The sequence below is a fragment of the Trichosurus vulpecula genome, chromosome 4 (assembly GCF_011100635.1).
Source record: "Trichosurus vulpecula isolate mTriVul1 chromosome 4, mTriVul1.pri, whole genome shotgun sequence".
NCBI classification, from domain to species: Eukaryota; Metazoa; Chordata; class Mammalia; order Diprotodontia; family Phalangeridae; genus Trichosurus; species Trichosurus vulpecula.
In genome coordinates, this window is record NC_050576.1 from 172407518 (window position 1) to 172527773 (window position 120256).

The 120256-nt window shown below is 39.8% G+C and overlaps 2 protein-coding genes across 4 annotated transcripts; one reads left to right on the forward strand and one right to left on the reverse strand.

Moving 5' to 3' along the window:
- Positions 1-30756: 30756 nt before the first annotated feature.
- On the reverse strand, positions 30757-59301 carry SCPEP1 (serine carboxypeptidase 1). Its single transcript, XM_036754821.1, has 13 exons — positions 59150-59301; positions 54423-54571; positions 51270-51359; positions 49848-50003; positions 49425-49499; positions 43753-43825; positions 41969-42006; positions 40024-40152; positions 39815-39908; positions 38379-38492; positions 35410-35547; positions 33990-34153; positions 30757-31670 (listed from the first exon to the last, which is right to left on the reverse strand). Exons 1-13 carry the CDS (start codon positions 59205-59207, stop codon positions 31602-31604), a joined length of 1347 nt encoding a protein of 448 aa, XP_036610716.1. The 5' UTR covers positions 59208-59301; the 3' UTR covers positions 30757-31601.
- A 4525-nt stretch (positions 59302-63826) lies between these two features.
- COIL (coilin) lies at positions 63827-96897 on the forward strand. 3 transcript variants are annotated; one of them, XM_036754822.1, is made up of 8 exons: positions 63846-64090; positions 89232-90330; positions 92037-92123; positions 93039-93086; positions 93858-93929; positions 94904-94973; positions 95253-95341; positions 96654-96897. In XM_036754822.1, the coding sequence occupies exons 1-8, from the start codon at positions 63846-63848 to the stop codon at positions 96735-96737; spliced, it is 1794 nt and encodes a 597-aa protein (XP_036610717.1). In that variant the 3' UTR covers positions 96738-96897. The 3 variants fall into 3 exon arrangements, 2 of the variants coding, with proteins under 2 accessions (XP_036610718.1, XP_036610717.1); XM_036754823.1 differs by lacking the exon at positions 93858-93929 and having other exon boundaries at positions 63827-64090; XR_005010187.1 differs by lacking the exons at positions 93039-93086; positions 93858-93929; positions 94904-94973; positions 95253-95341; positions 96654-96897 and having other exon boundaries at positions 89232-90817.
- The last annotated feature ends 23359 nt before the right edge of the window (positions 96898-120256 follow it).

A 120256-nucleotide genomic window follows, 5' to 3' on the forward strand; every position in this document is an offset into this window, starting at 1 on the left:
CCCGGATGTAGCATGCTCTTTCCTTCACTGGAACCAACCTATCATCGGCTGGCTCCAATTCAAATTTATGGCATAGTCAAATGAATCCTGGCTTTGGCAGGGTCAGAGGGCCTATATTTGAATCTAGACTCTGCCACTCACTATCTGTGTGACCCTGGCCAGTCCACTTTCCCCTCTGAGACTCAGTTTTCTCCTCTGTAAAATGAAGGGCTTGGATTATGACCTTCAAGGTCATTTCCAGCCTTGAATCTATGAGCCTATGAGTCCCACCCTTGAACAAGTGCCTACTCTGGGGCAAGGCCTCTGTCACCCCTCCCTAAGAGACAGACTGAGCTGAGAAATAATCCTTTGCCTGCAATAGTCTTGTTCCATCAAAAGCTTCTAGGCTTCCTTAGAAGTATTTCTGAACAAAGAAGCCGAATCCACACACTAACCAACCCCTCTTAATTTTATCACCTTCTCTCTGTTAATTATTTCTTATTTATCCTGTATATAGTTTGCTTTGTATGTATTTGTTTGCATGTTGTCTCTCTGATTAGATTGCAAGCTCCTTGAGGCCAGGGACTGTCTTTTACCTCTTTTTGTTTCTCTAGGTCTTAGCACATAATAGGTGCTTAAGCAATGTTTGCTGATTGATTGATTGACTGTATGTAACTATGTGAGTGTACATGTGTATGTGTGCATATGTGTGCAGTGCATATATGTATATGTGTACATGTATGTGAGTGTACATGTTTATGTGTGCATGTATATATTTATAGGTGCATGTATAGGTGAGTGTGCATATATGTGAGATGTGTGTGCATGTATGTGTACATATGCATGTTGTGAGAGTGTACATGTGTGCATATATGTGCATACATACATATGTGTACATATGTGCTAGTGTACGTGTGTGAGTGTACATATGTAACAGTGTGATTTTTGTGTACCTGTATGTGAGTGTACATATATGTGAGTGTGTGTTTGTGTGTACACATGTGTGATTGTGCATATGTATGCACGCATATATGTGCATGTGTATATATGTGCATGTACGTGAGTGTACACAAACATGAGTATGTGTGACTGTGCATATGTATGCACGCATATATGTGCATGTGCATACACACATATGTACATGTGTTAGTGTACATGTATGCGAGTGTGCACATGTACGTGTGTTTGTGTACATGCATGTGAATGTACATATATGTGAGCGTGTGTATGTATGTGTGCATGTGTGTATGTATGTGAGTGTACATATATGTGTGAGAGTGTGTGTGTGTATGTTCTACTACTAATCCTATCAGGACCCACATGTAGCTATTTATGAGGGGATATCAATAAATAAATAAAATTTTTGTTTTTCATAGACACAATTTCACTTTAATGTATGTATCACTACAAAAATGCTAATATTTATAAAAGGACTTTAATGTTTGCAAAGTATTTTATGCATATTATCTCATTTGAGCCTCACAATGAGATCCGTGCTATTAATAGCCTGTTTTACCGATGAAGAAACTGAGCTAAAAGGGATAAAGTAGATTTGCACTTTCTGACTGTCTGCCCAGCGCTCTATCCACTACACCAACTATTTGCCTTGGCACAGTATAAGAAGTTATGTGGGAAATTCCTAGTGTAGGAAGTCCCCCCACTAATGCAGATGATATCCCATTTAAGACTTTAGTAAATCCTGGGAATTTGTATGAAGCAATTATTGGTCAAATGATTGGCTCAAGGTCAGAGCTTGGATTTGAACAGAGGAAAGAATGCTAGGATGGGAGTCAGAGGATCTGAGTTCAGCTCTTCTGGTTCTTCAGGGTTCTAACACTTTCTACCTGTGTGACCCTCTCTGGGCCTTGATTTCCTCATTTGTAAACTGAGGGAGCTCTAGACTGGTGCGCGCGCATGATTTTGAGAGAGAGAGAGAGAGAGAGAGAGAGACAGATAGAGACAGAGACAGAGAGACAGAGAGAGATAGAGACAAAGATAGAGAAATACAGAGACAGAGAGAGACAGACAGAGACAGAGAGACAGAGAGAGAGAGAGAGAGAGAGAGAGAGAGAGAGAGGCAGAGAGAGACACAGAGAAAGACACAGAGAGAGAAATACAGAGAGAGATAGAGACAGAGACAGAGAGACAGAGACAGAGACAGAGATTTGAGGTCCCTTCCAGGTCTAAGCCTATGATACCATGGTGCTGACTTCAAGTCCATTACTCTATCTGCACTATCTCCAATTGCTGTTCATGTCCTCATAAATATGCCTGTTTGTGCAGTATAAATATAAAATACCTTTGCCCATGTTTCTGAAGGAATTGTGATCCTTGGAGAGCTGTGATCTCATCGGTGTGGGGGCGCCCTCTAGTGGTGCAAGTCAGAACACTTTCAGATATTGTCGGGTAATTCTTGACCTGAGGTCCCATTAATCCACCAGAAAGGCATTAGCTAACAAGATTCAATCTTTCCTCTGGTTCCTTCCTCATTTTGTCCATACTTGCATTCCTGAGGCACACTTAGGGTGTCCATCTGTTATATCTCACGATTTTTTTTAAATCCTTCACTCTTGCTACATAATTGGCCCAGCTTCTTTGATGATGATGATGACGATGATGATATTTAACATTTACAGAACACCTACTACGTGTCAGGTACTTTGTTCAATGCTTTACAATTATTTTCTCATTTGATCCTCACAGCAACCCTGGGAGGTAGGTGCTATTATTATCCCCATTTTATAGGTGAGGATGCTGAGGCAGACAGAGCTTGAGTGGCTTGCTCAGGGTCATGAAGGTAGCACATGTCTGAGGCAGGTCTTCCTGACTCCAAGCCGAGTGGTCTATGCACTGGGCCGCCTAGCTGCCTGATGTTTTAAAATAGTTGAAGGAAATTGTTAACTTCGACTTTGTTGTTTGTTTGTTTAATTAATTAGTTGTGTCTGACTCTTCATGACCCTATTTGGGATTTTCTTGGCAAAGATACTGGAGTGGTTTGCCATCTCCTTCTCCGGTTCATTTTACAGAGGAGAAAACTGAGGCAAACAAGGCTAAGTGACTTGCCCAGGGCTGCACAGCTAAGTGTCTGAGGCCAGATTTGAACTTAGGAAGGGAAGTCTTCTTGACTCCAAGTGTAGCACTCTATCCACTGTACCCCCTAGCTGCCTCCAACTTCAGTTAGAGATTGGTGAGAATAACGATATAACTTTTTTCCCATCTAAATTCATGGACTCCCGGAAATCTCTCCATTGGCTTCTTGAGGATGGGGGAATCTATGGACTCCAGGTTAAACACCCCCTATTTTATGGATATACATGTCCTTAAGGATGTGTTGGACTCCACTTTTCCTGTGCAAGTAATTATTGGCATTTTATTTATGGATCCCCCCTTTTCTAGTTGTCTTTATGTGGACTTAAGCATAAATCTTGGAGTGCTGGACAAAGGGTCAGAGGGGTCTTCTAGCTCTCACTGTTTCCTATCAGTGATCAGTCAATAAACATTTACTAAATACCTACCATGTGCCAGGCACTGAGCTAAGTGCTATGGATACAAATACAAAAAAGAAAGACAGTCCTTGCCCTCAAGAAGCTTACACTCTAATAGAAGACAACACAGAAAAGAAAGCTGGAGCTTAGAATCTAGAAAACTTGGGTTCAAATTCTTCCTTTGACCTTGAATACTTTGTGGCAGGGCTAACCTAGCTACCTTGTACTATGTCTGATATCTGTAATCTTATACCTTCCCTCATTATGTGTAAAAGGATATAATTTTACTTTTTGGTGTCCATTGTAAATTAATAAATATTGCTTGCTAGCTATATTAATAATTAAAGCTTTTATTCCTGTTAATATCTTTGTGTAGTGAGCTTGTTTTTCCCTTCCTCCATAGATTCTCATATTTAGAATTTCAAGGGAAAAAAAAACATTTTGTTTTTCAGTCATGTCCAACTCTTTGTGACGCCATTTGGGGTTTCCTTGGCAGAGATGCTAGAGTGGTTTACCATTCGCTTCTCCAGCTCACTTTACAGATGAGGAAACTGAGGCCAATAGAGTTAAGTGACTTGCCTGGGGTCACACAGCTAATAAGTATCTGAGTCTGGATTTGAACTCAGTTAGATGAGTCTTCCTGACTTGAGGCCCAGCACTCTATCCACAGTATCACCTAGAAGCTCCCACACCAAAAACCCCAATTATCTCTATAAATCCTTTGATTCCTTACTTGAGATAATAAGCCAAGGTCATTGTACTGGATCATCTCCCTGGCCTCTTTTCCCAATAATAGCTTTGTAGATAAGTTTCTATTTGGGGCCAAATGGGTCCATAGCACAAGGCATCATAGAGGAGACCTGAAATATCTCCTCTTGTTAGTTTATCTTGAATAAAGCCAAAAAGAGGGGTTTTTATTAGATCCGGGAGGCAATAAGAAAATGCCAGCAGCTCCCCTTTTCCAAATTTTCCTATTATTGTCAAGACACCATCATCCTTCCAGTCACCCAGGCCTGGGTATCATCCTTGACTCTTTACTACCACTCACTCTATGTGTACAATCTGTTGCCACCCCCTGGCATTTCTGCCTTCTCAACATCTCTTATGTAAGTCCCTCCTTTCCCCTGCCACTGCTGCCACCCTGGTCCAAGCCTTCATCACCTCAGGCTTACACCATTGTAATAGCCTATTGCTTGACCTCTCTGCCTCAAATCTCTTCCCTCTCCAGTCCATCCTCTGCTCACCTACCAAAGTGATCTTCCTGAAGCACAGATCTGACCATGTCATTCCTCTACTCTGTAAAGTCCAGTGGCTCCCTGTTATCTCCCAGAACAAACATAAAATCTTGTTTGGCTCTTAAAACCTTCATAGCCTGGCTCCCTGCTAGCTTTCCATTTTTATTTACTCTTCTTCATGTAATCTAAGATCTAGTGATGGTAGCCTTGCTATTCTAGGACTATGTCACTCAATCTACTGACTCTGCACATTTTCACTGGCTGTCCCCCATGACTGAAACTTCTACTTCCTCATCTCCACCGCTGGGCTTCCCTGGCATCCTGCACGTTTCAGCTCATGTCCTACCTTCTGCAAGAAGATTTTCCAGCTTCCTCTCAATCTTAGTGCCTAAGCTCTGAGACTGCCTCCAATTTACCCCATATATATCTTGATTGGACATAGCTTTTGTATGTTGCTTCCTCTGCTCCTTGAGGGCAGGGACTTTTTTTTTCCTTTCTTTGTAACCCTCAGTACCTGGTACTTAATAAGCATTTAACAAATGCCTATAGACTTGACTTAGCATATTGTTCATCCTTAATAAATGATGAAAGGAGTGAGAGAAAAAGAAAAGAAAAAATCCCACTTAACGCTAGGTCTAATACAGCTATCATGTCATTCTCTACCTCTGTCAGTTCTTCTCTTCTCCTGGCTAAATAGCTCTGCTTCTTCCAACCATTCCTAATATGGCATGTTTTCAAAATCCTTCCCCATCAGGGTCACCCTTCTCTGGACACTCACCAGCTTATTGCTATCCTTCCTAAAGTGTGTCATGCGGTACTGAAAACAATGCTCAGCTCTATAAAGCTCATCTATAAAGAGTGAACAGTGTACATTTTCAACCTCCTCTTCTCAGGGTAGTGATGCTGAACTCATCTGGGAAATGCAGCTCTTTGTAGAGAATGAGGTTGAAAAATTAGGCACAGTTAAAGCTGCTGCACCCACCTAGGTGCGAGAACTCAGACTCCTAGTTGAGGGCTCCTAGATTTAGGGGAAGAAAACTCAGAGGACATCTAGTCCAACCCTTTTGTTTTATCAAAAAGCAAAGTAACTTGCTTAAGAAGACATAGGGGTGGAAAGAGGTTATCACTTTCCTCTGAACTATCTTGGGACTGTAGTGATGGCTAATCCCTACCCACCCTTTCTTCAAGGCTCAAAGGTCTAGGCAAGTCCTGACATATTTTCAACGGCATATTTGCCAAAGTGGAGTTTGTACTTCTGGTAATGATGGACAGTTTCTCCTGCCAATGGTAATGGCAAGCACCTGTTTGAAAGTAATTAACTTGAAGAACCCTCCCCTGAGAACAGTTGTTTATCCAATCAAAATCTCCTTTCATTGTGCCAATGGCTCCTCAGGGCATTTGGAAATTTACCAGCAGAAAGCTTAGGCTTCAGAAAGGTTACTACACCAAGGAACAATTAGACTGAGATTGAGTTAGCCGAAAAGTCTATTTTCCCAACTCTGTGGTATGTGATAGATTCACTGATTTTAAAGGAAATATACAATGTCAGCAATTAGCTGTGATGCCAGAAATGGCCATAATAGGTTTAGTTTACCCATGATTATTTTTAAAATGCTTTAAAAAGAAAAAAGTTTTATTAAAACATTTTTAAAGTCTCAGAAAGAGAACAGAAGGAAGTTCAGAAGGAAACACAGGCAAACAGGACAGCTTTGAAAGTAACATGTTGACTTTATTATCTACTTTAAAAAACAAGTGTGCCTAATGGAAATTCACATTTTCACATATAATTATCTTTTTTCTGTACTGTGTAATTAATGGAAATGTTCTCCTTTTGGAGTGTCCTTTAAATTAAAAAATAATAAAGACTTCAAAATCGCGCCTGAGAGCCAACAACAATTTTTGGGAAAGAAGAACAGATGGGAGTCCTATCCACTCCAAAGGAGATATAGCTGTGCTGAAAACGTAAAGGCTTAAAGCTGACATAATGTCGACTCTCTCTTTGGCAAATTAGTGACCAAAGATTTGACTGATGTGGTAATGGAGGAGCATGGTAGCTTGTATGTTTGCAAAAATCAAGCTGGCTTTGAGATGCTCTGTTACGATATGATAAGCTAGGAAGAGCACCACTGTTGGAATCATGGAGCTTGGGTTCGAGTCCCTACTCCAACATTTGCTATCTGTGTGGTCTAGGGCAAGTTGTTCTACCTTTCTGGACTTTAGAGTCCTCTGTAAAATGAAAGACCTGGACTAAATAACGGTCCCTTCCAGTCTAACATTCTGTGATTTTTTTTTTCAGCTGCAGCCTCACTATCTATGATGTTTTATGTTATGTCACATTAAAATTACTTTGTACTTCCTAAGGGAACATCAACTAATAAAGAAGGGAGATAAGCTATCTATCAAGGAAAACCAACATGGCATTCTGCAAAGAGCACTGATTTTGGAGTCAAAGGACCTGAGTTTGAATCTTGCCTCTTCCACTTATCGTTTGTGAAACCCTGGATAAGTCATTTGCTTTCTTGAGTTTCCTCATGTGGAAAAGGAAAGGGGTTGGACTATACCGATAAGCTCTGTTCCAGCTCTAAAGGTACATAAATGTTAGCTATTATTATTTTTACACATTCCAAAGCACCAATATATCTGACACTTACACGACACTCACTCACTGAATCAATCACTAAGCATTTATTAAGTGCCAGGCACATGAGTTTTTGCACCTTACTTCAAAAGCATTTCCTTTCAGACCACTGATAAAAAACAATGTTAGGCTTCAAATTCAGTTGCTCAAAACTACCCTGATACTGAATGATAAAGCCAAACATCTTTTAAGAGACACTGCCATGTCTATGTCTGTTCTTGGTTGTAGAGATTTCATTTGGGAGACAGAAAGAGCCATAGATAGTATGAATTGGCCCATCCCTGCATTTTACAGATGGGAAGATTGAGGTCTCAAGAGAGGAAGTGGTAAACTACCAAGTTTACACAGGTAGTAAGTAAGTAAAAGAACAGTTGGGTCTTCTTGAAAACCCAGCTAGGTTTAGTCTATAGCATGCTGCATAAGGAAGGCCTCTTAGGGAGGCACCACATGCTCTGCTCTCCTTGGTATCTCTGTTGCTTACTTAGCATGGTAGCTGGCACATAGTAAATGCTTAGTCAATGCCTGTCATCTAACTTTGGACTGGTGGAGAATATGGGTTATAACTCCTAGGGAGCAACATGGATTAGGCTAGGAAATAGCTATATGATTGACATTCTCCTTTTGAATCTGGAGATGATAAAAATTAGTTCCTTTACACTGTCAACCAGGTGAAGCCTGCCCCCTCAAAATGCAGAGGGGTCCAAGCTGAGTTGAAACCAGAAAAGTTTTATTAGGAGGAAAATCAGATACTAGTGCCGAGTGCCCCAGTACAAGGTACAGAGGAGCCCACAGCCCAGGAGAGGCAGGGGATATTTATGCTTGAAAACCACAAAGGGAAGGTTCAGGGAGGGGCTGGGGAAAAGAATGGATAATATTTCTCAGTAACAGGTGGACATAGAAGCAAGATTTTTTTTTTGCAGGAATAGTTGACCACAAGACTGGTTTGGGCCAGTTTGGGGTGGGGGGTGGTGTGGAGGCACAACTCAGCAAGGTCACCCAGCGAACATTGGCAATGGCGTCTGGGAGTGAGAAAGACTTTGGCTCACTGCAGGCTCCTGATTGGCTCCTTTCAGCAAACAGGATTAGTCTTTGTCTGGTCTGGTAAGGTGATTCATAGAAAACAGCCATATTAATCTCAGGGGTACTTCTACAACATATATCATCTCATTTTAGTATTACTCTCATTTTACGGGGAAGGAAACTGAGGATCAGGTCATACAGCTCAGAAGTTTCTGAGGTAGGAATGGAATCTAAGCCTTTCCTCACTCACTCTAGGTCTAGCTCCTTCCACACCTTCACACTGGTCAGGATAAGGATTGGCTCTATGAATTTCATTGGAATGCAGAACTCCCAGGTAAGAAAACTCGTACTAGAACAGGTCTGCACTTACCTGCAATTTATAGCCTAGGACAGAGGTGTCAAAGGTGTAACAGGGGTGTGTGGGGCCCACAGTACTCATGATTGCAGCCCATACCAGATTGAAATGTAATTGAGAAATATTTAACAAAATAAATAAAAATACAATAAAACATAGATAATGTTAATATGTGGTTTTCTGAGTCAATATGCTTCCCACAGGGATCCTTTAGTAGGGCTTTAGGTTTGTTTGTTTGTTGTTCTTCCTCTATTTTTAAAGAGAACCGATGGTATCTTGACTTGCTTGTGAACTGGATTTAATTGAGGCAGAATTACTGACATGATGTCAACCTCACTCTCCTAGAGTCATCGAAGTCCTTCCCTAAGGTTTAGTAGCCTGTTTCTATTTAAGTTTGACACTACCTGCCTAGGGCAGAGAGAGGTTAAATGACTTGCCCTAGTTGACATAGCCAGTATGTGTCAGAGGCAAGGTTTGAACACAGATATTCTTGGCTTCCAGGCCAGGTCTCTCTCACTATACCACACAACAACTTGAACCCTACTGTGGTTACACTGACTTTCCTACATTTGTAAACTGACTGCATTGGGTTTTCTCTTTCTTTAAAAAAAATTATTTATTTTTAGTTTTCATCATTTGCTTTTATAAGATTTGGAGTTGCAAAATTTCCCCCTTCCCTCCACTCCCCTCTTCCCAAGACAGCATGCAATCTGGTATAAGCTATACATGCATGATCAAATTAAACATTTTTCCACATTAGTCATGTTGTGAAAGAAGAATCAGAACAAAAGGGAAAACATTGGTTTTCTCTTCCAGAGACAGTAAGCACACCTTAATTAGGCAGTTAGCATTTGAAGGGTTTTTTTGTTTCTGGCAAAGATCCCCAACCTCTATACAGTTGTGTAGTCTGCCATAAGGCTGTAGCGTTACCAGCCCCACCTTGTCAAAGGGCTGTATGGCATGTATTTATTATTTTAATTACTTTATTTCAAAACTGTAGACATCTGGGATTTTTTCAGGAAAAAAATGAAAACGTTTCACTAGTGAAAATCCCAGTCTTTTATGCCTCAGTAGCTGAACATTGAGGTCAGTTGTAAGGAGCCAGGCTAATCCCTGGCCTGGCTTAGCAGAAGGCATGGTCTTTGAAAGAGACAGTGCAAAATTGAGATGAAATGAAGTAATACCTACTTCTCAATCCTACCAACTGCTTTATGTTTTGATGCTTTTATGTCTCAACAATAGCAGGAGTATAACAGTAGTTTTAAGTTATTGTATCCTATGTTGAGTCTTTGTAAATGAAGTGCTTGGGAATCTTATGTGTTCAGTATTTCTTTTGTATAGAGGGAAAAAAATAGCTTTCCTAAGCCTAAACCTTAAAAAAAAAAAAAAAAGGAAGCATTTCCCTGTAGCCAACTTGATAGTGGGCCTCTTTCTCTGAACTTAAATATGTGAGCCCTTAAACAAGAGACTTGGGCTCTATCCCTGGCTCATGCCTGAAGCCTTCGAAGCTTGGTAGGACCCACCACTTCTGGGTCATCATCATACTGTGATGAGGCATAAGAGTAAGACTTCAGAAGAGGATTGTTTTAATTGGCCAATTAAATTTAATTTTGCTTTGAAAATCTTGTGACGTCCCTTGAGGTAAAATGAAACTCTCTGGACTATTATTGCAAAAACAGGATTGGGAAAGGGACTCTCCCCTGATGCTCTAACCAGCCAACCCTTCTCCCATCCTTTAAGACCCAGATCATATTCTACTCCGTTCTTTGGGCCTCCCCAAACTCACCATCAGGAAGTACTTTTTCTTTTGTCTGAACTCGCACAGCCACTAGAAGAGAGATCTGGGAGTCTGAAGACTTGAATTCTTGGCCTGGCACTCACTACCCCTATCTAGATATGTTGGGTGATCATAAGCAAGTTAATTTCACCTCTCTGGGCCTTGCTTTCCTCCCTGAAATGAGGACTTTGAAGTTCCCTCTCCCGATGCAAGTGAGAACTCTTCTGTAACGTGGAAATGCCAGCAAGATACTCTCTAAGCTCTCTTTCGGCCCTGACATTTTAGGATTCCCTGAGCTGTAAAACAGGGATAATAACATGTGCCCTGCTTACTATACATAATTGCTATGAGGATCAAATGAGATAATGGCTGTGAAAGGTTCTATTAGCTTACCATATAAACACTATTAATTTACTATATAAATGTAGGGTTGCAATGGGAAGCAGTTCTGCAATTACCCTTTGTAGTTTTCCTATGACAAATGATCATATACTATCTTTTGTTCTTAGCTGTGTGACTCTGGGCAAGTCACTTAATGTCTCTGAGCCTCAGTGTCCTCATCTGTAAAATGGAGGTGGCAATATCTGCAGTACACACCTCACAGGGTTGCTGTGAGGGTCAAATGAAATAATATGGAATGATGATGGCAAAGCAGTTATTAAACCCTTATGGTGTATCAGGCACTGTGCTAAGCTCCAGGTGTTAAATTTCAAGTAAGCAAGATAGCTGCTGCCCTCAGGGAGTTTGTATTCTAGTGGAGAAAGCTGGTGGGGCAGGAGGGGAGGGGATGTAGGGGTTAAATGAATAAATTACTTTGCAAACCCTAAAGGGTTATAGAAATATACACTATTATTATTATTCACGTGGTAAGTTCAGACCTGTAATTTGCTCTAGAGACTTCGCCTGGGAGGAATCTCCTTTTATCAATGCACACGGAAAATCCTTTCCAATTTACAGTCTAAGAGAGTTGCCTAGGCACTTAGAGGTTATTGACGAACTTCAGGAATACATAAGGGAGCAGCTCAGTATGAGTTATCAAGTCATAGTGGTCAGACTCAGTTAAAAGGGTGCAGGGGGATAAGGCAGGTCTGAGATAGCTAAGTTTTTCCTACTACAGTTGGAGGCCCTATGGGCTACTTTTAATGGGAAGAATCCTGGACTGGGAGTCAAGAGACTCAGTTTCATGTCTTGATTCTAGCATGAACTTGAAGAAACATAGTAGTTAACCTGCCTTAGTTAGTCCCAAGGGCAAAATGAGGATAATGTTACCCGTGCTACCTGTCTCATTTCAGGCAATACTGATGAACACTAAATGGGACAATATGACAATATTTTAAAAATTTAAACCAATTTATGTGTGTGTGTGTGTGTGTGTGTGTGTGTGTGTGTACAGGGTGTCCCTAAAGTCTGGACACATAGGAAAATTGACGGCAATGTGGAATTGTTGCATTGAGTTCATGTGAATCTTGCAAAGTGCATCAACCTTTGCATCACAAATGATGGAAATCATATTGAAGATGTCATTTGTTAATATTCCAATTAAATACAGTGTGGTTGAAAATTTCATTTCTTGAAAATATGCATTTTTGCCTATGTGTCCAGACTTTAGGAATACCCTGTATACATATATATATATATATATATATACATATATATATATATACACACACACATATACATATATATATATGTATATATATATATATATATATATAAAATATTCCCCCCCCATTACATGTTAAAACATTTTTTTAAACTTTTGAGAGACAGCATGGTATAGAGGATAGATTTTCAGACTTGGAGTCAAGAAAATGTGGGGATTCAGATCCCATCTTTAGCTGTGTAGTCATGGGTAAGCTGCTTATCTTTTCCGAGCCTCAGAATACCTACTTCACAGGACATTATGAAGATCAAAGAAGATAATTTATGTAAAGCATTTTGCCAGACCTAAAGTTCTATATGTCAATTAATATTATTACTTGAAAATAATAGTGTATCATTATTATTATTATTTCCTTGGCATCCTGGGCGCAGCTAGAGAGCCTGCTAGACAACCTGAAAAATGTCATGTTGGTTTATGTCTCATCTCTGTGATGACAAATGTCTTCTGGTTCCTTGGAGGGTACTGCTTCTAGCCTGACTTCCTACAAGAATAGTCTTTACGTAAGTCACTGGGTAAATGAATAAATAGTTGCTGTTGTGTTTTGTCCTTCATTCTTGAAGAGGACAGGGAAATGATGACAGGACTTGCCGTTGACTTTGATTTCAGTGAGGGAGGGCTGTGCAAGGTCACCAGCCTCACTTTCTCCTCCAGAGCCATCTGGGGCTAGTGGCCTGATATTTACCAAAATGACTGGAGACGGCCCAGGATGCATTAGGAGACCCTGGCCCTTTCAGGCTAAGGTCTTTTCAGGTTCTCACTTTGAGTGAGGTAAGGCCCATTCCATGAATAGGCCTTCTTAAGAACTTAATCAAGGGATGGCCCCTTTAATTAAAACTAAAAAAAAAAAAATCGAACTGGGAGCGGAAAACCCGTAGGGTTCCTGGCCAAAAGAGAGACAGTTACTATTTGATATTTACATTCACTCTGTGCTAGGAGGGCAGGAAACTATTGTTCAATCTATGAGCTCCAGAGTGAATTGGGCTTAAGGCTTGGTTTTTGAGAAGGAAATCTAGCCAGTAAACTCAAAGTCAAAGAGGCAGCCTTCGGCCGTGGAAATGGAGCACGGAGAGGAGGCAGAGGCATTTTTTTTTTGAGTTTTGAATAAATGGTAAAAGGATATAAAGTCAATTTACAAAAGAAGGAACACAAAGTATAACAATCCATTCAGCTCGATTATTTATGTAGGGACTAGTCCCCCAGGAAGTCAGGCTAGAAGTAGCCTAAGAGACCATGAAATGCTATAAATAATAATTTAGAATTTGTTCAGTCTTTAATAATTAGTTAATTATTAATAGTTAATAATAATAACCATCAGATCAGTCAAAATAGGGGGGAACTGGACAAACATTATATTATTGGAATTGTGGGGAAATAGAGACTGTTACATTGCTGGTGGAATTATAAATGGCTCATCATATACATTCGTATATATGTATATATATACATACACATACATACATGTAAATTATATATGTATTTCGAGAGAAAACATGGTATAATGGACAAATAGTTGGCCTTAGAACTCAGGGGGTTCTTAGGGTCCTGGGTAGCCACTTCTAGGCCCTGGATTGAGCTCTCCCTTGTCTCACATATACCACCCATCTCTCCCTCAGGGCACTTTACTGCTTCTAGTTCTGTATGTTCTCCATTGCCTGCCTAACCCTTGGCAGTTGGTCAGCAAATGGTGGTGGTACTGAAGGGGTGGTATCCCCACTGGGGTTGCTCCCCTATTTATTTACAATATGAAAAAATCCAACCTAGAAACAACTTTTGTGTCCAGTGTTTGGAGTTTAACTGGGGGAGAAAACAAAAACCAAATACAGTATGTGTCAATGTAATGGAATATGGAAACTAAATAAATATTGGAAGATAAGCAATGTGAAGAAATGGTTGACCACAGGAGACATTTTTGTTAAATTGCTGCTATCTTTATTTTAAAATTTTGTATCATGTTAAAATAATCTTATTTAAAAAGTTTTTTCATGTACATAGTTCTGTTCTTTATTTTTTATTGTTTTTTACTTTACTTTTTGTTTTTTATTGTTTTATTTATTTTTATTGGTTTTTTTTACCTTATTTTGTTTGTATTCATTGAGATGGTTAACTTACAATTAAAAAAAAAAAAGAAAAATCATTGGGTGTTCCTATCCTCCTTTTAGGATGGCCCAAGCAGAAATAATTCTATTGCTGGCAATTATACAAGGTGAGATTGCCGCTTTTCTAAGAATTTGTCCAACTTAAACCACAGTCAGGCAACTTTTCTGATGTAGATATAATTGTTCATTGTTGTCCTGGCATTATTGGGCACTAACTGTGTAGAACAACTTATTTGTAAAGAAAAAAGCCCGGCAACAGTACTGATTGGACTTTTTCTGCTAAGTAGCTTGTACTGTGAGGCTTCAATACCTACCCTCTGGTAACCATGACCTCTGGCAAAATTCCATTTCTATGATACAAGAAAAAGCCCATGCTCCATCAAGTGATTGATTAATCCCAGTGCATCTTTTATTTGATCCTTTTCTGGTAAATTCAAAATTCTGTCTAATAACATCTATTTGGGAAGCTAGGGTAGCTGGGTGGTATAGTGGATGGAGCACTGGGCTTGGAATCAAGAAGACTCATCTTCCTGAGTTCAAATCTGGCCTCAGATACTTGTGAGCAGTGTGACCCAGGGTAAGTCACTTAACCCTGTTTGCCTCAGTTTCCTCATCTCTAAAATGAGCTGGAGAACAAACCATTTCAATATTTTTGCCAAGAAAACCTCAAAATGGGATCACAAAGAGACAGACACTACTAAACAATGACAGTGCTGACAGAACGACACATCTTGACCTGTGATTTCATCAGAATGGGGAGCTCCTATATATAGAAAGTCCCTCCAACCACTCCTGGGTAATAGATAAGCTTAGAAGAATTGCCTGGATCCCTGGGAGGTTGTGATTGCTCTGTTCTACCATGCCACCTCTCAAAAGGGGTGCACCATTTATGTCCCCCTTCAAAGTATGTTCAAGTTTTAAAAGGATTTAGAACCATTAAGAGGGCATTCTTCTGTCTCAAAAGAGAAGGTAGAAGAGAGTGAGATGGGCTGAATGCCTCTTGATTAATTAATTGATAAGGGATGATTGTAATTAACAAGCGCTGCCATGGACAAATTAGAAATGTAGCATGAGGTATAATTAAAGCTTTGTTAGTGCTTTATAAGTGTTTTTCTGCCATCAGTAGCAGATCTGTTAGAATTCTTTTGTTTATATAAAACTGAATCATTTCCAGGACACAAAAGTGATGTATTTTTTAAAAAAAAGATTAATCTTGACATACCAGGCATTGCCAAATACTAGAATAGATGGACTACATAAGGAACAATGCCTCTACAATATTTGTTTAAAGATCTGATCTTTGATAGAAATGCTAACCAACCACCCACCAATCCACTCACGTAACTAACTGTCCATCTAAGAAACCATCCGTCCACATTCTCCATCAAGTCACTCCTGATCTTGAGGCAACTAAATGATGCAATGGGTAAAATGTTTGGCATGGAGTCAGGAAGTCCTGAGTTCAAATTCAGCCTGGGATATTAGCTGTGTCGCCCTTGGCAAGTCACTTAACCCTATTTGCCTCAGTTTCTTCATCATAAAATGAGCTGGAGAAGGAAATGGCAAACCAGTCCAATATCTTTGCCAAGAAAGCCCCAAATGGGATCCTAAAGAGTCAGACATGACTGAAAGGACTCAACGACTACCACCAAAGGTTGTGAAGATCAAATGAGACAATTAGTAAATGCTCAACACCATACTTGGCACATAGTAGGTGTTTAGTAAATGCTTGTTCCTTTTTACCACCACCCAAACACCAGCTGGAAGAGGTAGAAGTGAGATTACAGATCAGCTACTTCCAATCTGCCTTCTGTAATCTTCATCTTTCTCTGTTCCTTTGCACAAGATGCATCCGTGCCTGGAATGCACTTCCTTCTCACAGCTATTTTGTAAGAGTCCTGGCTTCCTTCCAGAGTCAGCTCAAGAACTGCCATCTAGTGCCTTTCCTCATCCCTACCCGCTTCTAGGGCTTTTCCTCACTGAATGACTTTGTCATTATTTTGTACATACTTTCAGGTACACAAATAATCTCCTCTAATAAAATTATAAGCCCCTTCAGAGCAGGAATTCTTCCATTTCTATCTTTGCATCCTCAGTGCCCAGCACAATGGCTGACACATAGGAGGCATTTAAATGCTTATTGACAACTTTGAAAAATCTAAAAACTTCGTTAAGTTCAATGACTGATCACAGTTGTTGCTTAGTCATGTCTGACTCTTGCTCCATTTAGGATTTTCTTGGCAAAGTTAGTGAAGTGGTTTGCCATTTCCTTATCTCATTCATTTTACAGATGAGGAACTGAGGCAAACAGGGTTAAGTGACTTGCCCAGGGTCACACAGCTGTTAAGTGTCTGATGCCAGATTTGAACCCAGGAAGATGAGTTTTCCTGATTCCAAACCCACTGCTCTATCCACTTTGACAACTACCTGCCCCAGATCACATACATCCCCATCTCCTGACACAGAGGTGATGGACTCAAGATGCAGAGTGAGATCAATGTTTTTGGACAGGGACAAGCTGGGAATTTGTTTGACTATGTATTGTTACAGGAGTTTTGTTTTTCTTTTTTCTTCTAAATGTCAGGAGATGGGGAAGAGAAAAATAAATGGTTAATCAATTTTTTTCACTTTATTTTTCTTGCTTTTTTGCAACATGGCTAATGTAGAAATATGTTTTGGATGATTTCACATGTGTAGTTGATACCACATTTCTTGCCCTCTCAATGGACAGGAGAGAGGGAGGAAACCCGAAACTTTAAAAAAAAAAAAGTTAAAAATAAATAAATAATAAGTTTGTTTAAAAAAAAGGGAAGCAATAATGCTTGGTATACTTTTTAAAAGCAAATAATCAATAATTTTATTGTGTTTTAATATTTGTTGTGGTAAAGATGAAGCCTTAGAAAAAGGTCAAAGAAAAGAAGGAAATACTTTCATTCTCAAAAGTAAAGCTTTTGGAGGGAAGGGGGAAGAAACAGACTCAGTATTTCATCATAAGGGAACTTCTGTTGTGGAAACTCCTCCACTGATGCTAATTACTCATTTTTAATAAGTGGTGACTACTTTGGGAGCATGGATTCCTAGTTGAATTTTGGTTCCCATAATCACAGGTCTTAGGTGTCTTCAGAAGAATGGTGCTAGATCTTTTGGTAAGGATTCCAGATGTAGTTTCCAACTAGTCCTGTGACTTCTATTAGGGAGCTAAATCTTTGGGACCTAAGTCTACCAGAACTGAGATAGGAGGAGTGGAGCCAAGGAAAGGGGTAAACCTCATGTATTATTCTTTAATTTGTAACATATCTGTCTTGTCTTCCCAACTAGATTGTAAGTTTCTTGAGAGCCAGACAAAGCAGTCCCAGCTACAGACTATAATGCTGTCTAACGAAAAGCACTATAACCAGATTCAAGAATACTCTCCATAAAAGCGATCAAGGATAATATCTTGGTAGAATTAAAAATAGAAAAAACAAAAGCATTTCTTATTATTTTTCCCCCTCTTAACACTGGGGAGAACCACTGGACTCTGACACAATTGCCTATGCAATATGCAATATTGTCCATGAGACAAACATACTCATTCCTTTAAGCCTTGAAAACACAAAGACAACTTGTAAACCAGAGTTAGACTTCAGATCACCAATTTAAATGACAAAAGGAATGACCCAAGGTTCAACGCTGGAGAGTTCTGGAATGTTGCTCCTTTTCTCATTGCCTCTTATGTGAAAAAATCTGTGAGTACCTTCTCTCATTTTCACATTGGAGACATATCTGTTCTTGACCAATTCAGTTAAAAGATAAAGCTGTTCTTTGTTTTGCAGCCTGGTGCAGGGAGGAAAGTGATGGACCAGTCATTTAAAAGACTGGGTTCAAATCAAGACTGTGCCATTTCCTAGGTGTGTGATCTTGGACAAGGTATTTACTCTTACTGATCCTCAGTTTTTGTCATCTGACAATAATATGTACATTTCCTACCTCATGGGATTGCTTTAAAGATCAAATAGGGTAAAGTAAATCTACATAAATGTAATGTGTTATTTTGAGTTTGCACTTTAAACAGACAATGCAAAGGTGAGCATTTTATTCCCAGATATATAAGTCCTAGATCTTAGAATTCATCCAAGGTGTCAAAAAGTCAGTCTCATTCAAATTGTCTTCCCTGACATGAAAATGGGCAGTTTGCTCCAGTGCACCAGAGAGAAACATAAAAAGTCACAAAAAACTTCACGACAGGTCAAACCTGTTAAGGCCCAAGGTTAACATAAAAGGCAGGGATATATTGGAAGGAGTTAGGGAGAAGGAAGGGCTCCCATAAACAGCAACAAAAATGAAACTGTTGTGTCTTTAAATATTTCTCTTTAGGATTTCTAAGTAGGGACTGAAGACTTCCTGGAAGCAAAGATGATCAGGCTTCACATACCTCATTGGGCCACCTCAGTGGCAGCCCAAGGCCAGTCAAGCATCAATGCTGTCTCTCCAAAGGCCCAAGCCTTCCAGTCTCCATATACTCCTCGTTATCAGACCTGAGCTGAAGAACAGAAGCTGTACCCTCTGTTTTGATGGAAAAGTCATCTCTTGGCTGCCTCTAAACCACAATTTTCTCTCCATCTTCAAGCTGGACAGGCTCTAGCATGTGAGCCACTGTCGGTAATTCCCCACTTATCCAGTGATTCCAAGATGAGGACCTTACTCAGGAATTCCTCATACATCTTCCTTTTTCTCATAGTATTGCCCATCAAAATGTGCCTGTAGCAATCCCTATCAACATCCCAAAGTTTGAGGGTTATCTTGGCTTTAATGATGCCCTTAGTGTGCCATAGATTAGCACATGTTCTCTCTATTGATGTATTTGCATGAAAATTTCCCATCTGCTGATAAATTTGCCTTATGGTGGTCAGAAATTTAAAATTTAAGTAATGTTTATTTCTTTGCTTTAGTTGTCCCCAAACCTTGAGTTCAAATTTATCGGCCAAGTAATATAAGCTGTTTAATTCTGATACATATCCCAGCAGTCATTTCTTCTCCTTGCTTTAGGTAGGACTCAGGTTTTTCTTGTCCTGCTTTTGACACTCAGGGATAAGGCCTGGACCTATGATTTCATTGATATAGAGAACTCCCTGATGAGTAAACTCCTTCTTCTAATGCAATTCATCACCACCACCACCACCACCCCGCTTTTTTTTAGGAAGTTGTAATCTTTTTATTAATTAATTTATTTTTAGTTTTCAACATTCACTTCTACAACACTTTGAGTTCCAAATTTTCTCCCCATCTCTCCCTTTCCCCTACTCCAACATGGCATGCATTCTGATTATCCCTTTCCTCAATTTGCCCTCTCTTCTATCACCCTCCCCCACCTTCTCTTATCCCCTTCCTTCCCTTCTATTTTCTATTTAGGGCAAGATGGATTTCTACACACCATTGCCTGTATATCTTATTTCCCAGTTGCATGTAGAAATAATTTTTAACATTTGTTTTTAAAACTTTGAGTTCCAAATTCTCTCTCTTTCTCTCTCCCCACCCATCATCATTGAGAAGGCAAGGAATTCGATTATAGGTTACACATGTGTAGTCATGTAAAATGCTTCCATAATAGTCATGTGTCAGCACCCTTTTTTAGAGTCTTACTTGTCTAGCAAGGGTAGGCAAGCTGTGACCCAAGGGCCAAATCTGGCCCCCTGCATGTTTTTGGATAACCCTTGAGCTATGAATGCATTCTTAGCCTTTGGGCCACACAAAAACAGGGGGTGCCATTCTTACCTTGAAGGCCTCTGGATGTGCTCTTTATCTTCGCTATGCCTATCACTAATGCCCTTTACAGAGCATATCTGGGCCTCATATCTGTAAAATGACTGATATGAACTGGATAACTTCCAAGATCCCCTCCAGTTCTAAGTAGATGTTATATATTCTTCAAATGCTTTATCTCATATAGTTTTAAAATATAAGCTCTTCAAGCCCTTGTGGAAGAAGGAAAGGTAGGTACAAATTTCAAATATCTATTAATAATAATCATACCCCTTTATGTTTCAATTCTTAGCATATGATTGTTCAATTATCTATGACAATTAATTGTCATTGTTAAAGAAGTATCATTGTTCAGTTGTGTCCCACTCTTTGTGACCCCCATTTGGGGTTTTCTTGGTAAAGATACTGGAGTGGTTTACCACTTCCTTCTCCAGATCATTTTGTTGAAGGTTGAAGGAGATGAGGTCCAGGAACCCTAAGACTTGAGTTCCTGGATGGGGTCATTGATGGGGACTACCCCTCAAGGACCCAAGTACTAGAGAGGTTCAGGGACATCTGGAATGAATTCACAATCTCAAGCATTCTTTAAGTCAAGGTGGCAAAGATTTATTACGCTTTACAGTGGGCAAGAGTTCTTAGGGAACCTGCAACCTTACAGGGCTGCAGGGAAAGCTTATATATGAGATTTGGGGGTGAAATATGTCAGTTGTTGAAATATTAGTTGTTTTGGGGTGGGATTAGGGAATGATTAAGGGGTGGTCAGTTCTTAAAGGAATATGCACCTTTCGTATCTACTGCACAGGTGTCTTACCCAGAGTTCACTGGGAAATAGCCCAAGCGGTGTGTGTGGGGGGGGGGGGCTACCTGGAGGTGTGGTTTTGACTGTGAAATGTCACTAAGTCAATGGTCAGGGCTGACTGGAAATATCCAGGTGACTCTCATCAAATATCTTGTTAGACAAGATGAATGTAAGGGAGTATACATTTGACTATGTCTAGGATACATATCAGTAAGGTCAGTAAGTAACAAATATCATTATGGTCCAGTGCACAGCCAATTAGCACATACACAGGGAGTCCAATAAATTCTATGGGTGTAGCTGGCCACAGTATTAGGAGGAGAGATAAGTGTTTTGCTAAGGCATACTGCCCTTGAACTGGAGAGGGACTGCCTGAGACAGTATTTTGAGACTAGGGAGAAAAGTGATTTTAGAGCTGGGTGTGGTTTTGGAATTGGTGTCCAGTCACAGGCACCCAAGCAGAGGCCAAGGAGAAATGTTAGAATTAGGATCCAAGCACAAGCACCCAAGCACCCCACCAATTTGACGGACGAGGAAACTGAGGGCAGAGTTAAGTGACTTGCCCAGGGTCACATAGCTAGTAAGTGTCTGAGGCTGGATTTGAGCTCAGAAAGATGAGCCCTATCCACTGTGCTACCTATCTGCCCTAAAGGTCGATAGTGCTAGGAAATGCTGAATTCTGAGCAAAGTCAAAAACAATGTCCTAGATTTTTTTTTCCTCAGCAAACAAATCAGAGCTTGACTCATTGTTTTGTTGATTGTGTAGACTTAATAAAGTGTTGCTAATAAATTTTTCAGAGAGATGGTTGTCACGCATTTACCAACACACCTCTGGGCAGGAGTGTTTTCTCATATGTCTTCTTTGGGGCCATGCTTATTCTTTCTAATTTTGTAACATTCACATTTGATTGTTTCATGGTTGTTTTTCTTTCCACTTACATTGTTTTGGTGATTGTGTGTACTGTTTTCTTGGCCCTTCACTCTATGCAAATCTGTCCATGCTTCCCTGTATTCATCATATTTTTCATTTCTTGCAGCAGAGTAATTTTACATTAGATCCACGAACCACACATAAGTCACCAATCCACAATTAAGGTCATTCCCCAGTTGACCTAACTTTTATATTCAGACCCTGTGTCCTGCCCTTGCTTCTCTCTTCTGTACATATATTTTTCTTTTTTTTTAATGATTTTTTTTCTTACATGAACTTAGTAAATAGCAATAAACACAAACATTCTAATATATTAAGGACAAAACAGAGGCTTGTGTATGGAATTGTGAACTGGTGTTTTAAGTTTATTTTTATGGTCTATGGTTTTTTTTCACATACTCATATGGAAATATGTTTTGCATGACTGCACATGTACAACCTATATCAAATTGCTTGCCTTCTCAATAAGGGAGAAGGGGAAGGAGGATGGGAGAGAATTTAGAACTCAAAATTGTAAAATACAAACATTGAAAATTGTTCTTACATGTAATTGGGAAAAAATATTAAAATTTAAAAATAAAAAAAGTTTTTATGCAATAGATCACACACATACTAGATTCCATATCCTAGATCATAGCTTTGGGGCTGGAAGGAATCTTAGAGGTCATTCAGTCCCACTCCTTTTACTGATGAGCCCCAGAGAGGCTAAATGATTTGTCTAGAATCGTTCAGCAACAACGTGTGCTTAATTTAACAAGGTAGCAACAAAATTACCCTAATTCCTTATAGTCCTCCATCCAAACTGCTTTTTGTTTCCTTCTGTGTGTTTTGTAATTTTTAACATTTTCTTTTGCATTTCTTATATTTCTTTTAAAAACCTAGAGTGTCAGTTTCCCTATTTATCCACAATGTTTTTTTCAGACATATATTTCCTTTTCGTCTATGCCTCTGTATCTCTATGTATTCATATGTGTGTACAAAAGATATAAACACACACACACACACACACACAGAGCATTTCCCAATCCCCCTTAATGTTAGTGTTTCCCTTCTATTCATTATCCTCAATTTCTCCTGTATATAGTTTGTATATAGTTCTTTTTATTTTGTCTTCCGCATTAGACTGTGAGGGAAAGGACTGTCTTTCGCCTTTCTTTGTATCCCCAGTACTTCACATGGTGCCTGGCACTTAGAAGGCACATAACAAATACATTGTAACTGACATATACACCCCTCCCTTACTCCATTCCTTGTTGGAATTGCTTCTCACTTTCTTTCCTTTTTCTGTAGGTGACCTCTCAGCTTGCTACTAGACATATTACTATATTCACTCTCATAACTCTGAATTCTAGGGTAATCCAGGGAGCACTTTGGATATTGCCTCATTAATTACTAATTACATCTAATTAATAAATTAAGATCTGATTCCCCCACTCCAGCTTATTAAATATTATTTACTTCATAGGGAATAAGAGGAAACTCCCTCTGTTGATATTGGTTAGTATATTCTTTTCAACTTTATGTCCTTGAATGTTTCCTAGAACATTGAGAACTTGGTGACTTGCTCAGGGACACACAATTATTATGTGTCATGATGGGCCCTTGAAAGCAGGTCTCTTTGGCTTTGAGGTTAACTCTCCATCCAGTACATCATTGTCTCTCCTATTTATTTAATAAACTTGAAAAGCCTCCTTTGCCACACATTATTGTTCATACTTCCATATCAAAACCCCCAATCTAGGATTAAATAAATGTTAAGGGTATTACATTATTAACCAGGCAAAATGGCAAAGATAGACAATTATTTACAATAACTTGGAATTATTTTCACAATGTTTCAGCTGTGAGAAAGATCATAGCCAGTCACCTCAAACAATCATTGTAACTGCAGATGAAGCCTTGTCACTTCTGAAAATACAGTCCAGACATCTAGTTCACTCACAATACCAATTAAAATAGCTTCTCAAGTATTCTCATCATCCTTTGTACAAGGTAAAGGTTAATACAACTCCATCAAGAAAGAAATTCTCTTCCTGTCTTTTCTCCTTGCCTTCTCCAGTTTCTTTTAAGCCATTACTCTTAACAGACTCCTTGTTAAATTCTCTTCATAATGTTTCTTCACATTTCTAGAGGAAGGGAAGGGGTACAGTGGATAGAGTGCTTGACCTGAGTTCAAATGTGACCTTGGGCCTCAAACACTAGCTGTGTGACCACGGGCAAGTCACTTAACCTCTGTTTGATTTAGTTTCCTTAACTGAAAATGGAAACAATGATAGCACCTATTTCACAGAGTTGCTATGATGATCAAATGTGGTAAAAATGCTTAGCACAGTGCCGAGCACTTAAATTCTTATTTCTTTTCCTTTATAAATTAAACAATTCTCTCAAGAAAGTTTCTGCTCCTATTTTTTCTCTTTACATCTCTACAATTTCTTTTCAACCATCTCCATTAACTCTGTCTTCTCAGTCTCTCAAAACCTACTAAATCCTCAATATTCCATCTGGCTCTTAAAGTCACAGTAACTGTAACAGTATAACCTGCATGGAAGAGGCAGTGTTACATATACCTCTTTAAAATAAAAACCGTTGCATCATCAAACGTTTTATATCCACTTGACTATTTACATAAACTTAAAAGAGCCAAGAGATGCAGCATGATGTAGTCAGTACATAGGGAGCAATTCTTGCAGTCAGAAAGACCCGAGTTCAAGTTCCTCTTTGACACCTACTGGCTGTGTGACCTGGGCAAATCGCTTAGCCTCCCTGTGCCCCTAGTCAACCCTCTGTGACTAAGAGTTGCAGAAACTGTTGCCAATCTGCTTTAGTAGGAGTTTCCTTACTGGGAGTTCTCTACAAGAAAATCCATTAAGACCAAAAAGATAAAAGATTTCCCTTTATGTACTGAGATTTTTTCTTCCATGCTTTAGACTACCCAAATATCAGGGCCTTGGCTTAAATTTTCCAAATATGTAGCACTGACCCAATTTTTAATGATTTCTCTTGTATTTAATTTTGGAATACCTCGTTTATCAAGTCCCATCTCTGAGACCTTACTGGTTATATGAACCCAGCAAATCACTACCTCTCAGTGCCCCAGGCAACTCTCTAAAACCCCGACATTACTAGAGAGATTTTCCTCACCTGAAGTTCTTTACATTAAAGAAGTAATAAATCAAAACCAAAAACCATTTTTAGCGCTCACACTGAAGTTAGGGCAGTAATGCGCTTGAACTTAAATTGAGGTAAGCAGACATCCATCATTCCCCTTTGTTTCTGCCACTAACAGCTGCAAGCATTGATTAAGGGCCTATTAAGTGTAGGATCTTCTGTTTATGGGAGACAGTTTCCACATCTCTAAAGTGAGAGGAATGGAGTAGATGATTTTCTTTAGCAGTCTATGATTTATGAGCCCATATCCTCAATTGACTTTCAAAGGTTTAGGCATTTCTGAGAAACCTTTAACCTTGTAACCAATGGGAAGACATTATCCAAATGAATTCACTTAAAAAACAATTAAATACATAGGAACCAAAGATATGATTTACTGTCCTTCTAAACAGAGATGCCAGGATCAATATACAAACCTCAAATTGTAATATAATATACTAGAACCTGAGTCACAAATGAATTTCTCCTGGAGCCTAGGATTGTACTTTACTATCAAGGAGGAGACTGTACCAGCAGAATGGGGTCAGATGAGTGGAAATTTCTCTAGAGTGATATTTATGGGTGGAACACTAGAGAGGGGAAGCACAATGGGACACCACTCATGTGTAGAATCAAGGATCTAGGTCTGGACAAAAGAAACCTGTGATGTATAACCTATATCAAATTGCTTACCACCTTAGGGAGGAGAGATGGGGAGGGGAAGGAGGGAGAAAATTTAGGATTCAATTTTTAAAAAAAAAATGAACATTGTCTTTACATATAATTGGGAAAAATCAAATGTTATGAAAACACAGAAGAAATCTGTGAGAAATTGTAGACAGAGCAGAGTGGGTTGAGTGAAGTGAAGAAATGAGAAAAAAGACCATGAAAGGATCACAAATTTAGAACTGGAAGGGGCATTAGAAACCACTTAGTCCAACTGCCTCATTTTTTCAATGACAAAAACCAAGGTCCAGAGAAATTCCATTTCTTAAGAACCTACTACGTGTCAGGCACTGTGCTGGGCACCGGGGTACTTACAAGCAGAGGGGTCTTAGAGCCAGCTCTAACTAGCTTGTGAGAACTAACTATTCAGTTTTCAGTGTGAGCATTTATACCTCAGAAATCAGCAAAAGCTACAAATCAAGGTTTGATTTATTGTTTTATTGTCTAGACTCACGAGAGTGATGGAGAAAAGGTTAATAATGCAGTTTAAACTTAAAAGTGTGTCTTGTATGTGGTGTTTTCTTGTTGTTGTTTTGTGGGGACCTACCTGGTTGTTAAGCATTTGCCAGCATACCTCTGGGTACCAGTATAAAAAAATGAATAAGCCCTACTTGCAAGGAGCTTACATTTTAATTGTGGTTGTTTGTCCTTTGTTCTCGAAGAGGACTGTGACATCGAGAAGGTGATACCATGACTTGCGAGTGAATTGGATTTAAGTGAGGGAGGGAAGTGCAAAATCACTAGCCTCATTTTCTCTTCCAGAGCCATCCGGGTGCAATGGCAAGACAGAGATCAGGATGACTGATGATGGCCCCAGAGGCAGTGGGAGACCTTGGCCTTTTTAAGATAAGACCTTCTAAAACAGAAAGAACAACATATGTAATTATATACAAGATAAAATTAAAGAAATAAATACAAAGTAGCTAAATTGAAATGTAGTTTTAGGAGGGAGGATACTAGTAGTTGAAAGGATCACAAAGGCTTCATACCAAAGATGGCGCCTGAACTCTGCTTTGAAGGAAGAGAGGAAGATAAGGAGGTTCATTGTAGGCCTGGCAGAAAGCCAGGGCAAAGGCAAGGACATAGGCAATGGAATTGACATGGTGAGGAATAGTGAGAAAGCCGTTTAGCTGGATTGTAGTATACAGGAGGGAGAGTAAGGTCTGATGAGGCTAGAAAGAGAGATTGGGGCCAGATTGTGATGGTCTTTAAAAAACTAAAAGAGAGAAGTTTATATTTTATCCTAGAGTTTATTGAGTAGGGGAGTAACATGGTATAACAACAATGTGGCTAGCAGCAGCTGTTGAGGTGTAAGACCCAACAAGACCAGCAACAAGAGCTGCCAGCGCAGGTTCTTTGATCTGCTTTTCTAAGAAAAGCAACTTTAAGGGGTTAACAATCTTACTTCAATCACACATACAAATATCATTCACTTAGTTCAGGAGGAAAAGCCAGCACCCTGAACTTCAGAGCAAATACAAGTAAATTACAAACATACATTATAAACAGACCAAATACAAACCAACATCTGGGTTTACAAGCCAGGGAGGCTCTTAACAACAGCTGCCCAGAGTCTCTTCAAGTCACACACCACTCTCTCTTCCAGTGAGTGAGAGCCCCAAGGAAAACTGTCAATCTCTAGAGTTTATATATTCTATTCAGGGTCAAAGGGCATCACAAACATGCGACTTAAACCCAGGTGGCCTAAAAGCTTCTGGCGTCACAAATATGTGACTCAAACCCATGTAAACTAGGCTTTCCCTTCAGGCAAGGAGGTTATCAAAGACTCCTGATTTAATCAAAGAAACAAAGGCTGGACTCATCAAGGGCACTTGATTAAATAAGTGCTAAAAGAGAAAACAGTAAAAAAAAGTCCCACCTTAATTACCAATACACATGGTCAGGTTTGCTCTTAAGGAAAATCCCTTTGGCAGCAGAGTAGAAGACAGACTGGAGTAGGGAATAGATTTGAGGCAGGGAGGTCGATTAGAAGGCTGTTGAAATAGTCCAGGTAAGACATGATGAAAGCCTGAACTAAAGCAGTAGCTGTGTGAGCAGAGAGGGGTCAGGTGCAGTAGATATTGCTGATGTAGACATAGCAAGATTGAGTAGCTGATAAGATCTAGGGGGTGAAGGAGATGAGGAGTTGAGGATATTGCTGAGGTTACAAACCTAGGTGATTATGTTTTTTAGTTATGTTGAAGCTGGTTGTTCTTTTATTCTATGGTATTTATGTGACCTGATACCAGCTAGAATTGTGCTCAATATCTTCTGTACCTCTTCAAAGACCCTCACTGAGCCATGCTGCCACTCTGGTTTCATCCTCATTTGCTTGATTTCAAACTAACCTGGGTTCAAATCCTGCCCCAGACACTTATTAGCTATAGGACAAGTCACTTAACCTCTATGCTCCAGTTTCCTCAAGTGTAAAACGAGGGGGTTGGACTGGATGACCTCTGAGGTTCCCTCCAGTTCTAACTCTCTGATCCTATGAACTCAGCAGTAGAAACTTCCCTGTCTCATTTTCATCCAATTTCATGTTTTCATGAAAGTGAAAATGTTGGTTTTAAAACACTTTCCCTCTTTTCTTCCCTTCAACAGGATAAAAGGGAATTGGGTTATAAATAGATTGGATATTGCTGCTTTTGAAATTACTGATTGATGTTTTTTTACTGTCCTTGTCCTTTTGACTTCCGTGTGTAAGGAAGGAAACACTGAGTGACTGTGGGGGGTACTTCTGTACCCTGGATGACAGAATCCTGGCTTCTGGAACTAAGGGGACAGTACAGGCCTGACAGAAAGGTCCTGGTGCCCTAGGGAGGTTGTTGACAATGTCTGATGTGCTCATTCTGAGTGGGGAGTTCCAGAAGAGTGACCTTCAAAATTGTTTGAGAAGGTATGTCTGGATTTCTCCAGGGGTTCAGGGAAGATTCATTTTGTAGGAATCATAAATAAAGTCAGCACTATGAAGAAATAAATTAATAAAAAATTTCCTCATTTCTGAAGGTCTAGGCTCCCTGGTGCAACAATTCTAGTCATCTGACTTTGGATAGGGGTAGCTAGGTAATGAAGTGGATAGTGTGCCAGACCCCAAGTAAGGAAGACTCATCTTCCTGAGTTCAAATCCCACCTCAGATGCTTATTAGCTGTGTGGCCCTGGGCAAGTCACTTAAACCTACTTGACTCCATTTCCTCATCTGTAAAATGAGCTGGAGAAGGAAATGGCAAACCACTCCAGTATCTTGGCCAAGAAGACCCCAGATGGGGTCACAAAGAGTTGGACATAACTGAACAACAGACTTTAGATAAAACAATTAAAAGATACTGAGCAGCCTCAAAAGTTTTCTCATGACCAGCAATTAATTAGAATTATTTTTTTTTTCAGTACGACATTATATACACCCCCTTGAGGACAGGGACTGTTTTACAAGGTTAGCTAGATTTTAGTGAAGCCCCATAATGAAACTAAAGCTAAGTGGGCAGATTTTGGTTCATGTAAAACTATTTATTTCTAAATGAATTGATATTTAAGTACCCACTACGTGCTAGGCACTGGAAATGAAAACAAAACAAAAAACTTCAAAGCTTTCATTTTCCTGGGAAGAGATTTCCAGAGGTTTGGAGCTTTGAGGTCAGGATCTGTTTAGTTTCTGTCCTTGTATCTCCAATGCCAAAAACAGTCCTATGCACTTAGTAGGTAATTAATAAATTCTTTTTTCAAAATTTATTTTTTTTTTAGGTTTACAACACTCAGTTCCACAAGTTTTTGAGTTCCAAATTTTCTCCCCCACCCTCTCCTCCATCTGGGTACTTAATTCTTGCTGAACTAGAAATAAACTACCTTTTGCCGTATACATAAACAGATACATAAACTACAATCTTCCTATCAAGCTATAACTTTACTGAAGTCTTACTGAGCTTGCAAAACAAAACACACGTTGTAATAAATCCACCAACAAACATTAAAAAACTACTACATGGTAGGCACTATGCTAGTCAAAAGGCCCTGACCTCAAAGTTTACAAACTAGTAAGGGCAGACAAGATAGACAGTTTATAGACAGATGGATAAATCGATCTATATGTATAGATCAATTTATATATATTTATATATATCTATATATTTGTATGTTTGTATATAAAGCATTGGGGAAAAGGCACTAATAGTTGGAAGGATCAGGAAAGGTTTCATTTCAAGTAGAAGATGAAGCTGGAGGATGTGCTATGGGATGAAGGAAGCTAGGGATTTTAATAGGCAAAGGAGAAGATGAAGTGCATTCCAGGCCTGGGGATTGGAGATAGAAATCTGTGAGGAAGTGTACAGTAGCAAGTTCGGCAGAACCAGGAGTATGGAGAAAAAGGATCGATAAGGTCAGAAAGGTAGGATTAGGCCACATGTGAAGGGCAATAAATGTCAAGCTGAGTTTACATTTGATCCTAGAGGCTAGGAGTAATAGAGACCCACTGGAGTTTACTCAGTCAGATCTATGCTTTAGGAAAACTACTCTGTCAGCTGTGTGGATAAGTTGGAGTAGAGAGAGACTGGAGGCAGGGAGACTAAGTAGGAAGCCATTTCTTTTTTTTGTTTGTTTTGTTTTTTGGCAGGGCAATCAGGGTTAAGTGACTTGCCCAAGGTCACACAGCTAGTACATGTGTCAAGTGACTGAGGCAGCATTTGAACTGAGGTCCTCCTGACTCCAGGGCTGGTACTCTACTCTCTGTGCCACCTAGCTGCCCCAATAGGAAGCCACTTCAATAGTTTAGATGAGAAATGATGAAATACCTGAACTAAGATGGTAGCCACGTGAGTGGAGAAGTGGACAAGAGGACAGATGTGAGAGATTCTGTGGAAGTAGGAAAAAAATGACATTTGGCAACTGAATGGATCTAGAGGTCAAGTGAAAGTAAGAGGTCAAAGATAACACTGAGATTATAAATGTAGGAGACTGGAAGAATGGTGTAGTTTGGGGGAGTGGGTGGTTTGGAGAGATAGATGATGAGTTCTGTTGCGGACCTGTTAATCCACACTGCAGCAGTCCTACCTAGGAACTGCAAGTCTGCCCTCTTCCTGTCGCTCTCAATGATGATACCACCCTGACTTATGAAGTAAGACATCAGAACCTCAGAACAGTCCAGTGTTAAAGAAGAGACCAAGGTAGGGAAATGAGGAAACATTTTCATTTTTAATGGTCAAGGTATGAAGGGTTATATCTGATAGGAGTTATAGGTAGATTCTAATGAGGAGCGCTGTCATCGCAGACCAGTCAGAGGACAGACAGGCAGGAGGTAGCAGAAGAGGCTGAATCCCAGTCTGGTGGTGTCAGAATTAAAACTCTCTTCAACAGAAAGGAGGAAGTTGAGAGCCTGCTCTCCTTCTTCAGGTCCACATAGGAAATTTGCTGTCGGTGCTTTGCATATAGTAGGTGCTTAGTAAATGCTTGTTGGATTGGAAGTCTGTGTGTGCAGGCAACCAGTATCTGCTGATTTTCTTTCTAAGTGTAAACAAAAGCCTCAAGAGGGTTCAGTGCTGAAATGCTGACTGCTGACGTGTTATTGACAAAGTGAACACAGGAGAAATATGGATTCTTTTAACTAATTTGATGTCAAATCCAAAAACAATTCCAGGATTGGCTTCATTAACGAGAGGCAAAAAAACACTTGAAACCTCATCCTTATGGGCCATCCAGGTCCATAAAAAAAGGTCTTAGGCATCCTGTAGTCCCCACAAAGGAAAAAAAAAAAGATCAAACCGCAAAACAAATACAAAAAACCCTCCAAGAAACAAAAAAAACCCACCAAAACCCAATCCTAAACCATATGGCATTTTAGGAAGGAAGTTGTGGGAGGCCTTCAGTCAGAGCAAAAGACTTGTACGTTGACTCAAAGCTTCACAGATCATAAAGAATTAATTCTGTGATGTCTAAAAGAAACTCAGCAATGTGCCCTCGACACTGGCAATGACCTTGACATTGTGCTGAGCTATAGAGGTCAGGCCACCTGGCTTCCATCTCAACTCTCTTCTTGTCCAGTCACCATTCTCATCATTTTCAAGGCCATTTCCCCTTGGTCTGATGGAACCTGGGAAGAAAAAACAAATCCAGATATTAGCATTTATGATGGCACTGCTATTGTTAGGTTCATTTTGGGGACTCAGGGTTAAGGGGTAGTGTCCAAGAAATCATAGGCTTATGGATGGAAAACTAGAAGGGAACTTAGAAGCCCTTTCAATTGCCTGATTTTAGAGGGCAGGAAGTGGAGAGCCCGAGAAGTTAAGTGGCTTGTCAAAGGTCACACAAGAAGTGGCAGAACTGAGATTTAACTATAGGTGGTGACTCCAAATCTAGCACTCTTTCCACTGCACCACAATTGTATTAATGAGAGAGAGAGAAGTGCGAGGAAGAGGGAGAAGGATAGTGAGAGGAGAGAAAAGATAGAAGGAAGGAACAAAGAAAGAATAAATACAGGCATATCCGTGAAAACACAAGTTTAAGTGAAATAAGGTTCTGCAGGCAGTTGCTAGCTACCTAATTCCAGATATCAGATTCACGTTATGTCAGGGCTTTGCAGTATTAGGGTAGCATTTTATTCTTAAGAATTTTTTTCACAGTTATATATAAAATAATTTTTAACATTCATTTTTAATAATTTTTGAGTTCCAAATTCCCTCCCTTCTTCCCATCCCCCCTTGAGAAGGAAAACCTTTTGATATAGATTATACATGTGCAGTCATGTAAAACATACTTCCATATTAGCCGTGTTGAAAAAGAGAACATACATACACACATACATACACACAAATCCAAAAAACACAAAACACAAAAACCCAAAGAAAAATAAAGTTTTTAAAGTATGCTTTGCTCTGCATTCAGTCCCCATCAGTTCTTTCCCTGGAGATGAATATCATTTTTCATCATAAGTTCTTCAGAATTGTCTTGGATCACTGTATGGCTGAATATTGCTAAGTGGTTCGGAGTTGATCATTGTACAAGTTTGCTGTTACACAGTGGTAACATAGGTTGTTACACAGTTCTACACAGGTAAAACGATCTCCTGGCTCTGTTCAGTTCACTTTACATAAGTCTTTCCAGGTTTTTCTGCAACCACCCTGGGTAGCATTTAATTTTAATGTATTAACGCTATTATTGTCAGATTATATCAGTCAAGGCAACATTACATAGGGTATGCTATAAGGCAGTAAGATATTAATAATAAAAACAATACTTGGGGCATCCTTTTAAAAAGTCCTATTTCCCATGGCAAAGAGCCTCCTACTTTTGGAAGGGTATGAGGGGAGGGTCAGTGTTCTATTTTAAAAGTCATAGAAAACCTAGAAACTATCTGAAGTAAAACCAATAGAAATAATTGAAGGAATGAATAGAAAATTGAAAAAAATTTAAAATGGTCTGCATGTATCTAATGTCTTTTCCATGTAAAGAACCCATAATGACTTGTGCTGTCTGGTTTTCCCACCAGTGATAAACTGTGCTGAGTTTACACACTGCCTGTTGTTTCCTTTTGTGGCCGACAGTAATGGTCACCAATTCATCTCTGCATCCCAGGGTTCTCAATGCTTGCAATACCCCTGGGCCCCCCACCCCACCCAGGCTAGTACCTTCTCCTTGGTGCCCCTATGCTCCAAAATATTTCCTCCTTCCTTGTACCCAGACAAAACTCCCATTCCCTCAATGCATAAACACATTTTGGCTAATTGTTAGGAGGAAAGCATTTGATTTTACAAATTCATTAAATTCCACTCTGTTCACCTTCTCAATTAATCAACAAACATTTCTTAAATGCCGACTACATGTCAGGCACTGTTGAGATGAGCCCCCGGGGGACTTCTATTTTATCAGGGGAGACAACACATACACATTTAGATATATACAAAATAAGTGCAAAATAGCTACTAGGTGATTTACCTAGGAACCTGTTAGCCTGAAGAATTATGACTCTAATGGTGAGATTTCAGTAAAATATCAGCACCAGTCCTAGCACTCAATAGTTTAGACAGATACATTTTGTCATTGTTCACTTCTTTTTAGCCATGTCCTAATCTTCATAACCCCATTTGGGGTTTTTTGGTAAAGATACAGGAATGGTTTGCCATTTCCTTCCTCAGCTCATTTTACAGATGAAGAAATGAAGGCAAATAGAGTTAAGTGACTTGCCCAGGGAAACACAGTTAATAACTGTCTGAGACCACATTTGAACTCAGGTCTTCCTGACTCCAGGCCTGGTGCTCTATCTACTATGCCACCTAGCTGCCCATAGAAAGACACTTAGCTCAGGTTATCATAGCCAGTATTCTTCCCCCTTCTGCTTCTCCAATATGCCTGTGCATGCCAGTCTAGAGCCCACATACTTTTCAATCTGGAACAAAAGCTGTGTTTTTCTTACCATGTGGCCAGCCTTGAGAATCCAGTAGAAAGCAAGGTTCTTGTGGGACTTATAGAAAGCAGATGTGTCATAAGACTCAGGATTAACATACAGAGGCTTCCTTTTCATCTGACTGAAAGCAGTCAGCTCAGGCCACTTCAGTTTACGCAACCATGCCTCCTGACCTGTCAGTGACGAGAAAGACAAAGAAATGAACATTATCAGCTATCTCCAACAAGGCTCTTTCCTATTGCTGTCAGTGACTGGCTACAAAAGGGCTACAACACATAGAAAGGGGACACCCAGGTCTATTTGCATTGCAGAGAGGCCCAAGTTTCCATTTTTCCAAGTAATTGCTACAGAGTCAAATACCTCTCTAGCAACCTGATATGGCATTAAGAGACCCCCCCATAAATAACTGTACAGGCAAGGAGACAGCTCCAAACACAGTCAGCTGCCCCCACGGAAAAAGAGCAGGCTACGTGCAATGATGACGGTAGTTTGTCAGGCACTTCTCAACTCAAATCTAAATGGGCACCCGGCCCTCTCCTACCTTTCTAGTTTCCTTCCACCTTACTTTTCTCTATGTTCTCTACTATTCATTGACATTGGCCTCCAAAAGTGGGAGTAGAAGCAAGGTACTATTCATCTTTATACTACCTGCCTTCTTTCTTTTTCTTTCACTCCAGTACATCCTCCATTTAGCTCCATTAAGCTATTCCTAAAGCACAGGTCTGACCATGCCTTTCCCATCCTTGTCTCCCATTCATTCAACTTCAGTACCTCCCCGCCTTCACCTCCAACATTACATATAAAATTCTGTTTAGTGTTTAAAGCCCTTCATAACTCACTCCCTTCCTAACTTTTCAGGCTTCTCACACTTTGCTCCCTTCCATGTACTATACAACCAGTTACACTGGTTTCCTTGTTCCTTCCACAGGTGGCGCCAGCTCCCTACTCGGTGTATTCTCCCTGGATGTTCCCCTTGCCTGAAATGCTCTCTCTCCTCACCTCTGCCTCTAGGCTTCTGTTATTTCCTCCAGGTCTTAGCTCAAATGCCTTTCCCACTCCCCTTCTTCCACACTGGGATGTGAGCTCCTTGACAGCAGTGACTATTTTTGCCTTCCTTTGTACCCCCATGTTTAGCATAGTGTTTGGCACATAGTAGCTGCTTAATAAATGCTCTTTAACTTGGCTTGAAAGGCTGGAGAAGAGAAGGTTTGAGAGCTGATTAGCAGGGAAAACCCAACAGAAAATAAATAACCAGCTTCCCAAAATCATCAATTCCACTTGCCTAGTCTGTGAATTTTCATTGTCTGTTTGTTTTCAGGTCAACTCCTGAAACTCTCTCCATGTTATCATATCTTTCTCTACCCACCTATGGTATCTACCGAGAGATTTAATTGTCTCTCCCTCTCCACCCACCCCAGCCATTCCCTACCCATGGTGTCCACTATGAGATCTAATTGCCCGTTGTAAATTATGACGTTGATGCCAGCTTCCAGCAGTTCATCTACAATGTTGATTGCAGGCTTCATGAAGTCTTCTTCCATGTTTTTGAAAACTAAACTTGATTGTTCTGCATATGTAGAAAGAAGAAAAAAATGGATTAGGCTTGACTTAATCAGAATAACAGGAGTCATTGGATACATGATATAAGTAGTTTCAGTATATAATTTACTTTAATAGTACTGTTCTCAACAGTGAATCAATCACAGGTGTTTGGTTACAATGGCCCTACCTCAATAAATAAATAAGCATTTATTAAGTGCTTCTTATATATACCCTTTGCTAAGGGCTCAGGATTAAAAAAAGGTGAAAAAAATAATTCTGCCCTCAAGGAGTTTACATTCTAATGAACAGAGATAATACATATAAAGGAATGGTAGCTGGAGAGGAGTATTTTGCTTTGGAGAGTTACTAGGTTGGTAAGTAAAGCCATCGGGAAGTAGACTGGCATAACTTCTCCAGTATTGATTTCATTGTGGTTGCAGAACTGGAAAGGGTGTGCTGGAAGGAGGTGGGGAGTAAACCACAGCTGAGAGCAGGCTGGAATAGTGGGCAGTGGAAGAGTTCACCAGCTGAGTCCCAAGATAAGAGTTCTAGAGTGAAAGGGTTAAGTTCTCAGGGCATGGTTTCTGGCCTTGGTCCTAACACACCCTGACACTGTGATAACCAAGGATGGAGGGAAGGATGGTTAAGTATAAAAAGAACCACTGGCACATTTCATCCAAATTCCTGGTAATGACTTGGCAGATTTAATTACATGTTATTATACAGAGAAACTAGACCTTGGGGGAGTAGTTTGCCTAACGAAACAAAGTGAGACAAAGGCTCAGAAGCCAAATGTTTTTAGGTCTCCATAAATCATTTTTTGCTAGTCACCACTAGAAACCCTTAACAAGTTAAACCAATCCACATAGCCTCAACCATAGCTTCTCCTTAAAAAAGAGGTGCAGAAAGGGGCAACGATGGTCTCTGGAGGCAAAGTGGCCTAAAACAAAGAGCCTTGGGCAGGCATTTAGAAGACCTGAATTTGGGTCCTGGTTTTGCACTAGCTCTGTGACCTTGGGCAAGTCACTTATATCCTCTGGACCTAGGCTACATCATCTGGAGAAGAGGGACAATTCCTTACAGGTTTGAGGGGATAATAACTGAACTGAGAGAAGAAAGACACTTTTAAAAAATGCTTCTTGTTTTAAACAAAGCACTACGCATATACACATCTTTATTATTATCAGCCCTACTAAAGAATATACAAAGAGATAGCTGTACAATCTATGTCACAAGGGTGTTACAAAGAAAGAAAGGAGGAAGGGGAGGAGAGGGAGAAAGGAAAAGAGGAAAAGAAGGAGAAGGAAGAGGAGGAAGAAGAGGAGGAGGAAGAGAAGGAGAAGGTGGAAGGAAGAGGAAGAAGGAGGAGAAAGAGAAGGAAGAGGAGGAGAAGGAGAAAGTAGAGGAGGAGGAGGAGAAAAGGAAGAAAAAGAAGAAGCACATTATAGATTAGTGTTTGATAACTGGGCAAAGGATTATAACAAGAACTACCGGCAAAACTTGAAAGCAGTTTAGCAAGGAAATTACATTTGGATCAGCATTTGCCCTATATATCACAATCAGCTCCAAATAGCTACTTGACCTAAATAGAAAAGATTACATCATAAAAAAAGGGGAAAATGGAAGGAAGAATCTTTCACCATCGATGGCTTAGGGGAAAATTCTTAGCCAAGCAGGAGTTCATAAGAGATAAAGTAGACAATTTTACCTGCATAAAATTAAAATGCTTTTGCATGAACAAAGTCAATGTAGCTAAGGTAAGAAGTCGACAAGCGTTTATTAAATGCCTGCTATGTGTTAGGCACTATGCTAAGTGCTAGAAGGGAAGATGTCAAGTGGGAAAAAAAATCTTTGCCTCTGTATCAAATATTGCTGATCAAAGTCTGTTATCCAAGATATATAGACAATTGACACAAATATAAGATGAAGACCCTGATAAACAAGTAGTTTTGAATAAAGAATTTACAGAAAGAATGCAAATGATCAACAATTATAAGAAAAAATGCTCCAAGGCACTAATAAGAGAAATGCACATTAAAATAACTCTGAGGTTTTGCCTTATACCCCATACATTAGTAAATATGATTACGTATAGATTCAGTCCATGTTGGAGGAGAGGCATACTGATACACTGTTGTTGAAGCAACAAATTGGTCCAACCATTTTAGAAAAAAATGTGGAATTATGCGAGAAAAATGATGAAATTGTTCCTATCCTTTGCCCCGGAGTTCCTACTAGGGACACATACTCTAAGAAGGGTAATTATAGAAAGAAAGGCACATGGAAAAAATTATCTGTAATAGTATTCTTTATGTTAGCAAATATACTGGAAACAAAGTAGATGCCCACAAGTTGGGGGATGACTGAATGAATTGTGGCATATTAATGTAATGAATATTATTATGCCATAAGAAATAACAAATATGAGGAATTCAGAGGCATGTGGAAAGACTTGTATGAAGTAAAGAAAGCAGAACCATAAAACGACACACACAATCAATACGACAATGAAAAAGAGAATAACATTAAAAGCCTGTTGAATTCAAGTAGAAGTCAATCTTGGTTTTGGAGAATAGAAAACATGTCACACATCTCTTTTCTCAGTAGAGGTACGGACCTATGGGTGTGGGAATGTTGCATACATTGCCAGATTTGGTGACTTTCTCAGCCTGTTCTGCTTACTCTTTTGTTACAAAAGCAGGTGTAAAGTAGGGGTAGGATGTTAGGAATTAAACAATAGCCATCGATAAAATACAGAGGGAAAGTATAGTGCAAATCTTAAAGTTTATAAACATAAATGTGAGTTGTCTTCTCCCAAATCCTCTACAAATAGAACCTAATAATATTAACTAATACCTCCCCAGGTGACGAAATCTGGAATGATTTTGAGCTTCTTTCTGATGGGTCCATTCATGAGTGCACTTAACTTATTCTGGTGTAGTTGTCTCACATGGCGGTGATAAAGTCGAACTGAAACAAAAACAGTCTGCATTGAGTCATTGGACTGAAAATAAATCCAAAAGGGAAAAAAAATTGCATGACAGCTTCTTTCTTACAAAGACTCCAAGGTGAAACTACTTGAAAGATCAAGTTACAAACATCAATGGAAAGTCTCGTAGCTTCAGGGACACTGATATGGTAGGGTTAGAGTCTGGGTGGGAGGAGTTACGCTTGTAAAGGGAGTGTTTTAGTTGGAAGATAGGAGAGAATAATCTTGGCTGTCCTCCAAAGAAATACAAGGTGAAAGTGGAGGTGGTTTGTTACTTTGAAAGGTGCACTCCATTCCTTTGGTTTTGAGCTCTAAGAGAACAGAGGTTAGGAATAGGGATGCTCTGGGGTTGGGAGGGAAAAAGAGAAGTAGCTGCCCCTGTTGAAGGACAACTGGGGGAAGTGGTTGAGGGAAGAGAGGAGAGCTGAGATTTGCAGTCCCTGGGGATATTTAGGAGCATCAGAAAGTAGCTAGCATGTGTTGGCTGGAATTTGGGAGACCTATGAATGCAGTAGGACAGAAAGAATCCCAGCAGTTATAGTGAAAAGGTTCTGCCTGGATATGTATTCCTATAAGACGAGAGAGTCAGTCAGAGAGATGCTCTGACAAGTTTAAGTTACTGGGTACTAGTATCTGTGCAGAGCCAGGGGGCCCTGGCACTGTGGTTAGAACTCGAGATGCTGAAAGAGGGCATCAAGTCACACTCTGAGCACTGCATGAAGCTGTGTGTGGCCTGGTTGCACCCATACACACCACAGACCAGCATGGAATGAAATGCAATGAAAAACTATGAGAGGAGAGTCTATCCAGTATGTACCTGAATCCTGGGCTTGGGAGCTCCCTACTGGTCAGTGATGGATGCAGACTGCCTGGGGCAGGGCAGGCTACAGTCTTATACCAGAAGTCAAGTCAGGAGGCATTTATTAAGTACTTACTATGCACCAGACACTATGTTAAGCACTGAGAATACAAATAGAAGCAAAAAGAGATAATAACAAAAACAGCTTACCTATAAATTCAATAATTTGCAAAGATGAAAGAAGTCAGTTAAAAAGGACTTTAAGCTTGGAAATTATGCATCAGCAGGGCACTTGAGCTAGATAAAGTGCAAATCATAATGGACTTAAGGCAGATAGGAATTTTCCAAATCTATTTCCCCTTGGAGTCAATCAACAAACATTTATTAAGCACTTAATATATGCCAAGTTCTGTAATATAAGCTAGGGACAGAAAGAACGGCAAAAACAGTCCCTGTGTATTTTTTTAGGGTGTGTATGACCTAAAGTCACCAGGCCCAACTCACCTAGATGATGCTGGGTGAATTCTTGGCTTGTCTTCATTGTATACTCAGGGGGACTTTTATTTAAAATGTTGTAAAAGTTCACTCCATCTGTGTCCTGAAATTAAATTAAAAGTCATGCTGCTCTTACTTGTCACACATTTTTTTTCTTTAGATCCTGAGCTTGTGGGTCTGGTAGTTAATTTGATCCCTAAACAGACTTCTTTTCTTACCTGCTCCACAAGCGTTTCTGCATCTGCCCACAGCTGGGTAGCCCATTCATACAGTCCTACATTCATAGCATCTACAATTTTCTCTCCAATTTTTGTCAAATCTGTTAGACTTCTGTCATCCAGAAGAGACTAGAATGCAAATAGAGGAAAAAGAGCACTGTTAATTTAAAGCCTAACCTTGGTTATGTTTTGGGGACAAGGATCCTGTTGGTCTCACAGAAAATCTTATTTATCGTAGTAAAATAAAAACGTGAAAAATAAGTATCAAACAATTGTTTGGAATTTTGGGGGGAAAAGTGAAGATACCTAAATATAAAATGTTTTATATTGCAAAAACAATAGAGAACAGAAGAAGGTATCATTAAGATCTATGGTTGGGGGTGGAGGGGAAAATTCTTTACCAATCAAGTGATAGAAGAGATCATACATACACAAAAAGACAATTTTGATTAAAAGAACTTTTGCATATATGAAATCAATGCAGCAGAAAAAAGGAGAAACTGTCAAGTGGGAAGAAATCTTCATATCAAATGTCACTGATAAGGGTATGACATCCAAGATACAAAAGAAATTGATGTAAATATAAGGCTGAGTCATTCCCAGTGTATGAGTGGTCAAAAGATATGAATAAACAGTTTCCAAAAGAAGAAATGCAAGTTAAATGATGGTACAAAAAAATGCTTTGATTCACTAACAAGAGAAATATGATTTAAAATAATTCTGAAGTTTCACTTCACATAAATAAAATGGCAATGTGACCAAAAAGATGAGGAAATAGTCAAATACTGGAGTGTCTATGGGAAGATAGGCACTGTTGGTAGAGCCGTGAATTGGTCCAACCATTTCAGAAAACAATATGGAATTATATAAGGAAAACTACTAAATTGTTCATATCCTTTGATCTAGAGATCTCACTACTGAGGTATATACCCTGGGTAGGTCAAAGACAGTCAGTCACTCAAGCAATTTACTAAGTATTCACTTCATTCCAGGCACTGTGATATGAATACAAATAAAGACAGCAAATATACCAAAATATTCATAACAGCATTTTTCTATAGTGGCAAAGAATTGAACACAGAGTGTCTGCAGATTGGAAAATGACTAAATGAACTGTGGTATATAAAGATAATGGAATATTATCATGACATGAGAAATGATTAAATTCAAGAATTCAGAAAGACATGGGCACACTTTGGTGAACTAACACAGAGGGAAGGTAGAAGAACCAAGAAAACATACATACACAAGGACCAAAATTATTTAAGTGAAACAAACACTAAAAGGAAATGGAACGTTGAGTATTATAATGAGCAATCTTGGTCCTCCCACCCTGCCCTCTCCTCCCCCCCATCACGTAACATGCTTCCTTCCCCTCCCTTCCTCTTCAAAGAGGTAGGAGGGTAAGGTGAGCAGAAGACCACACGTCATCATCAGGAGTGTTCAGTGTATTGGTTGTTTTTACTTAATGGTTTCTTCTTTGGCACCAGGGAGGTTTTAGGGATGGTGGTAGTGGTAGAGGTGAAGGAGAGGAATGAGAGGAACCTCTACTCAGATATAACTATGATGTAAAAAACAAAGGGCATCAATTAAACAAAATCTCTTAAGGGAAGAATTTCAATGCAAAATAGCTTAAGTGTATTTAACTGATGACAGCTGCTGTCAGTCAAGGACTGTTAAAATATGAAGAGTTGTTCATGTGCCTGGCAAAATGATAGATTTGATTTATCTACTTATATTTTCTGGAGGCTGGTTGTTCATTAAAAAAAAATCACCAATCTCTTTTAGCCCCCAAGGACAATTAACTAAACTAGCTGTCAGGTTGAACAAAGAAATGGCAATTCAAAGACAATTCAATACAAACACAATTCCAAACTTGAATATCTCCAGTTGAAGGAATTTAGTTAATAGATACAATAAAGGGAACAAAGGAAGTAACACTTACCATGCTATATAGATAAGGTCCCCAGGAAAGCACAGAATCTAAAGAGAACCACATATATCCAGAATGAATAAAGCATGCTTGTGGCAGCTTTGTTTTCAAGAAAGAAAAAGCAAAACCTAACTTACACTTCTGAACAGAATTTTGAAATGTTTATTTCATTACTTCCTGTCTCCTTAACTCAGAATCATACTCTTTGTGATACTCATAGATTTCTCTGTGGTTAGGAGATGGGGAGAGGGTGGGGTGCATGCTCCAAAGCTGAGTAGCAGGACTTAATTACATGTTCAATAAATGTTGTCATAAATAATTAAGTCTCCCTACAGAAAGGTACTTGACAGGTGGGTTGTGGCTTCTCTGCCATTTCCCAGCCTTCTGGTTGCTTTAAATATTTGCTCATCCCCACATTCTTGGCCTATATCCTGGTTGTTCCCTAAGTTCTAGGGCTACTGTTTCAGAGAATGAGCTAATTAAGGAAGGCTGAGTCTAACACACCCACGAAACTCATTGGTATTGGCTTTGCAGAGTGTGAGTTTGTTTTTTGTAATTTTACATAAACAGGAGGAGTAAATGAACCTTCCATGAACCTAAAAAGCCAATGCCTGGTAAAATTCCACACCTAACTGTGCACTTCTGGAATATTGGGTTCAATACTAGGTGCCAGATTTTAGGCAGGAAGCTGAAGACCATGTTATATGAAGACCTGCTAAAGGAACAAGTTTGTTGACTTTGGGGGAGAAATAAGGAGGGCAAAAGGGGAAAAAGGAAACCATGTGATTTTCATCTTCAAATATCCAAAGAACAGTCATGGGGAAGTGGGATTAGAGGATTCTAATGCCCCTAATCAGATTCTAAAAGAATCCCCCTGTGTAGCACTAGAAGGCGGAACTAGGAAAAACAGGTAGAAGCTTAAAGGGTTCAAAATAAGATGAATTTTTTATGATTGGAGCTGTCGATCAGTAGGACAGGATGTCTTGCAAGGGTAAATTCCCCATCATAGGAAATGTTCAGGGGTGTAGAAGAGAGGCCTATCTTGTCCTGGGTTGCAAATCAGACTAAATGACCTATGAGGTTCCTCTTATTCAAAGATTCTATGATCAAGCAGGAAGCCTCTCAGGTCCTAGGCATACCTGAAGGCCATAGAAGCTTAATTGCCTTCAAAGAGCCAAAGCTCCAAATGAAAAATGAAAAATGAAAAGTCATAACTCTTAGTGGTGACTCACAGTTCATTTCATGTGATTTTTATCCTGTTTCAGAAATGGCAAGAATAAGGGCAAAACCTAACTTACACTCCTGAACAGAATGACCCATCATCAGAAAGATACAGAGCATGGCCATGCCCCTATGAGACCATAAAGCTATCTTTTAAGTGGAGTCACTATATTTTCTTACTGACAGCCTTACCCACAGGAGGAATATGTATGGCACTAAACTAACATCTATCTGCTTCAGATTCCAGAAACCACACCCCAAAATCTTCAGTATTCAAATTAAATATAAGATCAGCTAACTCATCTGTGGCTGAGACAAGGAAGCTAATGAAATTGGGAGGGCGAAAAAAGACCATCTATACAGCTATCTAGCAATTTCTAAAACAAATGGAAATTTCTGTTCCAACGCATCCTGTGAAGCTCTGGGAGTCTTTTTAATATTGGAGAAGGAGGACAATGAGTCAAAAGCTGCTGTCCTCCAAGGGGCTGCAGAGTCAGGTTATCATGTTAGTCAGGGGCCTGAAACACAACTAAAACTAAAGGCTTATGGGATGGGAAATGGGGAAGAAACCTCACCTACAGGGGAAATCCAGGAATCACCCAGGGCAACACCAGCAAAGTTGCAATTTATACTCCCTTTTTGGATAGCCTGAGGGAAGAAAAGCAGATAAGCATCAGAGTTCAAATCTTGGCTCACTATTTTGGTTACTCTCTGTGTAACCCTAGGCAAACTACTTAACCTCTCTGGGCCTCAGTTTTTTTATCTGTAAAGTGAATGGAATGGATTAGATGACCTTATGAGGTCCCTTCCAGGTCTAAATCTGTGGCCCTATCATCTTTCTCACACTTAGAGAAGTAAATTTTAAGTCCAGTCATCCCTTCATTTGGTAAAAGGTTAGAGGGAAATCTTCACCCCATCCTTTTCACCAATAGAGAAAACTTCTCTTTCCTTGCCTTGGCCTTTCTTCATGCCTAGAACTTGCTCCTTTCTCAGATGGGAAGAGAATCCCTCTCTTCCTTCCAGATACAGCCCAAGCACCAGATTTTACAGCAAACATTTCCGGATCCTTCCAGAGCTAGTACCCTCCCTCTCTAACTACCTTGTTAAACAACAATGGATTTATTTTCCATACACTTAAATGTCATATCCCCCAACTGAACGTAAGTTCCTTGAAAGCAGGAATTGTATCTCTTTTTTTTTTGTATTTGTATCCCCAACACCTAGGACAGTGCCGGGTATGTAAATGCTTAATAAATGCCTGTGGATAGATCTGATGGATACTCACATAGCGGGTATGACATAATGAAAAGAACACTGACCGAACTGGAGGTCAGAAGAACTGAGAGAGAATCCAGGGCCTGAAACTTAAGGGTTAAGTGACTTCACTTAATCCCTTTGAGCCTCAGTTTCCTTATCTGTAAAGCAGCATCTGCACCGTTTACCTTTCAGGTTATTGCAAAGATGGAAGGAGGTAATGTATATATGAAACACTTTGTAAAATATATTGCTGTTGTTATAAGGTGCCATGTAAAAGTAAGCTATTACTATCACTGTTACAGAACCATGATGGCAGAAAGCCTCCACTGAGGTTCTCTTCTGATGCAAGGAGGTGCTGGTAAAGGCTATGGAAAGTCTTCCAGGATGGGCCCATTAATGGACTATAGTGTGTCATCCGAGAACTAGCCTGGAGGCTCAGCACCAAGTTTGTTGATAGATGATTTTCTAGCAACAGAAAGTTATGAAAACTATCTTGATGGATGAAGTACCCATGTCAATGACTTTTGGATACTCGCAGTAGACATAGAGAGAAGCAGTCTAACAACGAGGCTAGAATGTTAGACTCGGAGTCAGGGAGATGTGGGTTCAAATCTTGATTTAGACGCTAGCTCTGTGGTTTTTCAGTCATTTCAGTGATATCCGACTTCCATGACCCATTTGGAGTTTTCTTGGCAAAGATGCTGGAGTGGTTTGTCATTTCCTTCTCTAGCTCATTTTACAGATGAGGAATGGAGGCAAAAAAGGTTAAGTGACTTGCACAGGGTCACATAGCTATGAAGGGTCTGGGGCCAAATTTGAACTCAGGTCTTCCTGACTCCAGACCTGGCACTTTATCTACTGTGCCACCTAACTACCCTACTATCTCTTTGATTCTGGGCAAATCGTTTATCTTGAGCCTCAGTTTCCTCATCTGTAAAACAAAGAAAATAAGGGCATCTACCTCATAGGGTAGCAGCCATTGCTTCCCTTAAAGTACTATGTTAATGTCAGTTATTACTATTATCATAGAGATAGCAATGTGTGCTTCATCACACAAAAATGAGTCTGATCGGGTCCATCCTCACACAAACCACAGGCATATGAGAAAGATGAAGTGAGCATCTGGTGGAAGGTCTCAGTTTCTTTTGGGCTTTGAGTGCAGAGCAATCACTGACCCTGCATCATGGAACACAGTCCTTTGCGTGAGCACTCACATGTGCTCCCTGTGCATAGTCACTGACAAACAGCAGCTTCTAAGTAGCTACTGAAACATCTGAGAATTCTGAGAATGAGCTCCCCCAAAGAACCAGAAATGCACACTAACAAACTTTGGTCTCTACCAACAAAAGCAAGCAGGAAAATCAGAGAAAAAAAATTCCATTCAAAATAGTTACTGACTATAGAAGACATCAGGGACTCTAGCCACCAAGGCACTCACAGGAATTCTATGAATACAACTATAAAACATTCTCTACAGAGATAAAGACAAACCAAAATAACTGCAGTGATATTAACTGCCCTTGGTTGGGCTGTGCCAATATGAGAATGACAATAATACCTAAATCAATTTGCAGATTCAATGACATACCAATCAAATTACTAAAGGATTACTTTATTAGATTAGAAAAAAAAGTCGCAAAATTCAATTGAGAAACAAAAGGCCAAGAACTTTGAGGTAAGTAATGAAAAAAAAAAAGTGGAAAGGGGAGCCTAGCAATACCAGACCTCTAATGGGAGTACAAAGCAGGAATTATCAAAACTATTTGATCTCATCTAAAAAATAGAAAATTTTAGGTATACCAGACCCAGAAACTATGACACTTAGAGAGTAGCATAGTGTTCAATAAACTAGAGAACCCCAACTACTGAGGTAAAGACTACTTGGCAAAAATTGATGGAAAAGCTGGAAAGCAGTTCAATAGAAATTAGGTTTAGTGTGATGGGATAGTATTGTGCTTTAACAAATAATGAGTTGGTTGATTCTAGAAAAAAACATGGAAAGGCTTGCATGAAATAATGAAGAGTGAAATGAGCAGAACCAAGAGAATGTTGTATACAGTAACGGCAATATTGTTTGAAGAATAACTGTGAGCATCTAAGTTATTCTGAGGAATATAATTACTCAAATCAACTACAAAGGACCCATGAAGTATGATGCTATCCACCTCTAGAGAAAGAACTGATAAACAGAAGTATGCATAATATAGGGTATGTGTGGGGGGGGGGAAGGTGGCCTTCTCTAGAGTGATGTGGGAAGGAAGGGGGACAATTTAGAACTTAAAATGTAACAAAAAATTAAATTTAAATTTAAAAAGTTTTTTAAAAAGAAATTAGGTTTAGGTCAACATCTCCCACTACCTACTATTATAATTTCTAAACAAATAAGTGACCTACATATATGAAGTCATATCCTAAACAAATTAGGAGTAGGGAAGAACATATTTTCCACAACCATGACTAGACAGAAGAGGAATGCCCACCAGTTGGGGAAAGGTTGAACAAATTGTGGCATATGATTATAATGGAATATTTTTGTGCTATAAGAAATAATGAACAGAATGGTTTCAGAAAAACCTAGGAAGTCTTATATGAATGGATATAAAGCGAGGTGAGTAGAACACAGGACAACAATCTACACAGTAACAGCAATATTGTAACAGTGATCAACTGTGAAAGACTTAGCTACTCTGATCAGTACAACGATCCAAGATGATTCTGAAGGAGTCATTCTGAAAAAATGCTATCCACCTCCAGAGAGAGAACTGATGAACTCTGAGTGCAAATTGAAGCATATTTTTCTTTCTTCCTTCCTTGGAACATAGCTAATGTAGAAATGTTTTACTTCATATGTGTAACAGGTATTGTAGTTCTTGCCTTCTCAGTGGATGGGGAAGGGGGTAGAGTGAGGAAGAGAATCTCAAACTGGAAATAAAATAAAATAGAATTTTAAAAATAGAGGAAGAGCTCTTGAATAAACACACATGGAACACAGAGAATCATGGTAGATAAAAGGGTCAGTTTTGATTATACAAAGTTGAAAAGTTTTCACAGAAACAAAATTAATGCAGTTAGAATAAGAAGAAAGATGCTAATTGGGGAAAAAAATCTTTGCTGCAAACTTTTCTGACAAAGGTTCACTATTCAAGACATACACTGTGTCCCAAGAATCTTAGTTCAGTTTTAAGTTACAAAAATTGCACTACGAGTTTTGAACACCCTTATAGGAAATTGTTACAAATATATAAGAAAAAAAATCCACTCCCTAACACTTAAATGGTCAAAGACTATGATCAGGCAGTTCTCAAAAGGAGAAATGCAAGCTATCAATAATCATATGAAAAAATGCTTCAAATTACTAATAATTAAAGAAATGCAAATTTAAAAAACTCTGAGGTTCTACTTCATGCCTATCAGACTGGCAAAGACGACCAAAGAGGGAAAACAACAAATATTACAGAGACAGTAGGACAGGCACATTAAGGCACTGTTGGTGGAACTGGGATGTAGTCCAACCACTCTGGAAAGCATTTTGGAACTAAACTGAAATATCACTAAACTGTGTACACCCACTGAACCAGAGACATCACTAATTTGCATTTACTCCCCAGATGTCAAAGACAGAGGGAAAGGCCTCATATACACAAAAATAGTTGCAGGACTTTTGTCGTAGCAAAGAACTAGAAACTAAGGGTTCCCATCTGTTGGGGAAGGCATGAACAAATTGTGGTATGTGAATGTAATAGAATACGCAGAGAAACCTGGGAAGATTTTTACAGAGTAGCAAAATGAGAAGAACTGAAAAAATAAAAAATGAATAATTTATACCATGACTATAACATTGTAAAGAAAGACTTTATGATCCAGTGTCTAATCATGTCTCCAGAAGACCGATGATAAAACATGCTTCTTCTCCACCTTTGAGCTAAGATACGATGGAACACAGGTGTAGAATGAGACACGTTTTCAGCTATAGCCAATGTATGGACTCGTTTTGTGGGACTCTACTTATTTGTTATAAGGGAAGACATCTGTGGAAAGAGGGAAGAACTAAAAGAAGTGGAAATGGTGATAGTGATACCAAGAAAAAGAAAAGAAAATAATTAAAGAAAAAGGTGCTGATGATTTTTTTTAAGTGAAGAGAACAGAGGGAAGATCAGAAGGGAATAGAGACATGTTAGAACTACCATGTTAAATTTAAAATAGATATTAAAAAACAAAACCCCCACAGGCTGTGGGTAGTGGAGATTCACAACTTTATATGTAATTCTTTTTCTTTCTGTTCTTGCACAGGGAAATGTTCATGCTAGTTGATGTCTGTCAAGTTCAAAATATTACAATTAGGAAATATTAAATAATATTAATTAGTTATTAACGATTTATGGTACCATGCCATTTTGACCATAATATTAAAAAGGAAAGAGTTTAAAATATGAACTTCAGCCTCCTTTTTGTTGTATGACTATTTCCAAAAGATGTTAACAAAAGACTAGACTGATTAATAAACCAACCAGTAAGTATTTAGTAAGCACCTACTATGTGCCAGAGTGCTGGGAACACAAAGAAAAAAATGGCTCCACTTTCCAGGAGCTTACTTTCTATTGGGGGAGACATTTGTATACAAAACATATTCCTATTTGCAAATATTGGTTTGAGTGATTGGACTGGAATGCCTGACTGATATCAATGATGAAATAGTTTAATTTATATGGTCCCTTTCTTCAGAAGAGCTCAAAGGTCTTTAGGTGTCCTTGATAGATGTGGAGTGTAAAGATTATTATCCCCATTCTGCAGATGAAGAAACTGAGGCCCAGAAAGGTAAATGACTTACCCTACAAACATATAGTGGAGTGGAAGCAAGAGTTCAGGTTCCCAGCCCATAGTACCCTCTCCACCATTCAATGAAGATACATCAAGTTTCAAAGTAGTATGGAAAATACATCCTTCTTAAATACCTTCTGGAAACCAAAAGCCAAGTCTTCTCCCCTGTTACCTTGTAAAGCTCTAGAGAAATCCCAGCAGCCATCTTCCCTCCATAGGATTCTGAGAAAATGTAGAATGGAATTGTCTAGAGAAAAAAATGTGTAGAAAAGTCAAAATTCTAAAGGTCTTTAAAATGAACAAAGTCTATTCTATTCCACATCGTGTATAAGCAAAAATAAACCTGCTACGGTTTCTTCTGAGCCATGATTAGGGTTCAATCAAACCCTGATTAGGGTGCAGAGTTCAGGGTCACTCTGTCAAGTTAATGTCAATTTTGCCAGTAACTGATATCCTTATCTTTACAGAAATTACTCCAAAACCATGCCACTGAGAGTTTAAAAGATTCATCTTAAAGGAAAGGCATATTTGTTCTGAGGGAAGCAATGTTACTCCCACTAGCATCAGACTTGACCATCATAGAATCTTTGCTTACCTTGAACTCTGGCCGAGCATTGAAAAAATTTTGTAGGAGAACAAGCATGTCAGAAGCCACCATGTCAAGATTTTTGGCATATGCATCGCTCTGATTTGCAAAGCTAAATCCAGTGCCCACCGGGTTATCCACAAACAGAAGACTGGCTGATTGTAGCTGCATACCAGAGAGAAAAGACAAACGGTGAAGGACACCAGCCAGACAATATTTGCTGAGCAGCTAGGCAGTGTGTGGTCCACATACTAGGAAAAAGTCTTATTCACGAACATAGCTGAGGTGAGGCTCTCATACATTAGGATCTTGGGACTTTTTTTCCAGCAACACTGGGCAGATGAGAGTGGGGAGAGAAGGAAATTAATGTTTTCTACACCATCCCTGGATTCTGCATTCTCTTTCTCATAAGACTGAACCACTTCGAATACCCAGGACCATAGGATCATAGATCTAAGGCTGACATGGAGGTCATGTAGTCTGACCCCTTTATTTTGTAAATGAAGAAAGTAAGGCCCAGAGAGGTTGGGTGACTTCCCCTAGGCCACACAAACAATAAGTGGCAGAGACACTTGGTAAGGCCCGTGTGAAATTCTGACCGTGATTTTAAAGCAATGGTAACATACTCAAAGACTAAAATAACACTGCCAGTTATCTCCCTCTCTCTGCCTCCTGCTCCCCAAATTCAGTCTCACACTAGCCAGGATGCTCTAAGACACTTCTAAAGATTCTTGGAATGACAGAATGTCAGAGCCGGTAGAAATCTGAGAGAGACCCAAATCTAAGCCCCATAGGTTATACTTGTGAAAGCTCAGGCCCAGAATGAATGGTAGCTATATACTTAAAATCACATAGAGCTGGACTGAAACTCTGTCCCACCTACACTATTCTTTCTATTATAGAGGGTTCTTCCCCCACACTATGCTGCCTCTGGAGGGGGCTGAGAGGCTTAGGAAGAGGGTAAAAATGGTCCTCTAACTGAGCATTAGAAGGGGAAAAAACTGCCTTTAGCCATCAGGGGCTGTCCTATAATAAAACATAAGCAATGAATGTGTTATTATTCACTATTTGCCTTTGGAACTTAAGTCAGTCCAGGATTTAAAATTGCGTGCTCAGAATTTCATTTGCTTGTCTGCAAATAAGGCAAGACTAGATCAGATCAATGGGCAGCTAGGTGGCACAGTGGATAGGAATGCTGGATCTGGAGTCAGAAGACTCATCTTCCTGAGTTCAAATCTGGCCTCAGACACTTGCTAGCTGTGTGACCCTGGGCAAGTCCCTTTCCCTCTTTGTCTCAGTTTCTCATCTATAAAATGAGCTGGAGAAGGAAAAAACCCCTAATGAGGTTAAGAAGAGTAGGGCATGACTGAAACAACTGAACAACAACAAAGATCAGCTCACAGCTACAGTTAACAACAATCTTCACTATACCCAGGTGGTTTTCCTTGGTTTGAGCTCCTCATCAAGCGGACCAATTTCCTCAAAGTTTCCAAATCCAGTGCTGGAACCTCCTGGACCCCCCTATAACAAATAAAGAGAAAGTGAATGAGTATATTCGTCAATGCAAAATACAGTCAAGTCACAACAACGTAAATAAAGAGAAGAAAACAATGAGGCTGAATGTTGCATAGCTGCCTTGGATCCTTTTTGTTGGCAAGGCTGGGGTAATAAGAACTCTGGATGTGGCACACTGCATGCCCTGTCAGGCCCAGCTGCTACATTGGTTAGTTTTGCTGAACTGCTCTATTTTGTTTCTTTTTTATTCCTTGTGACAAAGGAGTGGAGTGGAGAGGGATGTATTTAGAAATGAAGATATCAATAATTTTAAAAAAATTACAGATTAAACTGAAAATGGCCAGGTTATCTGGAAATTGGATCTATCCCAAAGCTCATTTTAAGGCGAAGGAAGACCTCACTCATAAGTGGGGTCCCCTAGGGCTCTGGGCTCCAAACAGTACTGGTACTTAGAGTACAGCATTTAGAGCTAACAGGGATCTTAGAAATAAACTAGTTTGAACCTCTCATTAACAGGGGAGAAAACTGGGGCACTAAGAGGCTAAGTGATTATCCCCAAATCCTGCAGTCAAGCCAATTGCGATGCCCCTAGGTATCCAGCTGGCATATCAGCCTATGCATCCTGCCCTGGGATATTCCATCTTTATTGCAAGCAAAGGTCTCCTAATCTATAGCCCATCATTCCTTCCACTGCCTCGTGGTTATACTTCTATAGTAAAAACTCTGTTGACAAAAGTGACTGTGAGGCAGCTATGATTCAATGGGTTCAGTGGTCAACTGGACATTTCCATTTGGATGTCCCATAGACATCTCAAACTCTATATGTCCAGAAAAGAACTCATCACCTTTCCTTGTGAATCTCTTCCTAACTTCCCTATTTCTGTCAAGGGCAACACCATCCTACCAGTCATCCAGGTGTGCAGCATCAGACTTATTTTTGACTCCTCCCTAGTGGGAAGAAGAGATAACTAGAATATTGACACTCCACTCAGATGCCTGTTGTGGAGTGGCTCTAAAACTGTGTAAAAGACTCCTAATGAAAAATATTATTTCTGTGATGATATATTACAGGATTCAAGAATCCTAGAATAAAGGATAGAATAAAGATAGATTATCAGATGGTCCAGTCCCCTATCTCCAAGTCTCCAAGACTGTGTGGTCTGTTCTTATAGACCTCTGTGGAAGAGATGCCACAACTTCCCTTTGAAGGCTATTCTAGAGCTTCAAATCATCCTTATAGGAAAGTTCTTCTGCACATTTAACTCAAACGAGTCCTGTTTCAACTAAGGTTTATCTCTACTTTCAGTCCTCTGGGGCAATAGAGAAGAGCTGGTTATTAGCACCTATTTTGCATGTAAACCACTCTGAAATCTTAAAGTGCTATTATCAAGTTATTACTAAGAAAGCTTACAAATATTCATAAACCATAGGTGCCTCGGTTTTCAGTTGCTCTCTAGCCTTAGGATGCAGTTAGGTTTACTCTGCTCCCCACAAAGCAGCACACTGCCACTAGATGGGAGGGGCCAGGAGGAGGAGACATTTTCGAGGTAGACATATTTCAAGGACATTTCTTCTGGAGAGGTGTTCAGTATCTCTAAGGTCAGGTATCCTATCTGGGCCTCATCTGTTAATCTATCAGAGAATTTGAGCATGTTAGCTATACTGGAAGAATCATACTCTGTAAACTGTAATCTTCATTAGTTCATGAGATAGCCTGGGTCAGCTTAAGGGGGTGGGGGGAAGAGCAAGTTTTGCAGCTCAGATTGCTATTTCTTTATTAGCTTATATGTAAAGAGTGTGCTACATGAGCCATCAGTTGTACTGGTGAGGATTTGATGACTGGGGCAAAGCCATGCCTAGGTATCCCCGAGTCTATGGCAAGACTATAGTCCTAAACTCCACTCTGAAACATATTCCCCCTCTCCCCTCCCTCTTCCCTCACTCTGGAGGCCAGTGACTTCATGGGGTAGGTGCTGTTATTTTAGGAAGGTCCTGCCCTGCCCTGCCCTACCCTCCTGCTTCCCTCCTCCAGAGGGAAATGCCTTTAAAAAGAGACAAAGCATTTTGCTCCACAAATAGAGAGAAAAAAAAATAAAACTGAAAAAAAACCAACGAAACTGAAAATATTCTTAGAAGATGAGGAAGGTAACTGCTATTCCCATAAAGGTATCTTCAGAATCTTCCAGTAGAGCAGGGTTTGTTCTATCAGGGATAACAGAGTACCTTAAGGTGAAGTGGGAGAAGCAAGCAGCAACAATCTTTCACAATTTGGCCTATAGCTGGCCATCTATTTCAAAACGCTTTTAATGACTAAAAGGGAACACACAGCAAATAACAGAGTAATTTGGGGGGGTGCGGTTAAAAATTGTATATTCTTTTTCTCCTCTCAAAATGTAGACACTGGGACCCTAGATTTAGGGCTGATAATGACCTTAAAGATCTAGTCCAGGGGTGGGAAACCTGTGGCCTTGAGGTTCCCCACCCCCGATCTAGTCCAATTCCCTTATTTTACAGATGACGAAGGTCATGGGGTAGTGTGTGATTGAACTAGGATTTAAACCCAGATCTTCAGATCCCAAATTCTTTTCCTATTGCACCTTGACATCGTTGGATGGATTTTGTGGCTTCAGGCCTCATTTTTTTTAACTGTTCATGCTATTATTAACTTTACAATAAAATATTTTCATTTAAAAGAAAAAACCCTTTCAACAGAAGACTCAGGAGACAGTCCTTAAACAAGTTCTTTAAAAGTGAAAATTAAAAGTTCACAAGGTCTGGGACTACTATTCATCCTTTGCACGTAGCCGGTGGCTAAGTTGGCCATAGCTTCTGCCATAGCCTGCTGAGCAAAGAATTGAAACCACAACCACTGGAACTCCAGTTGGCCGCTGCTCCATAATGTCCCATGAAACGAAGGACTGCCCATCCATTGTTCAGGCTTCTCTGCTCTTGCTTTGGATACCAAAGCACCTGGAAAGGAACTTTATTCCTCTGAGAGCCAGAGAACGGACAGAAAAAAAAAAGAAGGCTTTCCCTTACCTTTAGTTAGAGGTATGTGGGCGCTCTTACCTGAAGCCACATGATCAGAGGCAGTTCTGTGAAGTTTTTGCAGGGGCTGTTGGCATAGTAGAGCCACCAGAACATGGACGCATTACTCCGGACTGTCACATAATCCCAGGTTTCCTTGCCTTCCTCGACTGGATGAACTAGAGCAATGCCTAAGAAAAGAAGCTCCATTTATCTATCTATTCATTAATTCATTGAACAGTGCCCAAATAAAAGACACTGGGTATACTGGCTTGGGGGAGGGGTTATTTCAGATTTTTATCTTTACACACCGCACTCCCCCCCACCCCCCAATAGTTCTACCAGTAGAGGTAGTGGTCATTGTGGTAGCAGCAGCTTCTCTTTTTTCCACACGTTTTATATGACAGGGGCCTTGTCAAAGCAGAAATCTAGCCTTGATTTTAATTAGATTGGTTCAAGCCCTGACTCTACCTATGTGACCCCAGGCAAGTCACTTAACCTCAGGGTTTTAGGGATATGCTCTGTAAGGCAGTTTTGTTGTTCAATTATTCCAGTCATGTCTGATTCTTTGTGATGCTATTTGGGGTTTTCTTGGCAAAGACACTGGAGTGGTTTGCCATTTCCTTCTCTAGCTCATTTTACAGATGAGGAAACTGAGGACAACAGGGTTGAGTGACTGAGCCACGGTCACACAGCTAGTGAGTGCTTGAGGCTGGACTTGAACTCAGGTCTTCCTGACTCCAGACCCAGAGCTCTATCCGTTGCATCACCTAGCTGCCCCATCCCAAGGCAATGGGGATGCTGATTTGAACTGGAACAGAGTTTCCCTAACAGGACTTTCTCATACCAAAGAAATCAAAGGTCAGGTCTAAAACAATACAAATAAAACCACCACCAACAAAAACAAAACTCTCAAACTGACACTTAGGTGGCATTTATTAGCTTCGCAATGATCCCTGGAGAATCTGTTATTAGTATCTAAATTTTACACATGAAGGAACAGAGGTTGAAGAAGGTTCAGTGATTTGATCAAGGTCACATCCTCTAAGCCAGGTTCAGTCCCTGACTCTCTGGCCTCCTCCTGGACCTCTGCCCATAGTGATCACCTCCAAGCTGATGGATGCTTCACTTCCACAGTTTCTTCATCTGATTGGTGAATATGTCCCCAAACCTCCATTTGAGTTAGTTTCCAAGTCAGCCATGTTTACTCCAAACTTGGCTCAGCCCAATGACTCCCCAGACTCTTTCTGGGCCTTACTCCCATGTCTGTGCTGTTCTCCTCCTCTTTTCAGTTCCCTTTTTATATGCTGTCTTCTCCCATTGGAATATAAGCTCCTAGAGGGCAAGGATTATCTTTTTTTTTTAAATTGTATTTGTATCCTCAATATTTATCACAGAACCTGGTACATAAAAGTGCTTAATAAATTAATTCTCTGTCTGTCTGCCTGTCTGTCTGTCGCTCTGTCTCTCTCTCTCATTGCAGATGGGACTAGAAAACAATTCTTTTGATTCCAAATCCAACTTTGGAATTACTGTGCCATTTATACTATAGCTCAATGGTGCTTTTGCATTCTAAAACCTTTCTCTCCACACCTCAGAGACCGAATAAAAATAGAAACAGAATCATTGATGGTCAAAAGACTTTAGGTGGGACCAAAATTAAGTTCAATGGGTCAGGATTTAACCAGTTTTTCTAAAACCTCCAAAGAATATTCACCTGTTGGCGGTGGTGGTGGTAGTGGTGGTGGGTGGGTGGGTGGGTGGGGTGTGTGTGTAATCTAAAAACCTGCATGGTAGAGAAGTTATTCTGTAAATGCCATTATAATACCTTCACTTCTCACCAACATGGCCTTTCTCCTCACCCCAAAACACTATGAGATAAGGTAGATGTGCATTATTATTCCCATCTCATAGATATGAAACCTAGGATCAGGAAAGTGACTTGCCCATAAAAGCACAATTAGCAAATGTAGGAGGCATGGCCTCTTTTTCATAGTACATTGTAATATCTCTTTGGCAGAAAAAGAACAGATGGATGATGTTGCTGAAGGAATAGATTAGGATAACTAGGCAAAGGGAGATAAAAATGTGAGCAGAGGAAGAGAAAAGTCAGTCAACCAACAAGCACTTATTAAGTGCTTACTATATGCCTGCCATTGGGCTAAATGCTAGAGAGACACACAAAGAAAGGCAAAACCCTGTCCCTGCCCTCAAGCAGCTCCACTCTAATGAGGGAGACAGCATACACACAACTATGTACATGCAAAGTATACACAGGGCAGAAGGAAGGAATTCTCAGAGGAAAGACATTAGCATTGAGGTGGACTGGAAAGGCTTCTTGGAGAACATGTGGTTTTAGCTGAGAAGAAAAACAAGGAGAGCTAGCAGGCAGCCAGGTGGGGGATGTTCCCGAAATGGGGGACAACTAGTGAAAATGCCCAGAGCGGGAGATGGAATATCTTGTGCAAAAAGGCCAGTACAGGAGGGAAAGGTACAAGGTACAAAGATACAAGAAGACTGAGAGGTAGGAAGGGGCCAGGGCATGAAGGGCTTTAAAAGCCAAACCTAAGACTTCATATCTGATCCGGGAGATAATGGGGAGGCGGTACAGTTAACTGAGTGCGGGAGGAGGGAGTGCGTCATGGTCAGGCTTGCTTTTAAGGAAGATTTAATAGCTGAGTGGAGGCTGGATTGGAGTGAAGAAGAGTGCAAATTAAGGGGAACAGAAAGTGGTCCATGTCAGGAGACAGGAGGACAGCAGGAAATAGACAGATGGATAGTTTCTTGTTTCCATTCCCACTTCTGGAGACACTATAATAACAGCTGATATTTCATATACATCAGCACTTTAAAGTCTACAAAATGCTTTCCATGTATGATCTCATTTTAAACCTCTCGTGGACCCTGGAGAGGAAGTGTCTGTTACCATCCCCATTATACAGATGAGGAAATTGGGGCTCAGACAGATTACTAAGTGATTGAGGCAGAATTTGAACCCAGCTCTCTTTATTCCAAGTCCAGGCCTTTATCCAGGACAGGATGCTGTCTTTGGGCAGTTCAGTGGTGCAGTGGATAGAGTGCTGGGCCTGGAGTCAGGAAGACCTGAGTTCAAATTTGGCCTCAGGCACTTACTAGCTGCGTGACCCTAGGCAAGTCACTTTTCCCTGTTTGCCTCAGTTTCCTCATCTGTAAAAGGAGCTGGAGAAGGAAATGGAAAACCATTCCAGTATCTTTTCCAAGAAAACTCCAAAATGGGGTCATGAAGAGTCCCCAACAAAAACAACATATTGTCTTTAAGTCAGAAGAGAAGGGGGAAATGCCAGGATTCCCAATTTATAAAAGGCAAAACTGTGGTATTGGGCAAGCTAGGCAACTAGAACTTAGTAGACTTTTTACCTCCAGAGTTCTGACTCCAAGTCTTTCTCTCTCCATGAACCACTTGGTCCGTGATAACAAGCAATGAGCTCTTAATATGAACAAAGCTTCCACTAAGGCCTTCATGAGGCCTCTCAAAAAAGCTTCTTGAAATAAGTTGTGTTACATACTAATGAGCAAAACAAACAAGAGAAAATGAAGGATGAGGGATTTATTGCTGCTGTTATTTGTATATAGGTGGGGACAGAACAAGGGTTCTTATGATTTCTTAAGTGTAGGGGACTCCCAGTTTTCTAGCTATGGAAAATCCCCTCACAGAGTTGCCTGAAGGCATTGAGACATTAAGTGACTTGCCCATGGTCACACAGTCAGTATCCAAGATGGGATTGGAACCCAAGCTCTGCCCTGCACAGGCTGCTTCTCAGAGCAGCAAGGAGGCACTAGAGGGGGGAGATTTTCTTTTGTCTTGAGGTGACAAGACTCTTTTTAAAAGTTCCTTCTTTCTCTGAATCTTTCAACTTAAAATTTTAGTGAAGAGAACATCATTTGGCTCAGCCCACCCAAACAGCACAAAAAGGGAAGTCTCAGCCCTGGGTTGAGACCATAGAACATGTGGTGACCAGCTCTTCCACAATGAGAAGGAATAACCATTCACACTTACATATGGCTTTCCCTCACAATAACTCTGTGAGATGGGGCACAGACACGCTTCTTTTACAGATGAGTGAACAGGCCCAGAAAACTTCCAAGTCACTTGTCCTCAGTCACAGGTAGTATATGTCCAAAGCAGGACTTGAACTCAGGTCTCAGATCAGAGATTCAGAATTAGAAGGGATCTTAGAACTCATCTGAGGGCAGACCCCTACCCCTACCCCCCCCCCCTCCATTTTACACATGGGGTAGCTGAGATCCAGCTGAGATCCAGATTAAGGAAGTGACTTTCTTTCGATTAGATAACTTTCACACATTTAGTAAGAAGCAGAGCCAGTACTCAAACTCATGCCCTGTGACCACAAGTTCAGGGCTCTTTCTACCGCTTCTCATAAGAACAGCTCATTTATAGAGCGTCCTTCAGGTTTTTACAAAGTTCTTTCCCTAAGAGAGTAAGTAGTAGAAATACAATTAACCTTCCCATTTCACAGACGAGAAAACCCGCAGCTCTTTCAGGGTCCCACAGGTTGTAGGGGAAGTGGGACTGGAACTCAGGTGTCCTGCCTCCAGCTCCGAACAAGGCAACTCTTAGCTTAGCTGTGGTTGTTTCTATTAAAGTTTAACCCCGGTAGAAACACAGTAGAGGAAATCCAGCCAAAACGGAGAGAAGGAATAGCACCAACTTCCCTCTTCAGAGAGAGAAGCATCGGCCTCAGCTACAGCGAACAGGGCGCCAAACCTACCGGGGCTCAGACTCAGCAGCAACAGCAGGACAGGACAGTGCCAGGGGACCAGCTCCATGACGACCGCGGCGGCAATCGCGGCACCAGAAGTAGTGGAAACAGCAGCAGGGCAGGAATTTTACCCAGCAATCATATGACCTACCGGATGGGCGGAGGAGAAAAAGGGGCTGGGGAGAGCCGGTTTGGGTAAGGATGTCAGTCGTGCTTTCTCCAGGGCTCCCTCTGGCCCTTCCACTTGGCTACTACAAGGCAGGTGACAAAAAAGCCCCTCTCGGCTCCTGGGGGAGCTATTATAGATGGAGTAGCAGAGGTGGGGGTGGGGGTGGGGGGAGTGGAGATTCGGGCTTCAAGTAAAGCTGTCAACCCATCTTTTGCAGATGTAATTTCTTACAGATGTAACTGGGATGGGGGCGGGATGGAGGGGTGGGGAAGAAGAGAAGATTCAAGGATTCTTGAAACAGGAATACAAGGGGCCCCGAAGGGAACGCTGTAAAATATTGTCCCCACTGTCTTTTTAAGTCTGGATATGTAAAACTTGCTGTTAGGATTGTGAAACAGAGACGTTGAAATCAGTGGGCATGGGCTTTCTTGATCCCTACCCACCCCACCAGCTGCTAGGACCTCAGCACTGAAATGACCTTGTATTTATTTTTTAGCCATTTTGTAGAGGGTGTACAAAATAGAGTGCTAGGCTTGCAGTCAGGAAGTCTTGGATTCATATCCTGCCTCCTACTTTCTAACTCTCTGTGCCTTAGTTTACTCACCTAGAAAATGAAGAGATTAGACTCATTGGACTCTAAGGTCTTAGGCTCTAAATCTATGATCCTATGATCAAATGCATTGTAGTGCTATGTAAATGTTTGGTGGTACAGTTATCTCTTCCACACCTCAACTTTTGCCGTCCCATTGGGTCAGCATAAGAAATTAAATGGGAATTTGGGGGGAATTCTGTGGACGCCGCAGATGATATGTAAAGGCCAGCAGATGACACTGAGCCTGTGACCAAATACTTAACCCAAATTTTACAATAAGTTACTGTAAACACCCCATAAGAGAAAAAGAAAAAATTCAGACTTTTTCTGGCAGGAAGGGAGGGTCCAAAAATTTTTCAGGGATATCTTGGATGGGGGTGCCACTCCCCTAATCCCTACAACGTGGGAGGGATAATTATAGTAGTAGTAGTAGTAATAGTAGTAGTAGTCATTTCCATGTTCCCTACATATGACACTTCATCTCTCATCACCATGCCCTGGCACTGGGTGAGTCCCCAGGGCATGAGAAAATGTTAGAACAATACTGGACAATAGAGTACATAGAGGGGATTAATATGTAATAAGTCTGGAAAGGCAAGCTGGAGCCAGATTGTATAGGGATCTAAGTGTCAAATAATTTAATTTTGATCCTAGAGTAAATAAGAAGCTTCTTAAAGGGGAGTGATGTGGTCAGGAATATCTCTTTGACAGCATGGTGGAAGGATTGATTGAGAGGGAAGAGATTTGAGGCTGAGAGACTAATTGGGGAGCTGTTTCTATGGAGGAATTTCTATTACCAGGTGGCAAGCTGGGCAGGTCTTGGCAGGATAATGACAAAAGAACTTCTGGTGAGAATTTGAGGGAGTAGGTAAGATAGTCCCAAGAATTCTTAGGCACAGCTCTTAGGTAGACACTCCTCAGATGAACTTTTACCTCCCTGTCTCCCCCAAAGTAGAGCTAAGCCTGAATTTGTGCCCTATTAGGAGGAAGGGTTAGATTGGAAGAATGTAGGGTATTTCTTTAATTTGGAGGATTCATTGCTCCAACTGAGAGTCGCATTAAGTGACTTCCCTAATGACACATAGTTGATATGGATGGATCTAGGATCATGGATTTTGGCTTTCTGTGTCTAAGCAGGGGAGCTTTCTACCTCTTTTCCAGTTCTCTCCTGGGTAAACAGCTGGACATCTTTAATGGCCAACTTAAAATCCATAAAATGAGAGGACTCAGTGACCTTGATAGTCCCTGCCAGCTCTAAATCTTTGATCTTATGATTCTCCAAATGACCTGACCTGTGTGAGTGAAACTATGTTGTAAAATTAGCCAGCAGGCCTGAGGAATCTGGTATCTCTGGAATGTTTTTAAAGACTATTTAAAAAATACTTCTCTGGGGCGAGAGATAAACCCATACCCTCTTCTTGGTCATTTCTGGGTCATCATTTTTCTAGGGTTAGTGAGAGAGAAATATGTGGGGCATATGGGTGGAGGGCAACTGGTTAAGAAATAAAACTGTGAATCTACCTGTGACTTCACAAACCTTTGAAATGTCTATGTAATTGGAAGGCAAGTCCCATAGGTCAGTGCTGGATAACTGACTGAGAAGAGGACAAGATAGTAGATACAATTCTTACTAGAAACTTTCTTTGGGTCTTAGAAATTTTTCTTGTTATCAGAAGAAGAAAGAATTTTCCTATTCTCCTCTCCACTTTTCAAATAATAGTTGACATTTATGTAGTACTTTATAGATATTATCTCATTTGATCCTCACAAAAACCTTATGAGGTAAGGTGGTGTGATTATCACCCCTATTTTACAAATCATGAAACCTGGGGTCCAGATATTGTGAATTTCCCATGGTCACATAGCTAGTAAGTAGCAAAGGGGAGATTGGAACCCAGGTCTGTTGATTTCTAGTCCAGGGCTTGGCTTTCCACTATACCTTGCTGCCTCTCCATGGTCATTCAATCACCTTGAAATGATTCTTTTTTTCTGAGTTTGTATCTGAAAAACTGAACTCATTTAAAACTGTCAAGTTTGAGAGCTGAGAACTGAGATTGATATGTGCTATTAACAACCTAAAACATTTCCCTGTGGTATAGGTTTTTTTTTTTTTTATCCCTCACAGCTGCTTGTAAACCTATTTCCAGCTTTGGTTTCTGAATTTAAAATTCAAAATTGTGCATCGATTTGGGCCAAAATAATTATTCACAGTAAGCGTGGGGGGGATGTGAAGATGAAGTTAAATCTATGTACAGTAAATCACTCTACATGCCTCTAGGGCAGAGACTAGTTTGTCCAAATGACCTTATCTATGGGGTTGACCTAGCAAAGTGGAATACATGTGGATACCCTGTAGGTATTCACTAAACACTGACCTATTATTTGACACTTAATACTGTATCCCTCTAGCAAATCATTGGCATTTCCATTAACCATGACTTTAGAAAGGCAAAAGATGTGCTGATGAAAAAAAAAATCCTGAGTAAAGTATATTTCTTCTGGCTGCCCTTGGTTAACCAAAGTGATTCTGACTTTTGGCAAAGTGGTGTGGCCTCCTCTCACTAAGGAGTAATGTATGTAGTAGTAATGTAGTGAAAGGTGAGCCTTTACCTTCTTTTTTTTTCTTTTCTTCTTTCTTTTATTTTGGTGGTAAGGAACAAGGACAACATTGGAAATGGACTGTTTAGCTTGCCTTCATGAAGGTGTAGTCAACCTGCTTTGAAAAGGTTATCAACTTGGCAGCACCAGTAGCATCCATTCCAAGCACTGTGCCAAACTCTAGACTAGATAACTCAGTTCGACTCAGCAACCTAAATAGACCCTCCTAGATAAAAAGAATGGCCCATCCCATACTCCTGGTGACAAAGTTTTCTAAATTTGGTAGGAGGATGGTGTAGGAGGGGCTAACCCAAGAGTGGAAGGGCTGCTGAGGAGACTGAGGACAAGGGCGATCTGGCCAACACTTGAGAGGAATGGAAAATAGTAACTCTTGATCATCGTCCGCCTTACAGTCTACAAAATGCTTCCCCTCACTTTAATGGTGAAATAGGCTGTGTGGTGACCCTCATTTTACAAAGCAGCTTAAGTGATATGCCAAATATCACCTTACCTCTAAGTGTCTGAGCGCAGATGAGAATCTGAATTTCAGAGCTAAGCCTTGAATCAAGAATTCTAAAGGGTGGAGATGAGGGAGTATATTCTAGGCACGCGAGGAAGAGTGTGCAAGGCAAGGGCTGAAATGCCACGTGTGAGAGACAGCTGTAAGGCTAGTTTGGCAGACGTGGAGAGTGCATGGAGGGAAGTAACAGGTAACAAGGCTGGAGACGTAGGCTGGAACCAAACTGTGAAAACCTGAACCCAGGACTTGAAAGTTAAAGGAAGGGAACATGTATTTATGAAGTTCTTACTATATGCCAGGTACTTTACAAATATTACCTCATTCGATTCTCACAACTCCGGGGAGGTGGGTACTATTATCCCCATTTTACAGGTGAGGAAACAGGCAGACAGACGTGCCCAAGATCACACAGCTAATAAGAGTCTGAGGCTGGATCCCAACTGAGGATTTTCTGATTTCTCCCTGGTGAGGGGACACTAGTTTGCCTTCATTACTTTCCACTAACACCACCGCGTCTAGCATTGCGACTACAACAGTCTTTATTTGTATTAGTTCCTTTGCAAGGATTATCTATTTTTAGACTGTAAGCTCCCTGGGTTTTTAGTAACCTTTCCTAGTTGTTCCAATCACAAGGGAGTTCTCTAATGAAGATGACAGCGAGCCTTCCTTCCTGCCAGTTTCTCGCTTAAACAGAGCTTGCAGTGTCCACATTGGGCCAGAAGGTGGCGATGTCATCCCCGAGGCAACCAAGGGAGCCCCTCATAACGTTCTCTCGCATCTCAGAGGTTTATTGGTGCCTCTCAGCTTCCGTCGGGCACGGTACAAGATGGCGGCCTCCGAGACGGTTCGCCTGCGGCTCCACTTCGACTACCCGCCGCCTTCCTCTCCGCGCTGTTCGGTCTTCTGGCTCCTGGCTGACCTGACCAAATGCCGAGTGGTCACTGACCTGGCCAGCCTCATCCGCCACCGCTTCGGTTTCAGCTCTGGGGCGGCGTTGGCACTCTACCTGGAGGGGGGGTTACTCCCCCCAACCGAGAGCGCGCGCCTCGTGCGTGACAACGACTGCCTCAGGTGCGTGAACGTGCGCGGGGTGGGGGTGGGAGGGTGGGGGTGGCGGTGGGGGTAATCCGCCTCAGGTGTGGTGGGCGCACGCGCAGAGTTGCAGGAGGGGCGCGCGCGCGTGCACGGCGTTTTCCGTTTCTCGTGCTCGTGTTCTGAGCCCCTCCTCCCCCAGTGTAACGGGCATCCCCCTTTCCCCTCAGGTAGGGGTCCCGCGGCGGTGCATTTTGGGGAGGCGGTGCCCCGCCCCTCTTCAGCCATCGCTGGGACGCTCTTGAGCCGAGTCGAGCTTGGGAGCACACGTGGGCGTGAAGACCCGGGCTTTAATTCGGGAATCACTGGTTCCTGCGGGCGTGCGGGCTGGCCAGAGCATGGGCTTTTAATTTTGGACTGTGCGGCCCTCTGATTTGACGGGCCTCCAGCCCTTTACCGGGCCGCTTCCCCTCCCTCTCTTCGCCGGTCTTCTTCCACCCCCCTTCTCGATGCGGTGACGCCCGGGGCCTCCTCGCCCTCCAGAGCCTGGGCGTTTTCAGTGGCCGAACCCGTGCCGTCTCCCGGCATCCCTGACTAAGCGCTCGCCACAACCCCACCTTCTAAGTAGAACCCGGTTAAAGCTCTTGGGCCTTCCTATGGTGATTATAATTTATCATGCCCGTTATTGTAGTTGTTCAGTCATGTCCCACTCTTCACGACCCCATTTGGGCTTCTCTTGGCAAAGATCTGGAGCGGTTTGCCATTTTCCTTCTCCAGCTCATTTTACAGATGAGGAAACTGAGGCAAACAGAGCGAAGTGACTTGCCCAGGTTCACAGAGCTAGTAAGTGTCTGAGGTCAGATTTGAACTCGGGAAGATGACTCCTGGGGGAGGGGGGGGCACTCCATTGCACCACCTAGCTGCAGGTTGTTTTTCTCTTTAGACCAGGAGCTCTTTGAGAGCCGGGACGGGCTTTGCTTGGTATTGTTTGGGCCCCCATTGGCTTGGTTGTTGTCCTTCTGGAAGAGGACCAAAATGACATCACTATGCTAGAGTCGAGTTTTTCAGTGTGCCCAACTGTGGTGGATCAGACCAATAAGAGCTTGGAATGCTCTGCCACAGGTTGGGCACAAAGGATCCATGCGAACATTTGGGGTGGATATTTTAAATTTGCGCATCCTGCGTTTACTTTGAGCTGTTTCAGTTCTGCTTTGCTCATAGAGCACAGCACCTTCCCTGATGTGGGCATGCCATGCTGAGTGGTCCTGTGCCAGTGTCTCCCATGTCACATAATCAGTTCCAGAGTTCTTGAGAGAGACCTTGAGAGTGTCCTTGTATCCCTTCTCCTGACCACCAGATGAGCACTTGCCCTGTGTGAGTTCTCCATAAAATAGTCTTTTTGGCAATTGTACATTTTGCATTCAAACAACACGGCTAGCCCTTTGGAGTTGTGCTCCCTGAAGCAGAGTTTGAATGCTTGGCAGTTTAGTTCAAGTAAGGACCTCAGTGTCTGGTACCTTATCCTGCCAGGTGATCTTCAGAATCCTCCTAAGACAATTCAAATGGAAGCGATTCAGTTTCCTGCCATGGCCCTGGTAGACTGTTCAAGCATCCAACAATGGAGTCAGCACAAGGGCTCTGCAGACCTTCAGTTTGGTAATCAGTCTTAATACCTCTCCTCTCCCATACTTTCCTTTGGAGCCTCCCAAACACTGAGCTAGCTCTGGCAATGCCTGTGTCAACCTCATTATCATAATTATCATATGTACATCCCTGGAAGATACACTACCAAGGCAAGTGAACTTATCCAGAGCATTCACAACTTCTCCGTTTGCTGTAACTGATGGTTCTACATATGGGTGGTGTGGTAGTGGCTGATGGAGCACCTGTGTTTTTTTGGTGTTAATTATAAGGCCAAAACTAGCACAAGCAGCAGAGAAGTGATCCATACTTTGTTGTACCTCAGCTTCAGAGGCTACATTGAGTGCACAATCATTTGCAAACAGAAAATCATGCACCAACACTTTGGTCTTAGCTTGTCGCCTTTTCAAGTTGAAGAATTTACTACTTGATAATTGTGTTCATCCTCATTGGTAAATACCAACTGTTTCTGTTTTGGCCAGAAACCCTGAGGATCTTCCCCTTCCTGATCAATATATTTTTTTTTAGAAGAGGTTAAAAAGGCCATTCTCTGCCTCATTTCTTATTAAGCCTTAATCACTGAATGGGCTTTGCCTCAGTCAGACTGAGACCCATTGAAGACCTTAGTTTGAAAAGGCCAAGGATCCCCACTGCATCTTGGGCCATCTCCAGTTGTCCTGATTTATGTCTGGCCACTGGACCCACATGGCTCCAGAAAAGACAGGGAAACTGGTGAGTTTGCACAGCCCTCCCTCACTTAAATCCAATTCACTTGCATCTCATGGCATCACCTTCCTAATGTCATGGTCCTCTTTGAGAATGAAGGACAAACGGTAGCAAGCAGCACATTGTATGTAGTTAATAAACTTAAGCACCTCCTATGCTTATTTACTACACCTCTCCCAATATACAACACACCCCAATACTAAATTTCCACACTTGATGATGTATTTCCCTTTACTAATTAAGTATTTATTAAGCATTTACTATGTATTACTCGATAGGCTCTTGATAAGGGCTGAACATAGGTGAGGAAACTTCCTCTCTTGATGAAGGACTTCACCTTCTCTGCAGCTTTAGAGTCTTAACATCTTAGACAACTGAGAGGTTAAAAATTTGCCCGGCATCGCACAGCACATATGATTGGAGGTATGACTTCAACCCAAATCTTCCTACAAGGAACGCTAAGATAAAAATGAAACAGTTTCTTGAGGGCAGACATTCTGTGTGAGGAAACAACAATGTGCAAGTCGATACAAAGAACATACAAAATATGAGATAATTGGAGGAGGAGAGAGGCACCAGGAATTAGGACATAGTGCTCGAGGAAGGAAGCCTGAATTCTCCGACTGAAACCTGGCTCCCTCTGCTACCCTGCAGGCTTTTTCTAGCACAAGTTTCATTTTCATTCATAACTCACATCTTGGTAAGGGAGTTGGAATACTCCTTGCTTCCCATTGCTACTTTCATGCTCTTCCTCTACCACCGTCATTCAGTAATCTCCCCTTTAAGGTTCATTCAATCCATATTTATCAACGAATAAGGATTCTGGTAGCTTTTATTTACCAACCTCCAGAACACTTTATTTCCCTTTCCTTAAAGAGTTCAGTGCCTGACTCTCAATCTTTCTCTTCTTTCTAACCTAACTTTATACTGCATTATGATACTCACTTAAACACTCTTAACCTTTTTCCTTAATTTATTCATTTCTCATGACCTGCTCAGCTACCTGCAGAGATGGTCATACCCTTGATCTTCCCATCACCCACAAGTGTTCTCCTTCCATGTTTGTGAACTTTGAAATTCTTTTAATCTTATCTAACCCACTGCCTCCACTACTTCTCATCACCTAACCCTGTTCTTTGTCTTCAGGGTAACCTTCAATCCTTCTATCTCCTCATTTCTTTCTCAGGCCATCATCCCTTTTCTAGCTACTCTCTTTCTTCCCTATTTTGAACCTCTGCTTTCTGTTGTCCTCTGAGTCTCTTCCTTCCTTATCCCATTGATAATCTTGCCCTGGCAAGCCTCAGCCTTGGATTACCCCTGTACTCTACTGTCTTCACTCATACTCACATGCTGCTCAATGAAGCTGAACAAAATAGCAAAATTGTGTTGACTAGATTCGATACAGATTTGTTACATGATCCCAGCCCACTATGGCATCCTAAGTCACTGTGACAAGGCAATCATTTTATACCTCCCTAATTGATTCACTATTCCATTCACTACTGCAGCTTTTCTAGACCTCTCCATCTCTCCTTTCATGTCTCTCCCCCAGCCTTCTCAGCTGAGAGCCTTTCCTCATATTTCATTGAAAAGGTTGAGACATTCGACAAGAATGCTTTCTTCTCTCAACTCATATCACTCATGCCTTCTGCCATTATCTTCTACACCTCTGTCACACATAGGGCTAAGTCAGAATTCTTGTCCAGCCCTTAGTCATTGAATGGGCATTGCCTCAGACAAACTGAGGCCTGCGAAAACCTTGATTTAGAAAGGCTGTGGTCATCCACTGCATCCCAGGCCATTGCCAGTCAACTTAGATGGCTTTGGAGGAGAGAATGAGTCTGACAGCTTTGTGCAGCTCTGCCTCACTTAAATCCAGTTTACTCAAAAGTCAAGACATCACACTTGTGATGTCATTGATCCTCTGAGAACAGAGGAAGAACAACAACACACATGAAGAATTGGCCTTTCTTCTGACCAAGGCAAACACACTCAAATAATCATCTTCGTCAGCAGATTATCCCTTCTGCCTTCCCCACTCTCACTAATCTCTCTTTTCCTGTCTACTGGCTCTTCACCTTCTGCCTACAAACATGGCTATGTCTTCTCCTTCCTCAAAAAACATTCCCTTCATCCATCCTTGCTAGCTTTATTTCTCCTATGTGATGCACAACTCCTTGAGAAGTGTATTTACAGTAAGGTGCCTCTACTTACTTCCTTCTCACTCTCCTCATAACTGTCTGCTGTCTGGCTTCTGACTTCACTAGTCAGGTGAAACAGCATTGTCAGAAGTTACCAATGATCTCTCAGTTGCCAAATGTAATGACCTTTTTTCCATCCTCATCCTTGATGCATTTAACTCTGTCAATCGCCTTCGTCTTTCTGATGTTCTGTTGTCTGTAGGTTTTTAAGACACTACTTTCTCCTTATGTTCCTCCTGTTTACTTGGCTGTCCTCAGGATCCTTTTCCAGATTTTTGTCTAGGTCATGCTCACAAACCATGGATGCCCCTCAGGGCTCTGTCCTGGACCCTCTTCTCTTCTCCCTCTGTATTATTTTACTTGATGATCTCATCAATTTCCTTGGATTCAATCATCTGCATGCAAATGATTCTTAGATCTTTTTGTCTGACCCTAACCTCCAGTCTCGAATCTTCATCTGCTTATTGGACATCTTGAATTGGATATCTTGTAGACATCTTAAACTCAACATATCCAAAACTGAATTTATTATTTTTTCTCCCAAACTGTCCCCTCTTTTTATCTTCCCTATTACTGTCCAGGGTACTACCAAACTTTTAGTCTTTCAGACTTACAACCTAGGCATCATCCACAGCTTCTTACTCTTACCAGTTGCCAAGACTTATTGATTCTACCCTTGCAACATCTCTCATATAGGACCCTCTTCTCTCCTCTGACACTGCCGTCTCCCTGGTATAGGCCCTTATCACCTTCTGGTTGTGCCCCCTGCCTCAAATATCTCCTTACTGCAGTCCATCTCCCATTCATCTGTCAAATTGATTTTCCTAAAGCAGATCTGACTATGTCACCATTACCCCCCATTCAGTAAATTCTAGTGGCTCTCTTTTAATTCCAGATTCAAAAATAAAATCTTTTGTTTGACTTTTTCAAAATTTCAAATTTTATTTTTATGAAGTTCTACCTTCTCTCCCTCTCACTTTCTTTCCCCACTCCCAATTGAGAAACTGAGAAAACTGTTTGACTTTTAAAGTTCTTCATAACCTGTCCCCTCCTACCATGTACTCTTTGATCCAATGACAAATGCTGTCCTTGAACATGATATTCTGTCTCCAGATTCTTTGCATTTTCACATGTTGTCCTTCATACTTGGACTTCTCTGCTTCCTGGATTACTTAACTTCCTTCAGGTCCTAGCTTTCTTCAAGAAACCTTTCTAGATATCCCTTAATGCTAGTGCCTTCCCTCCAAGATTATCTAAGATTTATCTCATCTAGATATTGTTTAGGTATAGTTGTTGGCTAATTGTCTCCTCTGTTAAGAGTGTGAACTCCTTGTGAGCAGGGGCTTCCCCCCCCCCATACCTTTGTTTATATAGCCTCAGTTCTTAGCATAGTGCCTGGCTTTTTTTTTTTAATTAACTAGGCTATTAGTAAATGCTTCTTGACTTGGATTGACTTCTACAAGGTAGAAATGAAGAGGGAGTACATTCTAGGCATGTGGAGTAGATAGTCTGTGCAAGGTATGGAGATGGGAGATGAAATGTTAATACGTGAGGATCAGCAGTATGACCAATGGGGAGAGAGTGTAGGCTGCCTAAAAGGAAGGAATAGATAATAAAGTTGCAGCCAAATTGTAAAGGTGTTTAAGTGCCAAACAGAAGTATTTGTATTTGATACTGGAATTTTTTTTGAGCAGGAGAGATCTGTACTTTAGGAGCAACACTTTGGCAGTTGTGGAGGATTTTGCATTTAATCCTGAAGGGGCTAGGGAGCCACTGGAGTTTATTGAATATGGGTGACATGGTTAAATCTATCCTTTAGGAAAATCACTGGTGTGGCTGAATGGAGGATGGATTAGAGTGGGGAGAGATGGTGTGAGGTGATGAGGGCCTGCATGAGAATGATGGTAATGTCAGAGGAGAGAAGGGGACCTATGAGAGATACTGCAGAGGTGAAATTAAGAGTGAGGGGAGGCAGAGCCATGGGAGGTTTGAGAATAACTGAAAAGGTTTAGAAGATCCACTGTGGAGAGTGGGATAGTGAGTTAATAAGGGAGGTATAATAGAATTGCCTAGCAGCAGTGGGAGCCCAAGCGAGGTTGTAGAACATAAATTTGGGGTGTGTGTGTGTTTGTAGCCAGCTAATGATGTTTGGGTTTACCTGTACTTTTCATTTTTCTGAAACCCCATTTCACCAGGGCAGAGAGGGGTGCTGACAGTAAAGCAGGAGCACAGGGGTGTGATGTTGTCTGACATAGTCCCCTCTCAATGAGAATCCCAGCAGATGTGGAAGAGATGGGTATGGTGGGGGTAGTTGGTAAATTGGTAAATGATCTTCTAGGCAAAATAGATTTTTCTCAGTTTCTATCTTTTATCTTTCTGTCAAATTTGATACTATTGACTACCTCCTCCTGTTTAAACTCTCTCTACTCCTTTGATTTCTACAATGTTGCCCTGGTTCATTTACTACTCTGACTGTTCCTCTGTCTTCTTTAGCAGTTGTATTTTCTCTTGCTTCTTAACCTTTGGCAGCCATCTAAAAAAAACCTGTCTTTCCTCATTCCTCTCTCCCTTAACCTACTCCTTTGAGGTAAAAAGAAGCCTCCTTTACTGACAATTCTCCATTCAGTACATCTAGTCTCAGCCTCTTATTGAGTCCTTGTTATAAGCCTAACCATGGCAAGTATATAATATCACAACTTCTGTCCTCAAGAAGTTCATAGTCTTCTTGGAGAAACAAGATTATACAGTAAGCAATAAAAATAGTTCTTTCTTTTCAGTGGCTTATAGAACTGTGATAACCTGTTGTCACTTCAACTTGTTCCATACGAATTATGCTATTTCCTTCTCCTGCCCCTGCCAGACTCCCCAATTATACATTTCTGCCACTATTGCCAACATCATTCTCCTTCCCTAGCAGTCCTTGCTTAAAACTTGTAATCATATTGGACTCCTTTCGTTACTTATATGTCCTGGAGTCCTATCTGTTCTTCATTGCTAGTACTAGTTTAGGTTCTCAAGATCATGTGTATGGATTCCTGTAACAGTAGCTAGATTTCCTGCCTGATCTCTATCTCTTCCGTCTTCTTCATTGTAGCTTTGCCACTTTCATCAAGTTACATAATGTTTCCCAGTTGCATATCACTTCAGAACCAAAATCCTTAGACTCGCCTTTAGCGTCTTCAATGTATGAATCAAATCAGATGTCCTATTACCTTTCAACATGAAGATTTCACTCAAGCTGGTTTCTTCACTGTTCTTGACTGTTTGCTGAACACACCATGTTTGCTCCCAGCTTCGTATCTTTGTTCGTGCTGTTCTTACCATTTGGAATATTGTCTCTCCAAATCCTACTTAAGCAGAGGATCATAGAGTTTGGAGCTGAAAGGACCCCTTAGAGAACATCCAGTCCAACCTCTTCATTTAATACATAATGATCTTCAAGGTGCAGCCCAAATTACTAGTCTTCTCTGCTGACTTTCCTGATTATTTTGATCCATGCTGATTTCACCTTTCACTGAACTCAGGAGACCTCTAATCCAACTCATGCAAGAAGGAGCCCACACTCTAACATACCTGACCAGTGATCACTCAGCCTCTACATGAAGACCTCCAAGGAGGGAGTGCCCACCACCTCTTGGGGCAGCCCATCCTATTTTTGGACAGGTCTAATTATTTGGAAGCTTTTCCTGCCATCAAATCTGTGCCTCTTTGTAACTTCCATCCACTGCTTCCTCTAAATCCAAATACAATAAATCTAATTCCTCTTCCACATGACAGCCCTTCATATACTTGAACCCAACTATCAGGCCCCCCAAGTTGTCTTTTCTCCAGCATAAACATGCTCAGTTCTTTTTACCAATCCTTATATGTCACAAACTCAAGTAATTACCCTCCTGGATTATTAAGGTCTTTCTTTTTTTCCCCTTTCCTTTAAATTATTTAATTTTAGTTTTTAACATTTACTTCCATAAGCTTTTGAATTTAAATTTTCTCTGCCTCTCTCCCCTGCCCCCTCCCCAAGACAGCATGCAATCTGTTAAAAGCTCTACATATACATATTCTTATTAGACATATTTTCACACTAGTCATATTGTAAAGAATTAGAATGAATAGGAGAGAAACCACGTGAAAGAAAAAACAAAACAAAGAGAGCAAGTAGCATGCTCTAATCTGCATTCAGAATTCATAGTTCTTTGTCTGGATGTGGATAGCATTTTCCATCATGAGTCTTTTGGAGTTGTCTTAGATGCTTGCATTGCTGAGAAGAGCTAAGTCTGTCAAAGTTAGTCATCGCACAGTATGTCTGTTACTGTGTACAGTGTTCTCTTGTTTCTGCTCATTTTACTCAGCATCAGTTCATATAAATCTTTCTAGATTTTTCTGAAGTCTGCCTGCTCATCATTTCTTATAGTACAGTAGTATTCCATTATATTCACATACCACAGCTTGTTCAGCCATTCCCCAATGGATGGGCAGTCCTTCAATTCCCAATTGGCCACTACAAAAAGTTGCTGTAAATATTTTTGTGTATGTGGGTCCTTTTCCCATTTGTATGATCTCTTTGGGATATAGCCCTAGAAGTGGTATGGCTGGGTCAAAGGGTATGCATATTTATATAGCCCTTTGAGCATAGTTGCATAGTGCCGTCCAGAATGGTTAGATCAGTATGCAACTTCACCAACAGTGCATTAGTGTTCCAATTTTCCCACATCTTCTCCAGCATTTATCATTCTCCTGTTTTGTCATGTTAGCCATAGGTGTGATAGGTGTGATATGGTACCTATAACTTGTTTTGATTTGCATTTCTCTAATCAATAGAGATTTAGAACATTTTTTCATATGATTATAGATAGCTTTAATTTCTTCCTCTGAAAACTACCTGTTCATATCTTTTGATCATTTATCAATTGAAGAATGACTTGTATTCTTATAAATTTGACTCAGTTCTCTATATAGTTTAGAAATGAAAAAAAAAAAAAAGAAATGAGACCTTTATTAGAGATACTGGTTATAAAAATTCTTTCCCAAATTTCTGCTTCCCTCCTAATCTTGGTTGCATTGGCTTTTTTAATACAAAAACTTCTCAATTTAACATAATCAAAATTATCCATTTTGCATTTCATAATGTTCTCTCTCTCTTGTTTGGTCATAAATTCTTCCATTCTCCATAAATCTGGCAGGTAAACTATTCCTTGCTCTTCCAATTTGCTTATAGTATCAGCCTTTATACCTAAATCATGTACCCATTTTGACTTTATCTTGGTATATGATGTAAGATGTTGGTCTATGCCCAGTTTCAGCCATGCCATTTTCCAGTTTTCCCAGCAGTTTTTGTCAAATAGTGAGTTCTTATCTCTGAAGCTGAGGTGTTTGGGTTTATCAGATAGTAGATTACTATAGTCATTGACTACTGTGTCTTATGTACCTAACCTATTCCACTGATCTACCACTCTATTTCTTAGCCAGTAACAAGCAGTTTTGATGATTGCTGCTTTATAATACAGTTTAAGATCTGGTATGGCTAGGCCACGTTCCCTAGCGTTTCTTTATATTAATTCCCTTGATATTCTGGACTTTTGGTTTTTCCAGATGAATTTTGTTATTTTTTTTCTAGCTCTATAAAATAATTTTTTGGTAGCTTGATTGGCATGGCACTGAATATATTAACGTCTTTCTTAAACCTTAGTGCTCAGAACTGAACACAGTATTCTAGCTGAGACCTGACTAGGGCAGGCCATGGAACACTCACCTCCCTATTTATGGAAGCTTTTCTTCTAATTCAGTGCAGCTAGGTGGCATAGTGTTTAGAGTGTAGGGCTTGAAGTCAGGAAGACTCATCTTTGTGAGTTCAAATCTGGCCTCAGACAGTAGCTGTGTGACCTTGGGCAAGTCACTTAACCCTGTTTGCCTCAGTTCCTCATCTGTTAAGGGGGAAAATAGCTGGAGAAGGAAATGGCAAATCTCTCTAGTATCTTTGCCAAGAAAATCCGAAGGACTTCTTGGTGCCGAGATGGTGGAGTGAGGAAGGAACCCTCTGAAGCTCTCCCAAATTTCCCTTCAAACAACTTGAAAACCACTTCAGAACTGACCTAGGAGCAGAGAAGCAGCACAGGAGGGAAGTTCTGTCTCGCTGAGGTAGAAGGGAATCAAGGTCTGAGAGCATGAGCAGCCAGTCTCACAGCAGGCGGCCTTTAGCAGGGCTTGGAGCCTGGGACAATCCACCATCAAGGCTCTATCCTCCTGCAAACCAGCAGCCCCTAAGCAATTTAGTAGTTTTTGTAACACAGCAAGGTCCCACCCCCAGCACAAGCCACTAGCCAGCCCTTGACCCCGTTGCTGACCCTGTAGTGAGGTTCTGCCCTAGGGTGGGCCAACTGTGATACCCTGCCCTCAGGGCACTTGTCCAGAGAGGCCCTGTTTCCATAACAACCCAGCAGCAGGACCCAGGGCAGATGAGCAAAAGATTCTTCCCCCAGAGACAACTAGCTGAAGGACTGTTTTCATAGCAACCCAGCTGCAAGACCCTGTCCTTGGGGCACACTCCACACCCTGGGAAGGTCTACAGGGAGTCCCAACCCTGTACAAGCCAGAAGGGAAGTGAACCCTCTAGTGCAATAAGCAGCTGGTTCCTGAATCCCAGTGAAAGCCAGAAGCAGGACCCTGAGCCCTAGCACGAAACACTTGGGACAGTGCAGGACCACAGCCCAGTTCTCACATAAAAACACCAAGTCACTAAATACACAGAAAAGAATGAGCAAAAAACAAACCAAAACAAAAGAACTTGACTATAGAAAATTACTATAGTAATAGGGAGGATCAAGGCACAAACTTAGAAAAGGACAATAGTGTCAAAATGGCTACATGCGAAGCCTCAAAGAAAAAATGTAATTTCGTCTGAGGCCCAAAAAGAACTCCTAGAAGAGCTTAAAAAGAATTTTAAAAGCAAATTAGAGAAGTAGAAGAAAAATTGAGAAAAGAAATGGGAGCATTGCAAGAGAATCATGAAAAAAAATCAACAGCATGCAAAAAGATAACAAAAATTCACTGAAAAAAAAATAACTCCTTAAAAAATAGTATTGGCCAAATGGAAAAGGAAGTACTTTAAAAGCTCACTGAAGAAAATAATTCCTTAAAAATTAGAATCGAGCAAGTGGAAGCTGATGACTCCATGAGACATCAAGATATGATAAAACAAAATCAAAAAAGTAAAAAAATAGGAAAAAAATGTGAAATTTCTCATTGGAAAAACAGCTGACCTGGGAAATAGATTGGACTATTTGAAAGCCATGATAAAAAAAAAAAAACATTTCAAAAAATTACCAAGGAAAACTACCCTGATATATTAGAACCACAGGGTAAAATAGAAATTGAAAGAATTCACCAATCATCACCTGAAAGAGATCCCAAAATGAAAGCTCCCAGAAATATCATAGTCAAATTCTAGAGCCCATATATTGAGGAGGGAAAGGATGGGGTGAGAGAGAGAGGGATAAACAAGGGAAAAGTAGCATGGAGGAAAATACATAGTTATCATAACTGTAAATGTGAATGAGGTGAACTCACTCTTAAAACAGAAGCAGATAGCAGGATTAAAAACCAGAATCCTTTGTTGTTTACAAGAAACACATTTGAAACAGAGAGAGACACACAGGTAAGGGTAAGGGGCTAGAGCAGAATCTATTATGCTTCAGCTGAAGCAGAGAAAGCAAGGGGCAGCAATCACCATCTCAGACAAAGCAAAAAAAGATCTAAGTAAAAGAGATAAGGAAGGAAACTATATCTTGTTGAAAGGTACCATAGACAATGAAATAATATCAATACTAAACATAGGTACAGCATTTAAATTTTTGAAGGAGAGGTTGAATGAATTACAAGAAGAAATAGACAATAAAACTATACTGGTGGGGGAACTCAACTTTCCCCTCTTAGAACTAGATAGATCTAACCAAAAAATAAGGAAGAAGTTAAGGAGGTAAATAAAATTCTGGAAAAGTTAGAGATGATAGATGTCTGGAGAAAACTGAATGGGAATAGAAAGGAATAAACCTTTTTTCCAGCAGTACAGGGCTCCTGCACCAAAATTAACTATGTATTAGGACATAAAAGCCTCATAACCAAATGTAGAAAAGCAGAAATAGTCAATGCATCCTTTTCATATCATAATGCAAAAAAAAACTGCATTCAATAATGGGCAATAGAAAGACATTAAAAAATTAATTGAATACTAAATAATCCTAAAAAATAAATGGGTCAAAGAACAAATCATAGAAACAATTGCTAATTTTTTTAAAGAAAATGACAACAGTGAGACAACATATCAAAATTTATGGAATGCAGCCAAAGCAGTACTTAGGGGAAAATTTATATCTCTAATTGCCTACATCAATAAAATAAAAACAGATCAATGAATTGAGCATGCAATGAAAAAAAAGCTAGAAAAAAAACAAATTAAAACCCTCCAATTAAATTCCAAATTGGAAATCCTGAAAATCAAAGGAGAGATTTATAAAATTGAAAGTAAGAAAACCATTGAACTAATAAATAAAACTAGAAGCTGGTTTTATGAAAAAACCAATAACATAAATAAACCATTGGTTAATTTGATTTTAAAAAAGGAAAGAAGAAAACTAAATAACTAGTATCAAAAAATGGAAGGGGTAATTCACCACCAATGAAGAGGAAATTAAGACAATGGTTAGGAGCTATTTTGCCCAATTATATGCCAATAAAATTGACAATTTAAATGAAATGGGTGATATCTACAAAAATATAAATTACCCAGATTAACAGAAGAAGAAATAAAATACTTAAATAATCCAATCTCAGAAAAAGAAATTGAACAAGCCATCGATGAACTTCTTATAAAAAAATTCCCAGGGCCAGATGGATTCACAAGCAACTTTTACCAAACATTTAAAGAACAACTAATCCTAATACTTTATAAACTATTTGGAAAATAGGCAGAGTCCTACCAAATTCCTTTTATGACAAAAATATGGTGCTGATTCCTAAACCGGGAGAGCCAAACAGAAAATTATAGACTGATTTCCCTAATGAATATTTGATGCAAAAATTTTAAATCCAATACTAGCAAAAAGATTACAGCAATATATCACAAGGATCATACACTATGACCAGATGGGATATATACCAGGAATGTAGGGCTGGTTAGGAAAACTATCAGCATCATTGACCATACCAGTAACAAAACCAGCAGAAACCATATGATTATCTCAATAGATGCAGAAAAAGCTTTTGACAAAATACAACACCCATTCCTATTAAAAACACTAGAGAACATAGAAATAAACAGAACTTACTTTAAAATGATAAGCAATACTTAGCCAAAACCATCAGCAAGTGTTATCTGTAATGGGGATAAGCTAGAAGCCTTCCCAATACAGTCAGAGGTGAGGCAAGGATCCCCATTATCACCTCTTTATCCAATACTGTGCTAGAAATGTTAGCTATAGCAATAAGAGAAGAAAAAGATTATCCATTTTGCATTTTGTAATGCTCTCTATCTCTTGTGTCATGAATTCTTTGCTTTTCTGTAAGTATGATAGGTAAAACTATTCCAAATTGCTTATAGTATCAGCTTTTATTCCTAAATCATGAACCCATTTTGACTGTATTTTGGTATATGGTGTAAGATATTGGTCTATGCCCGGTTCTGCCATACCATTTTCCAATTTTCCCAGCAGTTTTTGTGAAATAGTGAATTCTTAACCCAGAAGCTGGATTTTTTGGGTTTATCAAAGAGTAGATTGCTATAGACTACTGCATCTTGTGTACTTAACCTATTCCACTGATCCACAACTCTGTTTCTTAGCCAGTACAGGTAGTTTTGATGACTGCTGCTTTATAGTACAGTTTAATATCTGGTATGGCTAGGTCATCTTCCCTAGCATTTCTTTTCATTAATTCCCTAGATATTCTGGACCTCTTGTTCTTCCAGATGAATTTTGTTATTATTTTATCCAGCTTTGTAAAATAATTTTTTGGGTAGTTCGATGGGTATGGCACTGAATAAATAAATTAATTTAGTCAAAATTGCCATTTTTATTATATTAGCTCTGCCTAACCATGATATTTTTCCATTTATTTAGATCTGACTTTATTCGTGCGAAAAAGTGTTTCGTAATTATGTTCTATATGGCCCTGGGTTTATCTTGGCAGATAGAATCCCAAATATTTGGAGTATCGGGGGGCGAAGCCAAGATGGTGGCTGGAAAGCAGGGACTAGCGTGAGCTTCCCGCCGAGTCCCTCCAAAAACCTATAAAAATGGCTCTGAACCAATTCTAGAACTGCAGAACCCACAAAACAGCAGAGGGAAGCAGGGCTCCAGCGCAGGACAGCCTGGATAGTCTCTGGGTGAGCTCTGTCCCACTGGGAGCTGGGAGTGGAACAGAGCAGAGCCCAGCGTGAGCAGCTTGGACCAACCAGACCAGGAGCCAGGCGGAGTGTGCCCTACCACCCTGAATCAGTGAGCTGTGGCAGTTACCAGACTTCTCAACCCACAAACACCAAAGACAGCGGAGAAGGTTAGTGGGAAAAGCTGCTACCAGCCCCGGGGGCAGCGGAGGTGGGACACCTACAGCTGTTGTTGCTTCTGGCCCCGGGCCCACCTGGTGGGAGGAATTAAGTGGCAAATCAGAGCAGGAGTGCACAGCCTGCTGAAGATCTAAGCCCAGTCCGGGTTGGGGGTTCTTGGGGAAGGAGCAGTGCTGGTGTGGCAGAGCTAGCACATCCCCCCAAACGTGGAACATAGAACTCTTTAGTCTACAAGCAGTCATACCCTGCTGAAAAACTCAAGGGTCAAGTTAGTTGGTTGGGAATATGGCCAGGCAGCGAAAACGCACTCAGATTCAGTCTCAGACTTTGGATTCTTTCTTTGGTGACAAAGAAGACCAAAACATACAGACAGAAGAAGTTAACAAAGTCAAAGAGCCTACAACAGAAACCTCCAAGAAAAACATGAACTGGTCCCAGGCCATGGAAGAGCTCAAAAAGGATTTGGAAAAGCAAGTTAGAGAAGTAGAGGAAAAATTGGGAAGAGAAGTGAGAAGGATGCGAGAAAACCATGGAAAACAAGTCAATGACTTGCTAAAGAAGACCCAAAAAAATACTGAAAAATACACTGAAGAAAACAACACCTTAAAAAATAGACTAACTCAAATGGGAAAAGAGCTCCAAAAAGCCAATGAGGAGAAGAATGCCTTGAAAGGCAGAATTAGCCACATAGAATCCCAAATATTTTATAGTGTCTACAGTAACTTTAAATGAAATTTCTCTTTCTATCTCTTGCTGTTGGGCTTTGTTAGTAATGTATAGGAATGCCAAGGATTTATGTGGGTTTATTTTATATCCTGCAACTTGTTATGTTAAATTGGAACGTTTTTGTATAAAAAAAGCCAATGCAACAAAGATTAGGAGGGAAGCAGAACATTGGGAGAAAATCTTTACAACTAGTATCTCTGATAAAGGCCTCATCTCTAAAATATACAGAGAACTGAGCCAAATTTATGGGAATACAAGTCATTCCCCAGTTGAGAAATGGTCAAAGGATATGAACAGGCAGTTTTCAGAGGAAGAAATTAAAGATATCTATAGGCATTATTTTAACAATCCAGCTAGCAGCTTCTGTGGGGTCATAAGATGCACCCAGGAAGCTGCTGGCACACCGGGAAAGCGCAGGTTCTTTTTATCTGCTTAAACAAGGAAAGCATGGTGAACGGGTTGACCAGCTTACTTTAATCCAGCATTCTGTTAGTTCAGGGGAGCATACAGGCAACATTCATTTAGTTCGGGGGAAAAAACCAGCACGCTGAACTTCAGAACAAAGTACAAACAAATTACAAATATCAACAGACAGACCCAATACAATTCATAGTTACCAACATCTGGGCTCAGCCCGAGAGCAAGGGCTGGCCCAGAGTCACACTCGCCACTGCTCCCACGCCAACCGGAAAAGGAAAGAGGACTCTTCAAGCTGTCCTCTCCCCTCTTATAGAGTTCTTGACATCATCAAGTGCCTCTTGAATGACCAGGGCCGATTGGTTCTTGAGTTGGCCCCTCCCCTAGCGTAGACTAAGTTAACACCCAACAGGGCATGGCTCTGGAGTTAACACCTCCCCTCAGCCAGCCCCATGACTCATCACACAGGAAGTTCTCTGCTTCCTGGTATGGTCTCTGGGCTTCCTGTCCCAGAAGAGAAGCCCCAGCACCCAGCGAGGCTCAATGAGGTAAGCTGAGTCACTCAAAGAAAACAAAGGCCATTCTGGCCACAGGCATATGGAAAAATTCTTGAAATCACTACTGATTAGAGAAATGCAAATCAAAACAACTCTTAGGTACCACATCTCTCCTGTCAGATTGGCTAAAATGACAAAACAGGAAAATGATAAATACTGAAGAGGATGTGGAAAAATTGGAACACTGTTACACTGCTGGTGGAGTTGTGAACCGATCCAGCCATTCTGGAAAGCAATTTGGAACTATGCCCAAAGGGCGTTCATAACCTTTGACCCAGCAATACCACTTTTAGGGTTGTATCCCAAAGAGATCACACAAGTGGGAAAAGGACCCATATGTACAAAAATATTTATAGTGACTCTTTTTGTAGTAGCAAAGAATTGGAAATCAAGGGGCTGCCCATCAATTGGGGAATGGCTGAACAAGTTGTGGTATATGAATGTAATGGAATACTATTGTGCTATAAGAAATGGAGAAGATATAGACTTCATAATAACATAGGAAAACCTACATGATATAATGCTGAGTGAGCAGAGCAGAACTAGAACACTATACACAACCACAGATGTGTGGATTCTGTGATGACTAACCTTGATAGACTTAGCTCTTCTCAGCAATACAAGGTTCAAAGACAACTCCAAAGGACTCATGAGGGAGAGAGATATCTACATCCAGAGAAAGAACTATGGAGACTGAATGCACATTGAGGCAAACTGCTCTTTTTTTTTTGTTTGTTTGTTTTTTTCCTCTCTTTTGTTTTTGGTTTTGGTTTTTGGGGTTTTTTTTGGTTTTGTTTCTTCTGTCTCATGATTCATTCTATTGGTAATAATTCTTCTTTACAACTTGACTATTGTGTAAATAAGTTGAATGTGAAGTTATATGTAGAAGATATATTGGATTCCATGCCATCTTGGGAAGGGAGGAAGGGGGGAAAGAAAATCTGGAACTCAGGTTCATGCAGATCTGAATGTTGTAAACTGAAAATAAAAAATCTTAATTAAAAAAAAAGAAGTAATAAGAGAATCTAGCTTTACTCAATGTGCTCAAGTCACCTGGCCCAGTGGAAATAACTTGGAGATTTGTTTGGTAAGCAGCAAGTGATTTCTGAAAAATGTAAGTGAGAGATTCTGCATTATTGTAAAATAACAGATGTCCTCATTGGGGAAAAAAGGGATAAAGTAAAAAAAAAAAAACTTTGGAACAATGGATTTGACTTTGATTCTTGAAAACTTTTAGAAACTAATATTAAAGTGATTGTTTAATAAACATCTCAAAAAAAAGAAATTGAAGGCATTAGAATAGGCAATGAAGAAATAAAACTATCACTCTTTGCAGATGATATGTTATACTTAGAGAATCCTAGAGAATCAACTCAAAAACTACTTGAACCCACATAAATCATCAGCGTTTTTCTTTATTACCAAGAAATCCCATCAGCCAGAGATAGAGAAATTCCATTTAAAATAACTATAACAGTATAAAATACTTGGGAGTCTATCTGCTAAGACAATCTGAGGAATTATATGAACACAGCTGCAAAATACTTTTCATACAAAGTCAGATTTGTTTGGAAAAATATCAGTTGCTCATGGGTAGGCTGAGCCAATATAATAAAAACGACAATTCTACCTAAATCTATATATTCAGTGCCATATCAATCAGACTTTTAAAAAATTATAGAGCTAGAAAAAATAACAAAATTCATCTGAAAGAACAGAAGGTCAAGGATATCAAGGGAATCAATTAAAAAATGTGCCGGAAGGTGGTCTAGCCATATCAGATCTCAAACTGTATTATAAAGTGGCGATTATCAAAACAAATCTGGTACTGGCTAAGAAAGAAGAGTGGTGGATCAGTGGAATAGATTAGGTTCAAATTGCATTATAGTAAATCACCTTAGTAATCCAGTATCTGATAAACCCAAAGATCCAAACTTTTGGAACAAAAACTCATTATTTGACAAAAACTGCTGGGAAAACTGGAAAACAATATAGTAGAAGTTAGGTAAAAACCAGTGTCTCATTCTGTATACTAAGATAAGGTCAAAATGGATATGTGATTTACACATAAATGGTGATATGATATACAACTTAGGAGAGCATGGAGTAGTTTATCTGTCAGATACATGTATAAGGGAAGAATTTATGACCAAACAAGATAGAGAGCATTACAAAATGTAATAATGGATAATTTTGATTATATAAAATTAAAAAGTTTTTGCACAAAACCAATGCAACCAGAATTATAAGGAAATCAAACTGAACCAAAAGTCAAGTTGTCTGGCCTATAATTTATAGATTGTTCTCTTCCTTTTTGGGAAATCAGCACATTTGTTTGACCTTATCTCATCTCCCATTTCTCATGATCTTTCAGGAATCACTGACAGTGTCTCAGCAGTCACATCTGCCAATTCTTTCAAAACACAAGCATATAGTTCATCTGGACCCAGTGACTTGAATTCATCAAGGGCGACTCAGCACTTTCTCAGTATCTTCCTACCTATCTTGATTGTCAGTGTCTGTCCAGGTTTATTTTTTCCTGTCACTTCCAAAGTAAAAGTCATAGGCCCTTACATAGAGAATGCAAACAAAAAGAATTGCGCAACTCTGTTTTCTCTCTTTTGTCAGTTACCACCGCCCTTTCCTTTTCAGATCTACCCTCTCCTCTTCTCTTGAGTCCCAGCGGTTCCCTTATTGTATCATTGATGTTCCTCTGCCAAACCTCAGCCTTGGCTCACTCCCACCATCTGCTGCCTGTACTCCAATGGACGTGCTGCTGATTGAAACTGGAGCAAATCATGAAACTATGCTGGCTGGGTCCACTACAGTTTTATATTCTGTAACTTCAACTGGGCCCTCATTGCTGCTAGACAATCTTATACCTCCCTTATCAGCTCACTATCACACTCTTCACAGGGGCTCTTCCATACCTTCTCTTGCCTCCTCAAACCTTCCATGGTTCCTGCTCCCAACCTCTCCACTGAGATTCTTGCTTCGTGTTTTACAGTAAAAAATGAGGCCATTTGTAGCTCCCTCTTCTCCCCTCCTCATCACACACCACTTAAATGCCTTCTGCCGCTATTGATCACTCCCTTCTCCTTGATACTCTGTTCTTTCTAGATTTTTGAGATACTGTTCTCTCCTGATTCTTTTCCTATTTATATGACTTTTCCTTATTCTCCTTTGCTGGATCTTCATCCAAGTACTGTTCACTGACCATGAACATCCCCCAGGGCTCTGTTCTGGCCCTTCTCCTCCTCCACACTATTGCATTTGGTAATCTCTTCAGCTCTCATAAATTAAATTAGCATCTGTATGCTGATGATTCTCAGATCTATGTATCTAGCAAATCTAATCTAGCATCCTCTCTGTTGACCTACAGTTTTTCAACTCCAGCTCTCTATCAGATATTAGATCTCTTGAACTAGATGTCCTGTAAACATCTTAAATTCATGTCCAAGGCCTAACTATCTTTCTTCCCCAAAACTCACCCCTCCCAAACTTCCTTATTGCATCCTAGGTGTTGTCCTCAATTCGTCATTCTTTCTCACCGCTCCAGCCTTCTCTCATATATGTTCTCTTCTCTCCTCTGACACTGCCACCACCCTGGTGCAAGCCTTCCTTACCTCAGTCAGATGAACTATTGCAGTAATCTATTGATTGGTCTCTGCCCCAAGTCTCTCTCTCCTCCAGTCCATCTTCCACTCAGCTGTCAAAGTGATCTTCCTAAAGCACAGATCTGACCATGTCGTTCCCCCCTCCCCCCCGACTTCTCAGTAAGTTCTAGTGCTTCCCTGTTACCTCTAGGATCAAATGGAAAATTCTCTGTTCGACACTTAAATATAAACTACCCTTCCTTACCTTTCTAGTCTTCTTATACCTTACATACCTTATGCCCCCATCCCCCAATATTCTTTAATCCAATAACACTAGCCTCACTGTTTCTCAAACAAGATACTTCAACTTAGGCCTTTGCTCTAATCATCCCTTATGCACAAAATGCTCTTCCTTCATCTCTATCTCCTGACTTCCCTGGCTTCCTTCAATTCCCAGTTAAAATCCTACCTTCTACTGCAAGAAGCCTTTTAATCCCTCTTAATTCTAGTGCTTTCCTTCCGTTGCTTATTTCCGGTTTATTCTCTATATGGCTTGTTTGTACATTGTTATTTGCATGTTTTCCCCTCCATTAAATTGTGAACCTTTTGAGAGCAGGGACTTTGCCTTTCTTTGTATCCCTGTCACTTAGCACAGTGTCTGGCACATAGTTGGCACTTAAATGTTTAGTGACTAACTTCTTTTTTTTTTTCCCCAATATAACTATAAAATACTTTTTTTTTTGTCCTTAGCTTCTTTCACCAGTTTCTTCAACTCATTAAGAACTTTAGCATTCTTGGCAGTGTTTTATTGGACTATATCACATTTTTATATTTCTCTTCTCTTTTGTTGTTCATTCATTTCAGTTGTGTCTGACTCTTTGTGACCCTATTTGGGGTTTTCTTGGCAAAGATACTGGAGTGGTTTGCCAATTCCTTCTCTAGCTCCTTTTATAGATAAGGAAACTGAGGCAAACAGAGTTAAGTGACTTGCTCAAGGTCCCACAGCTAGTAAGTGTCTGAGATCAGATTTGAATTCATGAAAATAATCTTCCTAATTCCAAGCCCAGTGATCTATCCACTGCCCTTTCTCTTCTCTTACCTGACTTCTATCTTCTGTACATTTCTTTTTAAAGTCTAAGTTGGTTGGTTTGTTCCCTGTGCATCCACATCAGTCTCTTTCAATAAACTGCATTTTTTAAAAACTCAGTGGAATTAGTGCTGCCTTGTGTCTTCAGAGTTTCATTCTTGCCTATCTCCCATCTCTGCTGAGCTGCCTTTCCCTGCAGCATTTTCCTTTTGGGGATCCTACTTACCTTTTCTTGAACCCATCAAAATCTGCTTTTCCAAGATCTAGAGTACATGCCAGACTATGACAAGTTTTCTATTCCTGAGAGATATCCTGTAGGCTGGAATGTAGTAGTTACTTTCACTGCGGCATCCAGATAGTTCCTTCTTAAGCACTTGTCTGTACCAATTTTAATGATTGTTTGGCACATACAGGGATGTGGTTAATTATTCCGCTATTCAAGTTAGTATAGAATTAAAAAGCCCTGATCTGATCAGCCCAACAAGATTGTTAGGCTCTTGAAGGCAGGGAGCATGGTACTTGTGTATGTCCTGCAGTGCCTAGCAAAGGACTTAGAAGCCCTTGATGCTTAATAATTATTTTGCTGTTTTTAGTTTAGCTTTGATAGCTCCTCTGGGAGACTCTATTTTGTATGGGCTACTTGGACAATAGTTATATCTATCTGTGGTGGTCATCCTTGTAGATCTATATTTCATTTCTAGATAAACATCCAGCTCTGTGGGAGATTATTTTCTCTTTCTAGAACTAGATTACCAGTATAAGTTTATAACTACTGCTTCAGAATGGCAGTCATTTTGGAATCTTAAAATTTTACTTTCATCTTCAGGTTCTTTGATTTCTTGTAGCACTAAGTAGTGAAAACCTAAATGGGAACATAGAACCATAGTAAAGACTTTGTCTACCACCCAATCTAGTATTTAATTATAAGCTGTCTCGTATTCATGACCTTCCCCTTTCCGCCTTATATAATAGCTTAATATCTGTGTTGATGTTTATTTCCCTATTGCATTCTAAGATCCATTAAAGCAAAGGCTATCTCCAAATTTTTTTTTGCTTTGTCCAGGACCTAACAGCTTTTTGGCTCATTAGCACGTTTCTTAATTGGTGGATAGATTAATAAATTTTGTTTCCCTAAGTAGATCATAAGTCTCTTGAAAACAGGGACCATAATTATTGCTTTTGGGTTTTATCTAATGCAGAGCATACACCGGGTACTTCAAAGTAATTATTAAATGTGTTTATTGCCATTTTTTATGAGGAAAGCTTTGGGATTATTTTCAAAGCCATCTAGAAGTACATCTTTGTCTTAGTGTTATTAAATTCAGTTTTGTTGCTTGTGACAGAATTTAAGCTCCATCCTTGTTACTGCACCAACATAAAGAACTTAATATTATGCTTTTAAAAAAATATTTTATTTTTCCCCGGCTACATGTAAAGACAATTTTTATATTTATTTTTAAAAGTTTTTGAGTTCCACCTACTCCCCCGAGACAGTAAGTAATTTCATAAAGGTTATACATATTCAATTATGCAAAACATTAATATTCTTAAAGGATTTCTTTTACATCTTGCTGTTGCTAGGACTTAATTTGTCCTATTTGTTGATGTAACAACAACACTACTTACTGCTACTGTGGCTGTATAAGCCCAATAACACCAGCACACAGGAGGGCTGCTAGCACAAGTTCTTTGATCTGCTTTTCTAAGGAAAGCAACTTTAAGGGGTTTACAATCTCACTTTGATTAAACATACATGTATCATTCACTTAGTTCAGGGGAAAAAGTCAGCAGCCGGAACTTTCAGAGTAAATACAAACAGGAATTATGAGCAGAGAAAACAACAGACCAACAGACAGGCTTCTGTCTGTCTGACCAAATCACAATACATAATTAACAGAGAAAGAAGCACCAACATCTGGGTTTTCGGGGGGGGGGGGGGGGGGGGAGGGTGGCTCTTAATGGCTCTCACAAGTCTCATCTGGCCAAACCACACCACTACTCTTCCAGTGAGTGAAACCGCCAAAGCAGGGTCATCCCACAGAGATCAATGTGACTCAAACTCATGTGACTTAGGCTTTCTTGTGACAGGTCATCAAAGACTCCTGATTCAGTCAAAGACTCTTGATTGAAACAAAGTGCTGAGAAGCACTCAAACAAAAAATAGTAAAAAGTCCCACCCTGCTTGGCATTACAGTTGATTAGCTGGAAAGTGAACTTATAGGACAGCTTCATTGCTCTATGTGGTGGTAACAGTGACACATGTTTATCATTTGAACAGCTAGTATTTCAAGATGTTATATTTCTCTCTTCGTTAATCTCAGTGGCTTTTGTATTGGTCTTGATTTGTTCATATCTATGAACTTTTGTGCTATGAATTCTTAGAGAATGATTGTGGATAATTTACTGCTGTGATACCCACATAGGAATTTTTGTTGTTCAGCCATTTTTCAGTAGTGTCTGGCTTTTTGTCACCCCGTTTGGGGTTTTCTTGGCAAAGATGTTGGAGTGGTTTGCCATATCCTTCTCCATCTCATTTTACAGATGAGGAAATGTAGGCAAAGAGCATTGTGACTTGCCCAGGGACACACAGCTAGTAAGTGTCTGAGGCAGAATTTAAACTCAGGAAGATGAGGCTTTCTGACTCCAGACCTGGCAGCCTATCCACTGTGCCACCTAGCTGCCCCACATATGAATACATCTGTGAAATAACAGAATTCCAGTGTGATTTTTTTTAATCCCTTAGACAATGTTCGCAATCCATTTATTTGTCATTTTACTTGAAAGAATGATAGATTTAGAGTCAGAAGATCTAGGCTCATGCCTGGCTCTGACTGTTGCTAGCCTTGTGACCTAGGCTGATCTTTTGATCTCTCTGGGTATGTTTCTCCATCTGTAAATGGGGATTATAATACTTGTATATCAGCTACCTCACAGGGCTGTCAGTGAAGATCAAATTAGACCATGTTTACAAAGTACCTTGTAACTGTAAAGCATGATATAAATGTAAGCTATAGTTCATTTACATTGTCTACTAATATTTCTCCTCTTTTACTCATAAAATATAATTCTTTAGTCCTTTATGGGCTACTAAAAATTGTCATCCAAATGCAAATTGCATCTTTTGCAAAGGAAGTTCCTTTATGAGAAGGTGTGCTAAGATTGTCTTCTAGTTGTGATATGCCATGGTAGGTTATATTGAGGAATGGCCCCTGCAGCTACTGTGGGCATAGAGGATCCTGTGGATATAGGAAAATATTAAGTGAAAGTTTGTCAGTGCAATGTTTTGGGTAAAATGTCATAGAGTTTTTTTCTGAATTGTCTCTGCCTCACCAGTAAATGTACTCAAATTCTAATGAATTTAATATTTTGCTAAATATGTGATAGGAAAATAAATATGTAGGACTTTTAAAAATTGCATTCCAAAACCAAATATAAACACCACCTTTATATTATGCTTTGAGGTTATTTAAGTTGCCTATTCTTTTCATCATTTGATGATTAAGACTTGATTGTATTAATCCCATTCATGAAAGTAAAATTACAGTTGCCTTCTTGGAGACTGGTAACTTTTCTACTGAATGTTGATATAGGATTTGTGTAGTCAAAGTGCTTTTGTATGGAAAAATTGTCACAGGTTTCTCACTGACCCTAAGCTTCTCTTACTCTTTTGACAGAGTTAAATTAGAAGATGTTGAAGTTGTCGAGAACTCTGTAGTAGTCAGCAATGGACTTGGTTATTCACATAAAAAGACACGGAAGAGGAGAACCACCTGGGAGGAAGAAGAGTCTGATGCAGAAAATAATCAGTACACAGAGAAGCATTGGAAACGGGGAGAGATCAGTGAAACCTCCTCTTCCCTGGAACAAGATCAAGGCACAAGGAAGAAAAACAAGAAGAGAAAAAGGAATGAGGGAGGAAGTGAAAATAGTGGAAAATGGACCCCCAAAAAATCAGGGAAAGAGAAGGAAGGGAAAGCTGAAAATAAGAAGCAGAAAAAATCTCCAAAACCTTCTAAAGCAAAGAAATTGCCAGAACGGACCAAAAAGAGCCATAGTGTTCAGAAGAGTGCTTCCAGTCAAAGTAATGCAGCTGAAATCAAGAGGAAAAAGGATATTGGCTTGTCTGCTAAAGCTAACCCTGATACCTCATCAGATTCTGATTCTTCTGCCACATCATCAGATGATAGTCACACTAAGATGAGTCTTGGTGGCAAGAAATTAGTAGAAAAGCCGTCATTTATCACATCAAAGCCAACTGGTTCCCACCCAACTGCAGACAGACTTGTCAGCATTGGCAGTAATGCACCCTCTGTCAAGGGCAAAGGAACTCAAGAATCATCCTCTAGTTTGGATTCCAGTTCCAGTACAGATGACCAGGGAAGGATGCCAAAGAGAGCACCAGCATTGGCTCCTCCACCAACTGGAACAACAGTATCTCCAGGATCTTCACAGGCAAATGGTCCAGATACAGACAATCACTTAGGAACAAGACAGGAGATGCGATACTCTCATCTCTGGGATAAGCCAATATTGGGGAATAGTGGGAAACAGCTGACACCTCTGGCTCCAGAAGCAGCTCCTCACCCCAGCAGTTTTGGAAGGGGGAGGGGAAGAGGGGAAGACATTTTCCCCTGGAGGGGACCTAGGGGACGAGGTTTTCGTGGAATCAGAGGACGAGGGAGAGGGGGAAACATTAATTATGTGTTTAATGGTGAATCCCAGAAACAGCAGCAATTAACTGAAGTAGTAAAAAACACTTCCATTATTATCCAGGTATGTGGCCTTCCTTTCTTCCTTTATCTATTTATTTTTTACTCCCTACATATATAACCAGCCTGAGATATGGTGAGCCGGGAGTTTATCCACTCAGTATTTACTACTGCTAATGAAATCATTCAGTCATTGATATATCTGTTTATATGCCAGGCATTGTGCTAGAGATGTGAGACAAAAATGAAACAGTCTCTACCCTCCAGGATTAAAATCTGTTGGGGGAGACTATGTGTTTCTGTATGTGTGTTTAAGTATAAATATGAATTGATTTTGGGAATTAGGGCACAAGTAGCTAGATGGATCAGGACAGGTTTCGTGTAAAAGGTGGCGTTTGAGCCAAGTTTTGAAAGAATCAGGATTTCAAAGGCTCAGGTGAAGAGCCAGTGCTTTCCCGACATGGATGACCTCCAGTGCAAAGGCACAGAAATAGAAGATGGAGTGCCCTGGGTGAAGAAGAGCAAACAGTGCGGGAAACAAGGTTGAAAAGGTAGGTGGGCACTAGTCTCTGAAGCACTTTAAAAGCCAAACGGAAGGGTTTATTATTGATCCTAGGAAGGATAAGGTATGAATTGGAGTTGGAGTTAGGCTAGTGTGATGTGGTCTGATCTGTTCTTGAAGAAAATCATTTGGACATCTGTGTGGAGAATGGATTGGAGAGACACTTGAGACTAGGAGACCAGTTAGAAGAATTTGCAGTAGTCTATGTTGAGTTGATGAGGTGATCCTTCACTAGGATGTTATGGAGGTAGGAACAAGATTTGACAACTGATTAGGTATGTGAAATGAGAGAATGAGGCATTGAGGAGAGAGAACGCTGAAGTTGTAAACCTAGGGGACTTGAATAATGGTGGTGTCCTAGACAAAATAAGATTGTTTAGAAGAAGGGTACATTTAGGGGGAATTTAGAGTTCTGTTTTAGACACATTGAGTTAGAGATGCTTACCAAATTTCTGGTTGGAAGTGTCCAATAGGCAGTTGGAGATGCATGACCAAAGTTCAAGGGCCATACAGGGACTACATACATAGATCTGGGAGTCATCTGAACAGAAATTTTAATTAAACCTGTGAAAGAATATAGAGAGCCTTGGAAAGCCTAATTAATGGCATACCCAGAGTTAGGCACCCTCATATGGAGAGTGACCCAACAAAGGAGGCTGAGAGGGAACAGTCTTAGAAGTAGTAGGAGAACCAAGGTAAAGCATTGCTATGAAAACCCAGAGCATTTAGAAAAGATCTAGGAGGAGAGGGTCGAGAGCAGGGTGAGATGCTGCAAAGAGATTGGAAAGGATGAAGATTGAAAAAAAGTTCACCAGATTTAGCAACTAAGAGATCATTGGTAACTTTGGAGGGAGCAACTTTAATTGAGTAATGAGGTTGGAAGACATTGCAAAGGGTTGAGGAGAGAAAGTAGAGGCAATGGATATGGACAGCTTTTTCTAGAAATTTGGCTAGAAGAGGAGAGAGGAAAAAATATAAGGAGATGGAAGGATCTAATGTGAGGGTGGTATAGAGACTTAAGTATGAATCTAAGCAGCAGGGAAGGAACCACTAAATGGGGAGAGATTAAAGATTAAAGAAAGAGGTGCAGAATGATATTTGCTGGTGATCTTCTGGGAAAGATGGGAAGAGATGGTTTCAGGAGTAAATGTAGAGGGTTCGCCTTGGTGATAAGGGTCACCTCTTCATAGCCACCATTGTTTTTGTAGAATCCAGCGGAGACGCCTCAGAAGGACTACAGTCTACTTCCTCAATTAGCAGCACCCCCTCGGGTAGGGGAAAAGATTGCATTCAAGGTATTTTTTCCCCTAACATCTAAATGGCCTGAACACCTAGAATATATTGCAGGGGTTCTTAACCTGGGGTCCATGGATTTCTTGGAGTCTGTGAACATTTAAAAAAAAATGTTTTTGCAGCTAGGTAGTACAATGGATAGAGTACCTGACCTAGAGTCAGGAAGACTCATACTCATGAATTTAAATCTGGCCTCAGATACTTCCTCTGGCCCTGGGCAAGTCACTTAATACTGTTTGCCTCAGTTTCCTCATCTGTAAAATGAGCTAGTAAACCATTCCAGTATCTGTGTCAAGAAAGCTCCAATTAGTGTCATGAAGAGTTGGATATGACTAAAACAACTGAACAAAAAAACCAAAAATTTCCATATAAATAGTTTTCTTGGCAATCCTGTGTTTTTTATTTTATATGTTAAAAAACGATCCTGAGGAGTCCACAGGCTTCACCAGACTGCCAAAGGAAGCCATGTCACAAAAGTTATGAACCCCTGGTCTATTTGATTATGTAATAAAATAGCTTAAAATTATTTCCCTCTCCCACCCGTGCACTCGTTTGTCTGTTAGACATGTTGGTTGGGCAGATGAAGTAGGAGGAGTCAGCGTTCTGACAATACTGTACTGTCTTGGGGAATTAGAAGTGAGGAGTTAGAATCAGCCTTTCTCAGGAATGAGAAGACCCAGAGCAGCCATAATCCAGATCTAGTTTCTCTCAGTATTTCTCTCCTGTTCCACCTTCATGTGCTATGTCAGTGATAAATGGGTAATACTTACTGATATGGAAACCTCTAGTTTCTCCCCCAGTCTTATCAACAGTGGAATGGCTCAATGTTCTCATCAGGTTTATCAGCATTTAAAAATTTTAAGAATGAACAATTACATAGCTTATAGTAAATACCTTTTTTTGTTTATCTTTCTTAGCTTTTGGAATTGACAGCAGATTATTCTCCTGATGTCTCTAGTTACAAGGTACTACTTATTTTTTAAAATTGTTATATGGCAAAAAGTAATCTTTGTAAACCATATTTGTAGGATAAGGAAGCAGCTTGGTGTTTTTAGTTGTTATATAGACTTTAATATAGTAGCTCACATTTATACAGTACTTGTTAAAGTTTACAAAGCACTTTCTTCCTGACAGGTCTGTGAAGTATGTCATGTACTTTTATTATCCCCATTTTACAGAAAAGACTGAGAGCTAAAGTGACTTGCCAGTGAATGTAAAGCTCATAATTGTCTGCAGTGAATTTCAAACTCAGGGCTCTTGACTCCCAAATCCAGTGCTATATTTACTATTTTGTGCTGATTCTCTGTAGCCTAATAGATATAGACAGTATAGGAAATTGAGCTGAGTAGTATAATTAATAGAAGAATGAAAAAATTATTAATTTTTAAACAAAATGACTGGCTTTCTTTAGGCATCATCTCTCTTTTAAGCCTAGTAGTGGCTGAATTTTCCCATGTACTTCATGTACTTCACTTTTCACCATGTACTCATAAAGGATGAACATTTTCATCTAATGAAATCATTTTTTGGAGTTGGCCTTGTCAATCTATAACATATTTTTCACGACATACTTTTCCCATTGTGAACTCTGAATATAAGCAAAAGCTACTAAAAACTTACTTCTAAGATTAAAGTTTTACATAATTATACTGATAGATATATTAACATGTTTCTTTTGACTTGTTGATTTATAAGTTTATTTTCTTTGAAAGTGAGGTATTTAATATCTCTTTGAGACTTCTACTGGCAGATTACATATTACAATTCAGCAAGACTTTGATTTAACCAGAATGATCAAGAAACAATACGTAAGTCCATTTATACTTGGTTACCTTGAATCTGCTTCTTTCTAAGATATATTAGTGTACCTTTTGGCGAAGTACACTCAGCACTGTTGCTCTTGTGATTTTCCAGTGCATTAAAATTCTTATTAATTATACTGTATACTTACACAATAGTTATGGAAAGTGTAAAAAATTGGTCTGAGTTTGAAATTCCAGAACATGCCTTCAAGATTTTGGTTTGGTAATAAAATCTTGATAAGAACTTCTCTCTTTTCCCTTTTCCCTCTCCCTTGCCCTCTCTCTTTCTCTTCCTTCTCCTGTCTCCCCTCTTCTCTCTCTTGATCATTCTGGTTAATTTTCAGATCATACTGTAATGGAGATCTTCACACAAGAATGGGGAATCATCAGTGTTTTAGTATGTGCCACAGATTTTTACATACAAAATTCTCTGTCCTATATCTACCACCATGCCATGTGTCGTAGGAATTTCTTGGCCAGAGCAGAAGAGTCAGCATGGCCCTCCTGGCCAGTCAATGTTAAGGAGAGCAGGGAAATTAGCATTTAGTACCAGAATATGTGTCTGGGGAGAACAGAAGATGGAATCTTGTGAGCAAAGAAATGTACAGGTTAAAAAACATGTGGGACCAACTATACAACTTTGCCGCTTCCCTGTTTTCCCCTGGGAATTTCCATCTCATGCTCAGAAGGCAGTTCTGAAGGAAGAGTTTCCAAAGAGGTTGACAGTAATGATAGCCTTATTGAAATGAGTACATAGCTTTTCATCATTAGGCTGAATGTGCTCTGCCGTGTTGGTTCAGTCTCAGTTCCATATAGTCATACTTTATTGTGATATTCAGTTTGTTTCTGGACTGCCAGATTTGTTTGTATTGGCTTAAATGAAATTCTGTTTTATTTGTATTGTGGTATACCTGTGTTATTGAAATGAGATGTCTAATTAGCTACAGGTAACTTTGATGTGAACTATTTTACTTTTGAAGGAGGGGAGAATAATAAACTACAATTCCGATGCTCAGGAAGTGGACATAGAAATTCTTTCATCTTTACCAGGTAAGTCCTTTTAGAACCAATTTTGAAACATTGGCTGTGGGTTTCTAGAGTACTTTTAAACAACTTTCATAGAGGTGGGTAGGTTTTGAGTGGCCTCTTTGGCATGAGAACTGTACTGTATACTTTTTTAAGACTCTCATCCTTCTTCACACCATCTATCCAGCAGATAGTTCTATGTAAAATTAAGAAAATAGTGATTATCAGAATATCTTAATTGCCTAGAAATTGCACACACTTACACTCTTCCCCTCCTCAGCCTCCCTCTTACCTATGTTTTAGTGGTGAAGGAGCCTGGGAAGTTTGACCTGGTGTACCAGAATGAAAATGGAACAGAAGTGGTGGAGTATGCAGTGTCACAGGATAAAAGGGTATGCTTCTACTCTGGGAGCTACTTGGTATCATTCTTTTTAAAAAAGTTTTATTAGTGCTTTGCTTTAAACACAGTGACTTACCAGGACTTTTGTTGTGGTAAACTTTCTTTTAATAATGTTCTATAATTCTATTAAACATAGTTTTGCTTCTTTCTATGCTATTTATTTAAACTATGGAAATTGTTGTTTTTAAGAGTGTTGGGTTTAGGTTAGTAGAGCAATCATAAACTTTTCAGTACTTATATTTAAAATGTAAAGGTTTAAAGTTTTCTGACATGAATTGACTTTAGCCAATATCAAAATGAAAAATTATGAGTTTTACATTTAACACAGTGCTTTATTTAAAGGTTTTGTATTTTAGGGTGAACTTCATAAACAGTAAACCCCCATTCTGTCTCAAACTTAAATAGTTAGGAAGCTCAGATACATAGGTTTTTCTATATTTTATGAAAGGTTTTTCTAATTTCATGAGAGAGGTGGAAAGCTCTCAGATTTATTTTTTAAAAGATCAACTTTCAGAGTATGTGATTGGAATGAATATATACTAACACAATCTCTTATGCTTCTGATCTTTGTACCATAGAGTTTTTGCCACTGTACATTTCTGGAAATTTTGTTGTTAAGTAGATAATGAGAAACATCATTTTATTCTATGTGCTGCTTATGCAATTGGGCTTATTGGTTAGCTTGTCATTTTTGCCACTAAGTGATGCTTCTGCATCATTAATAAAGTCAATGTCATTGTAATTGTAGGAGAGCTGATAAAAATTAATAAATGAATGCTTTACCATGGCAAGAAATAAAATACATTTTTTAAAAAAGAAGAACAGATCTATGGAATGCAAAATGGCAAAAAGAGGGGGTTACTTTACCATCTGATTATCACAGGAAACCGATGTCCTTGTCTGAGGAACAAGGTTCTAAAGATCCTTCTGAATAATCAAAGATTAATTGAGTTCAACAAGTATTTATTAAGTCCCTGCTGGATGCAAAGCACTCTGCTAGGTGAGAAAAAAGTTTAGCTAGGATACCCTATGCTTAGTCTAGAAGGGAGATAATGAAACATGTTTCATCTGTTTTATTAGGGTTTTTCTATATGTTTAGTTTTAGTGTTAGATGTATTTCATTATATCCCGATGTACATATAATTTATTATAGCTCAGCCAGGGTATTTACTTACTAGAAACACTGTTTTTCCATTGTTTTGGTTATATGGAAGTTGACTGTTTGAAGATGAATTTATTTCACTAGAAGAGTCTATCAGAAAGGTAATGTCACCATATTGATTATTTTTTGTATTTTTCCCCAGATAACTATTTGTTGGAAAGAACTGATTGAACCCAGACTGATTATTGAGCCTCATGCTGACCCTCCAAGTACAGAACAGGCCTGACCTTTATCATTCCACCCAATGTATATATTGTCAGATAAGGACTAAACAAAACATATGGGTTCAAATAGTTTATAATTTTTGTTTGTTTATTTTATGACTTGTGAAAGTGACTATAGTTTGGACCTTTTCTAAATAAAGTATTTCAGCATCATAAAGTAAATTTTTTAGTATCTTTTTTATGTTAAGTACCTTATAAAAGATCTACCTCTTAACGTTGCAACTAGTCACTTTAAAACATGAAATATGTTATAGAATTGTTAGTTATCTTAAATTAACCATAGTTTTAGGATCACTGATATGTAATTTCTTCCCTGAACTCCACCATGAAATCCTGGAAGTCAGTTGGACTTTCATAATAGATTTTGACATAACAGTTGAGTGCTGTGAAGTTAAACTATTTGGCCACTGGGTGGTAATGTAAGAAAAGAGACTATGGTTTTTATTTTTTTTTAATATGCCACTTGGGTAACATTTAAACCACTAAGGCAAATTTCCACATTTTAATAATTCTATCCATTGAAGAATTTTACAAACTTTAGTTTTATTTATAGACAGATTTCTCTCAAAATATAATGGGTATTTGTATAAATATTTTCAGGTATTTGGGGAGTAAGGTTCTGTGAAGCTTTCACATTTCCTATGAGAAAAAGTGTACATAATTCATGAGACCCTGTCTGAAGAACGTAACACAAGAAACTTTGTATACGAGAATCTGGAAAGAACTATTTCTCAACTACTGTGAGATAGTTAGCATGGGAGATGCCATGGCATCGGGTTTAGATTGATTTAGTGAACACTCTGTCAACTAAGTGTTTGACTCCATCATGGAGACGGTTATCCTCATACTTGTATTGTGGAAGAAAAATTTTGTCCTCTCTGTTTTGATGGTCTCTGAGGTCCCTTCAAGCTCTAAATCTGTGTCCATGATTGTCTATGAGGGCAGCTAAGTGGTGAATTGAATAGAACACTGGGCCAGGAGTCAAGAAGACTCATCTTCCTGAGTTCAAATCCAGCTTCAGACACACTTACTAGCTGTGTGACCCTGGGCAAGTCACTTAATCCTGTTTGCCTCAGTTCCTCACGTGTAAAATGCACTGGAGAAGCAATAGGCAAACCACTCCAGTATCTGTGCCAAGAAAATGGGGTCGTGAAGAGTCAGACTTGACTGAACAATAACAAAAATTCATATGTGAGTATCACAGCAGCAAAACAAAAATGAAACAGATCTTGCAACCATGGGCAAGTTAGCCTCTTCTAAGGTCATTTCTAATTCTAAATTTATGATTCTATAGTATTAACAGTTAACAGTTGTCAGAAACTTGAAAAATTAAAATTAGAACATTGCTTGGTGAATATATAGAGAAATACAATTTTTAAAACGGAAGCACTCTGAATCCATCAAATTGACAAAATGTTAAAAAATGGGAAAACTTAATGTTGGCAATATTGTAAGAAAACAAGCACATTAATTCACTGGCAGTAGAACTGTGAATTGGACCAGTCGTTTTAGAAAGCAATATAAAATTATGCAGTAAAAGTTACAAAATTCTTCATACATTTTTGACTCATCCACCACCTCCTCCCCTACTCCCTCCCACCAAAGAAGGTATGGGGACCAAAGTTGTCAAATCTGTAAGAAAAATTACTGAGGCAAAGCTCCAAGCCAATAATCATTTATTAAAGGGACCAGATCCCCTCACAATCTGAGTTGCCCCCTTTCTCCAGGGCCTTACTTTTAGGGACTTGATACCCAGGCACTCAGAAGAGGCAAAGTAGTCCGATTGGTTGATAGGCCTTGCTCGTGACCCTCCAAGAGGGCCAGAAATGATGCATTAGTGTGGATCGTCACAGGATAGGCAAGGCAAGAGTCATCTCCACTAAGTGTTCCTCATGTTAGACAAGAGAATGGTCCAGAGATACAAAAATAAGTTGGAGGACTTTCCATATCACATGATCTCACCCATGCTGGGCTTGGTCACCCAAAAATGTGGAGGCCTTCTAGTCAGCGTTCTTGTGGTTAGGCAAGTGAAGTTTATAATGGTTTAATGAACTTAGAGTTTAGTAAGCTAGTGAACTTAGAGCTTGTAGTCTTAAGTTTGGGGCCTATTATAAGAATGAATCTGTCTCATCTAATTATCCCTAAATATAGTGTTTAAAATATGTATTATTCTATGTAATTCCTATACTAATATTAGTTGATTAGACTGACTATTAATAGAAAACTATGTCATTAAGAATCACTACCCCTATGGAATTACACTAAACTAATTAATACTGATTGGAATAAAATAGGGGTACAATAAATCGTTCCTTTCAAAGACAAAAAGAAAAGATTCTCAGAGCAAAAACATTCAAAGCAGCCGTTATTTGTAATTCTAAACAGTTAGAAACAAACTATATGCCAAATAATTAGGGAATAGCAGAATAAATTGTGTAATATACAAATAATTGAACATTATCATGCTTTAAGGAATTGCAAATATCAAGAATTATAAGAAATGGAGGAAAAATTGTATGAGGGGATGCAGAGCAATGAAAGCAAATCCAAAGGAATGATATAAACTGCATACATAGGGGTAAATGAAGATAACGTTATGTGGCAACAGAACTCAAGTTCGATACAGTGGGCATCATTGTTACTACTTTGTTAAAGTACACAATCTGTTTTTCAGCAAACAGCTTGTTACAAAAGTGTGCTAGCGTATGAATGATTAGCCACTTTTGTGCTGTCTTGCTTAACTTTTGGGAGGGAGTTCACTTGTATTCATGCATTTGCCTTGTTTAAACAAAATTTTTCAATAAAAAAAAAGCAAAGGAGGGTGATTTACTTAAGAAGTTATTTCATTGAGTTGGAAGAGAAATGTACTCTCCCTGATATACTGTTAAAATGGTCAAATTTCTCTCCAAGCATACCCTTTGGGTATTTGGCTTATTTCTACCTTTTCTGTCTTATTCATCAAGACTTGTTACCTCTGGATGGGTCCCTCTGACATTTTGTATTCTCTGTGACCTTCTGGCCATGAAGACCCCTTTGTGAACTTAATTTTTCCCAATCCATCTTTTGAAGTTACCATGTCCTTCTAATTCTTAGCCTAGTAATTAAGTGGCTAGTAACACATTTTCCATCCTGTGGTTAAATCTATTAAACAAACAAATAAATAAATAAGTAAATACACACACACACATACATACATACATACATACATACATACATGCATATATATACACAAACTCTTGGCCAGTCATTCCCAGAACCACAATTTCTCTAGGTTCCTTCCTGCCATCTTTTCTATCCCTCCCACAAATTTTCAGTAAATGCTCTCTGTAGATAAACTCTTGTTTTCTCCCAGTACTTCATATCCCATCTAACATTTCCCCATGTTTTGCTTTTTGATGCCTTTTCACACTCCAAGTCAGTCAACTAGCATTTATTAAGCACCTACTGTGTGCTAGGTGCTATGCTAAGCACAGGGGATACAAAAAACCAGTTCCTGCTCTCAAAGAGCTCATAGTTTAACATGTGGAGACAACATGAAACAGCTAGATACAAACAAGACATAGATATATGATAAATTGGAGATAGTCTTGGAGGAACAGCACTAAGATTAAATTAAGCCCTTAACTTTCCAATTCATAGTTCTCAAGGGCTTACTCAGAGGATGTACCAAAAATATATTGTTATGGTTTATAGCGATGGTGGCCACTGATCCCTACATAAGGATCCCTGTTGACTACATATTGACTGTTTTAAGATGTAGTGTTATCTATGTTTCATTGTATCTTCATTTTTGTTAATTATGTTCCTTTTACATTTTAATAATCAGAATCAGCTGTCCTCAGTAGGGCCATGTGTCTGACACCTCTGGTTTACAGCTATCCCTAACTACCTCTTTCCCTGCAGTCACAGAGGAAGAGAGATCCTTTGTCTTCTGTATTCTTCTATCCCCCTGCTTTTAAAGTTACCTTTAGAGCTTTTTTGTGGTGGTAATTTTTAAGTTTTTGAGATTGGATTGGATTGGATTTGGAGGAGCAAAGCCATCCATAGTCAAGCCAGTCATGGGTGAGGTCAGAGATCAAGCTGATGAAATTGATTTTGGTCAAAAAAGAAGGTATCTTTATAAGTGATACTCTTGTGTGCCTCATAAATTGGCTTGTAAGGTAATTCTCAAAGAGGAGCCACAAACAGGTTTTTCAGTAATGGCATCATAGAAATAAACATATGACCTCCCAAGGATAATAATGATATGGATTAATTGCCACCTCCTGCATATGACCTTTATACCCCACCCTCCGCCCAAGCCCCAACTGCTCCCTCCTACAGATAATTACCTTGTATTATGTGTGTGTACACATGCACACACACAAGTATATATGTATGTATGCATGTATGCACAGTATCTTTGGATGTTACATGTACATGTGGGTACATCTTGTTTCTCCCAATAGAATATAAATTCATGGAGGGCAGGGACTGTTTTCATTATTATCTTTATATTCCTGGTCCCTAACAGATAACAAATGCTTATTGATTCAGTGGACAAGTTCAGGTTGTTGTTTGCTTGTTTTTCAGTCCTGTCCATCTGTTTGGGACCCCATTTGGAGTTTTCTGGGCAAAGATTCTGGGAGTAGTTTGCCATTTCCTTCTCCAGCTCATTTTACAGATGAGGCAACTGAGACAAACAGAGTTAAGTGACTTGCCCAGGATCACACAGCTAGCAAATGTTTGAGGCCGGATTTGAACTCATGAAGAAGTCTTTCTGATTCCAGGCCCAGCACTCTATCCACCGTGCCACCTAGCTGGCCCATTCTGGTATGTTTGTTTAAATCCTTGTTACATGACAGTCTTGTCTATTAAATTGTTACCCACTGCTAAATTATGTGGTACAGAGAAATGAGAGAAAACTGAACTGAGAAGCTTAGAGAAGACTCTGTGTAAGAGTCAGATTTGCAGGTTCGTTAGGGTTTGAACATATTGAAAGGAAGGGAGAAGTCAGTATTTGCCAGGCAGACTAAATAAAAATACCATCGAAATAATCATGATGTGTTCAGGAAATAGCAAGGAAAGTATATTGATTGAGTGGACAGTTTTATCCTGGTGTTGTAGTGGTAGGTAAGTCTGGGTAGAAATAGAATCAGACAATGGAAGACTTTGAATGTCAGGCTGGGGAATGTGGAGTTGATCACCTATTGCCTAGACTCTAGAAACCAACGAATGCCATGTATGCCTTTTCTTCCCTCCTTCTCAAACATACGCACCAAGTATGTTAGCATCAAGGAGCCTTTTCTAAGTTACCTGTCAAAACATATATATCATTTTAGTTCCATCACCCTTCTTGGGGTTACCTGCCCCATTCTAGGTTAGTCACATTTTAAATGGACAGGAATAAGTCAATGCCAACTCCAGTTGCCAGCTCCCTCCTTCCAGTTTGTCCCTTCCTCTGTGGGGGGTGGGAGGCTGCAGAACTCATCATTTTTACAAGTATGACTAGACTGATGATACCTTATCTATATGCATAGTCCTGACCTCTCATATTCTGGTGAGCTCAAGCCCAGAACTTCATCTGACTAGACTTTGGATAGAACATCCCTCTGCCTTTGCCAAATCTTGTCATGCTTGACTTGGAAGGGACTTTGAAGGTTATCTAGCCCACCTGATGCATGAAATCCCTCTACAACACCCTGACTGTTATTGAGTACTTCCACAGTTACGGAGTTCACTACCTCACAATCCTATTTTTAGCATCTTTAATAGTTTCTTTTGGTTTTTTATATCTCTAGCACTTAACATAGTACCTGGTATATAGCAGGTACTTAAATGTATGTTGAATTGAATTATTAAAAAAATGTCCCATGTATCAAGGTGACCTGGGCCATCTTTTACCTTCCATCCATTGATTGCTCCAAGTCTACCTACTATGCAGAGGAAATGGAAAAAAATGTTCAAAAATTCACTGAAGAAAACAATTCCTTAATAAGTAGAATTGGCCAAATGGAAAAGGATGGAAAAAAGCTAACGGAAGAAAATAAATCCTTAAAAATCAGAATTGGGCAAGTGGAAGCTAATCACTGCATGGGATATCAAGAAACAGTAAAGCAGGGGGCGGAGCCAAGATGGCAGCTGGAAAGGAGGGACTAGTGTGACCTTCCTGCCGAGTCCCTCCAAAAACCTATAAAAAATGGCTCTGAACCAATTCTAGAACGGCAGAACCCACAAAACAGCAGAGGGAAGCAGGGCTGCAGGCCAGGACAGCCTGGATGGTCTCTGGGTGAGGTCTGTCCCACATGGAGCTGGGAGCTGGGAGCCAGGAGGGGAGCGGAGCAGAGCCCAGTGTGAGCGGCCCTGACCAACCAGACCAGGAGCCAGGCGGAATGTGCCCTACCACCCTGAATCAGTGAGCTGTGGCAGTTACCAGACTTCTCAACCCACAAACACCAAAGACAGCGGAGAAGGTTAGTGGGAAAAGCTGCTACCAGCCCCGGGGGCAGCGGAGGTGGGACACCAACAGCTGTTGTTGCTTCTGGCCCCGGGCCCACCTGGTGGGAGGAATTAAGTGGCAAATCAGAGCAGGAGTGCACAGCCTCCTGAAGATCTAAGCCCAGTCCAGGTTGGGGGTTCTTGGGGAAGGAGCAGTGCTGGTGTGGCAGAGCTAGTACATCCCCCCCAAACGTGGAACATAGAACTCTTTAGTCTACAAGCAGTCATACCCTGCTGAAAAACTCAAGGGTCAAGTTAGTTGGTTGGGAATATGGCCAGGCAGCGAAAACGCACTCAGATTCAGTCTCAGACTTTGGATTCTTTCTTTGGTGACAAAGAAGACCAAAACATACAGACAGAAGAAGTTAACAAAGTCAAAGAGCCTACAACAGAAACCTCCAAGAAAAACATGAACTGGTCCCAGGCCATGGAAGAGCTCAAAAAGGATTTGGAAAAGCAAGTTAGAGAAGTAGAGGAAAAATTGGGAAGAGAAATGAGAAGGATGCGAGAAAACCATGGAAAACAAGTCAATGACTTGCTAAAGAAGACCCAAAAAATACTGAAAAATACACTGAAGAAAACAACACCTTAAAAAATAGACTAACTCAAATGGCAAAAGAGCTCCAAAAAGCCAATGAGGAGAAGAATGCCTTGAAAGGCAGAATTAGCCAAATGGAAAAGGAAGTCCAAAAGACCACTGAAGAAAATACTACTTTAAAAATTAGATTGGAGCAAGTGGAAGCTAATGACTTTATGAGAAATCAAGATATTATAAAACAGAACTAAAGGAATAAAAAAATTGAAGAAAATGTGAAATATCTCATTGGAAAAACCACTGACCTGGAAAATAGATCCAGGAGAGATAATTTAAAAATTATTGGACTACCTGAAAGCCATGATCAAAAAAAGAGCCTAGATATCATCTTTCAAGAAATTATCAAGGAGAACTGCCCTGATATTCTAGAGCCACAGGGCAAAATAGAAATTGAAAGAATCCATCGATTGCCTCCTCAAATAGATCCCAAAAAGAAATCTCCTAGGAATATTGTCGCCAAATTCCAGAGCTCCCAGATCAAGGAGAAAATACTGCAAGCAGCCAGAAAGAAACAATTTGAGTATTGTGGAAACCCAATCAGAATAACCCAAGATCTAGCAGCTTCTACATTAAGAGATTGTAGGGCTTGGAATGCGATATTCCAGAGGTCAATGGAGCTAGGATTAAAACCAAGAATCACCTACCCAGCAAAACTGAGTATCATGCTCCAAAGTAAAATATGGATTTTCAATAAAATAGAGGACTTTCAAGCTTTCTCAGTGAAAAGACCAGAACTGAATGGAAAATTTGACTTTGAAACACGAGAATCTAGAGAAGCATGAAAAGGTAATCAAGAAAAAGAACAAGAAAAAGAAATTGCAAGGGACTTACTAAAGTTGAACTGTTTTGTTTACATTCCTACGTGGAAAGATGACATGTATGATTCATGAGACCTCAGTATTAGGGTAGCTGAAAGAGAATGTGTATGTATGTATATATCTATGTGTGCATGTGTATCATGTGTGTGTGTGTATATATATATATATATATATATATATATATATATATATATATATATGAAGAGAGAGAGAGAGCGGACACGGTGAGTTGAAGATGAAGGGAAGATATCTAAAAGAAATAAAATCAAATTAAGGGATGAGAGAGGAACATATTGAGAGAGGGAGATAGGGAGAGATAGAATGGGGTCATTATCTCACATAAAGGTGGCAAGAGGAAGCAGTTCTGTGGGAGGAGGGGAGAGGGCAGGTGAGGGGGGAATGAGTGAATCTTGCTCTCATCAGATTTGGCCTGAGGAGGGAATACCATACATACCCAATTGGGTATCTTACCCCACAGGAAAGAAGAGGGAAGAAGATAAAAAAAAGGGGAGATGATGGAGGGGAGGGCAGATGGGGGTGGAGGTAATCAAAAACAAACACTTTCAAAAGGGGACAGGGTCAAGGGAGAAAATTCAATAAAGGGGGATGGGTTGGGAAGGAACAAAATGTAGTCAGTCTTTCACAACATGAGTATTGTGGAAGGGTTATACATAATGATACACGTGTGGCCTATGTTGAATTGCTTGACTTCTTGGGGAGGGTGGGTGGCAAGGGAAGAGGGGGGAGAATTTGGAACTCAAAGTTTTTAAAAAACAGATGTTCAAAAACAAACAAAAAAAAGTTTTTGCATGCAACTAGAAAATAAGATACACAGGCAATGGGGAGTAGAAATTTAGCTTGCCCTACAAGAAAGGAAGGGAAAAAGGGATGGGAGGGGAGTCGGGTGACAGAAGGGAGGGCTGACTGGGGAACAGGGCAACCAGAATATACGCCATCTTGGAGTGGGGCGGGGAGGGGAGAAATGGGGAGAAAATTTGTAATTCAAACTCTTGTGAAAACCAATGCTGAAAACTAAATATGTTAAATAAATAAATTAAAAAAAAAAAGAAACAGTAAAGCAAAGTAAAAAATGAAAAAAATAGAAGAAAATGTGAAACATCTCATTGGAAAATAGATCCAGGAGAGCTTATTTAAGAATTATTGGACTAGGGGGGCAGAGCCAAGATGGCGGCTGGTAAGCAGGGACTACTGTGAGCTCCGTACGGAGTCCCTCCAAAAACCTATAAAAAATGGCTCTGAACCAATTCTAGAACGGCAGAACCCACAGAACAGCAGAGGGAAGCAGGGCTCCAGCCCAGGACAGCCTGGATGGTCTGTGGGTGAGGTCTATCCCACACGGAGCTGGGAGCTGGGAACGGAGTGGAGCAGAGCCCAGCCTGAGCGGCGAGGAACAACCAAACTTGGAGTCGGGCGGGTGGGGCCCCTAGTGCCCTGATTATGTGAGCTGCGGCAGTTACCAGACTCCTCAACCCACAAACAGCAAAGACTGTGGAGAAGGTTAGTGGGAAAAGCTGCGGGAGTGGAAGGAGTTCGTGGTTCGGCTTCCAGCCCTGGGGGAAGCAGAGGTGGGGCAGCTACAGTTGCTGCTGCTTCCAGCCCCAGGCCCACCTGGTGGGAGGAATTAAGTGGCGGATCAGAGCAGGAATGCACAGCCTGCTAAAGATCTAAGCCCAGCCTGGGCTGGGGGTTCTTGGAGAAGGAGGAGTGCTGGTGTGACAGAGCTGGCACCTCCCCCCCAAACGTGGAACATAGAACTCGTTAGTCTACAAGCAGTCATACCCTGCTGAAAAACTCAAGGGTCAAGTTAGTTGGTTGGGAATATGGCCAGGCAGCGAAAGCACACCCAGATTCAGTCTCAGACTTTGGATTCTTTCTTTGGTGACAAAGAAGACCAAAACATACAGCCTAAAGAAGACAACAAAGTCATAGAGCCTACACCAAAAGCCTCCAAGAAAAACATGAACTGGTCCCAGGCCATGGAAGAGCTCAAAAAGGATTTGGAAAAGCAAGTTAGAGAAGTAGAGGAAAAATTGGGAAGAGAAATGAGAAGGATGCGAGAAAACCATGATAAACAAGTCAATGACTTGCTAAAGGAGACCCCAAAAAATACTGAAAAATACACTGAAGAAAACAACACCTTAAAAAATAGACTAACTCAAATGGCAAAAGAGCTCCAAAAAGCCAATGAGGAGAAGAATGCCCTGAAAGGCAGAATTAGCCAAATGGAAAAGGAGGTCCAAAAGACCACTGAAGAAAATACGACTTTAAAAATTAGATTGGAGCAAGTGGAAGCTAGTGACTTTATGAGAAATCAGGATATTATAAAACAGAATCAAAGGAATGAAAAAATGGAAGACAATGTGAAATATCTCATTGGAAAAACCACTGACCTGGAAAATAGATCCAGGAGAGATAATTTAAAAATTATTGGACTACCTGAAAGCCATGATCAAAAAAAAGAGCCTAGATATCATCTTTCAAGAAATTATCAAGGAGAACTTCCCTGATATTCTAGAGCCACAGGGCAAAATAGAAATTGAAAGAATCCATCAATCGCCTCCTCAAATAGATCCCAAAAAGAAATCTCCTAGGAATATTGTCGCCAAATTCCAGAGCTCCCAGATCAAGGAGAAAATACTGCAAGCAGCCAGAAAGAAACAATTTGAGTATTGTGGAAACCCAATCAGAATAACCCAAGATCTGGCAGCTTCTACATTAAGAGATCGAAGGGCTTGGAATGCAATATTCCAGAGGTCAATGGAGCTAGGATTAAAACCTAGAATCACCTACCCAGCAAAACTGAGTATCTTGCTCCAAGGCAAAAATATGGATTTTCAATAAAATAGAGGACTTTCAAGCTTTCTCAGTGAAAAGACCAGAACTGAATAGAAAATTTGACTTTCAAACACAAGAATCAAGAGGAGCATGAAAAGGTAATCAAGAAACAGAAATTGCAAGGGACTTACTAAAGTTGAACTGTTTTGTTTACATTCCTTCATTGGAGGAAAGATGACATGTATGATTCATGAGACCTCAGTATTAGGGTAGCTGAAGGGAATATGCATATATATATGTTTATGTATATATATATATATATATATATATATATATATATAGGTGAATGTGTATGTATGTATATATCTATGTGTATATGTATGTATGTGTATATATGTGTGTATATGTATGTGTGTATATATATAAATATATGTAAAAGAGAGAGAGCAGACACAGGGTGAGTTGAAGATGAAGGGAAGAAATCTAAAAGAAATAAAATGAAATTAAGGGATGAGAGAGCAACATACTGAGAGAGGGAGACAGGGAGAGATAGAATGGGATGGATTATCTCGCATAAAGGTGAAAAGAGGAAGCAGTTCTGTGGGAGGAGGGGAGAGGGCAGGTGAGGGGGGAATGAGTGAACCTTGCTCTCATCAGATTTGGCCTGAGGAGGGAATACCATACATACTCTGTTGGTTATCTTACCCCACAGGAAAGAAGAGGGAGGAAGATAAAAATAAAAGGGGGGGGATGATGGAGGGGAGGGCAGATGGGGGTGGAGGTAATCAAAACAAACACTTTAGAAAGGGATAGGGTCAAGGGAGAAAATTCAATAAAGTGGGATGGGTTGGGAAGGAGCAAAATGAAGTTAGTCTTTCACAACATGAGTAGTAAGGAAGGGTGATACATAATGATACACATGTGGCCTAGGTTGAATTGCTCGACTTCTTAGGGAGGGTGGGTGGGAAGGGAAGAGGGGAGAGAATTTGGAACTCAAAGTTTTAAAAACAGATGTTCAAAAACAAAAAAAAAAGTTTTTGCATGCAACTAAAAAATAAGATACACAGGCAATGGGGCATAGAAATTTATCTTGCCCTTCAAGAAAAGAAAGGAAAAGGGAATGAGAGGGGAGGGGGGTGATAGAGGGGAGGACTGACTGGGGAACAGGGCAACCAGAATATATGCCATCTTGGAGTGGGGGGGAGGGTAGAAATGGGGAGAAAATTTGTAATTCCAACTGTTGTGAAAATCAATGCTGAAAACTAAATATGTTAAATAAATAAATTTAAATTAAAAAAAAAAAGAATTATTGGACTACCTGAAAGCCATGATCAAAAGAAGAGCCTGGACATCATGTCTCAGGAAATTATCAAGAGAAACAGGGTGGGGGGTGGGATGGGGAGTTAAAATAGAAATTTAAAGAATCTACTCATCACCTCCTGAGAGAGATCCTGAAATGAAAACTCCCAGGAATATTATAACCAAATTCTGGAACTCCCAGGTCAAGGAGAAAATACTGCAAGCAGTAAGAAATAATTCAAATATCATGGAGCCACAATCAGGATTACACAGAATTTAGCAGTTTCTACATTAAAGGATGAGACTTGGAATATGATATTCCAGAGGGCAAAAAAGCTATGATTACAAAATTGGCCCAGCAAAACTGACTATAATCCTTTAGGAGAAAAAAAATGGATATTCAATGAAATAGAGGACTTTCACGCATTCCTGATGTAAAGACTAGAGCTGAACAGAAAATTTGATTTTCAAATACAAGATTCAAGAGAAGCACAAAAAGGTAAACAGGAAAGAGAAAACATAAGGGATTCAACAAAGTTAAAATGTTTACACTCCTACAAGGTAAGATGATACTCGTAACTTTTAAGAACTTTATTACTATTAGGGCAGTTAGAAGGATTATACATAGAGGGTGTGGATGTAAGTTGACTTTGATGGGATGGTATGAAAAAAGAGGATTGCACTGGGAGAAGAGGGAAGAGGTAGAGTGGGGTAAATTATCTTACATGGAGAGGTGCAAAAGACCTACTACAGTGGAGGGAAAGTTGAGGGAGTTGGCATCACTTGAACACTTGAACCTTACTCTCATTGGAATTGGCTCAAAGAGGGAATAACATAGACATTCAGTTGGGTATAGAAATATATCTTACCCTATAGGGAAGCAGGAAGGAAGGGAGATGAAAAGGGGAAGAGGACTGATGGGAGAGCAAATTGGGGGAGGTGGTGGTCAGAAGCAAAACACTAGTGAAGAGGTACAGGGTGAAAGGAGGAAGGGAGAGAGAGAGAGAGAGAAAGGATAAATGGAATAAGATGGAGGGAAATACACAATAATTATAACTTTATAACTGTGACTGTGAATGGGATGAACTCGCCCATAAAATGTATAGCAGAGTGGATTAAAAACCAGAATCCTACAACGTATTGTTTCCAAGAAACACATTTAAAGAAGAGAGAGACACAGAATAAAGGTAAGGGACAGGAGCAGAATCTATTACGCTTCAGCTGAAGTAAAAAAAGAGTAGGGGTAGCAATCATGATCCCAGACAAAGCAGAAACAAAAATAGATCTAATTAAAAAAGATAAGGAAGGTACCATAGCTAATGAAATAGTTTCAATAGTAAACATATATGCACCAAATGGTAAAATGTCCAAATTTGTAAAGAAGTGAGGAAATAGTAAAATTATACTAGTGGGGGACTTTAACTTTCCCTTCTCAGAAATAGATAAATCTAACCAAAAGAATAAACAAGAAAAAGGTTAAGGAGGCGAATAGAATTTTAGGAAAATTATATGTGATAAACTTTTGGAGAAAACTGATCGGGGATAGAAAGGAATATACCTTTTTCTCAGTGGTATATGGCAACTACACAAAAATTGACCATGTATTAAGGCATAAAACCCTCATAATCAAATAACAAAGGCAGAAATATTAAATATATCCTTTTTAGATCATAATGCAATACAAATTACATTCCATAAAGGGCCATGGAAAGATAGATTACAATTAGTTGGAAACTAAATAACCTAATCCTAAATGACGAGTGGGTCAAAGAACACATCATAGAAATAATAAAAATGGTGGGGCTATAGTCCTGCTACTTACTTCAGTGCTTATGAAAGTCTTATGAAATCCTAATAATGGTTCTGTGTGTCATATCTGATTATTAACTCTGTCCCAGATAGCTATGAATGGGAGCAGTGGAAAGGACTAGAACAGCATCTGAAGTTGGTGGTTGGACTTTTCTGAAGACTTTTGTTATTTTCTTTTCCAACCTGGTTCACCACAGACTTAACTACTTTACCCCTCAGTTTGTATAAAGATATATTGCTGGACTATTCTGGAATCAAATCTTCATAAGATCATAGATTTAAAGCTGAAAGGGCCAAAAAAAAAAACAAAACAAAACAAACTATCACTTGCAAAATTGTACAAGGTCATTCTGAAATTCTGAGTTACTTTTTTTTTCAAGGCCAGAAATACTGAAATAGAGATATACTAATCTGGAGGGTGTTTTCCTCCCTTTCACAAGCAAACTAGAAAAATCTGCCTAGTCTTTTTGCCTCCACTTCCTCTTTTCTCCCTAATTCCTCAATCCTTTGCAAACTGGCTTTTCCACTCTTCTTGAAACTGCCTTCTGCCAAATTACCAATAATCTCTAATTTGTCAAATCTATTTTTGTCTTGGTTCTTACCCTTTTTTTCTTGATTTTTTTGGCCTCTCTGCAGCATTTAACACTAATACTTTCTCTGCTTTTCATGACACTACTCTCCTGGTTCTCCTTCTACCTGTCTAAGCAATATATTTTTAGTCTACTTGGCTGGCTCAGCAACCATGTTGCACCCTCTAAATCTTTGTTCAGGATCCTCTTCTCTCTTCACCTTCTATCGTTTAGTGATTCCATCAGCTTCCATGAGTTTAAATATCATTCCTATGTAAATGACTTCCCAGATCTTTTTATCCAGCCTCAGCCTCTCTCCTGAGTTCTGGCCACACACCTCCCAACTATCTATTGGAAATTTCAAACTGAATATCTCATAGGTATCTCAAACTCAATATGTCCAAAACAAAATTCCATTATCTTTTCCCCAAATCCATACCTCTTCCAATTTTCTCTATTTCTATCTAGAACACCACCATCCTTCCAGTGTCCTAGGTTACAACCTTGGCATTGTCTTTAATGCAAAGAGCACTGAAGGACTTGGCAGTGATGATTGTATATCACAAAGTAGCAGCTTACCCTTGAAGACATTTTCTCATGCATTCTGTATTCCTTTTGGGTGGGGTGGGGGGCAGGGAAGGGAACTTACATAAAAAGTCGTAGAGCTCTGGCACTTAGACTCACAAATCATATTGACAGAAAACATACCCAGAAGATGTAAGTAAAAAGGGGTCAGCAGAAATATTCATATCTATGCTATTTGTAATAGCAAAAACCTGAAAATAAACTACCCATTATTGTGGACATGGGAAGACATATGAACTGAGCAAAGTGAAGTGAGCAGAATCAGGAGAATGTATTACACAGTTAAAGCAATCAACTATGAAAGATTTAGCTACTCTAATCAATACAATGATCCAAGACAGTTTCAAAGGACTCTTGATGAAAAATGCTATACACCTCCAGAAAAAGAGTTGATAAACTCTGAGGGCAGATTTAAGCATATTTTTTCACTTACTTTACTGTTATTTTTTGCAACATGGCTAATATGGAACTATGTTTATGATTAATATCATGTTATTAGCCTCAGTGGATCTGGGATAGGCTAAAGGGAGGAAGAGAATTTGGAACTCAAAATTTTTAAAAATGAAAGTTAAGTAAATACATTAAAAACAAACAAACAAAATAAACTGTATCCAATACTTGTCCAAACAGATTACAGCATGTGAATTTATGAAATAAGTTTTAAAAAGTGTGTGTGATATGAATTTATGAATCAAAGAATTAAAACAGAGGTGTCTCAAGGTGAAAGTAGAAAGAATAATTTATTACGATCCTATGGGAAAGGGCAACTCTAGGCACCTCTCAGTGTCAGAGCGCACTGGACACAGAAAATTGGGATGTTTATATAGGTCCCTGACCGCAATTCCCCCTCCCAACCTCCTTACTCTCAACTTGAAGATGTAAGCTTTGAGGGTACAATCTGGACACTAAATCTATCCCAGGGACAATGGCAAAAAACAAAGTTTTAATTATTTTTGACAAGCAAGTGATAGATATAACCTTCCCACCATTCTTATCCCATTCTCCCATCAATTTGAAGTGATAAATCTATCTTAATGACAATGACAATGAACAAATGGTTTGGTTATCTGTGACAGGCAGAAGCTAGTTGTTGGTTACCTCATCTTCACACCTGTGGCAGACTAGCCTTTCTCACCACCCTTGCTTCTGCAACGGATACCTCCCATCACCCTTACATCTGTGACGGATATCCCCCAGCACCCTTACATTTTGTCTCCCATCATTCATACCTAACTGGTCTTGCATGTCTACATTGCACCTGGCTTTCCGGCTTTTCATCCATTCTTCTCCCGAGCAGATGGTCCCTTATCCCGAGGTCAATACACAGGGGCTGAACATCCTGTGTCCTATCGTCATTCTCAGAGGATTTTATGGTTGCTGACTTATTCACCTCAACCCTTCTTTCTTTCAGGCCTCTTGCCCTTAGGTAAATACACAGGATGTGAGCATCCTGTGTCCTATTCTTATCCTCGGGGGCCTTATGGTCACTAGCTTGGCTTATAGAAAGAAAAACATCTAAGTAGAGAAATAGCTTTACAGAAAGGAAAATATCTAAGTAGAGAAATGGAACTTATTTCTATTTATTTAATTTGTCCTCTTTTATGAGAGGTCCTCACTCATTCCACACAAAAGGATAGATGTGAGAACATAAAGAAATGCACAAAGATACAGAAATAGAAGAAATCAGGGCTAAAAGAGTCTATCCATTGACTGACTATACCTTTTTTTTTGTGGGGGGAAGGCAGGGCAATTGGGGTTAAGTGATTTGCTCAAGGTCACGCAGCTAGTAAGTGTGTCAAGTGTCTGAGGCTGAATTTGAACTCAGGTCCTCCTGACTCCAGGGCTGGTGCTCTACTCACTGTGCCACCTAGCTGCCCCCGACTATATTTTTAAAACTGTAGATGTATATTGAAGTAGATATCTCAGAAAACTGACCAGAGTACTCTGCATGTGGTCTGCTTAGAGCAGAATTATATTCTCTTGTTCTTGTCACTTTATTTTTAATAAGTCAACAATCACGTCATTTTTTAAAAGGAGGATTTGAGGAAGGAGCAGGATTATATTGTTCACTCACACTGAGCTTGTAGTCAACAAAAATCCTTAGATTTTTTTCCACACACATACGCCAGTCTCCCCAATTTTAAATTTTTATTTGAACTTTTTAAAAAAAAATGAGTTTAGAATTTTAAATTCACCGTTATCAACTTTTATCTTGTTAGTTTAGACTCATTCTTTCTTCTTTTTGAGAGCTTTTTTGAAAATTCTGTCATTCAAACATATCATGTGTTCTTTCTGGGTCAGTATTGTGTATGGTGATTGCTAAACATGCCCACTATGTCATCAGCCAAATCATTGATAGAAATGTTGGATAGAACATAGTCAAGGGCAAAAGTACAGAATGAGTCAAGGCTGACAAAGTATGTTAAGGTTAGCCAAAAGTGATTTGAGAGCTATGCTTAGGTGAAGAGGAAAATCAATGAATGGATAGTGCAACTGGAGTGGATGAGCTGTGTAATGAATTACAGAGAGAAGGCAGAACTGCCCAACACTATTTCACTTCTATTGTGTCTACCAAAAATAATGATCCTCTGGGGAGGAGAGAACACACACACACACACACACACACACACACACACACACACTTATGTATAATGGAACAGGGGTGGGGGAGAAAGGGAGATTTGAAGGAATCCAAGGAAGCTTGGAGGTATAGGTTTGGAGGAAGAGCATTTTAGGCATAGGAAACAGCCAGGGAAAAGGCACTTGGGAAGCCGGGATGTGGTGTGTCTTGTGCAATGAGGCCAGTGTCACTGCAGCATAGAGTACATGGAGGGGAGGAAATGCAAGAAAACTTGAAAAATAGGAAGTGCCTAGGCTGAGAAGGTCTTTAAAAGACAAGGAGAGAATTTTATATTTGCTCATGGAGGTAACAGGGATCCCACTGGGGTTTATTGAGTTGGAGGGGAGAGAGGGAGAATAACATGATCAGACCTGTGCTTTAAGCAAACATAATGACAATTTGAGAAGGAATTGAACACTACCTGGGGAAGGAAGTATGAGAAATCAGGAGAGGTTTCACGAAGTTGTGGCACTTTGAAGGAAGATAAGTATTCTAATAGAGATGGAGTATGTTCTAGGCATGAGGAATGATTTGTGTGACTGGATGGATGGAATGCCAAGTTTCAGGATCATTTAGTTGTCTAAATTGGCTGGAAAATAATGTGCAAATGGAAATGATGGGAAATAAGACTGGAAAGGTAGGTTGGAGCCAAATGAATTTATGTTGTGCTCAGGGATTTTGAAAAGAGAAGTGATGTGGTCATGGCTATGCTTTAGGAAGAAAAGGGAAGACAGTGTAGAAGAGCTGAACAAGCAAAAGAGAACGAAGAGGAGAGTGGGAGAAGAGAAAAGCAGAATCCAGAACATCTTCATGTTTATGTCAACACGTTCTATTGTTGAGTATCAGTATTCTCTGCCCTGGGCTATAATTTTTCTAGAAGCTATGTGATTTCATGGATAGGGAGATAGCCCCATAGTCCATTTTAAGTACTGCTTTTGATATACACTGGGTCTATGACTCTGGGCAAATTGCCTACTCCCAGGGTTCAGCAAACTATGGCTGGAGGATCAATCTATTCCCCATGTGGCCCCTGAAACAAGAATGGTTTTAGCATTTTCAAATAGTTGAAAAAAAAGGAGAATAATTTTTTGTAACGTGAAAACTTACATGAAATTCAAATTTTCATATTCATAAGGAAAGTTTTGTTGGAACGCAGCTATCCATATTCATTTAAGTATTGTCTATGATTGCTTGTGTGCTACAACAGCAGAGTTGAGAAGTTCCAACAGCATGTGGCACTCTCATCTTTTTGTACCACTGCTCAGTGCATAACAAATCTAGTGATGTAGTTCTAATTTGGCAGCATTTCGGGTGCCATACATATTGTTGTGCTGCAACATCTTTTTTTTTTATTATTATTAGTGCATTCCCATCATGTCAAAACAAGAAGAGAAAAAGTTTTATTACAATATTTTGAGTTGAGAGCTAAGAGAGAAATTTTTTCTAAATGAGAAGAACTGCCCTCAACCACTGAATGGCTTTGGAAAGTAGCCTTTGCTACAGAGTTGATAATGTTTCTTAGTATATTCAACCGAAAATTACCAGTCAAAACAACACCTCCATGTGAAACTTAAACTGTGGCAGAGTCAATGAACATTGACTTCACAAGCAATGTCAAGCTGCTCTATACACTTCTCAGGCTCTCAAAAGTTAAAACAAAAAAAATGAGATCTCCATTTCCACACAACTTTGCATTGTGTATATTTTCTGAGCTCAAACTACAGTTCCAGTAATGTTTTGGGGACCTTGATATAAGTGTAAAAGAAATGCCCATATTTCTAGATCCATTTCACTGGGCAATTGAGCAACCTCCACCTAATCTTCAATTGGAAGCGATTAATCTGTAATGTAATAACATGCTAAATGGCAAATATCAAGAGCAAAATAAAATAGAATTCTATAAATGCTTTCCAAACAATGAATATACACAATTAAAACCATATGCTCATGAACCAATATCAGTGATGAGGTTAAAGAAAAATGATGATGGCAGGGAACCATGCGTTTCTAGGGGTGCTCGAGACCCCAAAATACCAACATACCCGGTCCTGCTGAATGAATTCGACTCAGGCCTTCTCAGCCAAGGAAAAAGACAAAGTTTATTAAGGAGTCACCATAATGGGTTGTCTTAAGAAATCTTACCATTTGTGACACCTGTTTTCACAAGCAGGCCAGATTCAAGATTGAATCTGAGCGCCTTCATGGAGGCAAAATACACAGAAAGATTGTGGGAGGGATTGAGGGGTGGTTGAGTAGTCTGGGGTAACTAGAGGAGGGGTTTAGGGAGGGTCTTGAGGAGGAGTCTAAGGAAGATCTTGATGGGACTGGGGTGACTAGAGATCAAGTCTTCAGGGAACAAGAGAATGGGATTTTGATAGCATTAAGTGTGGGAAAGCAGCTGGACAATAGAGGGCTAGGCTAGGTAGAGATTTGGGCCTAGATAATGAAAGGCTTATAGCAAGGCCAGATCTAGTGGGCAGATTCAAGGAGAGTTCAAGGGGGTTCCCAGAGATTGTACCCTCATCAATATTTGCCAGCACTTATCTATGTGAAAAGCCATTTTCAAAGATCAAATATATAAAATCTCATTACAAGTCAGCATTAACAGAAGAATGTTTGTAATCAATTTTGGTGTTATGAAACAACTAATTTTGAAACCCAATTAAGTGAAATTTTATCCTCCTCAAAAGAATTCTATTCTCATTAGTAGACCTGCTTTACAAAAAAATTATGCCCTATTATCATTATTATTATATTTTAAATTTCATCAATAAAAATTTTTGGAAATTTGTTTTTCTCTTGTTATATGAGTACCTACATAATGTCTTCAATTTTACTTCTTGGCCTGCAAAGCTCAAAATACTTGCTAACCGGCCCTTTACTGAAAATATTTGCTGATCCTGTCCCAGCAAAACTCTCTAAGACTCTTAAATTGCAGAACAATTGCCTGTTCATGTTATTAGAAGAAATTTCCACACCAGGAGTTTCCTACACCAATAAAACTACAGGTTTGGGGGATAGGGGTGGGGGTGTAATATGCAGGCATAGTTGTGAATTGCAAAATGTAACAGACACTCCACATGGAAGACAAAACTAAAACATTTATTCAAACACCAGAGAGCCATCATAACCACAAAGAAATCTATACACATTAACAATGCAGGGGGCACCACCACCCTCAAGCCTTCCCACAAATGAACACCCTCAAGCAAAATCACTCCATGGCTCTCACTCGTGGTGACTGCTGCTCTGTGACTGCCTCCTCTGTCTCCAAGGGTCTCTCTCCCAGCTCTGATTGCTCTGTCTCAGCTCTGCTGCACCCTTTCTGCTCAAACCCTTCAGCAAGTTCCTCCCACCATAGGCTCATATGACTCAGGCTTCCTTGTGACCAGGCAGGTCACACAGGCCTATTAATGGATGGGAAAGATATTTCCTTATTTCTTTTAAACCTTTCCCTGAGCACTTAATACATGCTGTGAATTTATGCTTGCTTACTTACCAATTAGCCTTTATTTTTATAAGAGCATCATCAGTGTAAACCCCATCCTGGAAGAGTAAAGCCAAAACAAGTTCTGGCAAAAGACCCTAACCACAAGAGATGTGTTATATTTCATTTCTAGAGTGTATATATTTTGGGGTAGCTAGATGGCACAATGGATAGAATGCTGGGCCTGGAGTCAGGAAGTCATCTTCTTGAGTTCAAATCGGGCCTCTGTGGAACATTTTATACCATTTTATATCATTTTTGTAATTTCAATAAGACTCAGAGTCTGAACTGATTAACAAGAAGAAAAGCCTGATCCTAAAAGTCTCTTTGTTCTCTGAGTAAACTCAGAATACCTCTGTCTTACGTCAACAAGTCCAGATGGGGCTGATTCATTCCTTCTTCTGCCCATGGCCATTAAGGATGAGACCTTTAGCTCCCAGGAACTATCTAGAATTATGTGACTTTTTCTTATCTTAATATTTTACGGACATATAATATGTTATTGAATGTTAATGGCAAATTAAACACAGGGATCCTGGGTTGTAATTCAAATTGACACTTTGTCAGCTATCGTGACTATTTTCCATTTCATTAAGGAAAATCCTCTTCTTGTATCATGGTTAAACATACATGGGGATCATAAAAGCGAGGTAACACAGGCTTGCTGAGTCTGCTAAAAATAATGTATATAAGTTTTCTCATTTCTTTGTTCAGACAGTCAGAACTTATGCTCTGACTCCTTGTATGTACAAGGAAGCTAGCTCTGGTATGCTTTAAGGGAAAATAATAAACAATATGGATTTTTCTTTCACCTAGCTTGTTTGTCTCCTTTAACCAACTTTCAGATTAACAGCTCATACTAGCTATGTGACCCTGGGCAAGTCACTTAATGCTGTTTGCCTCAGTTTCCTCATCTGTCAAATGAGTTGGAGAAGGAAATGGCAAACCACTCTAGTATCTTTGCCAAGAAAACCCCAAATAGGGTCATGAAGAGTTGCACAGGACTGAAAAAAGACTGAAAAAATACATGATTTCTTAGCAGTCTCTTTCCTCCTCCCTCTCCTCTTTTCCATCCTCTCTCCTCCCTCCCCAAACTGGGAGAAAGAAGGAAAAGAGAAAAAGAACCACAAGAAAAGAGAAAAAGAACCACAAAAGAAGCAGGACTTGCAGAAATGGAGATAAATCACTTTAGCTTCAAGACACAAGATAGGTAGGTAGCTTCTCCCTACCACCCATTTCAACAATTATTCTGCTCTTCTAAACACTCCATGAAGAAGGAGCTTGGTCAGGAGACCTGAGTTGGAGTCCTATCCCTGCTACTTACTACTGTGTGTGACCTTGAGTAAGACACTCACACTCCCTGGGCTTCAGTTAAAAATATTAGTCACCTTGGAGATGGCACTTTTAATACATTGGTGAAGTTGGAAGATAGATTGAAAGGCAAAGGTTTCCAAACTTTATGTAATGACACCTTCCTCTTCTACCCCATTTTGTTTTGGCTCATACTTTATTCAAATAAAATTAAGAATTCATTACCACTCTTTTAACACATAAACAACTTTAATATAACAATAAAAGAAGCATCACCTACTTGCAGGTTGGGTGTCCCAGTGGGACAGCTTACCTGAGGTTCATGGTTCTGTGTGAATTTGAGGATCTTACATTAGTTTATTTAGCATACTCCATTAAAAAAAAATCCAGTAAACCTTTCAGTTTTAGGGAGGAAATTTTTATAACAAAATGAATTTGCTTAAAATTTATTATTATCACCAAGAAAAATGGCAATTCTTCCAACTCAAACACTCATCCAAGTCCCTTGGCATTAGAAAACCGGAGTGGTATACAATAATACAGTTGTGACACCTCTCTGGGACACCCTACCATCTGCATTTAAACTAGCAGGTTGAGTCCTCAAGGACTCTGTAGGTCCATACCCCTAATACAAGTTCACAAGTTTCCACCATACTTTTACCTTTAGTTCTAGTCTCTGTTAAAATCCCACCTTCTGCAAGGAAACTTTCTTGGTCCCTCTTAATGCTAGTGCCTTTCCTCTAAGGTTGCCTCCCATTTACATTGTGTGTATTTTGCAGGTACATAGTAGTTTGCATGCCATCTTCCCCAACAGATGGTAAGCTCCTTGAGCATGGACTGTTCTTACCTTTATATCTCCACTGCTTAGCACAGTGCCTGGCACCTAGTAGGTGCTTAACACTAGAAGCACCAGGTGCATCAATTGACAAGATTTTATTATTATTTTGCTTTGAAATTTTCACCCTATCTCCATTTCTTACTTTTTTGCCTTATGGGAAAAAAAGTGCTGCATCAACTGACTCAGCTTGGTCCTACAAGGTACCCTTAGATTGGATCCTTCTTAACAAATGCTTGTTCACTTGAGTCTAGGCAGCCACAGTATACAATTTGCTTAAGACAAAGGCATTTACTGAAATGCTATAATAATAGTTACAG

What these genes read in the sequence shown, in the direction of transcription:
- COIL (XM_036754822.1), top strand. Translation starts at nt 63,846, where the DNA reads ATGGCGGCCTCCGAGACGGTTCGCCTGCGGCTCCACTTCGACTACCCG. An exon ending in ACACTTCCATTATTATCCAG is followed by an intron (nt 90,331 to 92,036) that starts GTATGTGGCCTT and finishes TTGTTTTTGTAG; the next exon opens with AATCCAGCGGAGACGCCTCA. An exon ending in CAGTGTCACAGGATAAAAGG is followed by an intron (nt 95,342 to 96,653) that starts GTATGCTTCTAC and finishes ATTTTTCCCCAG; the next exon opens with ATAACTATTTGTTGGAAAGA.
- SCPEP1 (XM_036754821.1), bottom strand. Translation starts at nt 59,207, where the DNA reads ATGGAGCTGGTCCCCTGGCACTGTCCTGTCCTGCTGTTGCTGCTGAGT. An exon ending in CTCTGATCATGTGGCTTCAG is followed by an intron (nt 51,360 to 54,422) that starts GTAAGAGCGCCC and finishes TATTTGTTATAG; the next exon opens with GGGGGTCCAGGAGGTTCCAG. An exon ending in ATGCTCGGCCAGAGTTCAAG is followed by an intron (nt 49,500 to 49,847) that starts GTAAGCAAAGAT and finishes TTTTTTCTCTAG; the next exon opens with ACAATTCCATTCTACATTTT.